Source organism: Miniopterus schreibersii (assembly GCF_964146895.1).
Source record: "Miniopterus schreibersii genome assembly, chromosome: X".
In the NCBI taxonomy this organism is placed as follows: Eukaryota; Metazoa; Chordata; class Mammalia; order Chiroptera; family Miniopteridae; genus Miniopterus; species Miniopterus schreibersii.
Genome location: NC_138104.1, coordinates 55,685,160 through 55,829,338, shown reverse-complemented (window position 1 = coordinate 55,829,338; position 144,179 = coordinate 55,685,160). Strand labels below are relative to the sequence as shown.

Genomic DNA, 144,179 nt, shown 5'->3' with positions numbered 1-144,179 from the left:
AAATTGAAATCATACCAAGTATATTCTCTAACCACAGTGCTTTGAAACTGGAAGTCAACTGAAAAAAGAAAGTTGGAAAAACCACAAATAACATGCTACTAAACAAAGACTAAGGCATACAATAAATAAGAGATCAAAAGATACATAGAGTCCAGTGAGAAGAACAATAAAAAATATCAAAATTTGGAGGATACGGCAAAAGCAGTAATAAGATGGAAGTTTATTGCATTACAGGCCTACTTCAAAAAACAAGAAAAACTTTTGAATAAACAACGAAACACATCACCTTAAAAAACTAGAAAAAGAACAAATGAAAGCCAAAATCAGTAGAAGGAAGTTAGTGATAAAAATTAGAGCAAAATTAAACAAAATAGAGAACAAAAGAACATTAGAAAAAAATTAATGCAACAAAGAGATGCTTCTTTGAAAAGATCAATAAAATCGATATATGTCTGGCTAAACTCACTAAGGAAAAGAGAGAAGACTCAAATAAAAAAATCAGAAATGAAAGAGAAGTTACCACAGACATCACAGAAATACAAAGGTATATACCAGAATTCTATAAAAGATTATACACCAACAAATTCAATAACCTGAAAGAAATGGTCAAGTTTTTAGAACTATATAACCTTCCTAGACTGAATCATAAAGAACTAGAGAATTTAAATAGACTCATCAACAATGAGGAAATTGAAGCAATCATCAAAAACCTCCCTGCCCGGCCAGGTGTGGCTCAGCAGTTAAGCGTCGACCTAGAATCCAGGAGACCTGGGTTCGATTCCCGGTCAGGGCACATGCCCGGATTGCGGGCTCTATCCCCAGTCGGGGGCATGTAGGAGGCAGCCGATCAATGACTCTCTCATCATTGATGTTTCTATCTCTCTCTCTCCCTCTCCTTTCCTCTCTCTGAAATCAATAAAGATATATTAAAAACAAACAAACCTCCCCAAAAGTGAAAGTTCAGGAACAGATGGCTTCACTAGTAAATTCTACCAAGCATTCAAAAATTTAATACTTAATCCTCTTAAAACTCTTCCAAAAAAATGAAGAGGTAATACTTCTTAATTCATATTATAAGGCCAACACGAAAACCTGGCAAGGATAACACATGAAAACAATTACAGACCGATATCTCTAATGAATGCAGATGCAAAAATCCTAAACAAAACACTGACAGATTGAATAGAATACATTAAAAAGATAATACATCACGATTAAGTGTGTTTGTTTCCAGAGGCACAAGAATGGTTCAACATACAAATATCAATCAATGTGACACACCACATTTACAAATTAAAGAATAAAATCATATCATATCAATAGTTGCAGAAAAATCATTTGAAAAGATACATCCATTTATAATTAAAACACTCAATAAAATAAGTATAAAAGAAAAGTACCTCAACATAATAAAAGCCATGTATGACAAACCCTTAGCTAACAGTATACTCCATGGCAAAAAACAAAAACTTTTTTTTTAAGATCAGAAACAAGACAAGGATGCCCACACTCAGCACTGTTATTCAACATAGCATTAAAAGTCCTAGCCAGAGCAATCAGGCAAGACAAAGAAATAAAAGGCATTCAAATTAGAAATGAAATCGTAAGATTGTCACTTTTTGTCAATAACATGATTCTATAGAAAACTTTAAAGACCACCAAAAACTATTAGAAATTAAAAATACAGTAAAGTTATAGGATGCAAAATCAATTTACAAAAATCTGTTGCTTTTCTATACACTCACAATGAAATATTAGAAGAAGTGAAGAAAACAATTTCATTTTCAATTGATACACAAATAATAAAATATCTAGGAATAAACTTAACAAAAGATATGAAGGACCTATACACTGAAAATTATAAGATATTGTTGAAAGAAATTGAAGAAGACACAATGAAATGGAAAGATATTTCATGTTCATGCATCAGAAGACTCAACATAGTTAATATCACCAGATTACCTAAAGCAATATACAGACTTCATGCAATCCCATCAAAATCTCAATGGCATTTTTAAAGAAATAGAACCAAAAAAATCATCAAGTTTGTATGGGAAAACAAAAGACCCTAAATAGCCAAAGCAATCCTGGGAAAAAAGAACAAAGCTCTAGGTATCACACTCTGACTTCAAATTATGCTACAAAGCAACAATAATCAAAACAGTGTGGTGTTGGCAGAGAACTGGTCACATAGACTAATGGAACCCAAAAATAAACCCACAAATATATGGGCAAGTAATTTTCAACAAAGGAGCCAAAAACATAAAATGGAGAAAATAAAGCATTCTTCAATAAATGGTGCTGGGAAAATTGGAAAGCCACATGCAAAAGAATGAAATTAGACTGCTAATTGAAATCATACACAAAAAATAATGAAAAAAGGATTAAAGGCTTAAATATGAGTCCTGAAACAATAAAATGAATAGAAGAAAACAAACATAGGTACTGAACTTATGGACCTTCATCTTACAGAGAATTTTATGAATTTGTCCCCAAAATCAAGGGAAGTAAAATAAATTAAAAAATGAATGGGACTGCATCAAACTAAAAAGCTTTTGTACAACAACAACAAAAATCAACAAAACAAAAAGGCAAACAACCTCATAGGAGAAGATATTTGCAATCAATACTTCTGGTAAGGAGCTAATATCCAAAATATATATAGAACTCATACAACTCAACAAACAATCTTATTAAAAATGGGCAGAGGATCTGAACAGACAAGTCTCCCAAGAAGACATAAAAATGGCCAACAAACATAGGGAAAGATGCTCAACTTCACTAGCAATAATGGTAATACAAATGAAAACCACAATGATATATCTCCTCACATCTGTCAGAATGATTATTATCAATAAAACAAGAAATAATAGGTGTAGGAGAGTATGTGAGGAAAAAGGAACCCTCATACACAGCTGGTGGGAATGTAAATTGGTATAGCCACTATGGAAAACAGTATGGAACGGCCTCAAAAAATTAATAATAAAGCGACCACATGCCCAACAATCCCTCTTCTGTGTATCTACCTATAAACATTTATTCGCAATGATATATGTACTCCTTTGTTCATTGCGGCATCACACATGATAGCCAAGATATAGAAGCAACCTAAGTGTCCTTCAATGGATAACTGGATAGATAAAGAAAATGTAATATATACAATGGAATACTATTCATCCATGGCATAGGATGAAATAGCCATTTGCCATAACATGGACGGATCCTGAAAGTATCATGCTAAATGAAATGAGTCAGATAGAAAAAGACAGGAACCATATGATTTCATTAGTATGTGGGATATAAAACAGAAAGCAACAAAAGAACAAACAAAATAAACAAAATACTCAGAGACACAGACAACAGTATGGTGTTACTACCACTACCAGAGGGGAAGGGAGTTTGGGGGAAGGTTGAATAAGGTACAGGGTTAAATATATGGCGAAGGAGGGAAACTACGTTTTGGGTGGTGAACACACAATGCAATATATAACTGATGTGTTTTGAAATTGTACACTTAAAACATACAATGTTATTAATCAATGTCACCCAGATAAATTTAATAAAAAACATTACTTACAAAGGAAAAAATAAATGATATAAGAATAGCATAAACAATATTATACCAATAATTTTGGTAAGTTAGATAACAAAATGAAAAAATTCTTTGAAAAGCACAAACCACCAAAGCTCACCCAAAAAGAAATGCATTATTGTATATCCCTATATGTATTTAAAATTTTCATTTTGTAGTTAAAATTCTTTGCACACAGAAAAATCCAGGCCCAAATGGCTCTACTAGTAAATTCTACTAAACCCACCTGGAAGAAATACTACCAATTCTACAAATATGCTTCCAGATCATTAAAGAAGAAAGAACCCTTACTAAGTCATTATGCTGACCAAAAAAAAGACATGTTAAGAAAATTACAGCTCAATGTCTCTCATGTTCATCTACACAAAAATTCTTAACAAAATGTTAGCAAATAAAATTCTATCGCATATAAATTATATGATATAACATGATCAATTTAACCTAGAAAGGGAAGGCAAGATTGGTTTAAGACACAAACATAAATCAATGTACTTCATGATATTAACAGATTAAAAAAGAAAAATCATATGATAGTCTCAATGGATGCAGAAATAACTTATGTTAAATTCTAACATTTTCACCAAAAAAATAAAAAATTTAAAAAAAACACAAAAAGTAAAAACAAGCAAAAGGGTTAAAAAAGAAAAAAACAAGGAAAAAGGAAATTCTAACACTTTTTCATGGTTAAAAATTGTCAGCAAACTGGGATTTCATTTATTTATTTACTTACTTACTTATTTATTTATTTATTTTTAGAGAGGGGGGTAAGGGAGAGAGAGAAACATCGATTTGTTGTTCCACTTATTTATGCATTCATTGGTTGATTCATGAACATGCCCTGAGTGAGATAAACCCGCAACCTTAGTGTATGGGAACAACTCTCTAACCATTTAGATACCCAGCCAGGGCTAGGATTTCCTTTAACTGTATAAAAGGCAGCTACAAAAATTCCTACAGCTATTATACTCAAAGGTGAAAGATTTAATGCTAAAAGATTCAGAACAAGGAGAATACTTCTACTATCACTACTTCCACTGTCACTACTTCTATGCAATGTAATAAAGCAAGAAAGTATTATCTACTGAGGAAATCCTAATGACTCTTTTAAAAAATCTGCTGTAACTGATAAGTTAGTGTGTCAATGTCTTGGTATGCAAACTCGATACTCAAAAAAATACAATTGCATTTGTATATTCTAACAAATAACAATAATAAATTAAAATTATAAAAATATTTTACAATAGTTTCAAAAATGTTAAATACTTAATAAATTTGACAAAATCTGCAACACTCATATATGGTAACCTAGAAAACATTGCTGAGAGAAAATAAGCCCAAAATATATGAAAAAAATATACTGTGTTCATTAACTAAAATACTCTAGGTTGTTAATATGTCTTTACTCACCAAACTGATGTATAGATTCAACACAATTCTATTAAAAATTCCAGCAGATCTATGTTGAAATCGAAAAGCTGATTCTAAAATTCATGCAAACATGCAAAGGATCTATAATAGCTAAAACAATTTGAACAAAATCAGCAAAGTTCGAGAACTTACACTACCTGATTCTGAGACTTATTATTAAGCTATAATAAGACAATATAGTATTAGCATATATATTAGCATATAGATAATAGAGTTGAGAAATAGACTCACATATATAATCAATTGATATTAACATTATGTTCCAATGCAACTTAATGGGGAAAGGATAACCTTTTCAACAAATGGTGCTGGAGTAATTGGATTGACATATAGAAAAATATTGCATCTAAAAACTTATAAATAAAACATTTACATATCATACAGTAATTAATATAGGATTTGTATCCAGAATATTTAAAGAAAACTTACAACTTAATGAGAAGGCAAACAACCTAATTAAAATTTTGACAAATGACTTGAATACACACTTTACAAAAAAATGTATACAAATAACAAGCACATTAAATAATGCTTAACATTATTAGTTATTAAAGAAATGCAAATTAAAGTCATAATGATATCTCTCTTCACACCACTAAAAATATATATAATTAAAGTGACTGACTATACCAGGTGTTGCCAAGTATTCAGAACAATAATACAATAATCATATGGCCCAGCAATTTCACTATTGGGCTTTTATCCCAGGGAAATGAAAACCTATTTTCACACAAACTCTTTGTGCTAATGTTCATAGCAGCTTTATTCATAATAGCCAAAAACTAGAAACAACTCAAAAGCCCTTGAAGGGATGAATGATGAAACAAACTGTGGTACATCCATGCTAAGGAATACTGTGAAGCAATTAAAAGGAATGAGCCCAGCCGGGCGTGGCTCAGCGGTTGAGAGTCAACCTAGGATCCAGGCGACCAGGGTTTGATTCCCGGTCAGGGCACATGCCCGGGTTGTGGGCCCGATCCCCAGTTGGGGGCGTGCAGGAGGCAGCCGATCAATGACTCTCTCATCATTGATGTTTCTATCTCTCTCTCTCCCTCTCCTTTCCTCTCTCTGAAATCAATAAAGATATATTTAAAAAAAGGAATGAACTAGTGATATCTATCCCTTGGATATATCTCAAAGGAATAATGCTGAGTGTGTGTGTGTGTGGGCAATCCCAAAGGGTCACATACTCTACGATTCCATTTATGTAACAGTCTTGAAATAAAATTATAGAGATGGAGAACAGATTAGTGGTTGCCAAAGATTAGGTGGTGAATATAGCTATAGTACAAGGGAGTCTTGTAGCGATGAAACAATTCTTTATCTTGATCCTGGTGGTGGTTACACAGACCTACACACTTGATAGGATTTCATAGAACTACACACACACACATAAACATACACACAAATGAATGCATGTATAACTTGTAAAATGTGAATAAGCTCTTTGAATTGTGCCAAGGTCTGTTTCCTGCTTTTGATATTGTACTAGACTTCTGAAGTTTCCATTGGGGGAAACTGAGTGAAGAGTGCATGGGATCACTCTATACATTTTTTTGAAACTTCCTGTGAATCTATAATTATTTCAAAATGAAAAATTAAAAACACAAACCTCCAAAGGTAGATTAGACTAATGATACCAACACAATTGCCTACATTTATTGTGGTTCTTCAGGTTGTTCTTTCATTTAGATCCTTAGCTAATTTCATTAGATCAGTGGTTTTGGTGCTGCTAGACCTGTTTTAGAGATGAGAAAACAAGTTTGGAAATACTGTTGGTTACATATGTTGAAGTGATTTCAACTTAGGTTTTTCTGAAATTGATTTTATTACTAATTCAATAGCTTCCAACAGTGATTTAGAAAGTGAGCTATAATTTCATAAGCTTGAAGCTAGCTTTCTTTTTTTTTAAATATATTTTTATTGATTTCAGAGAGAGGAAAGGAGAGGGAGAGAGAGAGATAGGAACATCAGTGATGAGAAAGTCATTGATCAGCTGCAGCCTGCAACCTGGGCATGTGCCCTGACTGGGAATCAAACCCCGATCACCTGGATCCTAGGTTGATGCTCAACCGCTGAGCCACGCCCGGCCGGGCGAAGCTAGCTATCTTGATAGTGTTTTCTCTGTTCATTTTACCCAAAGTACCCCAACATGGGCCACTCATTTACTACAAAATAAATTAGTACCCCCCCACACACATGTGTGTATGCACATACACTTACACTTCATCAGAATTTTTTTCTCCACAAGGTTTTTTGCTTCCTTTCACTCAGGGCAAGGAGAGCAAGTGGGAGGCAGGAAGCACCTTGGACCAGTCACTCTTCCTAAGTGACATACATAAGAAAGAGGGAATGCTTTACAGCGTGCTGGCAAGAAGTCAAATATCTACCTACCTATTGACTGATTGATCAATTGATATCGATATATATGTAAATGTATGTGTGCTTTCTTTCTCAGTAATAAAAGTGGCCTGAGCTTGAACAAGAAAAAAGAATACACTGCTAGAATGGAAATAAAAAATTGTGCAATCACTTTATGAAATATTTTAGTGTTGTTTTTTTTTAAATATATCTTTATTGATTTCAGAGAGAGGAAAGGAGAGGGAGAGAGAGAGAGAGAGACAGAAACATCAATGATGAGAGAGTCATCGATCGAGCCCACAACCCGGGCATGTGCCCTGACCAGGAATCAAACCCCGATCGCCTGGATCCCAGGTCGACGCTCAACCGCTGAGCCACGCCCAGCCGGGCTATTTTAGTGTTTTATAAGGTACAATTTTGAGTTAAGTTGCACTTATCATACAAACAAATTGACTCATAATACTTACCCAAGAGATATAAAGCATATGTCTAGATTAATACTTTTACATAAAATTCCAAAGAATTTCAATTTATAATAACTAAAAAGTGGACATAACTCAAAATGTCTGTTAACAGATAAATAGGTAAACAAATAGTAGTATATGCAGACAATGATCTAACACCCACAGTAACCAGAAACAAACTAATAACACATGTGAAAACATCAGTGGATCTCATAATATTTATGAAGGATGAAATAAGCAAGACAAAAACCAGTAGATTTTGAATCAGTCCATTTATTTTAAAAACTCTAGAAAATACAAACATATAGACAGAGAGCAGTTTTGTAGTTGGCTGAAAATAGGGTAGAGGAAGAGAATATAAAAGGAACATGAGCCCAGCCGGGCATGGCTCAATGGTTGAGCTTCGAACAGGGATCCAGGCAATCGGGTTCGATTCCCGGTCAGGGCACATGCCCGGCTTGCGGGCTCAATCAATGACTCTCTCATCATTGATGTTTCTCTCTCTCTCTCCCTCCTTTTCTCTCTCTGAAATCAATAAAGATATATTTAAAAACAATTTTTTTAAATAAAAGGAACATGAGGAATTTTGGAGGTTTATAAATTTGTTCATTATATGGCTGTGATGATAGTTTCAAGGACATATACATATGTCAAAGGTCATGTTTTGTGCAATTTAACTATGTCATTTATTATACATAAATTATCCCATAAGAAAAAACCATTTACAAAAGTGTCAAAATCAGCAAATACCTATTAGTTGTCAGTCCTTTACCTGAAAAATATAAATCATTGACAAAATAAATTAAATAAGACTTAAATAAATAGATATGCATCATGCTCATGGATTCTGAGACTCGATATTGTTATGATTTGAGCACTCTCCATATTGATATCTAGATTCAATGCAATCCAATTAAAATTTCAACATGATTACTGTTGTTCAAATTAATAACCTGATTCCATATTTTATATGACAATTAACCATGACAACATTAAAATGAACAATGTTGGAGAAGTTACACTATAAGATAGCGACTGTTATGATCTTATAGTAAATAAAACAGTGTATTTCTTTGTTGGAAGGATAGACAGACAGAATAGAGACAAATGGACCAATGGAACTGAATAGAGATCCAGAAAAAAATCCACAGGTATACAATTATAATTTACTTACCCCAAAGTGTCCTGTGCAATGCAGTAGGAAGTTTGGTCTTTTCAATAAATTGTATTAGGCTATATATCTATTTTTTTTAAATGAACCTTGACTCTTACTCCACACCATATGCAAGAAGTGATTCAAGTTGGTTCATAGATTTATTTATAAAAAGCACAACAATAGATATTCTAGAAAAAAATTCTTTATGATTTTTAGATAAGATACAATTTTTAAATAGGATATAAGCAGTAAATATAAAAAGAAAAACTGACAAAATGGACTTTATCAAAATTAAGAATTTCTGTTTCTTTAAAAGCCTTAAGAACCTGAAAAAAAATGTCATAGACTGGGAAAAGATCACTATATATGTATGTACACATCAAAGGACTTGTATATAAATGTAAATAAATAAATATATACATATATATATCTTAAAATAATAAGTAAAAGCAGACAACCCAATTAAAGTGGTAAAAGACTTGAAAAAGCACTTCAAAACAATAATCAACTGGTCAATAAGCATATGAAAAAATATTAAACATCATTAGTTATTAATAAAATGCATAATAAAACCACAATGTAACAATACACACACAAGAATGAGTAAAATTAGAAATAATTAGGGTGCAAAATGTTGGTAAATATATAGAACTAGAACATTACTGTCAGAAGCATAAATTGGTACAACTTATTTGGAAATCTGCTTCTGTATCCACTAAATTTCAACATATTCCCTCACAATGTCTCAACAGTTCCATTTCCAGGTATATTTCTAAGATAAATGAATGCTATATCTACAAAAAGATGTATACAAGAATTTTTATAGAAACTTTATTTGTAATAACCAAAATCTGAGGGAAAATCATCAAAAAAAGAATGAATACACATATTTTACATATTCCTACAATGGAATAAAACTCATCAATAAAAGACAGTAAATGACTGTTATACTTAACAAGATTTGTGTATCTCACAGACACTATATTAACCAAAATGATCCAGACATAAAGCTTATTCACTGTTTGGTTCCATTTATGATGTAAAAAAAAGCAAGTGTTATCTATGAAGATAGAATTCACATCTGGAGTGTATATTAATTGGATAGGAGTGTGAAGAAGCCTTCTAGGGTGATGTAAAATTCTATATCTTGGTCTGGATGGTTGTTAAATTGCCACGGCATAGCTATATAAATAATCTACTGAGTTGTAACCTTAGGACTTGTGGACCTGTCTTGTATTAAAAACTGACTAGATATACAATAATATTGTGATAACTATGTATGGTGCCAGGCGGGTACTGGAAATATCATGTGTGGGGTGGGGGAAGCACTTTGTAAAGTATATGATTGTCTAACAACTATGCTGTACATCTGAAACCAATACAAAATAATATTGAAAGTAAACTGTAATTGGAAAAAATGACTAGATAATAAAGTGAAGAAGGGGAGAGGGTAAAGTAAAAGTTAGGACTATCCTTACTAAGAAAATATAGGATATATTCCCTGCATTCAAGTCTCCAAGACTAGAAAAGGTGAACAGATGGTGACTGCCCCAGGTGAATTGTATCTAGACAACATATTATCTTGGATACTATACAGCATTTGGCCAGCTTCAACATACAAGCACAACAGTTATAGCATTTCTGGGAATCTTTTCCCCCAGGAACATACTTTTCAGGGGCATTCTTCTAAGGACTCTCATTCTTTAGAACATTCTTTCTTAGAATGTTGATTCTGAGAACATTATCCCTAAGATCATTATTCTTAGAAGCTGCACCACATGGTTGTCACTGGGAACATTGGCCTGGAAACATTTATTTTAATAAATGTTAACTTTATGAGTTATTGCTGCTTGGATTATTGACCTTAGAGCATAACTTTGGGAGCTTTGATTCTAGGATTGTTGCTGCTTGAGTAAGGTTGCCAGGTGAAATACAAAACAGTTAAATTTGAATTTTAGGTGCACAACATTTTCAGATCACATTTACATCTGGAAAGAAATAGGATAAGTAGCTTCCATACTGTCTCTCTGGTGGTTACACTAAGCAAAGAGAGAAAGAAGACTACAAAGACATAAAGATAGCAAAATAGTGTTTTGGGTTTGTTCATTTTTTTAAAGCCAGGGATTCTGATTCACTGGGGATAAGGCTGGGCCCAGGAATTTGTACTTTTATAAAACTCAATCAAATGTACAGTCAGGATTAAGAATTCCTAAATCCCTATCATAAAGCACAGCCTATTTCCCACCCAAATGAGACTCTCCTTTTTTTAAAATAATACTAAGAAAGGTTTTACACTGTATTTCAGTGTTTATCCATGGCCCTATGACAACTTCACATGCTTAAAAATCAGTTAATTCCCTCCTCCCACATCAGTCCTCTGCTAGTTCGCCAATGACAAATACTATAAAACTTAAAGGGAAATTCTGTTTTTACTCCTCCTTACTCCTTACGTCTCAGTAAGCCATAGAATAATAACTAATTCAACTTTCCTTAGTCAGGTAATGTAATTATTGTAGATAAATTCTTTCTCCAATTCTAGCTTCTGATATCTTGCACAGACAACCTGTTTGGAGAAGTAGGCACATCTGCATTTCTAATATATCCCATGTTTTATATACCCTGTTTCCTTATTTTCTTTAAAAGTCACACACAATCAGAATCACAAGTTCAGAGGGTATCTAAACTGGAGCATGCCTTGAAGTCCAACATTCTTAGTTTATAGATGAAATAACTAGGTTATTTAGAAAATAAAATTCTCCATGTGTCAGAGTTTGGGCTAGACCTTTCTCCTTGAAGCACTAGTAGGAAGTTAAGAAGACTTAAGAAATTTTACCTTTTGCAACAACATGGATGGGCGTGGAGATGATTATGCTAAATGAAATAAGCCAGTCAGAGAAAGAAAAATACCACGTGATCTCACTTTTATGTGGGATCTAATAAATAAACTGACAAAAAATAGAAACATAGGTATGGATATATGGAACAGACTGAGAGCTGTAGAGGGGAAGGAGGGGGGGACTGGATGAAAGAAGGTAAAGGAATTATGCAAAGAAAAAACTCATAGACAAAGACAACAATATGGTGATTACCAGAAGGAAAGGGGGTGGGGGAAGTGGAAAAAGGTAAAGGGGGGATAAATGATTACAGAAGGAGACTGTCATCATTTATTGACTTGGAATGGTGAACACACAATGCAATAGACAGATGATGTATTATTGTATATAATTTTAGTAACCGATTTCACCTGAATAAATTCAATTTTTTAAAAAAAGGAAGAATGAGTAATGTTTCTGACATAGAAATGAGAGCAAAACAGGGGAAAGAAGAAAAAGAAATGAAGGAAGTAAGCAAAATAATGGGATATAGGAAATATTAATAGAGATAACCACACACACAAAAAAAAGAATTGTAAAGTTAAAGAACCACCAACGCCTGCATTAGTCAGGTGACAGTCCTTCTATCACTTTCTTTCCTTTCTTTATTTCCCTTCCCAAACCATTAATATGTGAATCCCTTCTAGGTTACTACAGAAACAGTGCAAGAATAGTGCTGCATGAAGTTTCAAGTCAACCAGCTAAACTGTCAGAGTTTTAGGTCCCTGGAATTATAAAGAGTTTGTTTAATCACTGGGCATGCTATATTGCTCTTTGGAGTCCACTACTAACCCTTTTGGTTTAGGAAACACTTTTTGAACTTGAATTAAAATCCCTGGCCTTTCCCCTGAATCTCTAAAGTCATCTCTCAATTTTTGGGGGGCTTAAAAAAAGTTTTTATTTTTATGTGTGTTGTTGAATTTTTTTCTTCCACTTTGTGTTAGTTTGATTTTAAGAGTATAAATTTTTTTAAATTTATCTTTATTACTGAAAGTATTACAAATGTCCTCCTTTTTCCCCCATTGATCCCCTCCACCTTGCATCCACCCTACCTATAGGCCTTCCCCATACCAATGTCTGTGTCCATGGGTTATTATAAACATAAAAGTTCTTTGCATAGGGAGAGGAATCAAGATGGCTGCGTAACAGCTGTACCCGCCACCTCCCACAACCACATCAAAATTACAACTAAAATACAGAACCACCATCACTCAGAACCTTCTGAAATGTAGCTGAACAGAAGCCCTACAAGAAGGGATCATCCAGACCGGTAGGAGGGGTGGAGACGTGGGTGGATGGGGGCTGAATCTTGGAGACCCAGCCGCGGGCCCACACCTGGTGCCACGGTTGAAACCGGGGAGGGACATCTCGGCAGTGGAGGGTTCCGGAGGAGTGAGGGGTCCCAGCCCCACATCAGGCCCCCCCAGCCCAGTGCTCCAGGTCGGGGAAGAGAAATCCTCACAACTTCGGGCTGTGAAAACTAGCCAGGACTGTCACTGAGGGACTCGGAGGCTGCGGAAGTCCCAGGCAGCTCCTCTTAAAGGGCCCATGCACAGACTCACTCAGACGCGCTCCCTCTGAGCTCCAGCACCGGGCAGCAACTTGAAAGGAACCTGGGACACTTGGGGGGAACTAACCTGCCTGAAATTGAGGCGAGAGGTGGAGCAGAGCTTTCTCCCAGGCAGAAGAGATGAAAGAGGCTATTGCTCCTTTGGCGAGTCCTCCCCCCAAACTGGCAGGCAGCACCATATTTGAATCTCCACCACCTGACTCACACTTTTGGCCCCACCCTGGTGATTCCCAGAGGCCCCACCCCTCCCTACCTGCAAGCTCATCCAACCCATTTCCAGTGGCTTTTCTGTGCAAGTGGCCTCTCGAGCCTTATGCTTAGGACTTTCCTAAAATCTCTCAAACAAGTAGCATCATGCCCAATACAGCGTGATAAGTGGCCCCAGGGCTGGGACTAGTGGCAGCCTGCACTGGTTCATAGCTTGGCCTCTCCTGGACACCTCCAAGCCCAGCACAAGTAGCAGCCAACTATGGTTTGCTGCATAGCTCATGCTGGGTGGCTCTGGGCAAGGCACTGGCAGAGGCTGACTTTGCACCTCCCAAGAGGCACCAGAGACAGTGCACCTGGTGGTTAGACTCGACCACGCTGGATTACAACCCTACCACATCCACAAGTGACACACTCAAGGGGCACACTTGGTGAACACCAAAGCCCCACTGAAATAAATCCTGCTCCATAGGGGTGTCTCCAGCAGTAATAAAAAAATAAAATCAAAAAAGTTTAAAAAGCCCAGCCGGGCATGGCTCAGTGGTTGAGCGTAGACCCAGGATCCAGGCAATCAGGGTTCGATTCCTGGTCAGGGCACATGCCCGGGTTGCGGGCTCGATTCCCAGTCGGGGGTGTGCATGAGGCAGCCGATCAATGACTCATCATTGATGTTTCTCTCTCTCTCTCCCTCTCCTTACCTCTCTCTGAAATCAATAAAGATATATATTGACTTGGAATGGTACTGGGATCTCCTGGATCATAGGTAGTTGCTCAACCTCTGAGCCATGATGGCAGGGCTATGAATGGTTTTTTATCCACTCATCTACTCATGTGCACTTGGAATGTTTCTAGATTTTGGCTATTGTAAATAATGCTGCTATGAATATAAGGGTGCATGTATTCTTTCTGATTGGTGTTTTGGCACTCTTAGGATATATACCCAGAAATGGGATGGCTGGATCAAATGGCAGTTCCTTTTTTAATTTTTTCAGTAAACTCTGTACTGTTTTCCACAGTGGCTGCAACAGTTTATATTCCCAAGAACAGTTCACTAGGGTTCTCTTTCCTCCACATCCACGCCAGCACTTGTTGTTTGTTGATTTAATGATAATTGCCATTCTGATGAGTATGAAGTGATATCTCGTAGTTTTATTTGCATCTCACTGATGATTAGTGAATTTAAGCATTTTTTCATATTCTTTTTGCCATCTTTATGTCCTCTTTGGGGAAGTGTCTATTCAGGTCCTTTGCCCATTTTTAAATTGGATTGTTTGTCTTCCCAGTGTTGAGTTTTATACAGTCTTTCTATATTTTGAGATTAATACCTTATCTGATGAATCATTGGCAAATATGTTCTCCCATATGGCGGGTTCCCATTTCATTTTGCCGATGGATTCTTTTTCTATGCAGAAGTTTTTATTTTGATGTAGCCCCATTTGTTTATTTTTTTTCTGTGTTTCCCTTTCCATCTCAGACATATCAGCAAAAATATTGCCCCTAGAGATGTCTGAGATTTTACTGCCTATGCTTTTTTCTAGGACTTTTATGGTTTTGTGATGTACTCTTAATTCTTACATCCATTTTGAGTTTATCCTTTTTTAAGGTGTAAGCTGGTGGTCTCGTTGCATTTTTTGCATGTTGCTGTCCAATTTTCTCAACACCATTTATTGAAGAGACTGTTTACTTCACTGTGTGCTCTTGCCTCCTTTGTCAAATGTTAATTGACTGTAATATTATGGTTTGATTTCTGGGATTTCTGATCTGTTCCATTGATCTATATACCTGTTCTTGTGTCAGTACCAGATGTTTTGATTACAGTGGCCTTATAGTTTACTTTGATATATAATATTGTGATCCCTCCAGTGTTTTTCTTCTTTCTCCAGATTGATGAGGCTATTTTTTGGTTCCATATAAAGTTTTGGAATGTTTGTTCTAGATCTGTGAAAGGTGCCATTGGTATTTTAATAGGGATTGCATTGAATTTATAGATTGCTTTGGGTAGTATAGACATTTTAATGATGTTCATTCTTCTAATCCATGAACACAGTATATGTTTCCACTTGTTTGTATCTTCCTCTATTTCTTTTGTTCAATGTCCTGTAGTTTTCTGAGTATAGGTCTTTTACCTCCTTGATTAAGTTTATTCCTAGGTTCCTTATTTTTGTTGTTGTTGCTGCTGTGGTAAGTGGGTTTATTTTCTTCGTTTCTTTTTCTGAAAGTTCACTGTTGATGTATAAAAATGCCACCAATGTCTGGATATCAATTTTGTATCCCGCTACTTGTAAAATTTGGTTATTAAATCTAGTAGTTTCTGGGTGCATTCTTTAGGGTTTGCTATGTACAATATTATGTCATCTGAGAATAATTACTGTTTTACTTTCTCCTTTTCAATTTGGATACCTTTTTATGTTTTCTTCCTGCCCTATCGCTGTGGATAAGACATCCAGAACTATGTTGAATAAGAGTGGTGAAAGTGGACATCCCTGTATTGTTCTTGATCTTAAGGGAAACACTTTATTTTTTGCCCATTAAGTATGATATTGGCTGTAGGTTTGTCATATTTGGCTTTTATTATGTTGAGTAATGATTCTTGTACTCCCACGTTGCTGAGAGTTTTTGTCATAAATGGGTGCTGGGTTTTGATGAATGCTTTTTCTGTGTCTATTGATATGATCATGTTATTTTGTTTATGTGATGTATCACGTTTATTGATTTGAGAATTTTGTACCAACCCTGCATATCCAGAATACATCCCACTTGCTCCTGGTGTATGTTCATTTTAATGTATTGCTGGATATGATTTACTACAATTTTGTTGAGGATTTTTGCATCTAAGTTCATCAAGGATATTGGCCTATAATTTTCTTTTTGTGTACTCTCTTTGTCTGTTTTTGAAATTAGGATAATCAGGCCTTGTAAAAAGTGCTTGGAAGTCTTACTTATTCTTGAATTTATTGGAATAGTTTGAGGAGGATAGGTGTTAGTTCTTTGAATGTTTGGTAAAACTCTCTTGTGAAGCCTTCTAGTCCAGCAGTACTGTTTGCTGGGAGGTTTTTTAAAAATTAAAAAAAAAATTGCCCGGCTAGGCGTGGCTCAGCGGTTGAGTGTTGACCCAGGATCCAGGCAATCGGGGTTCGATTCCTGGTCAGAGCACATTCCTGGGTGGCAGCCTTGATCCCCAATAGGGGAAATACAGGAGGCAACCGATCAATGACTCTCCCATCACTGATGTTTCTCTCTCTCTCTCTCTCCCATTCCCTTCCTCTCTCAGAAATCAATAAAAACTTAAAAATAAAAAAAAAGAGGTGATCATAGATTTACACAATGAAATACTACACAGCTGTAACAAAGAAGAAACTCTTACCTTTGTGACAGCTTGGATGGACCTGGAGATTGTATGGTAAGCAAAATATGTTAGTCAGAGAAAGACAGCTATTACATTATCTCACTTATATGTGGAATCCAAAGGACAAAATAAACTGAAGAACAAAATAGGACCAGAGGCATGAATAAATTGAACAGACTGAAAGATCTCAGAGGGGAGGAGTGTGGAGAGGCCAGTCAAAGAATACACATGCATACATGCAATACCCACGGACACAGAGAATGTGGTGAAGGCCCAGGGCAGGAGGGTGGTAGGCAAAGAGGAGGAGGAAATGGGGGACATCTATAAGACTGAACAAAAAAGCTATCTTAGATGGTTAGTTTTCTTTTTCTAAATTTATTTTTATTGTTGAAAATATTACAAATGTCCCTTTTTCCCCTCGTTGATCCCTTCTTGCCCTCCACCCCTCCACCAAGACCTTCACCACACTATTGTCTGTGTCCATTGGTTATGCATAAAGGAATATAAGTTCTTGGGTTAATCTCTCCACACCCACCCACCCCTGACTTCCTTCTGAGGTTCATCAGTCTGTTCCATGCTTCTATGTCTCTGGATCTATTTAGTTCATCTGTTTATTTTGTTCATTAGATTCCATGTATAAGTAAGGTCCTGTGATACTTGTCTTTCTCTGACTGGCTTATTTTGCTTAGCATAATATTCTCCAGGTCTCATATTGCTGTCTCAAAGGGTAAGGGATCCTTCATTTTTACAGCTGCATAGTATTACATGGTGTAAATATCCAAAAAATGCTTTCAATCTTCTTGAACTTGTAGAGAATTGTTTTGTGTCCTAACATGTGGTCTATAATTGAGAATGTCCCATGTGCACTTGAGGATAACACTTTTGTGCAGCTTTGGGGTGAAATGTTCTGTAAATGTCAATGAAATCTATCTGATCTAGTGTCATTTAGAATCACGATTTCCTTGTTGATTTTTTGTCTGGACGACCTATCCAGTGATGTCAGGATGATGTTAAAGTCCCCTACTATGACTGTATTGCTGCTAATCTCTCCACATTTTTTTCTTTATTTTTGTTTAAAATATTACAGATATGCCTTTTTCTCCCCAATGACCCATTCCACCATGTCCCACCCTCCTCCCCAGTCCCTCTCCACGCCATTGTCCGTGTCCTTGGGTTGTGCATATGTGTATATAAGTCCCTTAATCTCTCCCCCTCCACCCACCCACCCTCCTTCGTCCCTCTGACATTCGTCAGTTCAATCCATGCTTCCATGTCATTGAATCTACTCTGTTAATCAGTTTATTAAGTTCTTTAGATTCCACATATAACTAAGATCATGTGATGTTTTTCTCTGCCTGGCTTATTTCACTTAACATAATATTCTCCAGGTCCATCCATCCATACTGTTCCAAAGTGTATGAGATCCTTCTTCTTTACAGCTGCTTAGTATTCCATGGTGTAAGTGTGCCACAGCTTTTTTATCCACTTATCTACCGGTGGGTACTTGGGCTGTTTCCAGATCTTAGCTATTGTAAATTGCACTGCTATGAACACAGGGGTACATATATTCTTTCTGATTAGTATTTCAGGATTCTTAAGATATATTCCTAGAAGTGGGATCACTAGGTCAAAAGGCAGCTCCATTTTTAATGTTTTGAGGAACCTCCATACTGTTTTCCATAGTGGTTGCACCAGTATGCATTCTCACCAGCAGTGTACTAGGGTTTCCCTCTCTCCACATCCTCACCAGTACATGTCGTTTGTTGATTTGTTGATGGTAGCCATTCTGACAGGTATGAAGTGATACCTACTTGTGGTTTTAATTTGCATCTCTCTGATGATTAACGACTGAGCATTTTCTCATATGTCTCTCTGCCATCTGTATGTCCTCTTTGGAAAAGTGTCTATTCAGGTCCTTAGCCCATTTTTAAATTGTATTGTTTGTCTTCCTCTTGCTGAGCAGTATGAATTCTTTATGCACTTTGGAAATTATCCCCTTATCACATACATCCTTGGCAAATATGTTTTCCCAGACCATGGAGTTCCTTTGTATTTTGAGGCTGTTTTCTTTTGCTGTGCAGACACTTTTTAGTTTGATGTAGTCCCACATGTTTATTTTTTCTTCTGTTTCTCTTGTCCTAGGAGATGTATTAGTGAAAATTCCACTACATGGGATGTCTGTGACTTGACTGCTTATGTTTTCTTGCAGGATTTTTATGGTTTCATGACTTACATTTAAGTCTTTTATCCATTTTGAGTTTATTTTTGTGTATGGTGAAAGTTGGTAGTCTAGTTTCATATTTTTTGTTTGTTTGTTTTTTGCATGTAGCTGTCCAATTTTCCCAGCACCACTTACTGAAGAGACTGTCTTTACTTCATTGTATGCTCTTGCCTCCTTTGTCAAATATTAACTGAGAATAATGGCATGGGTCTTTTTCCTAATCCCAAAACCAGATAAAGACACTACAAAGAAAGAAAATTAAAGGCCAATATCCCTGATGAACATAGATGCTAAAATCCTGAACAAAATATTAGCAAACTGGATCCAGCAGTACATTAAAAAGATCATACACCACGACCAAGTGAGATTTATTCCGGGATGCAAGGCTGGTATAACATCCGCAAATGAATAAATGTGATACATCACATAAACAAAATGAAGGACTATAATCATATGATCATATCAATAGATGCCGAAAAAGCATTCAACAAAATCCAGCACCCATTTCTGATAAAAACTCTCAGCAAAATGAGAATACAAGGATCATACCTCAACATAACAAAGGCCATATATGACAGACCTACAGCCAACATCATACCCAATGGGCAAAACTAAAACCATTTCCCTTAAAAACAGGAACAAGACAAGGATGTCCACTTTCACCACTCTTATTCAACATAGTTCTGGAAGTCCTTGCCACAGCCATCAGACAGGAAGAAAACATAAAAGGTATCAAAATTGGAAAGGAGGAAGTAAAAATGTCATTATTTGCAGATGACATGATATTGTACATAGAAAACCCTAAAGACTCCATCAAAGTACTACTAAATTTGATAAACAAATTTGGCAAGATAGCTGGATACAAAATCAACACCCAGAAATCAATGGCATTCTTATACAGCAACAATGAACTTTCAGCGAGAGAAACTAAAAAGTCAATGCCATTTACCATTGCAACTAACAAAATAAAATACCTAGGAATAAACTTAACGAAGGATGTAAATGACCTGTAGTCGGAAAACTAAGGGGCACTGAAAAAAGAAATAGAGGAAGACATAAACAAGTGGAAGAATATACCATGGTCATGGATTGGAAGAATTAATATCATTAAAATGTCCATACTACCCAAAGCAATTTATAAATTCAATGCAATTTCTGTTAAAAAACCAACAGCATATTTCACACATCTAGAACAAACATTTCAAAAATTTATATAGAACAAAAAAAGACCGTGAATAACTGCAGCCATCTTGAGAGAGAAAAAAAAAACAGAGTGGGAGGGATCACTTTACCGGACATCAAATTGTACTACAAAGCCATTGTAATCAAAACAGCCTGGTGTTGGTACAACAATAGACATATAGATCAATGGAACAGAACAGAGACGCCAATATGGGGAGAGGGACTGGGAAGGGGGAAGGAAAGGGGTGGAACAGATCATTGGGGAGAAAAAGGGACATCTGTAATATTTTAAACAATAAAATTTAAAAAAAAATTTTTTTAAAGAGATAAAAATAAAATAAAATAAAAATAAAAGTCCTCCAGAAGTTTGTTTTTTTCTTCAGCCTCTATGAGCCTTTTGTTCTGAGGTGGGTCTCTTGTAGACAGTATATATTTGGGTCTTCTTTTCTTATCCATTCAGCTACCCTATGTCTTTTGATTGGGACATTTAATCCATTTACATTTAAGGTTATTATTGATAAGTGCTTATGAATTGCCATTTTATTTCTTTATGCCTGTTTCTCATTCTATTTCGACATCTTATTACAGTAGTCCCTTTAACATTTCTTGCAATGCTGGTTTGGTGGTGATATAGTCCTTTAGCTTTTTGTTGTTGTTGTTTTTTTGTCTGAGAAGCTCTTTATTTCACCATCTATTTCAAATGATAGGCTTGCTGGATAGAGTATTCTTGGTTTCAGATCCTTGTTTTGCATTACCTTGAATACTTCATGGCATTCCCTACTGGTTTATAGAGTTTCTGATGAGAAATTAGCAGGAAGCCTCATGGTAGCTCCATTGTAGGTAACAGATTGTTTTTCTCTTGCTGCTTCTAAGATTATCTCTTTGTCTTGAATTTTTTGCAATTTAATTATGATGAGTCTGGGCTTTTACCTCTTTGGGTTCTTCTTGCTTGGGACTCTCTGTGCCTCCTGAACTTGTGTGATTTTTCCTTCACCAAGTTAGGGAAATTTTCTGCCATTATTTCTTCAAACAGGTTTTCTAACCGTTGCTTCCTTTCGACCTCTTGTGACACTCCTATGATGCTAATATTCATATGTTTCTTGTTGTCCTACAGGTCCCTTAAACTGTCTCCCTGTTTTTTAATTGTATTTCTTTTTGGTTCTCTGATTGAGTTATTTTTTCTGTTCTGTTTTCTAATTCATTGATCTGATTCTCAGCTTCCTCTTATTTGCTGTTTATTCCCTCCAATGTGGTGTGTGTGTTTTTTTATTTCTACTATGTCATTCTTAATTTCTCTCATAGTTTCCATAACTTTTCTCATGCTGTTGAGCATCCTGTGATCAGTATTCTGAACTCTATATCTGATATATTGCTTATCTCCATTTCATTTAGCACTTCTTCTGGAGAATTCTTTTGTTCTTTCATTTGGAGCTTGTTTTTTGTCTCCCCATTTTAGCTGCCTGTTTTGATTTTTTTTTAATGTATTAGTTGGAGCTTCTTGAATTCCCAGTCTTTTGGATGGTCTCTGTTGCAGGCCAATGCCAGGCACTGTTTGTAACTGGCCTTGAGTATCCAGTTTGATGTTTTCTGCTCTCCACAATTTGTAGTTCCCTCTGCCAGAGCTGTGTGTGTTTGGACAGGACCAAGATGTGCCCCAAGGTCTGCTTTTCCAAGCTCTGGGTCCAGAAGCAAATCATACCCTTGACTGACCTTTAGATCCCAAACATGCAGGATTTTATGGCTAAAGAAGAGTTCTAAATGGTTTGGCTAAGTACAGAAAAAGTACCTAAACACAGAGCAAAAATAAAGAGACCAAGGCGAGAATTTTTATTGATCACAGGCATTTAAGAAAATCTCTGTAAAATCACTAGCTTATCACTAAGATAATGAAGCAGAGATGTCAATGACCCCCAAAGTATACACACTTATAAAATTAGTTCATAGTGGTCTTAACAAACAATAAAGTATAATCTACATAAAGGAGCAACAACAAACCCTGGGGAGGATGACTGCATTTTCAGAGTTATAACATTTAAACCTTCAAAATGTCCAGTTCTCAACAAAAAATTATGAGGCATGTAGAAAACAAGAAATTATGGCCCATTTACAGGAAATGGAAACTAATAGAAATCACAAAGTAAGTCCTAGTATTAGATGTACTATATCATAATTCAAATCAACTATTATAAATGTGCTCAAAGAGCTAGAGAAATCATAGACAAAGAACTGAGGATCAGGAGAATGATGTTTCAACAAATATAGAATATTAACTTAAAAATAGATATTATAATAATAAGTAAAATTAAACATCTGGAGCTAAGAAGCTTAATAAAAGCAACAAAAAATTCACTGGAAGTATTCAACAGCTTATTTGAGCAGGGAGGATAAAGTAACAAACATCTATAGATAGGTTAATAAAGGTCAGCAAGATGGCGGCACTCTAACAAGAAGCAGAGTGTCCTTGCTCCCAGCCGTGAACTGGATTTACAGCTAAAATATTACATAGCCACTTTGGAAAAACAAGAGAAATATAGCTGATGGACATATTTCAAGTAAGGAGCACTGAAGAAACATCGTAGAGACTGGTAAGGAAGTGGAGGTGTAGAAAGTGGGAGTCCCCCCTGAAGCCAGTGTTTGGCTGTGAAGCCCAAGGGTTAGAGGATGCAAAGCTCCCTTCCCGTAGGAGTGTGAACTGGCACCCAAAAGCATGTATCTCAAACCCCGAATGGTGGAAAAGGGAAGGAGAGCCCGTGCACAGCAAGCAGAGGGAGCCAGGGGAACAGTTTGCCTGAAAGGAGGTCTCAACTTCCCAGTGAAACAATGCACCTAATGGTGACAGTTGGGACTGGAGACTTTCACCTCAGGTGCTGACTGCAGGAAAAGCTGACCCACAGAATGTGGCTTCCAAATAGAAAAGGTCCAGAAGGCTGCACTCAGCAGTGACTTACAGGGACCCTCTGCTTTCCTGTTAGGCATTGTACAGAGCCTCAGAAAGCATTTGCACTGTGTGGCGAAGGGAAGGGAAAGAGAGCTCTCCCGTGACCAGAGAGGGACTGACACTGCCAGTGGGGTGGATTGGGACTCCTGCCACCACAGAGAGGAACCAGAGAGGCCACTGGGGGGATCAAAGATTTTTGACCTACTCTGAAGAGAGCAGGGATAGCATGCAGAGCTGCCTCAGCTTTACTGAGATCAGCTGTGCAGGAGACCTGTGTGGGGCTGATTCTGTAAGCCCTCCAGCTTGGATCTGAAACACCAAATACTCGCAAAGCAGATTTTCTGCCTGTTTTTTACTTTATATGTTTTTTATTACTGGTCAGTACCTCACAGCATTCACCTTCTTGGCTTACATTGGGAAGACCAGTGAAAGCTGAGTTTTGTGCCTGCACTGGGGAGAGTTTGAACTGAGCCAATCAAAACTGGGAATGCCTGCTTTTCCCACAGGCAAGGAGTACCACCCCAAACAAGAAAGGGGCTGATTCATTTCATTGAAGTCCCAGATATCCCCCGCCAGGCACCATTTGATGGGGGAAAGGAGAACAGCTCATAAAAGGACACTACAAGAGTAAGACTCTCAGGAACTATTGTTTGGGAACCAGAGGAAATGCTTAAAACCACTTCTGGGGGTTGGGCAGGCAACTTGGGCACCAGAGTCTCTTTTGATCAATCCAACTGAGCCCAGGCCTCTGAAACCGCTCATACAGAAAAGGCAACATAGAGCCCATCCTCATTAGTATAGTGGTGAGTATCTCCACCTGTAAGAAAAGGCAACAGACTGTATTCCATATCGACCTGCAACAGGTCATTTTATGGGGAACTAGAATCGGAGGATATGGTAGAAACAGAGAAGTTGGCTTTGAAGCAGAGATTAACTTTCCCACGGTGAGTGCCTGACAGCAAAATCTATAAATAAGGGGAGCAATCAATAGCCTGAGCTACACTAGCCTGCCTGCACCCTGAAGACTCTCTTAGGAAGATGCAGGAGTGAGACCAGGCAACCGCAAGAGAGAGGCAAAATAGTTGACAGGTTGGAGGTGGTCCACAGAGAGATTCAAACCAACCAGTTAAATTACACCAGGGGCCAAACCTAGACAGCTCCTAACATTGCTTACACAAAATTACCTCCCAGGAAACCCGAAATGAGCATACAAAACAGTGAGATTCAGACAACCTAAGCTGTCCAGACAAACTTCACTTGGTTGGCTTTTTTGGACTCAATTTACCACTAAAATACTGGGTAACCAGCTTGGAAAAAGTAGAGAAATATACCTGAGTGGACATATTTCCAGTGGGGAGCACTGAAGAAACATCATAGAGTCTGGAAAGAGGGGGAGGCATAGGAAGGGGGAGACCCCCTGAAACCTGTGCTGGGCTCCGAAGCCTGAGGCTTAGAAGCTGCAAAGTTTCCTCCCCTTGGGAGTGTAGACTGGCATCTAAAAGCTCGGATCTCAATCCCAAGCAGAGGAGAAGGGAAGGAGTGCCCCATGTGAAGGGCAGAGGGACTCAGGGGAAGAGTGTTCCTGCAAGGAGGAGACCGTGCCTTCCTACAGAAACAAAGAGTCTAATGGGAGCCACTACAGGTGTCTTACACACAGGGTGCTATCCATAGGAAGAGCAGTACCACAGTGTGTATCCCCAGAATAGAAAGGGGCCAGAGGTCTACACTGAACAGCCACATGCAGGGAACCTCTGCCTTCATGAAAGACATTGTGTAGAACCCCAGAAAGCATTTAATCTGTGTGGCATGGGGAAGGGGAATAGAGCCCTCCCACCTACAGAGATGGACTGTAGCTACCTGTGGGGAGGAGTTTTCCTCTAGCCACCTGAGCTGCCAGTGGGGTGATTCTGGGACTTCTGACTCTCCCTGAGGAGTTCAGGGATAGCACACAAGGAGTCACCCCAGCTTTACTGAGATCAGTGGTGCAGGAGAGCTCCATGGGGCAGACTTTGTAACCCCTCCTGCTTGGTGACTAGGAGCAAGGGCGCAGGGGCCTCGCAGGGCAGATTCTCTGCCTGTGAGTTCCTTTGCAGGTTTTTGAGTTTTTGGTTGCTGACTGGGCTTCCACCTTCCTGGCTTGAATCTGGCAAAAAGGCCAGCAAAAGCTGGGATTTATGTCTGCATTGTGGAGAGTTTGAAATTTGCAGGCCCCAAGCAACCAGCCAATTAGATCTGGAAAAGGAGGGGGTGGAGCATGCCTTCCTCTCCTGCAGGCTAGTAGCACCACCCCCAACAGAAAAAAGGCTGGTTGAGCTCGCTGAAGCCCCAGATATCTCCTGTAAGGCACAGTCCTGAGGGGGAAGGGAGTTCAACTCACAAGAAGACATTACAAGAATAAGACTCTAAGGGACTATTGTTTGGGAAATGGAGGAAAAACTTAAAATCCCTGCTGGGGCCTGGGTAGGCAAAGTGCTCGCTGGAATGTTTTTTTAATCAAACCCACAGAATCCAAGCTGCTGAAACTGCCCATACAAAAGAGGCAGCAGACTGAAGTCAATCTGAAACTGAAGCAAGACATTGTATGGGGAACTAGAATTGGAGGATAAGGTAGAGACTGAGGAGTTGGCTGTGAAGCAGAGACTAACTTCCTCACAATGAGTTCCTGACAGCAAAACTTCTAAGTAAGGAGAGAAATATCCCAAGCTACACTAGCCATCCTGCACCCTAAAGATTCCTTAGAAGACTCTGGAGTAAGACCAGGCAACCACAGGGGGGAGGCAAAATAGCTGACAAGTGGAGGTGGTCCACAGATCAGCCAACTACCTAAGGACACCAGGGCCAAACCTAGACAGCAACTCACATTGGCTGATACACAAGTACCTCCCAGGAGAACTGAAATCAGCACGCAAAACAGTGAGCCTAAGACAACATAAGCTGCCCAGATGAAATTCACTTGATAGACTTTTTTTCTTAAAAAAGAGAAAGAAGAAAAAAATTTTTACATTTTTTTAATTTTTAAATTTATTTAATTTTTTTAAAAAGAATTTTGTTTTGCTTTGCTTGTTTTTCTGTTTTTGTTTGTTTTTTTTCTTTGTTTTGCCAGAAAGGAGTGGCATGAAGTTCTTGAAATATTGAAAAGCAAGAACATGCAACCAAGATTGCTTTATCCAGCAAAGCTATCATTTAAAATTTAAGGTGAAATAAAGTGCTTCCCAGACAAAAAAAAAACACACAAAAACTAATGGAGTTCAGTACCCCAAAACCAGCATTGCAAGAAATGCTAAAAGGACTGCTCTAAAAAAAAGAAGGAATAGTGAGAGAAAGGTACATCAGCATAAAGGGGAAAATGGCATTAAATAAGTATATATCGTTAGTAACCTTAAATGTAAACAGAATAAATGGTCCAATCAAAAGACATAGGGCAGCTGAATGGATAAGAAAACAGGATCCAAATATATGTTATCTACAGGAGACCCACCTGAGAGCAAAAGATTCACACAGGCTTTAAAGTGAAGGGATGAAATAAAATATTCCATGCAAATGGAAAGGAAAAAAAGTTGGAGTAGCAAAACTTCTCTCTGACAAAAAGACTGCAAAATAAAGACCATAACAAGAGACAAAGATGGTCACTACATAATACAAAAGTGATCAATCCAACAGAAGGATATAACCCTTATAAATATATATGTATCTAATATAGGAGCACATATATATATATATACACATATATATATATAAATATAAAATTTCTTGGTGGACTTTAAGGGGAAGATCAACATCACCACAATCATAGTGGGAGACTTTAACACCCCACTGTCATCACTGGACAGATCAAGACAATCAACAAGGAAACACAGACCTTAAATGACTCACTAGTTTTAATGGATTTAATTGACATTTACAGAATATTTCATCCCAAAGCAGCAGAATACACATTTTTCTCAAGTGCACATGAAACAGTCCCAAAATGGACCATATGTTAGGGCGTGAGGCAAGTCTCTGCAAATTCAATAAGATTGAAATCATATCAAGCATCTTCTCGGATCACAAGGCAATGAAACTGGAAATCAACCACTATAAACAATCTCAAAAATATTCAAACACATGGAGGCTGAATAGCATGTTACTAAACAATGAATGGGTTACCAATGAAATCAAGGAAGAAGTCAAACATTTTTTGGGAAAAAAAAACAACACAAAAATAAACAGACAACAACCCAAAATCTATGGGATACAGCAAAAGCAGTCCTGAGAAGAAAATTTATAGCAGTACAGGCCTATCTCAAGAAACAAGAAAAGGCTCTACTAAAACATCTAACACAACAACTAAAAGAACTAGAACAAGAGCAGCAAGAAAAGCCCCGAAGAAGTAGAAGGAAGGAAATAATAAAGATGAGAGCAGAAATTAATGACATAGAGACTAAAAAAAAAATAAAAAAGATCAATGACATATCTATCACCTCACAGCTGTCAGAATGGCTACCATAAATAAATCAACAAGTGCTAGTGATGATGTGGAGAAAAGGGAATCCTAGTGCACTGTTGGTGGAATGCAGACTGGTGCAGCTACTGTGGAAAACAGTGTTGGGTTTCCTCAAAAAATTAAAAATGGAACTGCCTTTTGTCCCAGTGATTCCACTCCTGGGAATATATCATAAGAATCTCAAAACACCAATTCAAAACAATATATGCCCTCCGATGTTCATAGCCACTTTATTTACAATAGCCAAGATCTGAAAATAGCCCAAGTGCCCATCAGTAGGTGAGTGGATAAAAAAGCTGTGGTACATTTACAAAATTGGAATACTACATGGCCATAAAAAAGCAAATCTTATTCTTACCTTTTGAGACAGCATGGATGGACCTGGAGATTATTATGCTAAGTGAAATAAGCCAGCCAGAGAGAGAAATACCATATGATCTCACTAATATGTGGGATAGAATAAACAGAATAACTTGATGAACAAAATAGAAACAGAGACATAGATACATGGAACGGACTGACCGGTGTCGGAGGGTAGGGCTGTGAGGGGTACTGGATCAAAGAAGGTGAAGCGATTAGCTAAAGAACACATATGCATAACCCATAGACACACACAACAGTGTGGTGATGGCCAGAGGGATGGTGGGGGCTAGGGGGGTGTGGGGCAGGCAAAGGGAGAGAAAGTGGGACATCTTTTTAATAAAAATAAAGTTTTAAAAAAGGAACATCAGGAAAATTAAATGTTCTTTGTTTTCCAGCAGAAATTTATTTTGCAGTATTAATTTGATTATAATTTTGCTTTCAAGTGGATCACATTTACTTTTTAAGATTCTACTTTTAGATGATCTAGTGGCATTTAATTTTTATTCTTAAGCAGCATCCATTCTGCCTTTTCCAAGAATCAACTCCCAATATTCACTGGATAAGTACCTTTTTCTTCTCTTAGTCTACTGTTTTTTATGGAATTGACACCATCCCCATGTACAGGGATGTGCACATAACCCAAACATATTCAATAAGATTGTGGCATATCCCTTCTCACTGAGACAGGTTCAAGAATAAGCACGTGTCTTGGCAGGGTGGCTCAGTTGGTTGTATTGTCCCATACACCAAACATTGGTGGTTCAGTTCCCAGTCAGGGCACATACCTAGGTTGTGGGTTTGATCCCCAGTCAGGGCTCTTAAGAGGGGCAACCGATCAATGGTTCTCTCTCACATCAATGTTTATCTATCTACCTATATCTATCATCTATCTATCTATCTATCATCTATCTATCTATCATCTATCATCTATCTATCATCTATCTATCTATCATCTATCTATCTATCTATCTATCTATCTATCATCTATCTATCTATCTATCATCTATCTATCTATCATCTATCTATCATCTATCTATCATCTATCTATCTATATCTATCATATATCTATCATCATTTATCTCTCTTTCCCTCCCTCTCTCTAAAATCAATAAAGATATCCCTAGGTTTTGGTAAACAAACAAAAAAGAGAAATGAGCATGGGACCCAGGTAGAGTCAATAAGAATCAATTTTGTGTCAGAATTTGTTGAAATACTAAGAAAATAAAATTTATTCATGATAATGGGGTTTCTGTGAAGAACCTGGAGCTTCAGCCCTGGCCAGTTTTGCTCAGTAGTTAGAGCATCTGCCTGCCACCAAAGGGTTATAGGTTTGATTCCAGGTCAAAGGCACATACCTTGGTTGCAGACTGGATCCTAGGCTCTGGTTGGGGCGGGGCATGTGCAGGAGGCAACCAACGGATGTGTCTGTCTCTCTCACATCGCTGTCTGTCTTTCCCCCCTTCCCTCCCCTCCACTCTCTTTGAAAATCAATGGGAAAATATTCTTGGGTGAAGATTCAAAAAAAAAAAAAAAAACCAATCTGGAGCTTCTGGCAGACATCTTGTCCTCAAAAGAATGGAAAGTTTCCCCTTAAAGGGAAAGAAAAGCTAAAGAATCAAGACAAAACCTTCATGTCATTAACTGAGCACTTGAAGCAAACTCTACTACTGGACATTTTACTCATGAAGGCCCTTTGTAGGTGGGAGTAACTGATAAAGTTGTTGGTAAAGGCAAGAGAAAAATCTAAGTAGCAAACTGCCTAGTGCAGGGTTTGGCTTTTTTCCCCCCTCTTTTCTATAAAGTGTCAAATAGTAAATACTTTAGTTTTTGTGAGTAGTAATATGATCTGTGTAGCAACTACTCAACTCTGTTGCTGTAATGTGAAAATAGCCACGGACAACACATAAATGATGTAGCTGTGGTCCAATAAAATTTTATTTATGAATGTTGAAAAAAGAAAGTTACACTTCCTTTCAGTTATTTTCAAGTTGAAATGCCCTCAGATGGTTAAACCTGTGGCTTCTTGCCTCAAGTCCCCATGCATCAGATGGAAAGAGTTACCCCCTCTCCCCTTAGCACATCAGGTAGAAAGTTACCTAGCCTACTTTAGTAGATAAAATTCTCTATACTATAAAATAGTAGATTTTGTTGCTTATTGATAGTATTACAATTTTTTTCCTGGAGGGTAAACCAGTAATGTTTTAATTGAATTTCTTGGGGTGATGTTGATTAACAATGTTACAACTTACTTTTTAATATTTTTATTGATTTTTAGAGAGAGAGGAAGGAAGAGGGAGAGAGAAACATTGATGTGAGAAATATCAATTAGCTGCCTCCCGCACATGCCCAAAACCAGGGCTCCCTCTAACCCACAACTGGAGCAGGTGCCCTGACTGGCAACCCTTCAGTGCACAGGACAATACCCAACCAACTGAGCCACAATGGCCAGGTTTACAAATTATTTTTAAAGTTCTTAAATAATCAAGCTTTTGAGTACAGTAGGATTTTTTTTTCATTTTAATAAGATAAACTCTTCAGTAATGATAATGGTTTGATCAATGCCTCTTATAGAACTAATTTCTTCTTCCTCCCTACATCCTAAATGCTTTGTTTATACTGCTACACTGCGTGGCTACGTCTGTTTCTCCAGTCTCACCATCTAATTGGGATGTAGTGTAACAGAAAGAGCAGTGAAGTTAATATCAAATACTTGGATTATAGTATTTGTTTTATTACTTAGCAGGTGTGTGACTTTACTGTTATAATAATCCCTGAATTATGACATGGAAGTATGAAATAGTTTGAGACATGGATTGGAAACTCAAAATATGTGATCTCTATGTCATTTAGTGGCTGTGAAGATAGAATATTGGAAATAAAAAATTTTGAACAAAAGGTCACCACAGACCTTAATAAATTAGTTAAACTTCCAGAGGCTCTGTTGTGCCATCTATAAAATAGATACAATGATGCTTATCTCTCAGGATTGTTTAAAGATTAACTGAGATATTGTATGTGAAAGTCTAGTTCAGTCTGTGGAAAATGGATGATGTTAATTAATGTTTCCTTAGGTTAGAATGCTCCCTCCACCACCACTCCCATTCCCCTCCACCACACCCCTCAAAAAATCTCCAAAATTCAAACATCTTTAAAGAAGAAGCCCAAAAGACACTACTCTACAAAGCCTATCCAAACAACTTCAGTCCTTTGGTTAACAGTCCTGGGCTTTGGAATCAGAAGAGGCTCCCAAGTTTAAAATCAGAACTGCCATTTAGTAACTCCATGACCTTGGAAACGTTACTTATCCTCTCTGCATCTAGGTTTTCCATTTGTAAAATGAGATAATCACGGTACATATTTTATAAGGTTATGAAGTATTAAATGAGATGTGCACATTCGAGTACCTAGCTTAGAAAGCCCTCTATAAGTATTAAACAGTAGGAATAGAAGTAATAATAGAAAAGTTTTTTCTTCGGTAAAATGTGAATAAAAATGCCTTCTAGAGTATGGGAAAGTTCTGATGCTAAAGTCCTTTAAACTGTAATCCTGAACGAACGTAATGAATTGGTATATACCTTGAGATCTTTGGGGCAAAGCTCGAACCTCAGTTTCATAGAATATGCTTTCCGTTCAGTGGGGGATGGGAGCAGGTAATAATACTCACTATTGATTAGTAGAAAGTAAAGTACCCCGGATACAAGTAGCAGAAGACCAAAGAGCAGCATTAAGATCAGCACCCGCAGACCGGACCCCCATCATTCCGTGGCGTCCACCCCTAACGCCCCTCTTCGCTTAGAGCTGCGCAAGCGTACACTGATTTGCTCTTCTCTCCATCCTGCCCCCGCCTCCAAACCCCCACCACAGTCTGCCCCAACACGCAGGCGCATCTCCTCAAACTCGGTCCCTCCCATACATTTCTCTCTTCATTTCGTTCCCCCTCCTCTTCCAGCATCTCAGCAGGTTCAAACTCATACGTGTGGGTAGCGGGGATCGAGGGGTCACGTGATGAGCATCCTGCTGCCCAACATGGCGGAGTTCGACACGATCTCGGAACTGGAGGAGGAAGAAGAAGCGGCAACGTCGTCGTCGTCGCCGTCGTCGTCGTCGTCAGTATCAGGACCGGAGGATGAAGAGGAAGATGAGGAGGATGAAGAGGAAGAGGAGGAGGAGGAGGAGGAAGAAGAAGAGGAGGAAGAAGAAGAAGAAGAGGAAGAAGAAAAGGAGCAGGAGGAGGAGACGCCACCACCGCCTCGGGTAGTGAGCGAGGAGCATCTGCGGAGATATGCCCCCGACCCTGTTTTGGTGCGGGGCTCCGGCCACATCACCGTGTAAGCGAGAGGGGGTTATGAGGTTTTAAAAGGCTGAGATTTGGCAACAGAGAAATGAGAAGGTGATTAAGGGGCCAGTGGAGTGGGGGAGGGCTTACTGAAGCATACAATTAGGAAACGACACCTTATGTAAATGGAGAAATCGTGGGAGCTAGGTGTATAGGAAGTGAGAATGCAAATGTAATTTACCAACGCCAGGTAAACAGTGAGCATAGGACCAGGGAAGTGAGTGGTTTGGGAGCCAGAGGGATTGGAGTAAGGGTGAGTGTCCTTGCTTCTCTGTGTATGCTGGCAAGTGAATACTCTTTCAACTGCAGGATGTATCAGAAGATTATTTGCTGCTAAGATTGGTGTCTGGTGGAATACGGTGACTGCTGTGACATTTGACAAGACCTAGACTTGTTTTTGTGTGTGTGTGTTTTTCAAAACAGAAATATGATATATTTTGTGAATAATATTATAGAATTCCCACGCACCTACATAATCATCCATACATTTTTCCTATCCAGTCCTTACCGTATATGAATGAATACAGTTATCCTTTCCATGTCTTCATCCACCCTCACTGTGACTTTCCCCAAATATCACACAATTAGAGATTCGGGTTGAAAGGCATCTATGAAAAGTAGAAGGACTAATGGATTGAAAGTGAGGGTTCTTAGTTGTGAGTCCCAACTTTGCTTCTTTCGAGCCCTGTGACCTTCGTCAGGTTACTTCCCATTCCTGAGCTTTTATTTCTCCATCTGTAAAATGAGTTTTTTCGGATAGATGGTTTCTAAAGACTTTCAGCTCTGAGGTAATTTAAGATACTTGGGGGAGATTTTGTATGCCTGAATATTAAATGTGCAAATATTAAATATGTATGGAAATTAGTCCCCCAGAAGCTGAGGAGGATTTTGTGAAAACTTATGCAGAGTGACTTTTTTTAAAAATTGAAATTTTGGGTAATACTTGAGAAAATAAAAGGAGGAACCTCATAGAGTAGTAGTTGCAAAGCAAAAGGAAATGTTATTGGTTCTCTGGGCTTTGAAGGCTGCATTCTCATTTTTATGTGCTTGGGCTGTAAATACTTAAAAGTTTGAGTATTGGGTCATGCTCATCCTCTTAACTGTGCTATCTTTTTATTGCATTTTCAAAATACAGCTTTTTTTTTTTTTTACTATCAAGTCATGCTGCCTCTAATTTTGATAATCGCTCCCCTAGCCCCTTTGATTTTCAACTGAGTTTATATGTTTCTATTATCTGAAATCACGTTATAACATGTATCACCTCCCCCCATCATGTTAGCTTTTTTTTAATCCACACTGGAGGATATGTTTTACTGTTTTGAGAGGCAGACAGACAGACAGACAGACATAGATGTGAGAGAAACATTAGTCGGCTGCCCCTTGCACACGCCCCAACTAGGGACAGAACCTGCAACCCAAGTGTGTTCGTGAACTGGGAATCGAACCCGAGACGCTTCGGTGCACGGGACAACACTCCAACCAATTGAGCCACACCGGCCAGGGCCTATCATGTTAACTTTTGATTTTAACATGTCGAGTATTTTCTTTATAATATACTTTTGTGATCTTTGCATGAAATGTATTAAGAAAGATTTTTATAAATACAGGATGAGTTTGGGAGATTTTTAGACCTACTTTTTGGTTAGGCAATTTTAACAGTTTTTCTTGGTGGAAGAATGTAATCAATAGATTAAATGACCAGATGCCAGCTTTCTGCACTGTTTTACTTCCATCCCTTTTATCACTAGGGAGACATTTTTTTAACCCAAACTAATTATGATTCTGGCACAAAAGTTACTTCCATGCAGATTATTTAACACAACTGAACAGGAAAAGGTTTTTATTTCAGGCTGTATTTTATATTCCAGCACTCCTCACCCTCACTATTTTCTAAAATTCAGAGAACAGACAAAGAGCAAAAAAACAGAATTTAAGTTCCCTGAAACTTATTTGTGGTTCCATTCTACTCTTCACACAGTCGTGAAGTACTTACCAACCTATTTGTTATTAAAAGCAAAGCACTGACACTTGCCATGTGCAGGTCCTTATGATAGTTATAATATCTCTCCCAGCTTAAAGGCTCTGGAATTAAGAGTATGAAATAGTGGTGCTGGTAGCAACTGTTGGTATTAATCGAAGCTGAAACCTGAAAAGCAGCAAACCAGTAATTGCATTGCTAACCAATGCATATAGTTTGGAAAATTATTTTTTATTGTGCACATTCTCTCACCATTTGATGTCAAATGTCTGAGATTTGGAAAAAAAGATTAAATGTTTAGGAGAAAGTTTTACTTGATCTGAGACTTTGGCCTGTCAATGACAGGAAAACCTTCCTTATATCAGGTAAAGTAAGATCCTTAGGAAATAGTTCATCTAATTCAGAGACATCTAAAATATCAGGTTCTGTTTAATTTTTTTCTGACATAGGAGTGTTAGAGTTGCCCTGTCTAAATGAAATATTTCTTATTCTCTACCTCTTTTTGTTTTCAATTCTCTATGCAGTCATCTGTTCTATAGAGGACTTTGTTTCTTTTCAAAGTTTAAATGTTGAGAACCATCACCTCAAATGCAATATATCTTAAACCCAGCATTTTCCCTCCCCGCATTGGCTTTGCATTCCAGTTGCGCCATTTTTGACCCTGATAGCACCATTCTAATTTTCCGAAAATATTTCAAATCCTTAAGTCATGTTGCCTTTTCATTCTCTTTAAATTGTCCTATGCCAGTCTGTCCCAGAATTATGTCATCATGCATTTTGAAATGTATATTAGATTTTTAAATTTGTATCCATTTCTACTGGCACCACTCTAGTTTGGGTTGCCATCATCTCCTGCTTGAATTATTGCCAGAGGAAGCCACCCCTCCCCACTCCAATCTATCCTGCATGCTTGTGCCAAACTAATTTTCTTAAAGCACAGTTTAATTATGTCACTGCCCTGCTGAAAAACCTGCATCAGATCTTAATTAGGTCTGAATTCCAGTGCTCTCTTCCTCCAATCTCTAAGGTCAAGGAGTCTCTCCACTTGCCCAAAGCTCATCCCTCCACTTGTGCCTTCCATACTCTTCTCTTGCCGTCTCCTCTCAGATCGTGCTCCATCAGGCAGCCCGTGTCTCTCTAATACTCCTCTCTGCCTCTATGGCTCAGCCTATAAACATATTAAGAGTATAATTCTTTAAAAACAAAATAAAACAAAAGCCTTCATAGACCTGCATTCCCCTCTAGCTACTGTCTAGTCTCTCTTCCTCTTCCAAATTTCTTAAGAGTAGCTACATTCACCATATCCATTTTCTCTTCACCCTTCTGTAATCTGGATTCTGCCACCATGACCACAGATGAACTGACCTTAAGATCACCATGATCCTCTTGTTGCTAAATTAGTGGGCATCTTTTATTCCCTTTTTGGTCCTTATGCCTATGTATGATACTTATAATGACTTCGTCTTTCTTGGATACTTCTACTCCCTGGATCACAGACACACAGACCTTCAGAGGCAAGACAGGTCACAGAAAATGATGCAGCATGAATAACGATGGGTTCTTACTTGAACTGGAAAGTATATGATTTGCCTAAAGGTATTTAAATTCTGGTTTAAAAAAATGTTTTTTCCAGTCAAACAAACCCAGAAATTCCTTGACCACTTCACTCTCCTTGTTCTTGTATTTTTCTGGCTATATCTTAACTGTCTCATTCATGGGTTTCTCTTCTCTTGCCCTTTGAATACCAGTAATCCCCAGGGGTTTGTTCTCAGCCTACTATTATTCTCATTCCTTGTTTCCCCTAGATGATCACATCTTGACTCTCATGGTTTCAATGATCTGATGTCTCCCAAATATGTATCTCTGTATCAGACTCTTCTTAGACTTTTATTTGGCTTTCCTCACCTTATGGCCCACCATTATCTTAAATTCAACATATTCAATACAGAAGTCATTCCACCCACACACCTTCTCACCCCTGTCTCAACGCCTCAAAAAAAATCCCATCTATTACTATATTCTCCATCTCAGTTAAATGTACCTCTACTGATCTTGTTATTTTTCCTTGGTTCCTCTTTCCCACTCACAATTTTCACAGCTAAGCAATCAGCAAGTATAAACAATATATGACCCAAACTTTTATTATTCTCCCTACCACCACTTCCTTAATTCAGGCCTCTTTCATCACACTAACTAGCCCTGCCTTCATCTTTGTCACCTTCACATTCATCCTTAGCCTGCTGCTAGATTAAGACACCACTTTCCTGTTTAAAACTATTCTGTTGTTTCCCTTTTACCTGCCAGATAGAATCTAAGCTCCATAATGCGTCACACACACCTGAACTCTGCCAACCTATCAGCCTAATCTCCTGACATTTACCCTTACTATTTATATTTTCCTGTTACTAACATGTTGTTTCTTATCTCTTTGCCTCTAAGGTAGTGACTTCATCTAGTACTCTAGTACCCACTGCCCTCACTCCAGCTCTCCATATGTCACCAATTCCTGCAAGTATTTTCTACTCCCACTAAATTGTAAGCTGCAATGGCAGGAACAATTTCTGGTTCCCCCGAGTCCTCAATCTCTGCCCTAGCTAGAGTAGATACTCAATAAAAGTGAATTGAATAAATGTTGGTTTACTTTAGTAATACTCAATACTGGTTCACTTTATTTTATTTATTTTTTAAATATATCTTTATTGATTTCAGAGAGAGGGAGGGGGAGAGAGAGAGAGAGAGAGAGAGAAACATCAATGATGAGAGTCATTGATTGGCTGCCTCCTGCACGCCCCCCAGTAGGGATCAATCCTGAAACCGGGGCATGTGCCCTGACCAGGCAGGAATTGAACTGTGATCTCTTGGATCATAGGTTGATGCTCAACTGCTGAGCCACTCCAGCTGGGCAATACTGGTTCACTTTAATAACACCATAGTGCATATTATATTATAGGCCCTCGACAAATACTAGTTAATTGAGTCATGCTATGGAGAGTACTTGTGTTTCAGAGCATAAGTATATGTGGATACAGTAATATCACTAGTGATTGAGGGGGGGATAGGCAATGGGTTTACATCTGAAAGCTGTATTAAACAAGCCCATGTGTCAGAAAACCCATCTACTTGTATCTTCCTAATATATTGACTTTCTAGTTACTTAAACAAAATATTAATCTTTTAACATGCGATTAATTATAACTTCTTAAAAAGTAGAATGACCTAAACACACTAATTGTAATTCCAGTTCTGAGGGGGACATTATAAATGTGGATATCATAAGTGGACATTTGGGGATCTTTTTCCAAATTTCCAAAAAGATATGGCTAAATTAACTTCCATCGATTTGAAGTTCTAGAAACAAATAATGAAGTGTTTTTTGGAAGTATTAAGTGTTTCAGAAATACTATACATCTGAATGATATAATTTAGTATCTATGACTTTTCCTCTTGATATTTTTAGGGTAACTATTTGGATCCAATGTATTGAAATACAAGGAAAATTCTATCTCATGAGATTTTTTTTCTATTTATAAACATTAAACACACTCTGTATTACTTAAAATATGTGGATATTTACGCTTGATAGTACACCTGTATAGAGGTTAGTAGAGATGATAGGTTACCAATTCTCAGGTATTTATAAATTTGTCTCATTAGAGTTAATCTAAAAGAGCTGAAGTTATTACATATAGAATTGAAAAACGCCAAATTTGCCAAACAGTGCATTTCTGCAAAAACTTAGCACTAAAAATATTAATAATTCTCAAATCAGTGAATGGAATGCCTTTTCTGTTAATAGCTGTCTTTGAGAAATTACAGTGAAGCATTGTTAATTTGTGTTTGTATAAGGTAAATATTTTATAAGATTTTAGGCTTTGAGAACACTAAAGCTATGGTAACACTTGCCATTTTACAGTGTGGCAAGACATGATTGTTTCCATATAAAATATTAAAGAGATTTAACAATTTTTTTTAAAAATATTTTTGAATCATATGGCATAGGTTTTCCTTTTCCTTGGTATAGTAAATAAAGTTCAGTGCACATGCTTTAGAATCAGTGTTACTATAAATGCATAGTTTTCTAGTTAAATCATGTTTCTTGTTGGCAGAATTTTACTATGCTTTTATTTGTTTTCTTAAACAACCTGAACACATGGATTTTAATTTGTACAAGGTTTTCAAAGGCTGATGTATAGCCATTTTCAAAAAGATTATAAACTGTGAAGGGTATAGGGAGGGAGAGAAGAGGGAAGAACATCTAAGAGGACCCACCTTTCTTTGCCCTGATTTTCTTTACTGTAAAGAATTGTCAAAAAAATTAAAATTTGAAGCATTGAAGACATTTGACAAATAAAATACAATCATTAGTAACCACCAGCTGGGTCCGCCTCAAACATGTAATAAGCTCTATATCTAATGAAGCCAATAAAATGACAGCATGAGCAGTTCCCAAGTGCCTGTTTGTCTAATGCTAAAGAACCCCGCATCTTGGCTAATGTTTATCACTTATCAGTACTATGGGTAGATGAGCTTCTCTAACCTTTATGGATTCACAGTTCTTAACTTAATGGTTTGTTTATGAAACAACTGTTTTTACTCAGCAGCAGCCATTTCAACATTTTTTAAATAGCTACTAAGTGAAATGTTGTGCTTAAGGTTATTTGAATTAAGTAGTCTTTTTAAGTGCTGAGTCTCTAATAGAGAAAGTTAAGTAAGAAATCCCTAATAGGCAAGAACAGGACTGCTGCCTTTTAGCCAAAATTATGAAAGTATATTGTGGTTAGTCTGCCTATGTTTATACCATTTTGAAATAGATGTATGTAGGCCATAAAGGAGTATTTTAAGAAGTAAAATAATACTTTCCTTACCATTTCTAATATACTTTTTATATTTTAGAAAAATCAATCCATTTTTATATTGGAGTAGAAAAATAGTAATGTGAATATCGCAAATATTTCTTGAGAACTTGAGCACTGGGCTAAGCTCTATGAAGAATACAAAAAACAAAGTTCCGGTCTTGCTTTAAAAAGCTAACAGGAAAATTGCCTTTAAGATATTTATATGGAGCCCAGTCGGGCGTGGCTCAGCGGTTGAACGTCGACCTAGGATCCAGGAGATCGGGGTTCGATTCCCGGTCGGGGCACATGCCCGGGTTGCGGGCTGCAGCTGATCAATGACTCTCTCATCATTGATGTTTCTATCTTTCTCTCTCCCTCTCCCTTCCTCTCTCTGAAATCAATAAAGATTTTTTTTTAAAGATATTTATATGGAACAGCAAAAAATAAAAATAAATTTATTAACTGTTGAATTGTATAGTACACATTAGAAGTGGCTATGAGTGTTCAGAGAAAAGGAGAATCCATAAAGGCTTGAGCATTCAAGGCATTGGCACTTGACTTGAGCCTTGAAGTCTACATAGGATTTAAACTAAGGAGAGGAAGCAGGATCAACTGCATGAGCAAAGACAAGAGCCAACACAACAGTGGCACCAGAAAGGAAGGAATCATAAGAATGATTTCAAAGGAACAAATACTAGGACTTGGAACCAACTGAATAAATGCAACATGCAAAAAAAAAAAAGTAAAAGGAAGGTCCAAAAACTAAACCAAAGTCTAGGTTAAAGAGAGTCAATATTGCCATTAATAAAGATGAGGAATTTGAAAAGGGCAACCAGTTTACAATAAAAGATAACATTTAATTTGAGACATATTTGACTTGTGGTATTATTATTTTGCAGCACAATATCCAAATGGAATTTTTAGTATTCAATTAGAGATGAGGGGTTAGAGCATACTGGAAAATATAGAACTAGAGATATAGATTTGATGGTCGTCAACATAGACGTAATTGTCAAAGCTATTAAATATAAATAAACTGTTATATCTTCCTTAGAAAGAGAAGCAGATGACTAAAAGCTAAATTTTGGGAAAAGGCAAGAGTGTTAGAGGAAAGCGAAAGAATGGAAGAGTGTTAGGAAGGGTGTGATCAACAGTGTCACAAGCTGCAATGTCAAGGGGAAGAGTTCTGAGAAGAGGAGGTTGAATTTGGCAACAAAGAAGACAAGATGAACTTGGAAACAGTAGAAAGGAAGGTTCATTTATCTTGTGATAAATGCAAAGAGGGAATAAGAAAAATAAGAATTTTTAAAATAATAGAAATAGTCCACAAATTTTGGTGGATATATGTGTCTATATCCTCTACATATTTGATATCTAGTAAAAGAATGACAGCTGGAAAAAGTTAAAATGGCAGCAATCTAATGGAGGTAGGAACATGTTAATTGACATTGCATCTAAAGGGCATTTAAACAAGATATGTAAATAGAGCTCTACTTTAAAATGTATCATGTCTACCTTCTAAAGTGAGACCTATATATATTCCACAATATGAATTTACTCTTTGTGGAATAATAAATTAAATTACATCTTTTTGACTAGTGATAAAGTCACTATTTAGCTAAATATAATTTAAATGAATATGATTTTTGCTCTACTAAATATTTGTCATGTTAATATTGATTTCTGAGTTAACAGACAGTTGCAAATATATATTTAATGCTAGAATGTCAGTTTCTCAAACAGCATATGAAAGTTGCCATAAAAACTCATGTGCAGGGTATACTATTTTGTTTTTAAGTTTGGCTATGTTCTTGTGTCTATGTATAGATTTAAAGGGAATGTTATTATGAGAATATTATGTTCTTATTATATGTTGTACTGACACCTGGAAAAGTAATGGAAGTATTTTTTTAAATAAAATTAAGTTCTGTTTTCAATTGCTAATTAATTTTCTCAACCATTTTAAAATATAGAATTTGTTGTTATACAATACATTTTAAACATATAGGTATAGTATACTTATGCACAGATATGTGCCTTGCTACTAGATGCTAAGTAGAGAGTCTTTGTGTTTAAGACTGGCTTGTGTCCTTGAAAAGAAGCTATTATCATAATAATATGAGGAGAATATAATATTCTCACATAGAGTTTTAATAGGACATTGGATTATTAAGGTCTTTAAAGTGACCTTAAGACCAAAGTGCCATAAATCAGTTAAATCAAACAGTATAGTAGCTTACTATTTAACAAACTTTTATTAAACACCTGCAAGATTCCATTATGCTACTAAAAATAATGGAAGATAGCAAAATAAATAAATAGTAGTTTCTGTTTTCCAGGAGCTTAATATAGGGCAAAAAGAACTTAAAGATTGCCATTTGAATTTTGGTTCAGCCCTTAGTAGTTATATAATTTTGGGCAGGTCATTTAATTAATTACTCTTTAGGAAAAAAATTTCTGAGTGTCAGCTTCTTTGTCTGTAAAGCCAGGATAGCAATACCTCTCTTGCAAAGTTGTTAAGTCTAGAAGTGGTAGTTTATTTACCTAGCACAGTATCTAGCTCATAGTAAGCCCATAGTTACTGGTAACTTACTATTATTGCCTACCTCACAAAGCGTTCTCCATAAATGTTAGTATCTTTTCCTTTTTGCTTACAACCCATCAATCACTAACAAAAAATTGTAGCCACTATGATATATCATCAACATGTAGGAAGTGACCTTTGTTTTATGCCTTCTGAAATTAACAAGTATACAAACAAAGGCTTATAAAATTCATTTTGACTTCCTAGTACAGATTTCAGTGAGCATACTGAAGAGAGTCACAGCTTTCAAGGCTGGGATCTGTTTTCTTAAAATGGGTTGAACATATACATAAAAGTCAATCATAAGGATCGACCATTGAATTTCTGAATAGTAACTGATCATGAGTTGTTAAAGTCAATGGTTCCAAAGGTTTTATTAGTTTTTATTAGGAAAATTTTCATATATACACAAAAGTAGAAAGAATAGTAAAATCCCCTCACATACTACCCATCAGCCAATCCCAACAGTTATCAACTAAAATGGGTTTTAACAGAAACATTTCAGTCAAAAATTATATTTCCAGTTCTATATCAGTGTTTCTCTAATTCATTATTTTTAATCCCCTATCATGGATCTAGTTAATTTCTTTTACTATTAATTTGGGTAATAGTCAAATATTTATTCTCTATAAATATCTAAAATTATTTATAGAACACGTTTTAAAATCACAACATCAAAAGAAAAATGCATGGCTTTGTTTTTGTTTTTTAAAAAATGGGAGAGAGTTAAATATTCTGGGTAGAATATATTTTGTTCTGTCTTTGTTTTTAAGGTTTGGCTTGAGCAACAAGTTTGATACTGAATTTCCTTCAGTTCTAACAGGGAAGGTAAGTGAGAGTTTGCTTTGAACTTTTCAATTCTAAAAACATTGTTTTATGGCTTATTCGGTGTTTTGACAAATGTTTGACTCACTGGTAATGAAATCTAATAACAAGATGCCAGGGTACTTGGAGGCTGCATCATTAGTGACTGAAGGCTGTGCCTATGACCAATTATTTTGTTCATTGTCTGTTAATGCCAGCTATTATTTACTTGTTTAGTTTTTACAGTTTTGTCATTTTTCTCAGACCTGGTAACTATAACTGTTTTCCTTTAGGTCAGTAATTTCCAATGTTTTATTTTTATTTTTTTTCTTTCAGCCATTTATTTTTATTTACAGTTTGTTTTCAATGCAAATCAATTCCATAACATGAGAAGTTACTGTGAATCAAAACATTAATACACAAACACAATGTACAATCCAAAATAGATGTACAGCATTCAGGTATGAAACAAAGCGGAATGTTCATTCACACATGGTAGCTTGAGATCTGTTGTATATGGTGTTCCTGGGTAAGTTTCTAAAGATGGGGGTAAAAATTACTTTGGTTATCAACACTACTGTGACCATGCAAGATACTAGAACGTCTAAGCATCAGTATGTGACCATGTGAACAAAAGACTTTAGGAAGTGTTTATCTTCAAAAAGGTTTCTGCGCATCGAGGCAGTTGCAAAAAGATTTACTTTCCAGAATCAAGTCCCCATTAGGCTTAGGATCATGTTCTAACTATCTAAAAATATTGACCAATAAAAGAAAGTGTTCCAAATGTGGCTATTCCAATCCATAGATTTTTTTTAAAAAGTATGTACAGAAAGTATAAAAGTTTTTCTGAATTTAATGTAACTAAGGTTCCAGTCTTCTTTTAATTGAATTTATTGGAGTCACATTGGTTAATAAAATGTGGGTACAATTCTATAATACATCATCTGTATATTGTATTGTGTGTTTACCACCCCAAGTCAAGTCACCTTTCATTACCGTTTTCCCCCCATTTACTCCCTTCTACCTCCTCTCACCCCCCTTTCTCTCTGGTAATCACCATACTGTTGTCTGTGTCTATGAGTTTTTTCCCTTTGCTTAATCCCTTCACCTTTTTCACCCAGCCCACTATGACTTCACTTATATGTGGAATCTGATGAACAAAATAACCTAGCAAACAAAATAGAAACAGACTCATAGTTACAGAGAACAGACTGACAGCTGTCAGAGGGGAAGGGGGTTAGGACCTGAGTAAAAAAACTTCAGTCTTCATCTCCCAAATACCTTATTTACAGTTTTGGTTCCTTCACATATTCACTTTTTCAATTTTAAGATTTGTCAATTTTTTTTTAATATATCTTTACTGATTTCAGAGAGAGGAAAGGAGAGGGAGAGAGAGAGAAACAGCAATGGTAAGTCAATCATTAATCAGCTGCCTCCTGCAGGCCCCCTGCTGGGGACCAAGCCCGAAACTCGGGCATGTGCCCCAACCAGGAATCCTAGGTCGACGCTCAACCGCTGAGCCATGCCCGGCCGGGCAAGATTTGTCAATTTTACCTTCAAAACAAATCATTTTTTAAATTGTAAGTATTCAATAATATGCAGAAATAAGAATTTTGAAATTAGTTGAGATTCGTGTATTTCAGCGCTTTGGAATTAGTTTAGTAAAATGAATCTGGCTCTCTTGTTGAATAGGAGTAAGTAATAAGTATATAAGCAAAATTTACTCATTATGCTTGGATTTGGAGTAGATTCCAATACATCATTGTCCTGGCACATATCAATTACTACATAAAAAGCCAAATGCACCAAGCCAGTGTTGCTCAGTGGTTGAACATCAACCCATGAACCAGGAGGTCACTGTTAGATTCCCCGTCAGGGCACATGCCTGGGTTGCAGACTCGATCCCCAGTAGGGGGCATGCCGAAACATCATTGATGTTTCTATCTCTCCCTCTCCCTCCCTCTCTCTGAAATCAATAAAAACGTATTTTTAGAAAAGTCAAATGCAGTGTCAAATCCAAAGCCTCAGAGGAAAGAGTTTGTTTCACAAGAGAACAGTGTGAGTGATAGTTTAACAATGTAAAACTTTATTTAGAGTTACATGGGCATTAAATTAGTACTGTGAATTTACAGTAACACCTGAAAAGTTCCTTCTAATGTACATATAAATAGAACCATTAATTTTGCATTACCTGTTTTATGGCCTTATAGCTTTAACGAACCAAATGAAAACTAACTCTCTTCCAAATCCCATCCATCCCTTATCTCTAGGTAAGATAAAATCTATTCATTTTCAATATAGAATCTTATGTGTCCATACTTAAGCCAGATTTAAGGAAATCATCTCTGAACTAATTTTGGATGTGTCTCTTCATCTTATACATGAAACTGCAGCAGATTTAATATCTACATTCATCATCTAGTCAAACCCTGCACATGCTCTTCAAACAAAATGAATCTGGGATCCTCAATATTTTCTGCGTCAATAAAATTAGGTGTGGAATTAGCGGATTCAATGAAGACCTGTTTTTTTCCTTGTCACACTGGAGGTCTAGATGCCATTTGGATTGGGTTTGGAAGATGGAGAAGTATAGATGATTCTTGGCCTGAGTCTTTTAACAGTAGAGATATAAAAGAGAGAACAAGATCACGAAGAGGATGGCTGTTGACTACAGAACACCACTTCTTGGTGGTGGCATTCCATGGACTTGGTGTAGTCGAGGTTTTGTGGGAGGGGTTACTGGAAGATGATTCAGCAGTTGTTTTATTTGAGAAAATCTGCGTGGGTAGGAGCAACACCAGAAGCAGTAGCTCCAGTTGGAGCCTGGCTACCATCTCTCTCCCCATGTCCTCTCTGTCAGTGTGTGGCTGCATCTCACTCTGGATGTGGAGTGGATGGAGAACCCCTGGCTCCAGGCGGGTGCAGGCAATCTAATTTCCCATGTTTTAGAGTGAACAAAGTTATCATTGTTCAACATTGTATCACTCTTTTTGAAACTATCCTGTGGTCTGATTTTGTTATACATCCATAGCATCAATTAGCATCAATCTTTTGCTTATTTTTCTACCTTTTAGATAGTATGAGTTTCTAAAATTGGACTCACTGCAATAAATTATCTTTCTGTTTCCTGGTTCCTCTACATTCAGTAATTTCTTCTAAGGTGGAGATATAGTAGTCAAAGACTTCTTACGTTTTGAAACAATGTTTTCCTACAGCAGTAATGCTAACTTAGTACAAAGGATAAGGCTCTGACTAAGGCAAAAGGTTATTTACACATTTTTGTTACTTGAGAAATGTAGATGAAGAAAGAAAAAAGCTGTTATATTACAAAATACTCAATAATTTACAAATGGTTAAGAGCTGAGTGCTTGGTAGCAAACATGTTGATTTAGGCTTAAAAGAACTTAACTTTTTGTATTTTGAGACCTGTAATTTAATATAATTCTGTCTCATTTTACTATTAGAATAATGTTATTTGTCAGTATATATTTTGGTCATATTTTAAAATAATTTCATTCTATAAAGGGCTTTAATATGTTAGTGTTAATTTTTATCATATTGTAATTGAGAAAAGCAAGGTTCAAATTAGTATGTATAGTATGTATAATAAAGGGGAGAAATAAGCATATTAATAATTATATGAAGTACTTCTAAAAATATACACATGAAACTAATACAAATGATTACTTTCATGGGAGAAGAGGAATGAGATGGATGGAGACAAGGGTAAGGATGAGACCAATGTATGAGTATCTTTTAGTATTGTTTTGATTTTTGAAACATGTAACTATTGCCTATTCAAACCTTAATTTACTTTCTTAAATTTTTATTGAAATTATTGGGGTGCTATTGGTTAATAAAATTATATAGTTTTCAAGTGTAGAGTTCTATAGTACATCATCTGTATATTGTATTGTGTGCTCACCACCCAAAGTGAGGTCCCCTTCTGTCACCTTTTATCCCCCCTTTACCTTCTTCTGCCTCCCCTCACTCCCCTTTCCCTCTGGTAAACCTTAATTACTTTTAATTTATCCTGTCAATCCAAACTCTTTGAGAATGGGGTAAAATACTTCTACTAATAGTAGCTTCTTTTTGTCATGATAAATTTTCCAACAGCTTACTCTCCTCACTTTTGTCCTATTCCCAGTCTTCTCCCCAGCTTCATTTGGGGCTTGAGGGGGCAGAAAAAGACAGCAGACTTATTTTTTCAAGGATTGCCACTGTGATCATAGTACATTCCATATAATTTAAACCTAAAAGGTATATTTTGTTTTTATTTTTTTATTTAAATTTTTTATTGTTGATGCTATTGCAGATGTCTCCCATTTTCTCTCCCTTTGCCCACCTCCACCCAGTCTTCATTCACCCTCACCACACTATTGTTTATGTCCATGGGCTATGCATATATGTTCTTTAGCTAATCCCTTCACTTTCCTTTATCCAGTCTCCCTCAGCCTCCTCCCCTCAGACATTTCTAAGTCTATTCCATGTATCCTTGCCTCTGCTTCTATTTTGTTCATCAGTTTATTTTGTTCATTAGATCCCATATATTAGTGAGATCATATGGTATTTGTCCTTCTCTGACTGGCTTATTTTGCTTAGCATAATACTCTCCGGGTCAATCCTTGATGTTGCAAAGGGTAAGAGCTCCTTTTTTACAGACTCGTAGTATTCCATTGTTTGCTTACCACTGCTCTTTTTTGTTTATTTTTTACAAATTTGTTATCCACTCATCTACTGACAGACACTTGGGCTGTTTCCAGATGTTGGCTATTGTAAACAACACTACTATAAATGTAGGGGTGCATATATTCTTTCTGATTGGTGTTTCAGGATTCTTAGGATATATCCCTAGAAGTGGGATCACTGGGTCAAAAAGCAGTTCCATTTTTAATTGTTTGAGGAAACTCCATACTGTTTTCCACAGTGGCTGCACCAGTCTGCATTACCACCAACAGTGCATTTAAGGTACCCTTTTATTCATATCCTTCTCAGCACTTCTTGTTTGTCGATTTACTGATAGTAGCCATTCTGACCTGTGTGAGGTGATAACTCACTGTGCTTTAATTTGCATCTCCCTGATGATTAGTGACGTTGAGCATTTTTTCCTATGTCTATTGGCCTTGTGTATTTCCTCTTTAGAGAAGTTTCTTTACAGGTCTTTTACCCATTTTTTTTATTGGATTATTTGTCTTCCAGGTGTTTTGTGTAAGTTCTTTATGTATTTTGGAGATTAACCCTGTATCAGATGAATCGTTGGCGAATATGGTGGTTCTCGCTTCTTTTCTTTTTTCTTTTTTATCCTCACCCTAGGATATTTTTTCCATTGCTTTTCAGAGCGAGGGAGAGGGAGAGAGGGAAACATTGACGTGAGAGAGACACATCGACTGGTTACTTCCTGTACACACCCTCACCAGGGCCAGGATAGAGCCTGCAACCAAGGCACGTGCCCTTGGCTGAAATTGAACCCTGGACCCTTCAGTACGAAGGCTGAGGCTCTAACCATTGAGCAAACCAGCTAGGGAGCCTTTTCATTTTGTTGATCATTTCCTTTGCTGTGCAAAAGCTTTTTAGATTGAGGTCATTCCATTTGGTTGTTTTTTCCTGTGTTGCTCTTGAACTCAGAGACATATCAACAAAAACATTGCTCCGAGAGGTGTCTGCGGTTTTACTGCCTATTTTCTTCCAGGATTTTTATGGTTTTGTGGCTTACATTTAAGGCTTTTAACCATGTTGAGTTTATTCTTATGTTTGGTATAAGTTGATGGTCTAGCTTCATTTTTTTGCATGTTGCTGTCCAATTTTCCCAACACCATTTATCTAAGAGACTGTTTTTACTCCATTAATGCTCTTGCCCCCTTTGTCAAATATTAATTTACCATAAAGGTGTGGATTGATTTCTGGGGTCTCTGTTCTGTTCCATTGATCTATATGGCAGTTGTTGTTCCAGTAACAGGCCATTTTGATTACAGAGGCTTTGTAGTATAATTTGATATCTGATATTGTGATCCCTCCAACTTTGTTCTTCTTTCTCAATATTGCTGTGGCTGTTCTATGTCTTTTTTGGTTCCATATAAAATTTTTGAATATTTGTTCTAGATCTGAAATATGTCATTGGTATTTTTATAGGAATTGCTTTGAATCTTTAGATTGCTTTGGGTAGTATGGACATTTTAGTGATATTAATTTTTCCAGGCAATGAATATGGTATATGTTTCCACTTGTTTGCATCTTATTTCTTTCTTCAATGTATACTATAGTTTTCTGAGTACAGATCTTTTACTTCCTTGTTTAAGTTTATTCTTAGGTACCTTACATTTTTTGTTTCAATAGTAAATCGTATTGTTTTCTTAGTTTATCCTTCTGAGAATTTGTTATTGATGTATAAAAATGCCACCAATTTCTGGACTTTGCTAAATTCATTTATTAGATCTAGTTATTTTTTGGTGGAGTCTTTAGGGTTTTCTATGTACAGTATCATGTCATCTGCGAATATTGACAGTTTTACTTCCTCCTTTCCAATTTGGATGCTTTTTATTTCTTCTTCTTGTTTGATTGCCTTGTCAAGGACTTGCAACAAAATGTTGAATAAGTGTGGTGAAAGCAGACATCCCTGTCTTGTTCTTGATCTTAAGGATAACACTTTTAGTTTTTTTCCCATTGAGTACGATATTGGCCACATGTTTTTCATACATAACCTTTATTATGTTGAGCTATGATCCCTCTGTTCCCATCTTGCTGAGAGTTTTTATCATAAATGGATGCTGGATTTTACCAAATACTTTTGCTGTATCTCTTGATATGATGATGTGATTTATATTGGTGTGATCACATGCTAATCATTCTCTGATTTAAATATGTAGACTATAGTTGTAGATATTTAATATTTATTTATGCTACTGAAATTACTTTAGTGTCTTTTCCAATATATAACTTATGTGCTCAAATTGAAAAGGGAATCCACTGTATGGGAGAACATATTTGCCAATCATACATCTGATAAGAGGTTAATATCCAAAATATACAAAGAACTCATACAACTCAACAAGAGGAAGACAAACAATCCAGTTAAAAAATGGGTAAAGAACCTGAATAGACAATTCTCTAAAGAGGACATACAGATAACCAACAGATATATGAAAAAATGCTCAACATCACCAGTCATTAGAGAGATGCAAATTAAAATGACAATGAGGTATCACCTGACACTTGCCAAAATGGCTACCATCAACAAATGACAAGTGCTGATGAGAATGTGGAAAAAAAGAAACCCTAGTACACTGCTGATGAGAATGCAAACTGGTTCAGCCACTATGGAAAACAGTATGAAGGTTCCTCAAAAAATAAAAAATGGAACTGCCATTTGACCCAGTGATTCCACTTCTAAGAATATATCTTAAGAATCCCAAAACACCAATCAGAAAAAATATATGAACCTCTATGTTCATAGCAGCGCTATTCACAATAGCTAAGATCTGGAAACAGCCCAAGTGCCCATCAGTAGATGAGTGGATTAAAAGGCTGTGGTACATTTACACCATGGAATACTATGCAGCTGTAAAAAAGAAGAATCTCTTACACTTTGAGACAGCATGGAGGGACCCAGAGAGTATTATGCTAAGTGAAATAAGCCAATCATGTGAAACAAGTTTCATATGATCACACTCATGTGGAATATCAAGAACAAAATACAGTGATGAACAAAATAGATCCAGTGACACAGAAGCATGGAACAGGCTGAGGAATCTCAGAGGGAAGGCATGGGTGGGTGCAAAGGTGAAGGCCTGGGGTAGCAGGTGGTGCACCTTTAATTTCTGAAGGGGTCAGTGAGGGGGAAAAGGGACATCTGTCATACTTTCAACAATAAAGATAAAACAAAAATAACAGTGGCCCGGCTGGTGTGGCTTAGTGGTTAAGCATCGACCTGTGAACCAGGAGGTCACGGTTCAGTTCTTGGTCAGAGCACATGCCTGAGTTGCGGGCTTGATCCCTGGTGGCGGACGTGCAGAAGGCAGCCTATCAATGACTCTCTCATCATCGATCTCTCTCTCTCTCTCTCTCTCTCTCTCTCCTCCTTCCTTCCTCTCTCTGAAATCAGTAAAAACATATTAAAAATTAAAATATTAAAAATAGAGTGAGAAAAAGGAGGCATATAAAAGATATGAAAGAAATGAGAGAAAAAAGAAGAAATAATAAGAACAATAATAATACCAAAGCCATAAAGAAAAATGAATGAAAATAATGAGAAAAAAATGCTAACGAAGTTCTTCTCAGCATATTTTAGTGCCTGCTAGGCTTTCCCTTTGGATCCTGCTCTTATGTTGTCTGAGGTTAATTGTTTTGTGTGCTGCTAGCCAGTGTCAGAAGCTGTCCAGGTTTGGCTCTCCAAACCCTGTTGGAAGCTTCAAGTGATCCGCAGCTTGGGACTAGCTCCACTGGTCTTGGCTGCACACAGGAGGGACCAAGATGATATTCTAAGCGGGCTGCACACAGGGGGCCCTAAGGTGAGTTAGCACACTTTCAGACTTCAGAGATGATGGTGGGTGTGTACCTGGACTATTTCTCTGACCTTGGCCAAGTGGAGTACTTTTTAGGCAGGCTAGTGGGGTGTGCTGGAAGCCAGGAGTCAGCTCTCCTGTGGAAGGGAAGCACCAGCCAGGTTCCAGTGAATGTGGGGGGAATGACCCTGCCCAAAGCCAGCCACTGACACTCCCTGAGACTGCTGCTTCCTGAGATGGCTGTCTCCTCAGCAAGGATCGAGATGTAAGGTAGGGTGAGTGGAATTCTTTAGGGTGTGGCAAACTGTATCCTGGAAGGGTGGTGTTTTTGCCTTTCCCAAGTCCTCTGCTGTTGGAGTGGCTTGTGCTTCTCAGGAAAAATGGCTGTTGCGATATCAGGGTTGGGGGGAGTGATGACTCAGCACCATATCCCAGTTACCACCCTACTACCTCTATCCTCTATGCCTCTCACCCCAGACACTCTTCAGGCTACTCCAGTCCACACCGTCCTCTTTCCACCAAAGCCCAGGGTGAGTGGCTTAGAACTAAAATAGTGTACTTTAGCCCTTTTTTAAAAAGTGGCTTTAAATCTGGTAGGTTCCATCTCTCTCTGGTGGATAGAAACCCCACAGCTTTTCACCACTGGATGCTGCATGAGCAGCTGCCCCTGGTTCTGGAGTTCTGGGCTGGAGAGCACAGCCTGGGGTCCAGACCTCACTCCACAGGGAACCCTCTACAGCTGAGATATCCCTCCTTGCCCTCAACCTGCTGCTGGTAGGAGCCGGGCTAACCTCTCTGATGACCCTGCCTTTTCTACTAGTCTTGAGGTGGTTTTTGCCCTTCATTGTTTAAAAGTCTCCTTTTCAGCCCAGCAGGAGTGGCTCAGCGGTTGAGCATCGATCTATGATCCAGGAGATTGCAGTTTGATTCCCGATCAGGGCACATGCCTAGGTTGCAAGCTAGATCCCCAGTGGGGGTGTGCAGGAGGCAGCGGATCAATGACTCTTTCATCACTGATGTTTCTAGCTCTCTCTCCCTCTCCTTTCCTCTCTCTGAAATCAATAAAGACTTTTTTTAAAAATAAATAAATAATAAATAAATAAAAGTCTGTTCTTCGGCTAGTCTTCAGTTACTAATTCAGGGCGGATGTTTGCCAATTCAGTTTTATTTTCAGTTTGGTTCTGGGAGGAGGTGCAAGAAAGACCCACGTACTCCACTGCCATCTTGAAAACCTCCTAAAAGGTATTTTATACTTTATTTGCTTCATTTGCCTCCTAAAAAATAGGAGCTAGCTTGAAACGGTATAGAGTAATTAAACAAGCTTTGAAATTAGATCTGGGTAGGAATACAAAGTCTATAACTTACTGGCTTTGTGAGATTAGGCAAGCTACTTCTCTGAGTCTCTGTTCTTATAAGAAAATTAGTAATGATGATGGTAGTACTTCATTTCTTATTGTAAAGATTAAATGAGAGGGTATATATAAAATTTGTAGTATATTGTCAGGTACTTACTAGCTTCCCAATGTAAGTCTGTGGTTGCTGGTGACCATTGTACATCAGTGTATCCCAGTTTCACCCTGATTAACCCATTTTCTCTATTCACCAGCTTTTAATTTTTAATTGATTTTTCAACTTTTACATTCTTCATCTGAGTAATGGTTTATTCTCTGGTCCCACTAATAATATGTCCTTTCGAATTTAGATACTTTATATCTCTCCTGAGGTATAATGACAAATCATTTTATATAACAATAATCAAGTAGAGATAGTCTCTGGCTGATTTAACACTAGAAAATATATGGCCATATAACTTTTTAGGATACAAAGAACCCTTTGGTGTGAGATTTTGGCCTCACTGTCTAGTATGTTCTACCTTTCCATCCTGATCATGTAAAAGAATTCACTTGAAGCAGCAGTTAAGACTTAGAATTATTTTATATGAATTATTCATAAATGCCTTCTTCAAATGAAAGAAATTGCTATTATAAAAATCTCTTGAATGACAATGTATTTGTGGAAAGATGGCAAATTCAATTATAAAATTAGAATGTGAACTAAAATATTTCCAATGGGAGATCTAAGATGGTGGCAAGTTGAGTGAAAGCTACACTGACACTATCCTAGGACCAAACTGGAAATACAACTCAAATACAGAAAAACAACCCTGAATAATCAACTGCAACTGAAAACCAGCTGGGAAACACCCTCATAACCAAGGACCTAAATTGGTGACCACAGAGAGACTGGTGGGAAGTTGAGAGGCACAAGAAGGCTGGCTGGGCTCTCATAGGCAGCAGCTGAAGGTCTGGAGGGATATCTCAGCTGTTGGCAGTACCTACTGAGAACTCTGGGGTCTAAATCCCAAGCTGAGCCCCCCAACCCAGAGCACAAGAACTGAGAAGGGTGCTCACATACCATCTCTCTGTGAAAAGCAGCAGGGTTTCTGTCTGCCAGGGAAAGATAGCTGTAATTGCAGGCACCCTCTTAAAAGGCCAAGACACAAAGATTAGTGTGCAGCCACTCACCTTGGGCTCTGGTGGAGACAGAATGGACCTGAACTGTCTGAAGAGAATCCAGGGGGCCTGTCTGAGGGAATAGATATCAGAGGGCATCTATCTGGGACCCGGTGCTGAGTGATTCCCTGATATAGCAGAGGACTTCTTTCTCAGGCAGACATTTACCTTCCAAGGAGCTTTTGCCTGGGGGGGAGGGGGGAGCAATTGCCCCACTCTGCTGGAAAACCTCTGGCCCCACATTGTGGAGTTTCTATAGCCTGAGGCTCCTTAAGAGACTGATAACAATCAGCCACCCCATCCTGTGGAGTTCCTACAGCCTGAGGCTCATTAAAAGACTGCATAACAGCCTCTGAGTGCTTAGAGTCTTTACCTGATTTGCTTGTGGACTCAGAGCTTGGAAAAACAGACTTTGGTGCACATCTTGGTCCTGTCCAAACACACACACCTCCAACAGAAGAAACCACAAGCTGTGGAGTGTCAAAAACTCCCAAAGGATACTCAAAGACAGTCACAAACAGCGTCTGACATTGGCCTTCACCACAAACCATCCAAAAGACTGGGAATCCTAGCAGATCTACCTAATACATAGAAACAAATCCAAACAGACAGCGAAAATGGGGAGACAAAACCCCAAATGAAAGAACAAAAGAATTCTCCAGAAGAAGTGCTAAATGAAATGGAGATAAACAGTCTATAAGATATAGAGTTCAGAATACTGATCATAAGAATGCTCAACAGCATGAAAAATGATACAGAAACTATGAAGGAAATTAAGAATGACATAGTAGAAATTTAAAAAATCATTGGAAGGAATGAACAGACAAGGGGAAGCTGAGGATCAGATTAGTGAATTAGAAGACAGGGTAGAAAAAAATCAAAGATACAAAAAGAAAAAACAATTTAAAAACAGAAGGACAGTTTGAGTGAACTGTGGGACAACATGAAATGTATGAATATTCACAGCATAGGAGTGCCAGAAGAGGTTGAAAGGAAGCAAGAGTTAGAGAAAATGTTTGAAGAAATAATGGCAGAAAAGTTCCCTAACCTGATCAAGGAAAAAGTCATACAAATTCAGGAGGCACAGAGAGTCCCAAGCAAGAAGAACCCAAAGAGGTCAGTACCCAGACACATCATAATTAAAATGCCAAAAATTCAAGACAAAGAGAAGATCTTAAAGGCAACAAGAGAAAATCAAGCTGTTACCTACAAAAAGCTTCCATAAGGCTGTCAGCTGATTTCTCATCAGAAACCCTACAAGCCAGAAGGGAATGCCATGAAGTATTCAAGGTAATGCAAAACAAGGATCTGAAACCAAGACTACTGTATCCAGCAAGGCTATCATTCAAAACAGATGGTGAAATAAAAAGCTTACCAGACCAAAAAAAAAAAAAAAAAAAAGGCTAAAAGAGTTTATCAACGCCAAACCAGCATTGCAAGAAATGTTTAAGCAACTGCTGTAATTGGATTAAAAGTCTTAATTAAAAGACATTGGGTAGCTGAATGGATAAGAAAACAAGATCCAAATATATGCTGTCTACAAGTTACCCATCTCAAAGCAAAAACAACAACAACAAAAACAATTGGTAAAAAGGTTGGGAAAAAAATACAACAACTTCTGGAAGGCTTTAAAGGAGAGATCAACAGCAATACAGTCATAGTAGGGGACTTTAACACCCCACTGACTTTACTGGATAGCTCTTCCAGCCAAAAAAAATCAACAAGGAAACTGATTCTAAATGACACACTAGATTAGATGGATTTAATTGACATTTACAGAACATTCCACTCCAAAGCTGCAGAATAGGCATTTTCCTCAAGTGCACATTGGACATTCTCAAAGATAGACCACATGTTAGGACACAAAACAAGTCTCTACAAGTTCAAGAAAATTGAAATCATATCAAGCATCTTTTCGGACATTTACACCATGGCATCCTACGCAGCTGTAAAAATGAAGGATCCCCTTACTCTTGGAGACAGCAAAGTGAGACCTGGAGAGTATTATGCTAAGCAAAATAAGCCAGTCAAAGAAACACAAGTGTAACATGATCTTACCCATATGTGGAATCTAATGAACAAAATAAACAGATAAACAAAATAGATCCAGAGACATAGAAGCATGGAACAGACTGACGAATCTCAGAGGGAAGGCAGGGGTGGGTGGGAAAAGATTAACATAAGAATTTATTGCATATATGCATAACTTATGGACACAGGCAATAGTGGGGTGAAGGCCTGTGGGGAAGGGTACATGGTGGAGGGGATCAATGGAGGAAAAAGGGAGACATTTGTAATACTTTCAGTAATAAAGATAATTTTTTTGAAATTGTCCAATGGAAACCTTTTGTTTGTTTCCCTTTGTTTCCAGTGGAAATGGGGTCCTTGAGGTGTCGCAAGAAAAGCATTTTGGGGATCACGCATGGGAGGATGTGGTGTAGTGGTAAGGTTTGTTTATTCATTTACTTTTATATATCTTTATTGATTTCAGAGAGAGGAATGGAGAGGAGGAGAGAGAGAAACATCAATGATGAGAGAGTCGTCATTGGCTGCCTCCCGCAGACCCCTGCTGGGGATCGAGCCAGCAACCTGGGCATGTGCCCTGACAGAATTGAACCATGGTCTCCTGGATCCTAGATTGGCACTCAACCCCTGAGCCATGCCTGTTGGGCTGGTAAGGTTTATTGAAACTGGAGCAAATTCAAAGGACTTCCCCAGGTTCAACTGCATCCTACTATGGAAAAAGTCCAGTCTTGTCTTCATCATGCCCAGAAATAGAATCTGTGTCCAGAAATTCTGTGCCATTGGTTCAGTCCAGTTCATTCCTTGTCCTCATCGGCTAGCTCTGTTTGTATTCCTGGCTACACTCCCACTGGCACTGCATTGCTGTACCCATGCTTGCCACTTGGAGTCTATGCTTGGTGTTCACGCCACTGCTGGCCACGCGGCTGCTATGGCTGCATGACTGCTATGGAGAGAATGCTGGAACAAAAGAGGTGAGTGCATGTTACTGAGTGAGAGAGAATTGTGTTAAGCTTGTATTATATTACCTCAGGCTTGTGAAGGACCAGGCTCTCCTTCAAATTAACCAATCAGTTTTCCAATTCTTCGTGGGCTGGTGCTGGATCCTCCTCTAACCATTCCATTTGCTAGATCTTCCTAGGTTCTGTGTCCCTTATCCAATTGAATCCCTTTGACAGGCTAGACACCATTATGGTTACCATCTTGGCTCCCACTGCACATGCCTCAAAGTAGAAGTACCACAACACCCGCCTCCCCACTCTCCACCCCCATGCTATGCTGACTTTTACTGACATGTGCCCAGCACAAGAATTTTCCTTTTACTATTTATTACCTCCCCCCACAGTCTGGGTGAGTGGACTGGTTGTACCCTGGGGAGATTGAAAGCCAGTTCTTTCTCCCTATATGGAAGGGAGAGGGGTGTCAATCCCCTTGACAGGGCAATGCTTCAATCCTCTGGGGTGCCTATGAATGCTGCAGCTTCCTAGTGAAGCAGGGTTATCATCCGATTCAGCTCCTTAGTTTACTATGCTAAACAATGTTGGATTTCTTTTTCACTTCCTTTATTAATATCTTCCTACGGATGCTAACACCTTGATGCTGTTTTCATGTGTTGTCTGGGCAGTTACACCCAGCTTTATTGCTGGTTTAGTTTAGTTTAGTTTAGTTTAGTTTAGTTTAGTTTAGTTTAGTTTAGTTTAGTTTAGTTTTTTTAATGTGTATTTATTGATTTCAGAGAGAGGAAGGGAGAGAGGGAGAGAGAGAGAAACATCAATGATGAGAGAGTTATTGATTGGCTGGCTGCCTCCCACACACCCCCTACTGGGGATCCAGCCTGCAACCCAGGGACGTGCCGTGACCAGGAATTGAACCACGATCTTCTAGATCATAGGTGGATGCTCAACTGGTGAGCCATGCCTGCTGGGCACTGGTTTCATTTTTTAAAAGTTTGAATTATAAGTTCAAGAAATTCTAGAAAAATGAATAGTCAAGAAAGTGTGTCACAAAAGAGAGTTCCCAGGCATAAGATTTGTCCATCTTTGAAATAGGCCAGTTGTATGTGCATGAGGAATTCAGAATATTTCTTCACACCTCTCTATTTCTCTCCAGGCCTTCTAAAAGTAAAAAGTCCACAAGCCCCAAAGTACAGTTTTTTAAACTAGAGGAGTAAGAATTTCAAGCTGTTTTAGTATGCTTAAACAGAGCTTGAATGATCTGGACATGAGTTATTCTTAAAGATATCCATTCTTTTGTGTGACCATTTTGTAGCACATATCATAATGATTGGATTTTTATTCTAGTGTGCATTATTTAAAGTGCACAAAATGTCTCATATATTGGATAAGGCATAAATGATACTGATGTTTTTCTTAGTTTAGTGCTTTTGTGATGAGGGGGGAAAAAAAAGGAATTCTGAACGTCTGATTTTTAAAAGTTATATGGTGATAACATTACCTTTATTTATTTTCTCTTTGAGATAATTTTTCTCCAACAGGCAACTGTTTAATTTGTGTAGGTTATTTTGGATTAAATGCTTCTCTGATAACTGGGAGAAATAGGTGAAAAGAATTTACGTTAATAAAAAAATAAAAGAAAAAAATCTTGAATTCCAAATTTATCAGCCTTTGTGTAAAAATGAATAAATGCAGTAGCTAAAGTAGAAAAGTACATCTACCTTTTATAAAATCTTCCAGCGTGAATGAGATTCTAAATAGCTTCTATGTCTCAACAAGCAAAATCGCATAGAGCGCATTATGAAAACATAAGAAACCACTTTGACAAGCTCTGTCTCTCAATATTAATTTTGTGTTTGTTATGTATTAATGCTTTAAATATAACTAAAACATAATCTTTTATATTAAGTGCAAAAACACTATTTACATCATTTCACTAAAGATAAGTCCTCCTGTCATGTTAGGACATACCAAACAGGTATATACACACAGATTCTGTTGACCAGAAAATGAAAGATCCATGGGATTTTAGAAAAGAAATAAAAGTTTCTGATCCTCAGCTTGAAACAATTAAATGGTGTTATGGGGAGATTAATGTGCAGTGTTGCAAACCATAAGCCAAAGTACTGACCTTTAGTTTTGTGATGGAATATGACAAGTGATTGATAGGGTTGTGTTCCCCATGATTGAAGGAGACACATCGGTTCTGTTGGGTTTTCCTTAGATTTTCCTGTTTGCAGTATCCCTTGTATCTGTTATAAAATATTATGACCCTTTCTCCACCTTAATGATGTGGTTTTCTTTTTTCTTTCCAAGAATGTCAAAAGGAATTAAATGTGTCTTAACATCTTGCCATTTGTCTAGAAAGTGAAGGGCATCCATTTATCCTTCATTACTAGAAATACTCAATTATATGGAAGTAAATGAGTAATATTTTATTAACTCTGATTCCACACAGTTAACTGAACATTTTTTTCACATTGTTTAAAACCAGTAGTTAATCTGTTCTCATTTCCTATACCTTTATATCTATTTTATGATTTTTACTGTTACTAAGTAGATATTTTCCAAAAACAATTGTGGCTTCTTTTTAAAGTCAAAATGCAGATTTTAGTTTATTGTTTGAAATTTTAGTAAGTTATTTTTAATATATTTATTTTATGACTTAAAGAATTTGATGGGTCCAGAGTGGAGTGGGGTGAAAGGATGGGTGAAAAAGGTGAAGGGAAATGTAGTAGATAATAGTGCAATAACTTTGCACAGTGACAGATGGTGATCACATTGTAAAGTATATAAATGTCAAATCACTATGTTGTACACCTGAAACTAATATAATATTGTATGCCAACTATACTTAAAATTTTAAATATCTGAATTCTCATTTTTAGTAACTTGAGTATTCTAGTTTTTAATTTGCCCATGGTAAGAGAGTACAAATTGAGACTAGTATGTGTTAAAAGTGGAAAGTATTGAGCAAGAAGGAAAATTGCCACATTTTATTTTATTATTATATTTTTAATCCTCACATGAGTATGTTTTTTCCATCGATTTTCAGGGATAGTGGAAAAGAGAGAGAGAGGGAGGGAGAGAGAGAAACACATCAACTTAAGAGAGACACATTGTTTGCCTCCTGCAATCACTCCAACCCGGGCCAGGGATAGAGCCTGCAACCAAGGCATGTGCCCTTGGCCAGAATCAAATCCAGGACCCTTCAGACCCTGGGCTAATGCTCTAACCACTGAACAAAACTGGCTAGAGTGAAAACTGCCACATTTTAGAAATGTTTTTATTCATTTCCAGAAGCATATAATGAAAGACAAATTTTATAACAAGTTTTATATACCTTAAATTAAAAATTTACTTTTTAGTAATTATTTAAATTCTAATTACAAGCACTTAAATTTGTAAATGGAAATGAGACGGGATGGTAAGAAGCTAGGAAAATTTGTTGGCAAGCAGAATGGGGAAACTGAGACAGATAATTGATTCAAACTGGCGCCATCCAGCACCCTGACTCACCTGCCTCCTTCTCCCTTGCACATCCACTCCCTTAAGCATTAAGCCCTCAAGACAGTGAGGTTCTAATTGGCATAAAATAATCTCAGGACAGTGAGGTTTTGATTGGCATAAAATAACCTTGTCTGATCTATTGACCACAGAGACAGAGTTTTGGTCATACTAGAGATAACACCTAGGCCTCAGTTATGTTTCATCTCCAGGCCCAGAAAAGCAGCAAAACCAGATGAAGCAACACCATGGCTGACATCAGGACCAGATGTAATGACTAATGACCTCTTACCCTAGTCCCAACCAATTAGTAGAGACCACAGCCCTGAAAGGACATACCTGGAAAGCTGATGGATATTCTCTTGAGATCCTTCTCTGAGACCTCCCTTAAAATTCCTGCCTTTAGAAAATAGATAAAAACCCTTAAGACAGGATCCAGTGCATGTTCTCTCTCTAGAGCACCCTGGCATTTTCTTTCTTCAGGACTGTATCTTTGCTTTCTTCCTACTAAGCTCTAAGGGTCCCCATGAGACTTGCAACCAGGAAGCAGTGGGCAGCAGCAGCTCTTCCTGGGCTAACCCCCTGAATCTGTCTCCAAGGGCTCTTCTTTTGCCTCTGTAACTTGTTTCCTGAGCCCAAGCATCACAACTGGCTCACTTCTTCTGTCTCTGTGACTTTCTTTCTAAAAGGCTAAGACAATACTCTAAATAGCCCTCTTGAATCTTCTTGAGTATACTTTATGTATACTAAATAAACTCTCTTGAGCTAGAGTACTTGGCTCTGAATTCTTTCTTTGTCAAACTCAATAACCAAGAGCAAACATTGCCAGTAACAAAAACATTTAATAATTTTACGATTTATATGAGTTTATATCAAAATTTGCCATGTTTTAAAAATGTGTTCGTGTTTCTGGATACACAGTTTGTAGAGAACATATAGTAATATTATATTACAGATTAGAGCTAAATATATCAATATAATTTTATTTAATTTCTATTTGGTTGCTCAGGGGTTCACTAGGAAAAAAAGAAGTTGAATATCACTGTTTGAGAGGCAAATCTTAAGATAACAGCTTGGTATCTTGTTTTTTTAAAAAGAACATTTTTTTTTTCTTTTTAAGTTTTATTATTGTTTAAAATATTACAGATGCCCCTTTTTCTCCCCAATGACCCGTTCCACCCCGTTCCTCCCCCCTCCCCAGTCCCTCCCCCCCCATTGTCCATGTCCTTGGGTTGTGTATATATGCACATAAATTCTTTGGTTACTCTCTCCCCCTCCACCCACCCGCCCTCCTCCATCCCTCTGACATTCATCAGTCTCATCTATGCTTCTATGTCATTGAATCTATTCTGTTCATCAGTTTATTAAGTTCTTTAGATTCCACGTATAAGCGAGATCAGGTGATATTTGTCTTTCACTGCCTGGCTTATTTCACTTAGCATAATATTCTCCAGGTCCATCCATACTGTCCCAAAGGGTACGAGATTGTTCTTCTTTACAGCTGCGTAGTATTCCATGGTGTAAATGTCCCACAGTTTTTATCCACTCACCTACTGATGGGCACTTGGGCTGTTTCCAGATCTTAGCTATTGTAAATTGTGCTGCTATGAACATCGGGGTACATATATCCTTTCTGATGAATGTTTCAGGATTCTTAGGATACAATCCTAGGAGTCGAATCACTGGGTCAAACGGCAGCTCCATTTTTAATTTTTTCAGGAACCTCCATACTGTTTTCCATAGTGGTTGCACCAGTCTGCATTCCCACCAGCAGTGCACTAGGGTTCCCCTTTCTCCACACCCTCGCCAGCACATGTTGTTTGTTGATTTGTTGATGGCAGCCATTCTGACAGGTGTGAAGTGATACCTCATTGTGGTTTTAATTTGCATCTCTGATGATTAGTGACATCAAGCATTTTCTCATGTGCCTCTTGCCCATCCCTATGTCCTCTTTGGAGAAGTGTCTATTCAGGTCTTTTGCCCATTTCTTAATTGGGTTGTTTGTCTTCCTCTTGCTGAGTGCTATGAGTTCTTTGTACACTTTGGAAATTAGCCCCTTATCAGATTCATCCTTGGCAAATATGTTTTCCCAGACTGTGGGGTTCCTTTGTATTTTGAGGCTGTTTTCTTTTGCTGTGCAGAAGCTTTTTAGTTTGATGTAGTCCCATATGTTTATTTTTTCCTTTGTTTCTCTTGCCCTAGGAGATGTATCAGTGAAAAGTCCACTACGTGGGATGTCTGTGATTTTACTGCCTATGTTTTTTCCAGGATTTTTATGGTTTTGTGACTTACATTTAAGTCTTTTATCCATTTTGAGTTTATTTTTGTGTATGGTGAAAGTTGGTGGTCTAGTTTCATTCTTTTGCATGTATCTGTCCAATTTTCCCAGCACCACTTATTGAAGAGACTGTCCTTACTCCATTGGATACTCTTGCCTCCTTTGTCAAATATTAACTGACCATAGTGGCGTGGGTCTATTTCTGGGGTCTCTGTTCTGTTCCATTGATCTATATGCCTGTTGTTGTACCAATACCAGGCCGTTTTGATTACAGTGGCTTTGTAATATAGTTTGAAGTCTGGTAATGTGATCCCTCCCACTCTGTCCTTTTTTCTCAAGATGGCTGCAGCTATTCGGGGTCTTTTTTGGTTCCATATAAATTTTCGAAATGTTTGTTCTAGGTCTGTGAAATATGCTGTTGGTATTTTCATAGGAATTGCATTAAAGTTATAAATTGCTTTGGGTAGTATAGACATTTTAATGATATTAATTCTCCCAATCCATGAGCATGGTATCTTCTTCCACCTGTTTAAATCTTCCTCTATTTCTTTTTTCAGTGTCCTGTAGTTTTCCGAGTATAGGTCTTTTACATCCTTGGTTAAGTTTATTCCTAAGTATCTTATTTTTTTAGTTGCAATGGTAAATGGTATTGCTTTTTTTGTTTCTCTCTCTGAAAGTTCATTGCTGGTGTATAAGAATGCCATTGATTTCCGGATGTTGATTTTGTATCCAGCTACCTTGCCAAATTCATTTATCAAATCTAGTAGTACTTTGCTGGAGTCTCTAGGGTTTTCTATGTACAGTATCATGTCATCTGCAAATAATGACAGTTTTACTTCCTCCTTTCCAATTTGGATACCTTTTATGTTTTCCTCCTGTGTGATGGCTATGGCGAGGACTTCCAGAACTATGTTGAATAAGAGTGGTGAAAGTGGACATCCCTGTCTTGTTCCTGTTTTTAATGGAAATGGTTTTAGTTTTTGCCCATTGAGTATGATGTTGGCTGTAGGTCTGTCGTATATGGCCTTTATTATGTTGAGGTATGATCCCTCTATTCCCACTTTATTGAGAGTTTTTATCAGAAATAAGTGCTGGATTTTGTCGAATGCTTAAAAAGAACATCTTTTGGGAGCAACTTGCTTCCTGCCATGTCATCAATTTGGTTCAAATAAATTCGAACTGTTATAAACATTGCTTTAAAAATAAAAATAATAAAAATAATATCTTTTTGCTCTGAAAATTTAAGAACTCTACAACATTGAATTTGAATTCAAAATGTAGCAGATTATCCTTTTGTTTATAATTAAATGTGTAGCAAAGCTGCTTGAGTGAGATTTCATGCAAAATCTCCACAACTAGCCAGAGATATGATTCACTTACTTTCTTTTTCAAAGCATTACAGTCAGAAGGTACTTTCTAAGGTATAATTTCCATTCCCTATGAGGTATATAAAACAAGACTATTATCCTCATTTTATATAGCTGGGAAACTAAAACTCAGAAAAATTAAATGAATTTGCTTAGGATTTGTTATAGCTAATAAGTTACTATTATTCGGATCTAGATTTATTGTCTAATGTGCTAAGCCTGCTAGTGTTTAATATTTTCAGTTATAATCCATGGTTCTCAGAATTTATTTTCATACTTACCTTGAAAATTTAGTCATTTAATTGGAATTCTTTTTACTTATTAATTGTCTTTAGGTTATATTGTGGACCATCTAGATCAGGGATGGGGAACCTTTTTTCTGCCAAGGGCCATTTGGATATTTATAAAATCATTCACAGGCCATACAAAATTATCAACTTAGAAATTAGCTTGCTGTATTAGGTCAAACATTTAATTAACTCATCCCTAATGTGATGGCTGGAACTGCTCCTTTTTGGTGAGGTGTGTGATGGTAGCTGGTATTGATGATGTTGCTACTCCCAACTGCATTTCCAGGTTTGTGTCATTCATGCTGGAGCTCAGTCGACTCTTTGTGATGGTAAGTTTTGAAAAGAACTGCTCTCAGTAGTAAGTTGTTCTGAACACAGATGCATATTTCACTGCATGTCTCCTCAAAGTGGGAAATTTATCATTGCTTATGTAACATTTATAAAACTCAAGCAGTGGAAGGTTGTTGTACCTAGCTTTCAGCTCATCATCACTTTGCAGCTGAATGATTTCGTGTAGTAGGTGATCAGGCACATCAACTGGTTCCACATTGAACAGTATAGCAAAGGTGTTCAATTCCATTTGTTTATTTTTCACGCCATTGAATCTTTCATTAAATGCCTCAAATAGTTTCTCACATTAACCAACATATTCAAGTGTCATAGAAGGCTTTTGTCCTTCCAGAGTGGGGGAATGCACTGTGTTATTTCTTTCAAGTTGCACTTTCCATAGCCTTAATTTAGCTTCAAATGATTTCACTTTTGAAAGCAGGAAGGTGAGAAGCTGGTTGGGGCCTTGCAGCTTGATGTTCAACTCTGAGAGGTACTTGGTAATGTCCACCATGAACACTAGATCACACAGCCATTTGCTTTCGAGATCCCTGACAAGCTTACCCTTCATCTTCATGAACTGCTTGACTTCATCCTGCAGTTCCTAAAACCTCAGGAGCATGTTCCCGTGACTCAGCCACCGCACTTCATAGATCACCATAGATCACCGCACACAAGATCACCATAATGAGATTCAAGATCATTCAGTAACTCCTTAATCCAGTGGCTGTTAAACCCTCTGCTTTTGACAACATTTATGCATGACACATCTGTTGACATCACATTGTTGAGCCTCAATGACTGTGCACGGAGACTTTCTTGGTGTGTTATGCAATGGCATATAATTAAATCACTTGGAACAAGACTGAGACTATTCAGTTCTTTCTTAACAACTGCAATTGACCCTTTTTGTGAGCAAAACATGGCTGGAACTCCATCTGTAATAAGGACACTTAACTTTTCAAATGTTAGCTCAAGTTGTTTTTTTTTATTATTTTATTTTTAAAATTTTATCTTTAATGATGAAAGTATTACAGGTGTCCCTCTATTTTCCCCCAATTGGTCCCCTCCACCTCACATCCACCCTGCCCCCAGGCCTTCCTCATACTATTGTGTCATGTGATATTTGGTCTTTTTCTAACTGGATTATTTTCTTAGCAAAATATTCTCCAGTTCCATTCATTCTGTCCCAAAGGGTAGGAGATCCTTCTTTTTTACAGCTGCATAGTAATCCATGGTGTAAACGTACCACAGCTTTTTTATCCACTCATCTACAGATGGGCACTTGGGCTGTTTCTAGTTCTTAGCTATTGTACATTGTGCTGCTGTGAACATAAGGATGCATAAATTCTTTCTGATTGGTGTTTCGGGTTTCTTAGGATAATTCCTACAAGTGGAATCACTGGGTCAAATGGAAGTTCCATGTTTAATTTTTTGAGGAAACTCCATACCGTTTATCATAGTGGCTGCACCAGTCCACATTCCCACCAGCAGTGCAGTAGGTTTCCCTTTTCTCCACATCCTCGCCAGCACTTGTTTGTTGATTTGTTGATGCTAGTCATTCTAACAGGTGTGAGGTGATACCTCATTGTGGTTTTAATTTGCATCTCTCTGATGATTAGTTACTTTGAGCATTTTTTCATATATCTCTTGGCCATCTGTATGTCCTCTTTGGAGAAGTGTCTATGCAGGTCCTTTGCCCATTTTTTAATTGGATTTTTTGTCTTCCTTTTGTTAAGTTGTATGAGTTCCTTATATATTTTGGATATTAACCCCTTATCACATGTGTGATTGGCAAATATGTTCTCCCATACATTGGGCTCCATTTTTGTTTTGTTGATGGTTTCTTTTGCTCTGCAGAGGCTTTTTATTTTAACGTAGTCCGCATTTGTTTATTTTCACCTTTGTTTCTCTTACCTTAGAAGATGTCTTAGCAAACATCCCTAAGAGACTTGTCTGGGACTTTGCTGCCTGTTTTCCTCTAGGATTTTTATGGTTTCATGTCTTACATTTAACTCTTTTATCCATTCTGAATTTACTTTTGTGCATGGTATAAGTTAGTGGTCTAGTTTCATTTTTTTGCATGTCCAATTTTCCCAGCACCATTTATTGAAGAGACTGTCTTTACTCCATTGTATGTTCTTGCCTTCTTTGTTAAATATTAATTGAGTGTAATGGCTTGAGTTAATATCTGGGTTCTCTATTCTGCACCACTGATCTATATGTCTGTTCTTGTGCAATACCAGGCTGTTTTGGTTACAGTGGCTCTGTAGTATATCTTAATATCTGGTATTGTGATCCCTCCAACTTTGTTCTTTCTCAAGATCGCCATGGCCTTTTGGGGTCTTTTTTGGTTCCACATAAATTTTTGAAGTGTTTGTTCTAGATCTGTGAAATATGCTGTTGGTATTTTAATGGAGATTGCATTGAATTTATAGATTACTTTGAGTAGTATGGGCATTTTAGCGATGTTAATTTTTCCAATCCATTCTTCCATTTATTCATATCTTCTATTTCTTTTTACAATGTCCTGTAATTTTTGAGTACAGGTCTTTTACCTCATTGGTTAAGTTTATTCCTAAGTATCTTAATTTTTTTGTAGCAATGGTAAATGGAATTGTTTTTTGTTTGTTTGTTTGTCTTTCTGAGAGTTCATTATTGTATAAAAATGCCATCGACTTCTGGGTGTTAATTTTGTATCCTGCTACCTTGCTGAATTAATTTCTTAAATCTATTAGATTTTTGGTGGAGTCTTTAGGATTTTCTATGTACAATATCATGTCATCTGCAAATAATGACAGTTTTACTTCTTCCTTTCCAATTTGGATACTTTTTATATTTTCTTCCTGTCTGATCACTGTAGCAAGGACTTCAGTAGTATGTTGAATAAGAGTGGTGAAAGTCGACACCTCTGTCTTGTTCTGGTTTTTAATGGAAATGGTTTTAGTTTTGACCCATTGCTGGCTGTAGGTTTATCGTATATGGCTTTTATTATGTTGAGGTATGTTCCCTCTATTCCCACTTTGCTGAGAGTTTTTATCAAAAATGAGTGTTGGATTTTGTCTAATGCTTTTTCTGTGTCTATTGATATGATCATGTGATTTTTGTCTTTCAATTTGTTTATGTGATGTACCACAGTTATTGATTTGTGAATATTGTACCACCCTTGCATCCCTGGAATAAATCCCATTTGGTCAGGGTGTATGATCTTTTTAATATATTGCTGGATCCAATTTGCTAATATTTTGTTGAGGATTTTAACATGTATATTCATCAGGAATATTGACCTGTAATTCTCTTTATTTGTAGTGTCTTTATCTGGTTTTGGAATTGGGCTAATGCTGGCCTCATAAAAAGTTTGGAAGTGTTCCTTCATCTTGGATTTTGGAAAAGTTTGAGGGGTACAGAGGTTAGTTCTTCTCTGAATTTTTGTTAAAACTTCTCTGTGATGCTGTTTGGACCAGGGCTTTTCTGTGCTGGGAGCTTTTTGATTAGTGCTTCAACTTCATCTCTAGTTATCACCCTATCCAGGTTCCCTGACTCTTCCTGATTGAGCTTTGGCAGGTTGTGCTTTTCTAGGAATTTGTCCATTTCCTCAAGGCAGCCCAGCTTGTTGTAGTAAATTTGTTCATAGTATATTTTACAATCCTTTGTATTTCTATTGGGTCAAATGTTACTTCACCTCTTTCCTTTTTGATTTTGTTTAAGTCCTCTCTCTTTGTTTCTTCATGAGTCTGGCTAAAGGTTCATCAATCATGTTTATCTTTTCAAAGAACTAGCTCTTGATATTTTTGATCTTTTTCTTTCTTTTTTTCTTTCTTTCTTTTTTGTCTCTGTGACATTTATTTCTGCTCTTATCTTTATTATTTCCTTCCTTCTATTTACTCTGGGCTTTTCTTGTGGTCCTCTCTCCAAATCTTTAAGTTATAGGGTTAGGTAGTGTATTACAAGTTTTTCTTGTTTTTTGAGGTAGGCCTGTAGTGCTATGAACTTCCCTCTCAGGACTGCTTTCATTGTATCCCATAGATTTTGAGTTGTTGTATGTTCATTTTCATTTGTTTCCAGGAAGTTTTTTATTTCTTCCTTGATTTCTTTGGTAACCCATTCATTGTTCAATAGCATGCTATTTAACCTCCATGTGTTTGAATGTTTTTTAGTGTTTTTATTGTAGTTGATTTCTAATTTTCTGCCATTGTGATCTGAGAAAATGCTTGATATGATTTCAGTCTTCTTGAACTTGTCAAGACTTGTTTTGTGTCCTAACATTTGGTCTATCTTAGAGAATGTCCCATGTGCGCTTGAGAAGAATGTATATTCTGCAGCTTTGAGGTAGAATGTTCTGTAAATGTCAATTAAATCCATCTGATTTAGTGGGTCATCTAGGGTCACCGTTTCCATGTTGATTTTTTGTCTTGAAGTCCTATCCAGTGAAGTCAGTGGGGTGTTAAAGTTCTGGAGGATGACTATACTGCTGTTGATCTCTCCCTTAAAGTTCTCCAGAAGACTTTTAATAAATTTAGGTGCTCCTATATTGGGTGCATATATGTTTATCAGGGTTATATCCTCTTGTTGAATCAATTCTTTTAGTATTATGTAATGACCTTTCTTGTCTCTCATTATAGTCTTTATTTTGAAGACTATTTTGTCAGATATGAGTATTTTTACCCCAGATTTTTTTTTCACTTCCATTTGCATGGTAAATTGTTTTCCATCCCTTCACCCTCATCCTGTGTGAGTCTTTTGTTCTGAGGTTGGTTTCTTATAGACAGCATATATTTTGGTCATGTTTTCTTATCCATTCAGCTACTTTATGTCGTTTGATTGGAGCACTTAATCCACTTATATATAAGGATATGAACTTATCTATTGTCATTTTGATTCTTTATGCCTATGTTTCTCTCTATATGTATTTCTACTTTGTAATATAACAGTCTCTTTAACATTTCTTGCATTGTTGCTTTGGTAGTGATAAACTCCTTTAACCCTTTTTTTTTTTTCTTTTTTTTTTGGTCTGGGAAGCTCTTTATTTTACCATCTATTTTGAATGGTAGTCTTGCTGGATAGAGTAGTCTTGGTTTCAGATCCTTGCTTTTCATTACTTTGAATACTTCATGCCATTCCCTTCTGACCTGTAGAGTTTCTGATGAGAAATCAGCTGACAGTCTTATGGGAGCTCCTTTGTAAGTAACAGATTTGCTGCCTTTAAGATTCTCTCTTTGTCTTAAATTTTTGGCATTTTAATTATGATGTGTCTGGGCATAGGCCTCTTTGGATTCTTCTTGCTTGGGACTCTCTATGCCTTCTTAACTTTTGTGACTGTTTCCCTCACCAGGTTAGGGAAGTTTTCTGCCATTATTTTTTCAAACAGATTCTCTATGCCTTGCTTATTCTTTTGCCCTTCTGGCATTTCTATGATACAAATATTGTTACGTTTCATGTTGTTCCACAGCTTCCTTATATTGTCTTTTTGTTTCTTGTTTTGTTTTTTTTTTCTTTTTGGATGTCTTATTGTGTTGTTTTTCCTACCCTGTCTTCTAATTGCTTATCTGATCCTCAGCTTTCTCTAATCTGCTATTTATTTCTTCCAGTGTATTCTTTACTTCTGCTATGTCATTCTTAATTTCCTTCATAGTTTCCATATCTTCTTTTAGTATCATTATGATGGTTATTCTGAACTTTATATCTGATAGGTTGCTTATCTACATTTCATTTAGCTTTTCTTCTGGAGAATTCTCTTGTTCTTTCATTTGGAACTTGTTGTGTGTGTTTGTCTCCCCATTTTGGTTGGCTATTTGGGTTTCTTTCTATGTATTAGGTAAATCTGCTAATACTCTCAGTCTTTTTGGACTGTCTCTGGTGCAGACCAATGTCAGATGCTGTTTGTGACTGGCTTTTAGTACTCTGTTTGGAGCTATCAATGACCCACAGCTTGTGGTTCCCTCTGTTGGGACTGGGTGCATTTGGACAGGACCAAGATGCACACCAAAGTCTGTTTTCCCAAGCCCTTGGTCCAGAAGCAGATCAGGCAAAGACTCAAAGCACCCTGAGGTCTGCCTCTGTCTGCAGGCTAATTAACCTGATTCTCTTAATGCACCTCAGTCTATAGGCCACAGCAAGGCCTAAACTAAACAGGGAAGAGCAAGCATTTTTCCAATGTATGGGGCAATTGCTTCTTTCCCAGGCAAAAATCTGCCTGGCTGGCAATGGTTTGCTTGAGAAAGATATCTCCTGCAGTATGGGGGATGACTCAGCATAGGAATCCAGATGGCTGTCCTCTTAGCTCTATCTCCAGACCCCACAACCCTAGCTTCTCCTCACATCTCTGTAGTCCACGCTGCCCTCCCTCTGTCAGAGCCCAAGACTAGTGATTACACACAGAAATTTATCTGTTGGCCTTTTAAGAGGGTGCTTGCATTTACAGCCATCTCTCCCTGGCAGACAGAAACCCAGCTGCTTTTCACAGTCAGATGTTATGTGGGAACCTTTCTCAGTTCTGGTGCGCTTGGCTGGGAAGCCCACCTTGGGGTTTAGGCCCCCAAGTTTTCAGTTGGAACTTCCAACAGCTGAAATATCCCTCCAGACCTTCAGCTGCTGCCTGTGTGAGCCCAGCCAGCCCTCCCGCACCTCTGTACTTCCTACCAGTCTCTATGTGGTCTCCATTTTATGTTCTTGGTTATAAGGGTGCTCTCCAGCTAATCTTCAGTTGATTATTCAGGATGGTTTTTCTATATTTTAGTTGTAATTCCAGTTTCTTCCTGGAAGAGTGTCAATGTAGCTTCCACTTAATGTGCCTTCATCTTTCTAGCCCTCAAAGCTCCATATTTTTGATACCAAAGATGCTAGTCGGGGTTTTATTTTATAGCAGCTTCTTTTTCCTAATAATTTTATAAGTTTTGCTTGCACAGGCAGATGCTGGATTTTTTTCTGCAATTGATTTTACAGCCTGACATCTTTCTAAATCACAAGGAGCAATTTTGTGATTGATAATATGATTTCACTGAAATCAAACTATCTTTAGTATACTTTAGAATTATATAACCTCAAGCAGAAGTTCTGGTATAAATCTAGTTATGCCTCTCATGCTCTTGTCTTTAAACTGACTTTGTTATTGTTTACACAGGTGCACAAGCAGCCACTTCCAGGAATGGAAATAGTAATTAAAAATGTTAAATTTGTGTAAGAACTTTACAACTTCTAGAATTTATAGCAATCATGAGTTCTTTTTATGCTGAATACTAAGACCATTTCTCTTTTTTAACTTTTTTTTCTTTTGTTAATCCTCACCCAAGAATATTTTTTCCATCCATTCTTCATAGAGAATTGAAGGGAGGGGGAGAGACAAAGAGAAACTTTGATGTGAGAGAGACACACTAATTGGTTGCCTCTCAAAATGAGGCAGTGGATTGAACCAGAAACTAAGGTATGTGACCTTGACTGGAGTCAAACCCACCACCCTTCAGTCTGCAGGCTGATGTTCTAACCACTGAGCCAAACTGACTAGGGCAAGACCATTTCTTGATTGTTATCACCTTTATTAGTGTAGCTTTTACCTACAAACAACGGTAACAATGGCAAGTGTTAAAATTATTTTGCATGTCTGCCAGGGAGAAAGGTTTGACAGTTGTCGTTTTTAAAATAGGAATATTGCCAAAATTTAATTTTAATTCAATTTCCTCTGATAGTATGTAGGTTCATATTGTTATATTATATTTCTAATCTTAGTCAACTTTTGGTCAGAATGACTAGAAACTATAAATAATATTGCCTTAACATTGAGAATATTTGGTAAAAAGACTGCTTGATGGGTATTCTTTACCACCAATTTTATTGTTGTCATTTTACTGTTGGTAATATCAGAAGATTGTTGTTTTTAAACAGAATAAATTCGGTAAACATGAAATTATATTGTTTTTGCTTTCTAATGCCATCCAGGAATATGTTAATATGTATTTATTGGGGAGGGTAAGGAAGAAATATGTTTAAAGGTGTAATTCCTTAAAGTATTTGTAATAAGACAAACATTGTCTTTAGGTTTAGAGATAAATAGTGGAAAGTTGTCCACAAGCTATTAAAGATTGTGCCCTTTTTGTAGGTGGCTCCAGAAGAATTTAAGACCAGCATTAGCCGTGTGAATGCATGTTTGAAAAAGGCTCTCCCAGTCAATGTGAAATGGCTGCTGTGTGGTTGTCTCTGCTGTTGTTGTACTCTGGGTTGCAGCCTGTGGCCTGTTATTTGTCTCAACAAAAGAGTAAGTAACCATTTTATTGTATAATATTGATAAGAAATAATTTTTGTTAAACACTATATGCCAAGTATGTTGCATGGTTTATTTAATTCTCATAACAATGCTATCCTCATTCTAGAGGTAAACTCAGGGACAGGGAGACTAAGTCATTTGCCTAGCCTTTATCAACACTTTATCACATAATATGGGTTCCCTTCATTTTAAATAAGTGCAATGTTAGTGGAATACTTAAATAAATATCAGTGTAACTGTGCTACTTATTCTTTTTACAAAACCCAAAGCTGTGACTTAAAGTATTTGCAAGCTACATCTATATAAGAGACATTCTTCTGCTCTGAAGAAAGGCAGAAGTGAAAGTAAACTACAAAGTTCATGGTGGACCGGAATCCTGCTTAGTTTCAAACATGTTGGAACAGCATTCTAACATGACATTACTGGTTACATGACATTCTAACATGACGTTACAAATTTAAGGCTGCTATCTTAATCTCACTTTCTTTAAAATTTTATTATAGTCTTTGAATGTTTTTCCCCTCAGTGGGAAGATATCTTTAAACTTTTTCATTGACACCAGTGAGGAAAATTAATTCATTTTACCTAAATTTCTTTTTCCTGTATCATGTTTCTGATTGTATTTAAACTTTTAAATAATAATTAACCTGCTGAGCCATATCTAAAATCATAACACCTTATGGGGATATAATTAGTGGAGCAGGTGTTTCATAAAAGCCAACAAATTCCAAAGAAGTAATTGTTTTTCCCTTTTCATCTTTCTTCTGCCCTCCTTAATGTCTACTCTTATTTATTTATTTATTTATTTATTTATTTATTTATTTATTTATTTATTTATTTATTGTTAATCCTCACCTGAGGGTATTTTTTCCATTGGTTTTTACAGAGTGGAAGAGGGAGTGGCAGGGAAGGGAGAAACTGACGTGAGAAAGACACACATCAATTGGTTGCCTCCCACATGCACCCTGATCATGGACAGGAATCAAACCTGCAACCTTATGGTGCTTGAGCCAGTGCTCTGACCACTGATTCACACCAGCCAGGGCTTTAATGTCTACTTTTTAAAAAAAAAACATAATAAAATACTGCTACCCCTATGACGTTTTGAATGGAAAAGTTAAACATTTCATTGATTCCCTTGGTAACTATCAGTAGATCAGAACTTTACTTTAAATAAAACTTAGTTTATTGTCAAAGCATGTACAGTATTTTCAAATGGCTTTCTGTAAGTTAAAAAATGACAGCATAAATTTATTTCCCAAATTGTCATATCTTACTTCTAAAATTACAAATCAATAATTCTTATCCATCCCCATTATTTTTAAAGCTTCAATATGCATTTATTATATTTGGATTTTTCACCACACAAATATAGTCAATTTCAATTACTTAAGAACAGATTTTTTTGTTTTAATATTATCCACGTTCTATTTTTTTTTTTCTGGTGAACTGTTTACTCTTTGCCTATTTATTAACACCTTCACCACAGGGCCTCAAATAAAGAGAAGCAATTTCTTTACTTATGCAATTTTACTATGAGTACTTCTGATAGAATATTCGATGAAAAATGAGATTGATACTGATGCTGTGATTTCTCCCTATTCCCTTACTTTGGTTCATGAAGAATGTACATGAAAGATGGTATCAGTATATTTTTAAATCACTAATCTGTCAATTTTTTAAAAAGTTTATATTTGAAAACTATCATCCTGTGGACTAAGTCCAGTCAACTTTGTTTTTTTAAACAGTTGAATCAATTGCCAGCATTTAAAATTGGAATATTTAGTTTGTAAGTACAGAATATAACACTTCTCAATTATTGTACGTGAAATCCCTACTAGAAAGGCACTATGGTATTTTATGATTAGGAATTCTGTGTTGAACTGATGTGACTCAGTATGTAATTTTTCTTCTTTTTTTGTGTGTGTGATGTTTACTCTAAAGTTACCTCAGTTTTCCTTTGAGAAGTTGAATATGACTTTTATATCTGTAGAACATTCAAAATATATATTCACATTTAAAGATGTTGGCTACTCAAAAATATATGTTGAGTTGATTCTAAAATCATTGACGTTAATAAGGCTCTAAAGAAAGGTATAATAATTTCACTTTTTAAAAATACACAGCAGAAAGAAAAGAAAATAAAACAAAAATCAAAATTGGAATGTTTAAAATAAAATTTGAGACATCTAACAACTCTTGTAAAATCTAAAGATCTGGCAATATTGAACCCACATGACTATATTTCAGCAATTGGCCCTAGCTCACTTTACATAAGACATGTGGTCTCTGGTTTACCATAGAACCACCCAGCGTTTACATTACCTGCCTTACTCTGTATACCTTATAGTTATAGCCCTTGATTTTGTACGCACTATGTTGTTAACACACTAGACAATAAAACAGTAAGCATGTGCTGGTAACCTTTTGCAAGACACTGTCTTTTCTGGGCCCTCAGTTTCCTCACCTATAAAATCAGGATAATATTTCTTACTTTTAAGATTGTCCTGATAATGAAGAGATTTAAAGTGACTTGCTGCTTTTTCATCCACATGTAAAAATGAAAAATAAAATATAACAATTTAAGAAACTTTATGCCTTCACTATTGCTTCCTAATCTATAAACTACCTTGTATACCCAGCGATTTTCAGTGTGCCACAAGAATTTTTAAAGCAGGCAATACCTACTTAGTCAGGGGCACGGACCTCTTTTCCCCTATACTGTCAAATAAAACAATGACAACAGCCAACACAATAGCCATCCGATGTGAATAAATCAAAATTTTACCTATTTTTTGTCATATAAGCAAAAATATTTTTTGGTGCGTCACAGAATTTTAGAAATTAGTTTATGTGTACCATGAGATGAAATAGGTTGAAAATTGCTCATATAGACTATAATAGTTTAATCGGAAAGATGATTAGCATTCATATAGCCCAAATCCGTTACTTTTTCAGCCATCAAAACTGAGATCCAGAATGGTGAAGTGACTTTCCAAATGTCACACAGTAAATGGCACAACAAGAAAAATAATCCTTTTTTTTTTTTTTTTTTTGCTACGGTTTGTTTTTGTCTCTTGTAATTCTGTATGCTATTGACAATATCATGTTTCTTAGGTCAAATTTCTATTCCTAAGAAAAAATTTCCTATTTCTAAGAAAAAATTTCCTATTCCTAAGACAAACATTAAGTGGTATGGTAAACAGTCAACACACTGACTTTTTATTCTCTAGTGGGGGTGGGCAAACTTTTTGTTAAGAAACCAAATAGTAAGTAGTTTTAGGCTTTCTGTGCCAGAGATCTCTGTTGCAACTAGTCATCACTGCCATTTTAGTGTGAAGCAGCCCTAAACAATATGTAAATAAGTGAGCATTGCTATGTTCCAGTAAAACATTAGTTACAAAAACAGGCAGCAGGCCAGTTAGTGGGCCGTAGTTTGCCATCCTGCTCTAGCCACCTCTGATGAGGTATCTAGATATATGCAAGTCATGTCTGTTTCTCCACAAGATAAAATGGAAATAATATGATTACTCTGCCCTGTGTCCTAAGGTTGCTATGTGAACTAATGATTGTAAAATGTTTCCAAGAAAAGAATTTCTATATAAACAGTCTGCCTTTGTTGCTGCTGTTGTTGTTTATTTATTTGTTTTTTAGCCAGTATACCTCCTGAACATTTTTTCTAGCAGATTAGGTTGAAGAAAAGAAATACAGATCAGGGTGCCCTGAGCTCTTCCTAGTCTCTCTTGGCTCTGGTTAGATTCTATGGTTGATACTTGAAAAAAAAATGGCTTTCTTTACCTGTTCTTACATTTGCCACTGAAACTACTGTGATATATTACAGTCAATTTTCAGGCCTCATCATGCCACCATCCTTAAATTTGAGATGACTTTTTTTGTTGTTGTTACTAATCCTCACCTGAGGATATTTTTTCCACTGACTTTTAAAGGTAACGGAAGGAAGGGTAGGAGGGAGGGAGGGAGAAGGGGGAGCTGAGAGAGAGAGGGAGAGAGAGAGAAACATTGATGTGAGAGACACACATGGATTGGTTGCCTCCCTCATGTGCCCTGACCTGGGCTGGGGAGGAAACCTGCAACCCAGGTAATGTGCCCTTAACTGGGAATCAAACACAGGTCCCTCAGTATGGATGGTCCTGGAGAATATTATGCTGAGTGAAATAAACCAGGCAGCGAAAGAGAAACATCACATGATCTCGCTTATACGTGGAATCTAAAGAACTTAATAAACTGACGAGCAGAATAGATTCAATGACATGGAAGCATAGTTGAGAGTGACGAAATGTCAGAGGGATGGAGGGAGACGGGGGGATGGAGGGGGAGAGAGTACCCAAAGAATTTATATGCATATATGCACGACCCGGGGACACGGACAATGGTGGGGAGAGCGACTGGGGAAGGGGAAGGAACGGGGGGGAATGGGTCATTGGGGAGAAAAAGGGACATTTGTAATACTTTAAACAAAAATAAAAATTATAAAAAGTTAAAAAAATAAAAAATAAAAATTAAAAAAAAATTTTTTTTAATTAAAAAAAAAAAAAAACAGATCCCTTTGGCTGACACTCTAACCACTGAGCCTCACAGACCAGGGCTGAAATTACTTTTTATCTATTTTTGCTATAATATTTGCTCTCAATCTCATAACATGAATATAATACTGTTTTTCTTCTCTTATATTTTCTAGTTTCGTTCCATTGTTATTGGAGAAGATATTTTATATTATTTTAATCTCTTCAAATTTCTTGAGACTTGTTTAGTGTCATAAAATATGGTCTACCCTGGAGAATACTCCATGTACACCTGAGAATAATTTATATTATACTGTTGTGGTGTGTTCTGTATATATTTGTTAGGTCTAGTTGATTATGTTGTTCGAGCCCTATATTTCTTTATTGATTTTCTGTATAGTTGTACCCATTATTAAAGGTGAAGCATTGAAGTCTCTAACTATTATGTAGAATTATTTCTCCCTTCAGTTTTATCAGTTTTTGCTTCATATATTTTATTAGTTATATATATGTTTATAATAGATTTATATTATATCAATATATATTGTTATGGAATTAATGTTTGTATCTCCCCCCCAGAATTCATATGTTGAAACCCTGCCCCCCCCCCACACACACACGCAATCTGTTGGTATTTGGAAGCAGGTAGCACTTTGGGCTTTGTGAGATAACTAGGTTAGATGAAGTCATGAGGGTGGGGTTCCCCTGACAGAATTAGTGCCCTTATAAGAAAAAAACAGAGAGCTTGCTCTCTCTCCACCATGTGAGAATACACAGCTGCTGCAAGCCAGGAAGAGGGCTTTCACCAGAACCCAACCAACCATGCTCAAGTGGTTTAAGACATTCTATCTTCCAGAATTGGGAGAAATAGATGTCTGTTGTTTAAGACACCCAGTCTGTGGTATTTTGTTATAGCAACCTGAGCATATTAAGACATATACTGTCCATTTTTTTCTCTTGTAACTTTTTTTTACTTAAAATCTATTTTGTCTGATATTTTTATAGACACTCAAAATCTTTTTTTGGTTACTATTTACATGGAAAATATTTTTCCATTCTCTGTTTCTGCTTATTTGTGTTTTTTAATCTAAATAGAGCCCCATGTAGACAGCATATATATATATATATAATCAAACATCTTTTTTAATCCATTCTGCAAATCTCTACATTTCAATTGAGAGTTTAATCTTTTTATTTAAAGAGATTAATGATAATGTATTAGTTTGCTGGAGCTGCCTTAAAACAGACTAGGTGCCTTAAGCAACAGAAATTTATTTTCCCACAGTTCTGCAGGCTACAAGACTCAGATGAAAGTTTTGGGAGAGTTGATTGTTGATTTTTCCTGAGTTTTCTCTCCTTGGTTTCTACATGGCCATTTTCTCCCTGGGCCTTCACCTGGTTTTCCCTCTATACATGTCTGTATCTTAATTTCTTCTTAAAAGGATAACAGTCATATAGGATTAGGGCTCACCCTAATTATCTCATTTTAATGTAGTTATCTCTTTAAAAATCTTATCTCCAAATCCAGTCACATTTTGAAGAACTAGCCATTGTGATATCAATATATGAATATTGGGGGAACATAATTCAGTTTGTAATGATAAGGAAGAACTTCTACCATTTTCCTATGTTTTCCATATATCATATATTTTTTTACTCAATTACTTCCTTATTTTATATTTAATTGATTTATATAGTGCTCCATGTACCTTCTCATTTCCTTTTTTGTATATTTTTAGTTATCTTCTTAGCTTTTATTACCCTGAGGATTATAATTCACATCTTAAATGTGTAAAATAATAGTTTGGATTAACATAATCTTATTTCAATAATACACAAACTCTGGTTCTATTCATGTCCATATCTCACCATATATGTTGTTATCACAAATTACATCTCGTATCTGGTTTCTTTGTGACCATTAACATAGATTTATAATTAGATTTATGGTTTATTAACATATTCTTTAGTGTCCATCTGTTTGTGTGGGTTTTGTTTGTTTGTGTGGTTTTTTAAAATTTATTTTTATTGTTGAGGGTATTACAGATGTGCTTCATTTTTCCCCACTTTGATCCCCTCTGCCTGGCTCCCGTCCCATCCCTGGCCTTCACTGCACTGTCTGTGTCCATGGGCTATGCATATACAGTAAAACCTCAATATAATGGGCCAAATTGGGCTAAGGGGTGTCTGTTAAAGCCAAAAGTCCATTATATTATAAAGTAGGTTTTCCCAATGTGTATGTTAAAAAATTGACATATTAGTTCACCTTTTTTACTTATGTAGACACATTTGTGTAATTAAAATTAAGTATTATGAAAAATAATTTCACAAAAAAGTTTTCTATATGTATTACTGTAATTTTAGATTTATACTGAATAGGTGTAGTAAATGCCTGCATTCACCAGTCACTGTGAGTAAACAAATACAACTCTTTCAGGATGTCACCATATGTGACTACAGACCAATTACCACACCCATGCGGTGTCATCAGGTACCAATCATTTCCCAAACATTGTTTACCATTGATGACTACTGGATTTAAATATGTAGACTATAGTTGTAGATATGTAGAATTTATTTATGTTGGCGATTTTACTATAGTGTTTTTTTCCCAACATATGGACTGTTTGCTAATATTTGTTAAAAATAACTGAATTATAAACACAAAAATAACCTGTTAATTTAATTATAAACAAATCCTAGTCAAAAGCATTTTAAAATCAACAGGATGTTAATTTTCACATATGACATATGGAGCAGAAATTTTGTCCGTTAAATCTGAAGTCCATCAAATCAAGATCCACAAAATCAGGGTTTACTATACGCATATAAGTTCTTTGGTTAATCTCTTTCCAGCCCTGTGCTTCCCTGCCCCTATTCCTCTAAAAACTGTCAGTCTGTTGCATGCTTCCATGTCTCTGGACATTATTTTGTTCATTAGATTTCATATATAAGTGAGATCATGTGATATTTGTCTTTTTCTGACTGGCTTATTTCACTTAGCATAATAATCTCCAGGTCCATCCATACTGTCCCAAAGTATAAAAGATCCTTCTTTTGTACAGCTGCATAATATTCCATAGTGTAAATGTACCACAGCTTTTTTATCCATTCATCTGCTGATGGGCGCTTGAGCTGTTTTCAGATTTTAGCTATTGTAAATAATGCTGCTATGAATACAGGAGTGCATATATTCTTTATGATTGATGTTTCGGGATTCTTAGGATATATTCCCAGAATTGGGATGGCTGTGTCAAATAGCAGTTCTATTTTTAATTTTTGAGAAATCTCCATATTGTTTTTCATAGTGGCACCAGTCTGCATTCCCACCAGCAGTGTACTAGGGTTCCCTTTTCCACCCATCCTCATCAGCACTTGTTGTTTGTTGAATTACTGATGGTAGCCATTCTATCAAGTGTGAGGGATATGGTGTTGCAATTTAAATTTGCATCTCTCTGATGATTAGTGACATTGAGCGTTTTTTCATATGTCTACTGGCCATGTATATCCTCTTTGGAGAAATGTCTATTCAGGCCTTTAGCCCATTTTTAAATTGGATTATTTGTCCTCCTTTTATTGAATTGTATGAGTTCTTTACATATTTTGGAAATTGACCCCTTATCAGATGTATCATTGGTGAATATGTTCTCCCACACAGTGGCTTCCCTTTTCATTAGAGGGTGGGTTTTTTTGTTCTGCAGAATCCTTTTAGTTTGATGCAGTCCCATTTGTTTATTTTTTTTCCTTTTGTCTTTTGCCCTAGGAGATGTTACCAGTGAAAATTCTGCTTTGAGAGATGTCTGAGATTTTACTGCCTATGTTTTCTTCTATGATTTTTTTGGTTTCACATCTTACATTTAAGTCTTTTATCCATTTTGAATTTATTCTGGTGTATGGTGTATGTTGGTGGTCTAGTTTCATTTCTTTGCATGTACCAGTCCAATTTTCCCAAACACCATTTATTGAAGAGACCGTCTTTACTCCATTGTATGCTCTTGCCTTCTTTACCAAATATTAATTGAACATAATGGCTTGAGTCCATTTCTGGGGTCTCCATTCTGTTCCATTGATCTATATGCCTGTTCTTGTCCCAGTGCCAGGCTGTTTTGATTACAGTGGCTTTGAGGTATAGCTTGATATAGGTATTATAATCCTTCCAACTTTGTTCTTCTTTCTCAAGGTTGCCGTGACTATTTGGGGTCTTTTTTGGTTCCATATAAATTTTTGGAGTGTGTTTTCCAGATCTGTGAAATATGTCGTTGGTATTTTAAAATTGCATTGAATCTATAGATTGCTTTGGATAGTATGGGCATTTTAATGATGTTAAGTCTTCTGATCCATGAACACGGTTTATGATTCCACTTTTTTGTACCTTCCTCTATTTCTTTTTTCAATGTCCTATAGTTTTCCAAGTTACAGGTCTTTTACCTCCTTGGTTAAGTTTATTCTTAGGTATCTTATTTTTTTAGTTGCAGTGTTAAATGGGATTGTTCTATTTAGTTTTTCTTTCTGAGAGTTCATTGTTGGTGTATAAAAATGCCATTGATTTCTGGCTGTTAGTTTTGTATCCTGATATTGCCAAATTTATTTCTTAAATCTAGTAATTTTTTTGGTGGAATCTTTAGAGTTTTCCATGTACAATCATGTGTTATCTGCAAGTAATGACAGTTTTACTTCCTCCTTTCCAATTTGGATGCTTTTTATGTTTTCTTCTTGTCTGATTGCTGTGGCTAGGACTTCCAGTACTATGTTGAATAAGAGTGGTAAAAGTGGACACCCCTGTCTTGTTCCTGTTTTTAAGGGAAACACTTAGTTTTTTCCCATTGATTATGATATTAACTGTGCGTTTGTCATGTATGGCCTTTATTATGTAGAGTTATGTTCCTTTTATTCTCACTTTGCTGAGAGTTTTTATCATAAATATCATAAATTCATGCTGGATTTTATCAAATGCTTTTTCTGCATCTATTGATAAGATCATGTGTTTTCCAACGTTTATTTTGTTTATGTGGTGCACTACATTTACTGATTTGTGAATATTGTACCAACCTTGCATTCCAGAAATACGTCCCACTTGATCAAGGTATATGATCTTTTTAATGTATTACTGGAGCCGATTTGCTAGAATTTTATTGAGGATTTTAGCATTTATGTTCATTAGGGATATTGGCCTGTAATTTTCTTTCTTTGTAGTGTCTTTATCTGGTTTTGGAATTAGGATAATGCTGGCCTCATAAAAAGAGCTTCCTTCTTGAATTTTTTGGAATACTTTGAGGATGATAGGTGTTAGTTCTTCTTTGAATGTTTGGTAAACTCACCCGTGAAACCATGTGGTCTGGAACTTTTGTTTGCTTGGAATTTTTATTAATGCTTCATTATCATTATTTATCATTGGCCTATTCAGGTTTTCTGATTATTCTTGATTGCAATTTGGAATATTGTATGTTTCTAGGAATTGGTCCATTGCACACAGGTCGTCCATTTTGTCGCCACATAAATGCTCAAATTATTTTCTTATAATCCTTTGTATTTCTGTGATGTCAGTTGTTACATCACCTCTTTCATTTCTGATTTTGTTTATTTGGGTCCTCTCTCTTTGTTTCTTCATAAGTCTGGCTAAATGTTCATCAGTCTTGTTTATCTCTTCAAAGAACCAGCACTTGGTTTCATAGATCTTTTGTATTGTTTTTTTAGTCTCTATGTCATTTATTTCTGCTCTGATCTTTAGTATTCTCTTCCTTCTACTTCTTTTGGGTTTCTCTTATTCTCTTTCTAATTCTTTTATTTGTAGGGTTATATCAATTATTTGAGATTTTTATTGCTTCTTGAGGTAAGCCTGTAAAGTTAGGAACTTCCCTCTCAGGACTGCTTTTGGCGTGTCCCATGGATTTGGGGTTGTTGTGTGTTCGTTTTCATTTGTTTCCAGGAAGTTTTTTATTTATTCCTTGATCTCATTAGTAACCAATTCATTGTGTAGTAACATACTATTTAGTCTCCATGTGTTTGAATGTTTTGGGGTTTTTTATTATAGTTGATTTTTAGCTTCTTGCAATTGTGATCTGAGGACACGCTTGATATGATTGCAGTCTTCTTGAACTTTTAGAGACTTATTTTGTGTCCTAGCATGTCATCGTTTTTGAGAATGTTCCATGTGCACTTGAGAAGAACATATATTTTTTGCTTTGAAGTGAAATGCTCTGAAGATCCAAATTAAATCCATCTGATTTAGTGTGTCATTTAAGGCTGCTGTTTCCTTATTAATATTTTGTCTGGAAGATCTATCCATTGATGTCAGTGTGGTGTTAAAATCCCCTACTATGACTCTATTACTACTGTGAATCTCTCTCTTTATGTCTATCAAGATTTGCTTTATATATTTAGGTGGATGCGCAAATGTTTACAAGGGTTGTATCATCTGGTTGGATCGAACTCTTTATCTTTAGCTAATGTTCTCCTTTTTTCTCCTATTATACCCTTTTCAAAGGGTATTTTGTCTGATATAAGTATTGCTACGCCAGCTTTTTTTCATTCCAATTTGCAAGAAATGTTTTTCTCCATCTCTTTACTTTCAGTCTTTGTTTATCCTTTGTTCTTAGGTGGGTCTTTTGTATACAGCATATACATGGCCTTGTTTTCTTATCCACTCAATCTCTTTATGATTTTGATTGGATCATTTAATCTATTTGCATTTATTGTAATTATTGATAGGTACATATTTATTATCTTTTTATTCTTTAAAACTATGTGTCTCTTTTCTTTTTTTCTTTTTTTAAACATATATTTGTTGATTTCAGAGAGAGGAAAGGAGGGGGAGAGAGAGAGATAGAAACATCAATGACGAGAGAGTCATTGATCGGCTGCCTAGCCCACAACCCAGGTATGTGCCTTGACCGGAAATCGAACCCCGATCCCCTGGATCCTAGGTCGATGCTCAAACTCTGAGCCATGCCGGCTGGGCTCTTTTCTTTTTCTTAAAGAAGATCCATTAACATTTCATATAATACTGTTTTGTTGGTGATGAACTCTAGCTTTTTCTTGTCTGGGAAGCCCTTTATTTTTCCTTCAAATTTTTTTTTTTTTTTTTTAATATATCTTTACTGATTTCAGAGAGAGGAAAGGAGAGGGAGGGAGAGAGATAGAAACATCAATGATGAGAGAGTCATTGATCGGCTGCCTCTTGCACGCCCCTGACTGGGGACTGAGCTCGCAACCTGGGCATATGCCCTGACCAGGAATCAAACCCCGATCGCCCGGATCCTAGGCTGACGCTCAACAGCTGAGCCACGCCCAGCCTGGCTCCCCTTCAATTTTAAATGATAACTTTGCTGGGTAGAGTTGTCTTGATTTTAGGTTCTTGCTTTTCATTACTTTGAATATTTCATGCCAACCCGTTCTGGCCTGAAATGTTTCTTTTGAGAAATCAGCTGAGAGTCATATGGGAGCTCTCTTGTAGGTAAATAACTGTCTTTCTCTTGGTAATTTTAAGATTCTCTCTTTTTCTTTAATTTTTGCCATTTTAATTATGATGTGTCATTGTGTGGGCCTCTTTTGTTTCATCTTGTTTGGGAATTTCTCCATATTCTGAACTTATGTGTCTTTTTTCTTCAGCAAGTTGGGTAAGTTTCTTCAAATCGGTTCTCAATCCCTTGATCTCTCTCTCTCTCTCCTCCTCCTCCTAGTACTGCTATGATATGGATGTTGCTACACTTGATGTTGTACCAGAGGTCCCTTGAACTATTCTCATTTTTTAAATTCTTTTTTTCTTTTTGCTGCTCTGATGGGTGTTTTCTGCTACCTTGTCTTCCACGTAGCTATTTTAGTTCTCTGCTTCATCTAATCTGTTTATTCCTTCTAGTGTGTTCTTCATTTCAGTTATTTTATTCTTCATTTCTGATTGGTTCTTTTTTATGCTTTTTGTGTCCTTTTTAAGTTTGCTATCTCTTTGGTGTAGTTCTCATTAACTTCCTTGAACATTTTTTATAACCAGTATTTTGAACTCTGTATCTGGTGGACTGCTTGCCTCCATTTCATTTAGCTGTTTTTCTGGAGATTTCTCTTGTTCTTTTATCTGAGGAATGCTTCTTTGTTTTCTTATTTTGGCTGCCTCTCTGTGTTTGTTTCTATGTATTAAGTAATTCTGCTGTGTCTTTCAGTCTTGGTTGGGTCACCTAATGTAGTAAGCATCTTGTGGGCTCCAGTGGTGCCATCTCCCTGATCACCTGTGTAATTTATGTGTCCCCTCCTGTTCTATTTGAGCCTTGATTGCTGTTGGCATGTCCATGGGTTGAATCTCAGGCTGACTGCCTGTGCAAATTGGCCATGACCACAGTGTATGAGCAGCTGTGCATGGGCTGACCACATATTGCAGAATTTTCCTGAGCACATTCTAGTGCCAGCAGAGACCTCCCTTTAGGTAAGGCACTTATAGAGGTTATCAGATAGTACCCTTTTGTGCTCTGTTAGTTCTGGGGCCTCTGTGAAGCGACTCTGGTGCAGGTCAATATCTGATGTTACTTGAGACCAACTGAAGCTACCTGTTATGAACCATAAAGCAATCTGCATTTGTTAGCTTCCTGTGCTTAGCTTGGGTGCATGTGAGAAGGGCCAAACTGTGAACCTAAGCCTGCTATTTCCTGTACCAGGCCTATGGCAGGTCAGCAAATGGTCCAAGGTACCTCAAGACCCACCACCGCCTACCAGCTGCCCATACTTCTCAGCCACTGAAATAGCATTGGGTAGTACATGATTTGCATGAGTTCAGTTCTTAGTGAGTAACCAGGGTGGGGCGAGTGGTGTTTGCCAGGTTAAAACAGTTTCAAAATTGGCACCAGTGCTGGGTCTCAGGCTACTCAGCAAAAGTCTCAGGGTATACCAAAGCCAGCTGCCACCTACCTGGGGCTGTGGAACTTTTCAATTGGGTGGGGGTGGATTTCAGAGAGCCTTTGGGGTAGAGCTAGTAGAGTTCACAAGGCTAATGCAGATTAAGATTTGACTGTGAGGGGAGTGCTCAACAAAAGAAAGTTAATGCCTGTTCACTGTAGAGGAAGATGTCCCTAAACATGAAGCCACACAATGTTTCTTCTTGTTTATCTCTGGCAACCCTTCAAGCTTGACTAGAATTCCTAAAGCATTTTTTAAGAAATACTACAATGCAGGTCCAGGGTAGCTGCTGCTAACAGTGCCTCAGGCCATGTGGGAGTCGGGTAGGGCAGGGCATTAGAGAGTCACCAGTGTGGAACTAGTCTAGCTCACAAGGCTAATGCCCAGTGCAGAGAGTACTCAACCCAGGAAAGATGGTGCCCGTGGGTTGTGCAGGAGCGTGACTCAATAGAGGAACATTGGCAGCTGTCCCTCCGGCCCTCACCCCAAAGCCACATAACTTAGTCTCTCTCTGTATGACTCTGGCGCACCACCACCACCACCACCACCACCACCCGCCCCGAGCTGCCATCCCTTTGCAGGAGCCCAGCATGAGTGCCTGCAAGCAAGAGTTTTGTGTGCTGTCATTTTAAGATGACACTTGGGTTTTCACCAGCCTTCTGTCTCATCCAAGTGGACAGAATACCCCCTAATTTTCACAGCCAGAGGTTATGTGGGCTTCTCTTTCTATCATTGGTGTTCTGGGCTTAAGAGCCCTATTTTGGGCTGAGTCCCTCACTTTTCAGGGGGATTTCTGCAGCTGAGATATCCCTCTGCATTCTCAACTGCCACATGTGGGTGTGGGGCCAACTCATTTTGTGTATCCAACCCTCTTACCAGTATCAGTGTGGCTTCTGAAAATCTTTAGCTATAGGACTTCTATTCAGCTAGCCTTTAGATGGTTCTCCAGGTTGACTGTTCTATAATTTAGTTGTAATTTTGATGTCATGGGAGGAGGCAAGTGCTACTCTGCCATCTTGACCAGAACCCAAATATAAAATTCTTGGATGATAGGGGGGTTTTTCTGACAGCACTTTAAATATGTCAAATCATTGCTTCTAGTCTAATGGTTTCTGATGTGAAATTGGTTATTAATCTTATTAAGGATCCCTTGTACTCTTTTACTGCATTCAAGATTTCTCCTGGAGTTTGTCCTTCTTGGAATTCATTGAGCTTCTTGGAGTTTTCCTTTTTGTATTTGGACTCAAATTAATGTCCGGTGACTCTTGGTCTCAGCCTGATAAATGCCCCATAGTATTGCCTCTATGGTAGGTCTTCAGGCAACAGATATTCTCAGTTTCTATCTAATACTTCATTTCATCTTCTACTTTATAATATTTTAATTAGTACACTATATTTTGAGTAATTTTATGTTTACAAGGAAAAAAATGAGTAAAAAGAAGAGTTCCCATACACTCTTCTCTTAACTTCACAATTTCCCCTATCATTAACATCTTGCACTATTGAAATACAGTTGTTAAAACTGATGAGCCAATATTGACATATTATTTTTAACTAATGCCCATGGTTTACATTTGAGTTTACTTTTTGTGTTGTATATTCTATTCAATGCGTTTCAACAAATATACAATGACATGTATCTAACATTACAGTATTATATAGAATAATAGCTTCACTTCCGCAAAAATCCACTGTTACACCTATTCATCCCTCCCTTCCACCCCAAAATCCCAATCAATCCTGAACTTTTTTCTTTTTAAAAAAATTTATTTTATTGTTTAAAGTATTACTTAGGTCCCCTGTTTTCTCCCCTTTACCTCCCTCCCCCCCATCTCCCACACTCCCAAGTGGAGGGAGTTTTGCAGCCTCTAACCCTCGAACCTTCCAGCCCAGCACTGGCTTCAGGGGGTACTCCCACTTTCTATGTCTCCCTCTCTCTTTTCAGTCTCTACAATGTTTCTTCAGTGCTCTTTACTTGAAATGTGTCCATCAGCTATATTTCTTTTGTTTTTCCAAGCTGGTTACCCAGTATTTTAGCCATAAATCCAGTCTGTGTTTGGAAGCAAGGGCACTTTGCTTCTTGTTAGAGTGCTACCATCTTGCCGACCCCTCTTAACTTTTTTTTGTTAATAAAGCAGGGGAGACAGTGAGTGTCAAGATGGAGGAGTGAAGCCCAGCTGGCATGGCTCAGCAGTTCAGCATCGATCTATGACCCAGGAGATCGCGGTTCAATTCCTGATCAGGGCACGTGCCTGGATTGTGGGCTCAATCCCCTGTGGGGAACATACAGGACACAACAGATCATTGATGTTTTTGTCCTTCTCTTCCTTTCTCTCACTCAGAAATCAATAAAAAAAATTTTTTTTAATGGCGGGGGGTGTTGCAATTTTTACTTTATTTATTTATTTTTAATTCTCACTGGAAGATATTTTTTCCATTGCTTTTCAGCAAGATTGGAAAGGGGAGAGAGAGACAGAGAAACATTGATGTGAGAGAGACACATCTATTAGTTCCTTCCCACACACCCCTGACTGGGGCCGGGATAGAGCCTGCAACTGAGGTACATGCACTTGGCCAGAATCAAACCAAGGACTCTTCTGTCCAAGGACCAACGCTCTAACTACTGAAGCAAATGTGCCAAGTCTTACTTTTTTTTTTGTTTGCTTTTTTCTTAGTTTCCAAAGTTTCACACTTATATGATTGGTATTAGGTCTTTCTTCTTTTTTACTATATCCATTCAATGCTATAAATTTCCCTCTAAGCACTTCTTTCTCTGTATCCCACAAATTTTGATAAGTTGTGTTTTCACTTTTATTTAGTTCAAACTATTTTTAAATTTTTCTTGAAATTTCCTCTTGCCACATATATTCTTTAGAAATATGCTACTTAATCACTGTTTTTGAAATTTTCCATCTAGCTTTCTGTTATTGATTTCTATTTTAATTCCACTGTGGTCTGAGAACATACATTGTATGATTTCTAATTTTGAAATATGTTAAGATGTGTTTAGTGACCCAGAATGTGATCTAGCTTGGTAAATGTTCCATGTGAGTTTAGGAATAATGTGTGATTTGCTGTTGCTGGATGACAAAGTCTGTTAAAGTCAATTATATCTAGTTAATCAATGGTGCTGTTGAGTTCAGTAATGTCCTTATTGATCTATGTCTGATAGAGAGTTGTTGAAATCTCCAACTACAATAATGGACTCATCTATTTCTCCTTGCATTCTCAAAGTTTTTGCCTCACACAGTTTGATGCTCTTTTGTTAGGTGCATGATCATTAAGAATTGTTATGTCATGGATATCTGACCCTTTTATTATTATGTAATACCCTCTTTATGTCTGATAATTTTCCTTACTTTGAAGTTTGCTTTGTTTGAAATCACTAAACTGACTCCAGCTTTCCTTTAATTACTGTTACTATGGCATATTTTTCTCTATCCCTTTACTTTTACTATTTGTCTATATTTAAAGTGGATTTCTTATAGACAACACATAGCTGAGTCTTATTTTTTGGTCCACTCTGACAGTCTCTGTGATTTTTTTTTTTCTAACTTATCTTTATTGTTAAAAGTATTACAGACGACCCCTTTTGTTCCCACATTGACCACTTCCATCTTGCTTCCACCCTCTCCCCAGGCCTTCACCCTATTTTTGTTTCTGTCCATGGGTTATGCATATATATATATATATAACTTCTTTGGTTAATCTCCACTCACCACCCATCACCTTACCTCTTCCCTCTGAGATAAGACAGTCTGTTGCATGCTTCAGTGTCTCTGGGTCTATTTTGATTGTCAGATTCATTTGTTTATTAGCTTCTTCTTAAAGAAGACCAGACCCTTCAAGATTTCATTATAATTCTGGTTTGGTGGTGATGAACTCCTTTAGCTTTTTCTAATCTGTGAAGCTCTTCATCTGACCTTCAGTCCTAAATGATACCTTTTTAGGTAGAGTAATCTTGGTTATAGGTTTTTGCTTTTCATCACTTTGAATATTTCTTGCCACTCCCTTCTGACCTGCAAAGTTTCTGTTGAGAAATCATCTGACAGTTGTATGGGTGGTCCCTTGTAGGTAACTAATTGCTTTTCTCTTGCTGCTTTTAAGATTCTCTCTTTGTCTTTAACCTTTCACATTTTAATTACCATGTGTCTTTCTGTGGGCCTCTTTGGATTCCTCTTGTTTGAGACTCTGTACTTCCTGGACTTGTAAGTCTATTTCTTTCCTCATGTAGGAGAAGTTTTCTGTCATTATTTTTTCAAATACTTTTTCAGTTTCTTTCTTTCTTTCTTCTCCTTCTGGTAGCCCCATAATGTGAATGTTGGACTGCTTGAAGTTGTCCCAGAGGTTCCTTATACTATCTCCATATCTCTGGATTCTTTTCTCTTTTTGCTCTTCTGATTGGATGTTCTTTGTTTCCTCATATTCCAAATTGCTGATTTGATTATAAGCTTCCTCTACTTTTGATTCACCGTAAATTGTTCTTCCTTTCAGTTAGTGTAGCCTTCATTTCTCACTGATTCTTCATTATGTCATTGATGATCTCACTAGCTCCCTTAATAGTCTTATTAAGATCCTTGAGCATCCTTATACCCATTGTTTTGAACTCTGTATGTAGTAGTATGCTTCACTTCATTTATTTCCTTTTCTGGAGGTTCCTTCTGTTCTTTCCTTTTTGATATGTTTCTTTGCCTCCACATTTTGGTTGCTTCCTGGTGTTGCTTTCTATGTTTTAGGAAGAGCTACTATGTCTCCTGGAACAGAGATCTGGGAGGATTCAGGCTGAGTCACAGAGATTTGGCTGCAGTCCCACACACAGGTGCCAAGTTCAAAACTGGGAGGGTTATCTCTGCGAGGGAGGTTTCCTGGAGAAGTGAGGTATCACAGCCCCACAACAGGCCCCGCAGCCCAGGGTTCCAGTGTGGGGAAGAGAAGTCCTGCAACTTTGGGCTGTAAAAACCAGCAGGGACTTGCTGAAGAATGCAAAGGCTGCAGGAGTCTCAGGTTTTCCTCTGAAAGAGCCAGATCACAGACTTACTCAGATCCACAACTCTGAGCTCCAGCTCTGGGTAGCAGCTTGAAAAGAAACTGGGACATTTGGGGAGGAACTAACATGCTTGAATTCTGGGTGAGTGATGGAGGGTCAGCTTTCTCCGGGACAGAAGAGCTGGAAGAGGCCATGGCTCATTTGGTGAGCCCTCTCCCCAAAGAGAACACAGGCAGGCACCATTTGAATCTCCAGCACCTGACTCACACCTTTGGCTCCACCCTGGTTATTCCCAGAGACCCTGTCCCTCTCTACTTGCAAGCTCACCCAAGCCATTTCCAATGGTTTTTCTATGCAAGTGGCCTCTCAAGTACTATGCTTGGGACTTTCCTAAAATCTCTCAAACAAGCAGCAGTGTGCCCCATATGGGTTGATAAGTGGCCCCAGGCTTAGCTCTAGTGGGAACCTGAACTGGTTCATAGCTTCGCCTCTACTGGACACCTCCAAGCTGCACAAGTAGCAGCCAACTATGGATTGCGGGGTAGCTCATGCTGCGTGGCCCTGAGCAAGGCACAGGCAGAGGCTGACTTTGCACCTCCCAGGAGGCCCCAGAGACTACACCTGGTGGTCAGACGCCCGTGCTGGATTACAACCCTGCCACATTCACGAGTGACACACTCAATGGGCGCACTTGGTGAACACCAAGGCTCCACTGAAGTAAATCCCCCTCCATAGGGGTGTCTCCAGCACAGAAGCTCTTCGGCTGTAGTTGCAGCTGGTCCTCACAGCTGATTGACCTGGGGGTCAATTCCTTCCAGTGACAACATCAACAACCAAGGCTCAACTACAACAGGACAGTGCACACAGCCCACAGAGGGAAGCACCTAGAAGGCTCAGCTCAAGTGACTGGGGAAGCTGAGCCACTCTACAAGTTCCAGGAGACATAGCAGCTCTACCTAATACATAAAAACAAAAACCAGGAAGCAGCCAAAATGTAGAGGCAAAGAAACATGTCACATAGGAAGAACAGAAAAAATCTCTAGAAGAGGAACTAAATGAAATAGAACCAAGCAAGCTAACAGATACAGAGTTTAGAATAATGGTTATAAGGATGCTCAAGGATCTTAATAAGACTATTAAGAAAACAAGTGAAACCATGGATGACATAATAAAGTACAAATCAGAAATTAAGGCTATATGAACTGAAAGGAAGAATAATTTACAGGGAATCAACAATATAGTAGAGGACGCTGAGAATCAAATCAGCAATTTGTAATATGAGGAAACAAAAATCACACAACCAGAAGAGCAAAAGGAAAAAAAAAAATCCAGAAATATGAAGATAGTATTAGGAGTCTCTAGGACAACTTCAAGCGCCCCAAATTTTGTATTATTGGGGTGCCAGAAGGAGAAGAAAGAGAGCAAGAAATTGAAAACATATTTGAAAAAATAATTACAGAAAACTTCCCCTATGTGGGGGAAGAAATAGATTTATAAGTCCAGGAAGCACAGAGAGTCCCAAACAAGAGGAATCCAAAGAGGCCCACAGCAAGACACATCATAATTAAAATGCCAAAGCTGAAAGACAATGAGAGAATCTTAAAAGTAACAAGAGAAAAGCAGTTAGTTACCTACAGGGGACCACCTATATGGCTGTCAGCTGATTTCACAACAGAAACCTTGCAGGCCAGAAGGGAGTGGCAAGAAATATTCAAAGTGATGAAAAACTAGAACCTACAACCAAGATTATTCTACCCAGCAAAGCTATCATTTAGAATTGAAGGTCAGATAAAGAGCTTCTCAGACAAGGAAAAGCTAAAGGAGTTCATCCCCACCAGACCAGTACTAAATGAAATGTTGAAAGGTCTTTTTTAAGAAGCTAATGAGCAAACAAATCTGACAAACTAAATAGATCCAGAGACATAGACGCTGCAACAGATGATCATATTTCAGAGGGAAGAGGGGTGGAAGGTGGGAAGAGATTAACCAAAGAAGTTATATGTATATATGCATAACCCATGAAAAGAATCAAAAATAAGGTCAAGGCTTGGGGAGCTGGTAGGAGCAAGGTGGAGGGGGTCAACTGAGGGGGGAAAATGGGACACCTGTAATACTTTCAATAATAAAGATAAATAAAAAATAAAATAAATTTTTAAAAATGAAATAAAATTTTAAAAAAGAAAAATGTAAAAGAAAAAAGCTGTGGTAGCAATACTCATATCTGTCAAAATATCCAGCTGGCATAGTGTACTGGTTGAGCATCAACCTGTATTCTGGAAGATCTTTGTTTGATTCCCTGTCAGGGCACCTGTCCAGGTTGTGAGCTGGATAAACAGTAGGGGGCATTCAAGAGACAGCCAATCGATGACTCTCTCATCATTGATGTTTCTATCTCTCTCCCTCTCCCTTCTGCTCTGATATCAATAAAGATATATTTTATAAAATAATAAATACCATATTGAGAGACAAGAAAGTTCATTATATAATACTAAAGCAATTGATCGAACAGGAGGGTATACCCTAGAGAAACATATATGCACCCAATATAGGAGCAACTAAATGTACCAAAAAAACCAAAAAAAAACCACAAACAAACTTCTGGGGGACTTTAAGGGAGAAACCAACAACAACACAGTCATAGTAGGGGTCTTTAACACCCTACTGACTTCACTGGATAGGTCTCCCAGAGAAGAAAATCAACAAGGAAACAGTGACCCTAAATGACACACTAGATCAGATGGATTTAATTGACATTTACAGAACATTTCACCCCACAGCTACAGAATATACATTCTTCTCAAGTGCACATGGGACATTCTCTAAGATAGACCACATGTTAGAACACAAAACAAGTCTCGACAAGTTCAAGAAGATTAAAATCATATCAAGCATCTTCTCAGATCACAATGGCAGGAAATTGGAAATAAACTACAATAAAACACTAAAAATCATTCAAACACATGGAGGCAAAATAGCATGTTATTGAACAATGAGTTACCACCAAGAGATCAAGGAAGAAATAAAAAACTTCCTGGAAACAAATGAAAATCAAAACACAACAACCCAAAATCTATGGGACACAATGAAAGCAGTCCTGAGAGGGAAGTTCATAGCACTACAGGCCTACCTCAAAAAACAAGAGAAACTTGTAGTACACTATCTAACCCTCAACTTAAAGACTTAGTAAGAGAACAACAAGAAAAGCCCAGAGTAAATAGAAGGAAGGAAATAATAAAGATAAGAGCAGAAATAAATGTCATAGAGACTGAAAAAACAAATCAATAAAACCAAGAGCTGGTTCTTTGAAAAGACAAACAATATTGATGAACCTTTAGCTAAACTCAAGAAACAAAGAGAGAAGACCCAAATAAACAAAATCAGAATACAGAGGTAAAATAACATATGACCCAATGGAAATAATGATTGTAACAGAACACTATGAATAACTATATACCAAAAGGCTGGGCAACCTTGGGGAAATGGACATATTCCTAGAAAAGTACAACATTCCAAAACTCAATCAGGAATAGTCTGAAAACCTGAATAGGCAGATAACTACTGATGAAGTTGAACCGGTAATACAAAAAACTCCCAGCAGACAAAAGTTTTGGTCTGAACCAGCATCGCAGGGAAATTGTACCAAACATTCAAAGAAGAACTTCTATCGTCCTCAAGCTATTTCAAAAAATCCAAGAGAAGAACACTTCCAAGCTCTTTTTATGAGGCCAGCATTAGCCCAATTCTAAAATCTGTAAAAACACTACCAAAAAAGAGAATTACAGGCCAATATCCCTGATGAACATAGATGCTAAAATCCTCATCAAAGTATTAGCAAATCACACCCAGCAATATATTAAAAGGATCATACATCATGACCAGGTGGGATTTATTCCAAGGATGCAAGGCTAATAGATTTGCAAATCAAGAAATGTTATACATCACATAAATAAAATGAAGGAAAAAAATCACATGATCATATCAATAGATGCAAAAAAAGCATTTGACAAAATTCAGCACCTATTTTTCATACAAACTCTCAGTAAAGTTGGAATAGAGGGATCATAACTCAACATAATAAAGACCATATATGACAAACCTACAGCCAACATCATACGCAATGGTCCAAAACTAAAACCATGTCCCTTAAAAATAGAAACAGGACAGGGGTGTCCATTTCACCACTCTTATTCAACAGAGTACTGAATTCCTAGCCACAGAAATCAGACAAGAAGAAAACCTAAAAGGGGTCCACATTGGAAAAGAGGAACTGAAACTCTCATTATGCGCAGGTGACATGATATTGTACATAGACAGTCCTAAGGACTCCACCAAAATTCTACTAGATTTAATAAATGAATTCAGCAAGGTAGTAGGATACAAAATTAACACCCAGAAATTGATGGCATTTTCATACACCAATAATGAACTCTCAGAAAGAGAAACTAAAAAAAAAATAAATACCATTTTCCATTACAACAAAAAATTAAGATACTTAAGAATAAACTTAACCAAGGCAGTAAAAGACCTGTACTCTGAAAACTACAGGACTATGCAAAAAGAGGTAGAGGAAGGTATAAACAAGTGGAAGAACATTCCATGTTCATGGATTGAAAGAATTTTATTAAAATGTCCCTACTACCCAAAGCAATCTATAAATTCAATACAATCCCTATTAAAATACCAACAGCATATTTCACAGATCTAGAACAAACACTTCAAAAATTTCTATGTAACCCAAAAAAGCCCCCAAATAGCCCCATCAATGTTGAGAAAGGACAAAGTTAGAGGGATCACAGTACCAGATATCAAGTTATACTACAAAGCCACTGTAATCAAAACAGCCTAGTGCTGGCACAAGAACAGACATACAGATCAGTGGAACAGAACAGAGAACCCTGAAACTGACCCAAGCCATTACACTCAATCAATATTTGACAAAGAAGGCAAGAACATACAACGGAGTAAAGACAGTCTCTTCAATAAATGGTGTTGGAAAAATTGGACAGGTACATGCAAAAAAAATATAACTAGCAGACCAACTTACACCATACACAAGAATAAAGTTAAAATGGAAAAAAGACTTAAATGTAAGATGTGAAACCATAAAAATCCTAGAAGAAAACATATGCAGCAAAATCTCAGACATCATTGACAGTAATATGTTTGCTGATACATCTCCTATGGCAAGGGAAACAAAGGAGAAAATAAACAGTACTACATCAAAATAAAAGGCTTCTACACTGCAAAAGAAACCATTAACAAAACAAAAATGGAACCTACTTAATGGAAGAATATATTTGCCAATGACAAATATAAGTGGTTAATATCTAAAATATATAAGGAACTCATACAACTTAACAAAAGAAGACAAAAAATCCAATTATACAATGGACAATGGACCTAAATAGACAGTTTTCCAAAGAGGACTTTCAGATGGCCTAGAGACATATGAAAAAATGCTCAAAGTCACTAATCGTCAGAGAGATGCAAATTTAAAAAACAGTGAGGTATCACCTCACACGTGTCAGAATGTTTACCATCAACAAATCAACAAACAACAACTGCTGGCGAGGATGTGGAGAAAAGGGAATCCTGGTACACTGCTGGTAGGAATGCAGACTGGTGCAACCACTATGGAAAACAGTATGGAATTTCCTCAAAAAATTAAATATGGAGCTGCCATTTGACCCAGTGATCTCACTTGTAGAAGTATATCCTAAGAAACCTGAAACATCAATCAGAAAGAATTTAATCATTCCTACCTATGTTCATAACAGCACAATTTACAAATACTAAGATCTGAATACAGCTCAAGTGCCTATCAGTAGATGAGGATAAAAATGCTGTGGGACATATACACCATTGAATTCTATGCAGCTGTACAAAAGAAGGATCTCTTACCATTTGGGACACCGTCGATGGAACTGTTAAATATTATGCTAAACGAAGTAAGCCAAAGACAGACAACTATCACATGATCTCACTCATATGTGGAATATAATGAACAAATTAAACTGATTAACAAAATAGATCCAGAGACAGAGAAGCATGGATCCTAGAAGGAAAGCAGGGGTTGGGTATTGGGTGGGGAGAGATTAATTAAAGAACTTTTATGCATAATTGCATAACCCATGGACATAGACAATAGTATGGGGAAGGCCTGCAGGTGAGGCAGATGTGAGGTTGATGGGAACAGTTGGGGGGAAAACGAGACATCTGCAATCCTTTCAACAATAAAGATAAAAATTTTTTTTTAAATGTTGCTGCTCTTCCTCTTCCCCTGTGTAAAGAGAAGGGGATATTTCTCCAGTCACTGTGAGAAGCTGATAGGGCTGCAGGTAATAACACTCATAAAAGTGTGGGACTCCTCCTAGACTGAGCCCCCTTGGAATTTGTAACTCTCAAACGTTTTTCCACTGAATTTCCAGCAGTTAAGTTAAAGTTCAGGTTCTGCTTCCCTCGTCTTGGTTCTCACTGAGTTTTTCCTTTCCTGCATTTCTGCTCTGGTAAGATGTGTTTCTTTGTATCCATCTGTCTAGCTCTTTAATTTAGGAGGTCACTGGTGTCTTCTATGACCTCACTTCTCTCACAAATCTGAGAGAAGTTGTTGATTTTCAGGTTCAGGTTTCTTTTTCTTGATGTGTGGGTAGGAGAGACAACTTTCAAGCTCCTTACATGCCTAATGAATTATCTTCATTTTAAAAGTTAATTTGATGCATATAGGATTCTTGGTTGACAGACTTTTTTCTGTTATCACTTTCAATTTATTATTCCACTATCTTTACCCTACATTTTTTCTACTGAGAAATCAACAATTCATCTTATTGTAGATTTCTTGTGATTACTGTTTTACATCTTTCTGTTTTCAAGATTTTTTAATTTTTTGTGGCTTTCAACATTTTACTGTGATGTGTCTGCTATGAATCATTTAGTGTTTGTCCTACTTGGAGCTTCTTGAACATTCTGGATGTGTAGATAAATATATTTCATTAAATTTGGGAAGTTTTCAGCCATTGTTTCATTAAATATTCCTTCTACTTTATTATTTCTCTTATCTTTGTCCCCTACTCTCAATATATGCATGTTGGTACACTCAATGATATCCAACATTTCTGATCTCTTTGTGCTCTTGATATACCATAATATCTTTTGGTCTATCTACAAATTCATTGATTTTTCTTCCAAGTCAAATGTACTCTGGTGCCCTTATACTGAATTTCTTGTTTTCACTTATTATACTTCTCAACTCCAGAATTTCATTTGATTCTTTTTAATAATTTCTATCTCCTTGTAGATATTCCCTACTTAATGAGACATTGACATCATAATTTCCTTTAATTCTTTTTTATTCTGGTCATAGCATGACATAGTATGCTCCTTTGTTGGGAGAATCTGTATTCCTTTTTTGATACATATGTCCTCCTTGCTATGCACTTTTAAAGTTACTTCTGTTCCATCTTTGCTTCTTTTCCAATAACACATTCTGCAATTAGCCTTTAATTTTTTAGAGTTAATTTCTTTCATTTGAGGGTGGGGCCATCTATCTGTCATGTAGAAATTCCATATTTTTTGGTCAGCTGATGACATCCTTTCTTGGTTTCTACTGTGGACACTGTATTTTTTATTTTTTTATTGTGGTAAAATATACATAACATAAAATGTACCATTTTAATCATCTTTAAGTGTACTATTCAGTGGCATTAATTATACTTGCAATGCTCTGTAACCATTACCACTGCTTATTTTTTAATCTTTTCCATTATCCCAACAAAAACACTGTAGCCATTATAAGTAATAACTTCTCATTTCCCCTCCTCCCAGACTCTGGTAACCTGTAATCTACATTCTGTTTCTACAAATTTGCCTATCCCAGATATCTCATACAAGCAGACTAATTTCATATTTGTCCTGGCATTATTTCTCTTAGCCTATTTCTCTTATCACAATGTCTTCCAGGTTCATCTATATCATAGTACATTTCATAACTTCATTCCTTTTTATGTCTGAATAACAGTCCATTCTATATATACACAATATTTTGTTTATCTACTCTTCTTTGATGGACACCTGAATTCTTTCCAACTTTTGGTTATTGTAAATAATACTGCATTCACCATTGCCATACAAGTATCTGTTCAAGTTCCTTCTTTTAATTCCATTGGGTATATACTTAAGTGCAGAATTTCTAGGTCATATGGTAATTGTTTAGCTTTTGGAGGAGCCAATAAACCATTTTTTATTGGAGGAACACCATTTTACATTCCCATCAGCAATGCACAAGGATTTCAATTTCTCCAGATCCTCACCAACATTCATTATTTTTCATTTTATTGATAATAGCCACCCTAATGGGTGTGAAGTAGTATCAAATTGTGCTTTTGATTTACATTTCCCTAATGACTAGTGGTGGTAAGCATTTTTACATTTCCTTATTGGTCATTTGTGTATCAAGTAGTTTGCCCATTTTGTACCTAGGTTGTTTATTCTTGAGTTGTGGGAGTTTTTATAAATTCTTATTAATCCATTATCAGATATATGCTTTGCAAATGTTTTCTCTGCTTCAGTAGATGTCTTTTCACTCTCTTGATAGTGTCATTTGATGCATAAAAGTTGTTAATTTTGATTAGATCTAATTAAACTATTTCCCCTTTTTTGCCTGTGCTTTATAGTGTCATATCTAAGAAATTATTGCAAAATCTAATGTTGTGAGGACTGTTTCCTATTTTCTTCTAAGACTTTTACAGTTTTTGCACTTATGTTTTGTACTTTTAACCATTTTAAGTCAATTTTTGTTAAAATTCAACTTAATTATTGTGCAGATGAAGAGCTGGTTTTCTTTGGAACATTTATTGGAAAGACTGTCCTTTTTCCCCATTGAATGGATGGCTTTCTTGTTGAAAATCAGTTGATCATATATTTGAAGGTTTATTTCTGGACTTTATTCTGTTCCATTGGTCTGTGCGTCTGTCTTTATGCTAGTCCATATTTTTTTGGTTACTGCTGCCTTGTAGTAACCTTTGAAATCAGGAAATGTGAACAAATAAGAAAATTTGCTCTTCATTTTTAAGATCATTTTGGCTAATAGGGGTCTCTTGAGGTTCCATGTAAATTTTAGGATGAATTTTCCTCGTTCTACAAAAAAAGTCACTGGAATTTTGATAAGGATTACATTGACTCCACAGATCATTTTGCATAATATTCTCATCTTAATATTAAGTCTTCCAATCCATGAATACAGGATGTCTTTGCATTTATTTCGTACTTTAATTTCTTTCATCAGTTTTTTTTACAGTTTTCTGTGTACAGGTCTTTTACCTGCTTACTTAAGTTTATTATTAAGTATTTTATTCTTTTGATGCTATTATAAATGTAACTGTTTTCTTAATTTCTTTGCTGAATTGCTTACTATAATATAAATGCAACTGAATTTTGCTTGTTGATTTTGTATCCTGAAACATTGCTAAATTTGTTTGTTCGCTCTAACAGATTTTTTTGTGAATTCTTTAGGGTTTTCCACTCAGAAGATAATATCACCTGTAAACAGAGATGATTTTACCTCTTTCTTTATGATGTGGATGCATTTTATTTCTTATCTAATTGCCCTGTCTAGATTTTCCAGTGATATGTTGAATAGAAGTGGCAAACATGAGCATCACTGTCTTCTTTCTGTCTTAAAGGAAAATATTTCAGTCTTTCACAATTTAATATGATGTTAGCTGTGGATTTGTTTTTAGCCCAGACACAGGGAAGGTTGGATCTGCTAACATTCACCATCTGTCAAATCTACCCAGAATATGTCTTCACTGGAAAGCTGGGAAGATGGGAAATGCCACTCAGTTTTCAAGCCAAGTATATCAGCTCTCTCACAACACAAAAGTGTGCCAGAAAGGGGATTGCACTCTTCATCAACTTTCTTGCCTATTTTACAGAAGTTGGGGGTAGGGAAATGGGTGGTGGCCTGATGCTACCACTCACTTAATATAAGCCTTCTGCAACACAGAGCTGTGGAAAATAGGATCTTCCTATTTTCACCATCTGACAAAACTATCCAGAAGAGCTGTTTGACTCCAGGGAACTGGGAGATATGGGGACTGCCTGCCACTCAGCTCCCAAATTTGCTAAAACAGTTCTTCCACAAGGCAGAGTGGTAGAGATATGGGTATAATGCCTAGCTTTAATATCAAGGCCTCCTACTGTTCTTACCTATTTTCCATAGATTTTGTAGAATAAATACTAATCAATCTATTGTAAGCCCTTTGATCAATCTGAAGAATATTTGAATGATTGCCCTTGCTAATGCTGACCAGCTTAACAGTTGCTCTCCAGGGGAGATATTTCCCTAAGTACTTCACATGGCCATTCGCCTTTCACTTTTTTGATGGTGTCTTTGACACACAAAAGTTTTTAATTTTGATTAAATCAAGTTTATTACTTTAAAAATTTTCTTCAACTTTTTGCACCATATTTAAGACGGCTTTGCCTAACTTAACACAGAGATTTACTCCTCTGTTTTCTAGTTGTTATAAAGTTTCACCTCTTACAATTAGGTCTTTGATCCATTTTGAGTTAATTTTTGTGCATGGAATGAGATAGGGTTTCAAGTTATCATTATTCTTTTGGATATCCAATTGTGTCAGCACCATTTGTTGTAAATGTTATAACATGAGTCTTCTAATTCATAAACAGGATATCTTTCCATTTATTTACATATTCTTTAATTTATCTTAGCAATTTTTTTAAATTAGTTTACAAATTTTTCACTTCTTTAGTAAAATTTAGTCCTAAATATTTTATTCTTAATTACATTGTGAATGGAATTGGTCATATTTTCTTTTTAAAAAAATATTTTTATTGATTTCAGAGGGAGGAAGGGAGAGGGAGAAAAACATCAATCGGCTGCCTCCTGCATGCTCCCTACAGGGGATCAAATGCAAAACCCGGGCATGTGCTCTGACTCGGAATTGAACGTTGGCAACCTTTTTCTGCATAGGTCAATGCCCAACCAACTGAGCTACACTGGCCAGGGTACTTTATCCTATTAATATAATGTACTATCAACTTATTTTTGTGTTACTGGCATAAATTCCACTTGGTCCTGATATATAATATTTTTCGTATGTTGGTATAGATTCCGCTTGCTAGTATTCTGTTGAGAATTTTGTGTTTATATTTATGGTATTATTTTTTTCTTTAACTGTTTGGTAAAATTCATCATTGAAGCCATCTGATGCTGGGTTTTTCTTTGTGGAAAGATTTATAATTACTAATTCAATCTCTTTCTTAGCTAACTCTCTGATTTTGTTTTGTCCTCACAGCAAACTCTAGCTGGTATTGTTGCTGATCTGGCCCACTGTAAATGAGCTGAATATAATTTCCATTGGCTGTTAACTTATGTAGTTGAACAGGTAGAATAGTTTCTTCTGTTGGTGCTTTGGAAACCATTTCAAATATAGTCTGATTTGTAAATCATTTAATTTTAAAGAGCAGTTTTAAACTGTAACCATGCCCACTAACCTTTTTATCAGAAACCTTATAAAACTCTTCAAATAAGAATAAAAATGCTTAGTAATATTTTACTGTAATGTTTTAAAGGTTTTGCAAACTTTTCTTACTCCCTACAAAACATAGGCACTCCAAATGGAGAAACTCAACCTCTGTCCTCTGTTTACTGCAGTGCCACTTGTCTTGTTTATATTTGTCCCTCTAAATACAAGATTTCTCACTGACTATTTTTAACATGTTCTTCTCAGTGGAAATTCCGATATATGTTGGCTTCCTTTATTGAACCTGTAGATCTTGACTGACTACTGCAGGCCAGGCATTGTGCTAGGAGCTATGATAGGAAAATTTTTGGTGAGAAATCAGATTAGCTTGACATATTATACATATATTTAAAAAGTAACCCTGTAGAAAAGTATATGAAAATATAGATTAGATTCATAAATAGACTTCTGGCAGTATTAGTAATGTTTTCACAGTAATTCTGTGAATGGGCTCACAACATGGAGTACTTTGTACATATTTCATTTTGAAATGAATATATTAAAATCTCACATATGGGAGTGTGTATGTGTATGTATATATGAAGGAGGGAGAGAAAGAGATTTTATTATAATACTATAATAACTACCCAAAATATTGCTCCTTTTTTGGGAGTTTCTGTCAGTTAAATTGTTTTTTACTGATTACCAATAGATAAACAGAGGAGAAAATAATGGGATCTTACAAGTAAGCAGAAAAATATAGATACATCGAGTTTATAAAGTTCCTCAAGTCAGCCGACCAGTGTGGCTCAGCGGTTAAACATCAACCTATGATCCAGGAGATCGAGGTTCAATTCTTGGTCAGGGCACATGCCCAGGTTGCAGGCTCAATGCCCAGTAGGGGGCATGCAGGAGGCAGCTGATTAATGACTCTCTCATCATTGAAGTTTCTATGTCTCGCTCCCTCTCCCTTTCTCTCTCTGAAATTAATAAAATCATATTTTTTGAAAAGATCTTTTCAAAAAAAAGTTCTTCATGTCATCTTGTAACAAAGTTTTGATTCTTCCTTTTAGACCAGAAGATCAATTCAGAAGTTATTAGAATGGGAAAATAACAGATTATATCACAAGGTAAGAAGTTTAAGCAAAGAAATGCCCCATTTATATATTTATGTTAGTATTAATTTTTTTTTAAATGAGGATATTTTAAGCCACGAGAGAATGGATTAGAGAACTAATACTCATTTTTCAATGTATATTCTTTATGAGGTATTTTTAAATTCTATGTTGTGGAACTTGTACTTATTCATGGATTGTTTTCAGGGATTTATTCAAATATATAGGTGATAATTATTATAAATTGAATCAAATTCTTAACAAACTGTACTTTCTTAGCTTGCTTTACACTGGAAGTTGACTAAAAGAAAATGTGAAACTAGCAATATGATGGAATATGTAAGTATGCAGTTGTTTTCTAATTTAACTTTTTCGGATCCCATCTTAATTGTTACATTTTACTATATTTATCATTTGTCAAATCATCTTTCTACCTATTTTCTCCTCAGCCAGAACTTTTATCAGTTGGAACATAGAGGTTTTTTGTACCTTCTTTAGATGTGTAGCCAACATAAAATATCTTGAAAGGTAGCAATTATTCAGATCTTTTAAAAAAATCTCAGCTAGTGTGCTCAGGTGGAAATATTGCACAACTGTCCTGGTTGGTGTGGCTCAGTTGGTTGGGCATCGTCCAGTGCACCAAAAGGTTTCTAGTTTACCCATCAGGGCACATGCCTGCATTGTGGGCTCAATTCCCAGTAGAAGGTGGGCAAGAGAGAGCTGATCAATGTTATGCTTTCACATCGGTGCTTTCTCTTTTCTCCCTTCCTCTTTCTCAAAAAATCAATAAACTCTTCTAAAAAAAGCAATGATTCCTGTAAAATAACTCACACAACATGATTGTGGCTGAGCCTCAGTTAGCCAACCTGAGAGGAGGGTCCTCCCATGAATGAGTCAACAACAATATAGACCAAATCAGAACAGGAGAGCCAAAGAACCCACAAAAGGAACACCCACAAAAGAGACATGCCTAGAGTATATAGCTCAGATGTATAAGGAAAGCACACCTCTGGGTCCCACTGGATATAAACTACAAAATCCCACCCCACAAGACTGGGAGACAGCACATATACCTAATAGACAGATACAAACACTAAGAGTTACTAAAATGAGGAGAAAAGAAACAACCTCCAAACTAAAGAAAAGGAAAAATTACCAGAAAAAGACCTTGATTGGGTGGAATTAAGCAAGTTATCAGAAATGGAGATCAGAGTAATGGTTATCAAGATGTTTAAGGAAACCACTGAGAACCACAAGAAACTTAATGGGAAGGTCCAGGAACTTAGTGAAATCTTCATCAGCATGAAAAAATATATAGATATGATAAATAAGAACCAGGCAGAAATGAAGAATACTATATCTAATATCAAGAGTATGCTAGAAGAAATTAACAGCAGACTTACTGAAGCAGAGGATAGAATAAGTGAATTATAAGATAAGGTTAAAAAAAAACACTCAATTGGAATAGCAAAACCAGAAAACACTTAAAAATCATGAGGACACTTTAAGGGAACTTTAGAACACCATGTAGTGAAACAACATTCGCATCACAGGGGTTCCAGAAGAAGAGGAAGGAGCAAGTGATAGAGAACCTAGTGGAAGAAATAATGACAGAAAACTTCCCTAAGCAGGTAAAGGAGAAAGCCACACAGGTTCAGGAAGCACAGAGGGTTCCAAACAAGAGGAACCCAAAGAGACCTACTCCAAAACACATCATAATTAAAATGACAAATGTTAAGGAAAAAGAGAGAATATTAACAGAGAGAAAAGGAATGACCTGCAAGGGAGACGCCATAAGGCTGACAGCAGATTTCTCAACAGAAACACTTCAGGCCAGAAGGGATTGGCATGAAGTTCTTAAAGTAATGAAAAGCAAGAACATGGAATCAAGATTCCTTTATCCAGCAAGGCTATCATTTAAAGTTGAAAGTGAAATAAAGAGCTTTCCAGACAAAAGGCTAAAGGAGTTCAGTACTATTAAACCTGCATTGCAAGAAATGCTAAAAGAACTGCTTTAAGAAGAAGGAATATTAAGAGAATGGTACATCAGCATAAACATAAAAAATGGCAATAAGTAAGTATATATCAATAATAACCTTAAATGTAAATGGGTTAAATGCTCCAATCAAAAGACATAGGGTACCTGAATGGATAAGAAAACAGGATCAAAATATATTATGTCTACAAGAGATCTGTTGAGAACAAAAGATTCATATAGGCTGAAAGTGAAGTAGTGGAAAAAAATATTCCATACACATGGAAACAAACAAACAAAAAGCTGGAGAAGCAATACTTATTTTTAACAAATAGACCTCAAAATAAAGACCACAACAAGAGAAAAAGAAGGTGACTACATAATACTGAAGGGATCATTCCAGCAGGAGGAAATAACCTCTATAAATATATATGCACCCAAAATAGGAGAACCTAAATATATAAAAAATTTCTTGGTGGACTTCAAGGGGAAGATTGACAGCAACACAGTCATAGTGGGGGGATTTAACACCCCATTATCATCATTGGACAGATCATTAAGACAAAAAGTCAACAGGGAAATAGAGACCTTAAATGACACACAAGTTCTAATGGATTTAATTGGCATTTACAGAACATTTCATCCCAAAACAGCAGAATACACATTCTGCTCAAGTACACATGGAACATTCTCAAAAACAGACCACAGGTTAAGGCACAAAGCAAGCCTCTACAAGTTGAAGAAGACTGAAATCATATCAAGCATCTTCTAGCATCACAGTGCCATGAAACTAGTGAATCACTATAAAATCACTATATTAACCACTATTTTAAAAAACCTCAAAAATATTCAAACACATGGAGGCTAAATAGCATGTTATTGAACAATGAAAGGGTTACCAATGAGGTCAGGGAAGAAGTCAAAAGCAGCCTCAAAAAAAAAAATGAAAATGAACAAACAACCCAAAATTTATGGTACACGGTGAAAGCAGTTCTCAGGTAAAAGTTCATAGCATTTCTAGCATATTTCCAGAAATAAGAAAAAGCTCTAATAAACCCTCTAACACAACAACTAAAAGTATTAGAAAGGGAACAGCAATAAAAACTGCAAGGAAGTAGAAGGAAGAAAATAACAAAGACCAGAGGAGAAATTAATGACATAGAGACTAAAATAAGCAATACAAAATATGAATGAAACCAAGAGCTGGTTCTCTGAAAAGATAAGTAAGATTCATGAACCTTTAACCAGACTCACAGAAAAATGGAGAGGACCAAATAAATAAAATCAGAAATGAAAGAGGCGATATAACAAACCAACACAACAGAAACACAAAGGATCAACTATATGCCAACAGACTGAACAACCTGGGTGAAATTGACAAATTCGTAGAAGCACACAACCTTCCAAAGCTAAATCAGGAAGAGGCAGAAAACCTGAATAGGCTGATAACAACTAATGAAATTGAAGCAGTAATCAAAAAACTCCCAGCAAACAAAAGTCCAGGACCAGATGGACTTACAGACGAGTTTCACCAAACATTAAAAAAAGAATTAACATGTATCCTGCTCAGACTATTCCAGAAAATTCAAGCAGAGGGAAAACTCCAAAGCTTCTTATGAGGCTAGCATCATCCTAATTCCTAAACCAGATAAAGACACTACAAAGAAAAAAAATTAAAGGCCAATATTCCTGATGAGCATAGATGCTAAAATCCTCAATAAATTACTTGCAAATGGAATCTAGCAATACTTTAAAAAGATACACCACGACCAACTGGGATTTATTCCAGGGATGCCACACTGATATATTTGCAAATCAGTAAATGTGACACACCACATAAACCACATGAAGGATAAAAATCATATGATCATATCAATACATGCAAAAAAAGCATTTGACAAAATCCAGCACCCATTTCTGATAAAAACACGCAACAACGTGGAAATAGAGGGATCATACTTCAACATAATAAAGGCCATATGTGATACACCTACAGCCAAAATCATACTCATTGGTCAAAAACTAAAACCATTTCCCTTAAAAACAGGAATAAGACAGGGGTGTCAACTTTCACCATTCTTATTCAGCATAGTACTGGAATTCCTTGCCACAGCCTTCGGGTAGAAAACATAAAAGGTATCCGAATTCTAAAGGATGAAGTAAAACTCTCATTATTTGCAGAGGACATGATATTGTACATAGAAATGTAAAGACTCCACCAAAGCACTACTAGACTTGATAATTGGATTTGGCAAAGTAGCTGGATGCAAAATTAACATCCTAAAATCAACTACATTATAATGAACTCAAAAAAGAGAAAAATTTTTTAAAATACCATTTAGCATTTACCATTGCAATTAAAAAAATAAGATACCTAGGAATAAACTTAACCAAAGATATAAGTGACCTGTACTGAAAAAACTACAGGACACTGAAAAAAGACATAGAGGAAGATATAAATGAGTGGAAGAATACACCATATTCATGGAATGGTAGAACTAATATCATTAAAATGTAAATACTACTCAAAGTAATTTTGGTTTCAATGCAATTCCTAGTAAAATACCAACACCATATTTCACAGAGTTAGAATAAATATTCCAAAAATTTATTTGGAACCAAAAAAGACCTTGAATAGCTCCACCAATCGTGAGAAAGAACAGAGTTGGAGGAATGACTTTACCGGATATCAAACTATACTACAAAGCCATTGTAATCAAAACAGCCTGGTATTGGTACAACCGCAGACATATAGATCAGTGGAATGGAACAGAGACACCTGAAATAGACTCACATACTTATGGTGATTTAATATTTGACACAGGATGCAAGAGCATACAATGGAGTAAAGACAGTGCCTTCAATAAATGGTGTTGGGAAAATTGGACGGGTACATGCAAAAAAATTAAACTAGATCACCAATTTACTCCAAACACAAGAATAAATTCAAAATGGATAAAAGACTTAAATGTAAGTTGTGAAACTATAAAAATCCCAGAAGAAAACATGGGCAGTAAAGTCATGGACATCTCACGTAGTGGAATTTTCACCTATAGGTTTCCAAGGGGAAGAGAAACTAAAGAAAAAATAAACAAATGGGACTACTTCAAACTAAAAAGCTTTTGCACAGCAAAAGAAATCAGCCTCAAAATACAAAGAAACCTCATGGTATTTTAGAACATATTTGCCAAGGTTTTATCTGATAAGGGGCTAGTTCCCAAAGTGTACAAAGAACTCATACAATTGAAGAAGAGGAAGACAAACAATCCAGTTAAAAAATGGGCAAGTGACCTAAATAGACACTTCTCCAAAGAGGACATACGGATGGCCAAGAGACACATGAGAAAATACTCCACATCGCTAATCATCAGAGAGATGCAAATTAAAACCACAATGAGGTATCACTTCACACCTGTTAGAATGGCCAGCATCAACAAACCAGCAAATGACATATGCTGACAAGGATGTGGAGAAAGGGGAAACCTAGTACACTACTTGTGGGAATCCAGTCTGGCGCAGCCACTATGGAAAGCAGTATGGAGGTTCCTCAAAAAATTAAATATATAGATCGGAAGATGGCGGCACTGTGAGAAGCAGCAGAGCGCCCCCGTTCCCAGCCATGGACTCGATTTCCTCCTAAAATCCTATGTAACCAGCTTGAAAAAACCAGAGAAACATACCTGAGTGGACGGAGTGCGACTGGGGAGCACTGAAGAAACATCACAGAGTCTGGTAAGAGGGGGGGGGCGTAGGAAGAGGAGTCCCCCCCTGAAGCCTGTGCTTGGCTCTGAGCGCGGAGCCTTGGAGGCTGCAAAGCTCCCTCCCCTCAGGAGTGTGGACGGCATCCAAAAGAGGGTATCTCACACCCGGCACGACAAGAGAGGAAAGAGCACCCCACGCACAGAACAGAGGGACCCAGGGGAGCGGTGAGTCCTGGAGGGGAAGGTGCCTTCCTAGGAAACAAAGCCTCTAATGGTGGGCGGCGCCTTCCTAGGAAAAAAAGCCTCTAGTGGTGGCTGCGACCAGCGTCTGGTGCTCAGGTGCCGACCATAGGAAAGGCTGTCGCAAGGTCTGTGGCACCCAAGTGGTAAGGGACCAAAGGACTGCACTGAGCAGCCGCACACAGGGACTCTCTGCCTCCCTGTGGGGCATTGTGTTGAGCCCCAGAAAGCGCTGAATCTGCATGCCGTGGGGGAGGGGAGGAGCCCTCCCGCCCTGAGCACCTGGTGCCGAGAGGCTGAGACCTGTGACCAGCCCTGAGGGGTGCTGCATTCGCACATGAAGCCATTCCAGCTTTCCTGAGACCAGAGATGTGGGAAGCTGCTTGGAGCTGACTTTGGGTCCCCTCCCGCTGGGTGCCTTGGAGCAAGGGCAGCGGGACCCTGCAGGGCAGACTTTCTGCCTGTGTGTTGCTTTGTGCATTTGCAAGTTTGAACACGGAACTGGTTCCCATCTTCCTGGCGTGCACCGCATGGACAGACCAGCGGAGGCTGGGATTGGGGTCGACACAGTAGATGGTCTGAGGGGCCGGCCTGGTGCGACCAGCCAACCAGAACTGAACAGGGAAGGGCGGAGCCTGCTGGCCCCTTCTGCAACCGGGAGCATCGCCCCCAACAGGAAAGGGGCCGGTCCCGCTCACTGAAGCCCCAGAAATGTTGCAGGGCACAGTCCTGAGGGGAAAGGGAGAGCAGCTCACAGAGGACTTTACGAGAATAAGACTCTCGGGGACTGTTGTTTGGGAACTGGAGGAAACACTGAAAACCCCTGCTGGGGCCTGAGCAGACAAAAGGCTCACCAGAATGTGTTCTAAGTCAAACCCACTGAGCCCAGGCTGCCAAAACGGCCCATACAGAAAAAGCAACTGGTTCAAATCAATCTGAAGCTGCAGCAGGACAGAACCTGGGGAACTAGAATCAGAGGACAGGCTAGGGACTGAAGAGCTAGCGGTGGAGAAGAGACTAACTCCCACAGAGTGAGCACCTGACAGCGACACCTCTAAGGGGAGTGATACCCTGGGCTACACTAGCCACCCTGCATCCTAAAGACTCTAGAAAAGACTCCGGAGTAAGACCAGGCAACTACAAGGTTGCAAAATAGCTGACAAGAGGAGGTGGTCCACAGCGAGCCTCAGATCAACCATCTACCTAAGGACACCAGAGCCAAACCTAAACTGCTCCTCACATTGGCTTATACACAAGTACCTCCCAGGAGAACTGAAATCAGCTCATGAAACAGTGACCCTCAGACAACATGAATTACACAGAAAAAACTCACTTGATTGACTACCTTTTTTTCTGCTGTTTTTTTGTTTGGTTTGGTTTTGGGTTTTTTGGTTTTTCAGTTTTTTTGTTTGTTTTTTGTTTGTGAGTTTGTTTATTTTTTCTCTTTTTTCCTTAGCAAGAAGAGAAAGGGGAGAAAATTTGTTTTTTCTTCTTGAAATTTTAAAATAATTTTTTAAAAACATTTTTTAACTAAATTTGTTTTTCTCATTTTTATAAAAGAATTTTGTCTTGCCTAGCTTGTTTTTAGTTTTGGTTTGGTTATTTGCTTTATTTTGTTCTATCCTTGCTTCTAATATCAAGACTTTCTTGATATCCCTGCTTAATGACTGGGACTTTATCATTATAACCAAGTTTACTGCTTTCCTCTATAGATTCCCCCCAATCTCTTACCAGACTCCCTCCCTGCCTGGGATTTATCTCTCTCCCTCCTCTCAATCCATTGGCATAATGCTTTCCCTCTTTTTCTTTTTTCTTTTTCTACTTTTCTTTCATTCTTTCATTATGCTCCTTTCTGTAGTCCTGTTCGATTGTTAGTTTCTCTTATTCTTGTATTGTATTTTTGTTTTCTCATTTTCAACTATTATCCTATTCCTATTCTCTCCCTTAATTTTTTGCTGGCCCTTTTTTCAGAATCTTTTCTCTGCTGTTATCTCCCAGTAGCTTCTCTATCTTTTACATTTTAGTTTATTATTATTTTCCAAATTTTCCCCAGTATTAACAATAATATACTTCCCTCTCTCTCTAAGCATTACTTTTCTTTCTCTCTTTCTTTTTTTATAAGCATTTTTTTTTCATGTGTGTGTGTGTTCTCCCTTCACTCTCCCAGTACTATTTTCACTTGGGTTGTTTTCATTGTGACTGTCAAGATATTTTGTAACATACCTCTTGTTTCTGGAATTTTAGCTGTGTATTGTCCTGCCTTGCCAGCACCCGTACAACAGCTTACACATCTAGGTTGGGGCTGATACACAGTTAGCCAACCTGAGAGGAGGGTCCTCCCAAGGACTGATCAACAACAATCTAGACCCAACCACAACAGGAGAACATAAAGAAACCACAAAAGGGGCACCCACAAGAGGGACATGCCTAGAGCAAAGAGCTCAGAGGTGTAAGGAAAACACACCTCTGGGCTCCACTGGACCCACAAGACAAAATCCCATCCCACAAGACTGGGGGTCAGCAAATATATCTAATATATAGATACAAACAGTAAGACCTACCAAAATGGGGAGACAAAGAAACAACCCCCAAATCAAAAAAAAGGAAACATTGCCAGAAAAAGACTTTGATGAGATGGAGTTAAGCAAGTTATCAGAAATAGAGTTTAGAGTATGGATGATGAAGATGTTCAAGGAACTGAAGAAGACACTACATCTAAGATCGAGGACCTTAGTGAAAACATGAAAAAAGAGATACATACCATAAATAAAACTCAGAAAGAGATAAAGAATGCTGTATCTGATATCAAGAATGCACTGGAAGGAATTAAAAGGAGGCTCAATGAAGCAGAGGATAGAATAAGTGACTTAGAAGACAAGGTAGAAAAAATGACACAATCAGAGCAGCAAAAAGATAAAACACTTCAAAAGCATGAAGACAGTCTAAGGGAGATTTGGGACAACATGGAGCAAAACAAATTCGCATTATAGGAGAACCAGAAGGGGAGGAAAGAGAGCAAGGGATAGAGAACGAGTTGGAGGAAATAATTATAGAAAACTTCCCTAAGCTGGGGAAGGAGAAAGCCACAAAAGTTCAGGAAGCACAGAGGGTTCCAAACAAGAGGGACCCAAAGAGACCCACTCCAAGACACATCATAATTAAATGGCAAATGGCAAGGACAAAGAGAAAATATTAAGGGCTGCAAGAGAGAGACAAGCAGTGACCTACAAGGGACCCCTCATAAGGCTGACAGCTGATTTCTCAACAGAGACTCTTCCAGGCAGAAGGGAGTGGCATGAAGTGCTGCAAGTAATGAAAAGCAAGAACATGCAACCAAGATTGCTTTATCCAGCAAGGCTATTATTTAAATTTGAAGGTGAATTAAAAAGCTTCCCAGACAAAAAAAGACTAAAGGACTTCAGTACCACTAAACCAGCATTGCAAAAAATGCTAAAAAGACTGCTAAAAGAAAAAGAAGGAATAGTGAGAGAAAGGTACATCAGCATAAAGGGGAAAATGGCATTAAATAAGTTGATTTCAATAGTAACCTTAAATGTAAACGCAATAAACGGTCCAATCAAAAGATGAAGGGTAGCTGAATGGATAAGAAAACAGGATCCAAATATATGCTGTCTACAAGAGATGCACCTGAGAGCAAAAGATTCACACAGGCTAAAAGTGAAGGGATGGAGTAAAATATTCCATGCAAATGGAAAGGAAAAGAAAGCTGGAGTAGCAATTCTTATTTCTGACAAAATAGACTTCAAAATAAAGACCATAACAAGACACAAGGAAGGTCACTACATATTACTAAAGGGATCAATCCAACAGGAGGAAATAACCCTTATAAACATTTATGCACCCAATACGGGAGCACCTAAATATATAAAAAATTTTGGGGGGAGGGACTTTAAAGGGGAGATTCACAACAACACAATCATAGTGGGGGACTTTAACACCCCACTGTCAGCACTGGACAGATCATCAAGACTAAAAATCAACAGGGAAACTCAGACCTTAAATGAATCACTATACCTAATGGATTTAATTGACATTTACAGCACATTTCACCCCAAAGCAGCAGAATACACATTCTTCTCAAGTGCACATGGAACATTCTCAAAAATAGACCACATGTTAGGGCACAAGGCAAGTCTCTACAAATATAAGAAGACTGAAATCATATCAAGCATCTTCTCAGATCACAATGCCATGAAACTAGAAATCAACCACTCTAAAAAACTCAAAAATATTCAAGCACATGGAGGCTAAATAGCATGTTATTAAACAATGAATGGGTTACCAATGAGATCAAGGAAGAAATCAAACACTTCATGAAAAGTAACGAAAATGAACAGACAACAACCCAAAACCTATGGGACATGGCGACAATAGTCCTGAGAGGAAAATTCATAGCATTACAGGCCTATCCCAAGAAACAAGAAAAAGACCTAATGAACCATCTAACACAACAACTAGAACGAGAACAGTAAGAAAATCCCTGAGGAAGTAGAAGGAAGGAAATAATAAAAATCAGAGCAGAGATTAATGACATAGAGACTAAAAAAAAAAAAATACAAAAAAATCAATGAAACCAAGAGCTGGTTCTTTGAAAAGATAAATAAGATTGGTGCTCCTTTAGCCAGACTCACTAAGAAACAAAGACACAGTACCCAAATAAATACAATCAGAAATGAAAGAGGTGATACAACAACTGATCCAACAGAAATACAAAGGATTGTAAGAAAATATTATGAGCAACTATATGCCAACAAATGGGACAACATGGGGGAAATGGACAAATTCCTAGAAGCATACAATCTTCCAAAGCTGAATCAAGAAGAGGCAGGAAACCTGAATAGGCTGATAACAACTAATGCAATTGAAGCAGTAATCAAAAAACTCCCAGCAAACAAAAGTCCTGGACCAGATGGATTTACAGGCGAGTCTTACCAAACATTCAAAGAAAAATTAACACCTATTCTATTCAAACTATTCCAGAAAATTCAAGAGGAGGGAAAACTCCCAAACTCTTTTTATGAGGCCAGCATCATACTAATCCCAAAACCAGATAAAGATACTACAAAGAAAGAAAATTACAGGCCAATATCCCTGATGAACATAGATGCTAAAATCCTCACTAAAATACTAGCAAACCAGATCCAGCAATACATTAAAATGATCATACATCATGACCAAATGGGATTTATTCCAGGGATGCAAGACTGGTACAACATCCCGAAATCAATAAATGATATACATCACGTAAACAAAATGAAGGACAAAAATCATATGATCATATCAATAGATGCAGAAAAAGCATTTGACAAAATCCAGCACCCGTTACTGATAAAAACTCTCAGCAAAGTGGGAAAAGAGGGATCATACCTCAACATAATAAAGGCCATATATGACAGACCTATAGCCACCATCATACTCAATGGGCAAAAACTAAAACCATTTCCATTAAAAACAGGAACAAGACAGGGATGTCCACTTTCACCACTCTTATTCAACATAGTACTGGAAGTCCTCACCATAGCCATCAGCAAGGAAGAAAACATAAAAGGTATCCAAATTGGAAAGGAGGAAGTAAAAATGTCATTATTTGCAGATGACATGATACTGTACATAGAAAACCCTAAAGACTCCATCAAAGTACTACTAGATTTGATAAATGAATTTGGCAGGGTAGCTGGATACAAACTCAACATCCAGAAATCAATGGCATTCTTATACACCAACAATGAACTTTCAGAGAGAGAAACTAAAAAAGCAATACCATTTACCATTGCAATTAAAAAGAATAAGATACCTAGGAATAAACTTAACCAAGGATGTAAAAGACCTGTACTCAGAAAACTACATGACACTGAAAAAAGAAATAGAGGAAGATTTAAACAAGTGGAAGAATATACCATGCTCATGGATTGGAAGAATTAATATCATTAAAATGTCTATACTACCCAAAGCAATTTATAACTTTAATGCAATTCCTATGAAAATACCAACAGCATATTTCACAGACCTAGAACAAACATTTCGAAAATTTATATGGAACCAAAAAAGACCCCAAATAGCTGCAGCCATCTTGAGAAAAAAGGACAGAGTGGGAGGGATCACATTACCAGACTTCAAACTGTATTACAAAGCCACTGTAATCAAAACGGCCTGGTATTGGTACAACAACAGGCATATAGATCAATGGAACAGAACAGAGACTCCAGAAACAGACCCATGCCGTATGGTCAGTTAATATTTGACAAAGGAGGTAAGAGTATCCAATGGAGTAAGGACAGTCTCTTCAATAAGCGGTGCTGGGAAAATTGGACAGCTACATGCAAAAGAATGAAACTAGACCACCAATTTTCACCATACACAAAAATAAACTCAAAATGGATAAAAGATTTAAATGTAAGTCACTAAACCATAAAAATCCTGGAAGAAAACATAAGCAGTAAAGTCACAGACATCCCACGTAGTGGACTTTTCACTGATATGAACATCTCCTAGGTCAAGAGAAACAAAAGAAAAAATAAACATATGAGACTGCATCAAAATAAAAAGCTTCTGCACAGCAAAAGAAAACAGCCTCAGAATACAAAGGAACCCCACTGTCTGGGAAAACATATTTGCCAAGGATGTATCTGATAAGGCGCTAATTTCCAAAGTGTACAAAGAACTCATAGTACTCAGCAAGAGGAAGACAAACAACCCAATTAAGAAATGGGCAAAGGGTCAGCCTTGGAGCAAGGCAAACGCACGTTCCTGCACCAGTCGTGGACCACTGTGGGGCGGCCTGACTCCAGGCGCTGAGGCGGCTCACATACCATCCTAGAGCCAGAATTGGAGCTACAAGATGGCTGATCAGGATCCTGGGGGCATTAGCCCCCTCCAACAAATGGTGGCCTCAGATGCTGGGGCTGTAGTCACCTCCCTCTTCACGACCCCCTTGGATGTGGTGAAGGTCCGCCTGCAGTCTCAGCGCCCCTCATTGACCAGCAAGCTGATGCCTCCCTCCAGACTCTGGAGCTTCTCTTATGCCAAAATTGCCCTCCTCTCTCCGACCCACAGGGAAGTGTCTCCTGTACTGCAATGGTGTCCTGGAGCCCCTGTACCTGTGCCCAAATGGTGCTGGCTGTGCCACCTGGTTTCAGGATCCCACTAGCTACACTGGCACCATGGATGCATTTGTGAAGATTGTGAGACACCAGGGCACCAGGACCCTGTGTAGTGGCCTCCCAGCCACCCTGGTGATGACTGTGCCAGCAGCTGCCATCTACTTAACGGCCTATGACCAACTCAAAGCCTTCCTGTGTGGCCGAGCCCTGACCTCTGACTTCTATGCACCAATGGTGGCTGGTGCACTGGCCCACTTGGGCACCGTGACTGTTTTCAACCCCCTAGAGCTGGTATGGACAAAGCTGCAGGCTCAGCATGTGTCATACCAGGAGTTGGGTGCCTGTGTCCAAGCTGCCGTAGCTCAGGGCGGTTGGCGCTCACTGTGGCTGAGCTGGGGCCCTACTACTCTTCGGGATGTACCCTTTTCAGCTCTGTATTGGTTCAACTATGAGCTAGTGAAGAGCTGGCTGAGTGGGCTCAAGCCAAAGGACCAGACATCAGTGGGCATCAGCTTTGTGGCTGGAGGCATCTCAGGGACGGTGGCTGCCATCCTGACTCTACCCTTTGATGTGGTGAAGACTCAGCGCCAGGTTGCCCTGGGAGCGGTGGAGGCTGTGAAAGTGTCGCCCCTGCACGCTGACACCACCTGGATGCTGCTGCAGAAGATTCCCGCGAGTCTCGCACCAGGGGACTCTTTGCAGGCTCCCTCCCACGGATCATCAAGGCCGCCCCCTCCTGTGCCATCATGATCAGCACCTACGAGTTGGGTAAAAGCTTCTTTCAGAGGCTCAACCAGGAACAGCTTCTGGGCCAGTGAGAGGAGGGAGGGGATGAGGGCCCCACCTCTTCCTTGGATGGGGTGGGATAGGAGGAGACTGAGCCAAGTGCCTTGTCCTCAGGGTAGGGGCCTAATTTTTCTTCCCTCTTAGCTCTGAGCCCAGGGGTACCAGCCCACCCAGGCCCCTCAGACAGCTTTTTTCCTGCTCATCCTCATCTGAAGCCCCAAGGATCATTACTTTTCCACCAAGCCCCCCAAGTTCAAGACCAAATCTGTTAACTCCTTCCCCTGCCTTCTCACCCATTTCCCTGTGTGTGTATGTGGTAGCTGAGCCTGCCTCCAAGGGCCACAAAACCCTGGGCCTGGCTAGTCTGAACCCACTGCTGTTAATTCATTGAGTGTAAATATGATGAATTTCTAATAAAAAAAAAGAAAGAAAGAAAAAGAAAAAGAAATGGGCAAAGGTCTTAAATAGACACTTCTCCAAAGAGGACCTACGGATGGCCAAGAGACACATGAGAAAATGCTCAACGTCAACGTCGCTAATCATCAGAGAGATGCAAATTAAAACCACAATGAGGTATCACTTCACACCTGTCAGAATGGCTGCCATCAACAAATCAACAAATGACATGTGCTGGCGAGGGTGTGGAGAAAGGGGAACCCTAGTACACTGCTGGTCGGAATGGAGACTGGTGCAACCACTATGGAAAACAGTATGGAGAGTCCTCAAAAAATTAAAAATGGAGCTGCCGTTTTACTCAGTGATTCCACTCCTAGGAATGTATTCTAAGAATCCTGAAACATTCATCAGAAAGAATATATGTACCCCAATGTTCATAGCAGCACAGTTTACAATAGCTAAGATCTGGAAACAGCTCAAGTGCCCATCAGTAGATGAGTGGATAAAAAAGCTGTAGGACATTTACACCATAGAATACTACGCAGCTGTAAAGAAGAAGAACCTTGTACCCTTTGGGTCAGTATGGATGGACCTGGAGAATATTATTCTAAGTGAAATAAGCCATGCAGCAAAAGACAAGTATCACATGATCTCACTTATACATGGAATCTAAAGAACTTAATAAACTGATGAACAGAATAGATTCAATGACATGGACGCATAGATGAGACTGACGAATGTCAGAGGGATGGAGGAGTGCGGGTGGGTGGAGGGGGAGAGAGTAACCAAAGAATTTATATGCATATATGCTCAACCCAAGGACACGGACAATGGTGGAGAGAGGGACTGGGGAGGGGGAAGGGACAGGGTGGAACGGGTCATTGGGGAGAAAAAGGGACATCTGTAATATTTTAATCAAAAATAAAATTTAAAAAAAATTAAATATAGAACTGTCTTTTGACCCAGTGATCCCACTTCTAGGAATATATCCTAAGAATCCTGAAACACTAATCTGAAGGAATATATATGTCCCTAAGTTTATAGCAGCACTATTTACACTAGCTAAGATCTGGAAACAGCCCAAGTGCCCATCATTAGATGAGTGGATAAAAAATCTGTGGGACATACACACCACAGAATTCTATGTAGCTGTAAAGAAGAAGGATCTCTTACCCTTTGGGACAGTATGGATAGATCTGGGGAATATTACGCTAAGTGAAATAAGCCAGGCAGAGAAAGACAAATATCCCATGAACTCACTTACACGTGGAATCTAAAGAACATAATAAACTGGATAAACAGAAATGATTTAATGACATGGAAGGTTGGAACAGACTCATGAATCTTATAGGGAAGGTGGAGCGGGTGGGTGGGAAGAGATTAACCAAAGAATCTATATGCATATTTGCATAACCCATGGACACAGACAATAGTGTGGTGGAGGCCTGGGGCAGGGAGTAGATGCAGGATGGAAGGGGTCAATAGGGAAAAAAGAAAACATCTGTAATATTTTGAACAATAAAAAAAATAAATTTTAAAAAAGCAATGATTAAGTTTAAAAAAAAGAAAGAAAATATTGCACAACTTTAATCTTTTAACATAGGTGCAGTCCACTACATATGGTGATGGGCACAGCTGTAATCTTGTCAAAACTTGATTAATATAGGAACTGTGTTCTGAATTCTGGATTCCTTTGCTTGGCTTTTTTTTTTTTCTTAGCTGACAGTGAAGAAACTGTAGTTTCTATATTTTTTGAACTATGCAATCTTAATCATAAACATATATTCACATATGGCCAATGTAATAAGTTCAGCATCATTAACAAAGAAAGAATATGAAATTTATCCAAGCTTCAAGTTGCTGATGTGCAGTATCTATTTTTAATAATAAACATTTCATTTCCTAAAGAAGGATTATTATGGGATCTTTCTCCACTTTGAATTGTTTTGGGGGGTGAAATATACAAACAACCACAAATCTAAAATCTACTATTATAAATTTATGTATTAAATTTATATATGTTTGTAAGTATCTTAGGTTTTCATTGTTATATTTTCAACCCTTTTTTTTTTTTTTTTAGTAATGAGACTGCTTCTGTCCCAATTTATTTATTTTTTATCCTCACCCAAGGATATTTTTTCCATTGCTTTTTGGAGAGAGAGAGAGAGAGAGAAACATCGAAATGCAAGAGATGCATCCATTGGTTGTCTCCCGCACTCGCCCCAACTGGGGCCAGGGATTGAGCCTGCAACCGAGGTACATGCCCTTGACCAGAATCAAACTGGAGACCCTTCAGTCCGAGGGCTGATGCTGTAACCACTGAGCCAAACCAGCTAGGGGATATTTTCAAACCTTTAATTAAAATGTTTTAATCAATTCATTTGGACACTTTATTATTTTTTACAAACAACTTGTAAAATATAGTAAATACTCAACCAAATAGCAGCTTTAATTGAAAAATATATAGATGTAATATAGATAAAGGTATTTTTCTATCTGTATAGCACAATTTTAACCCCACTTTGCTAAAAGGGGGGTGGGGAGAGGGAAAGGTGTGGAAAGACATAATAATGTAATAGTGTTTATTTTTCTGCACCTAAACAGTTATTTTAAATCAAGTAATAAAAACTATTAGCTACAGTAAGTACTTATATTTGCCAGTTTGATTTAATTTCCAATCTAACAAAAATGTGTGGTAAGTTCTTTTTATAACTGTTTTATGTATTTCACTTTATAGTACATGAAAAATATAGTCTTGTGAAAAATGAGTATAGACTTCCTTGGATATATGTAAGTCATAGTAAATGAAAATTATTATGTCAATATATTCTTGTTTGTTTTTATTTTGCAGGTAATACTAATAGAATTCTTACCAAAATACCCCATATTCCGACCTGACTGAGGAATTTTATTCAGTCACTTCTGTGTTACCTGTCATTTCCTACCCTTAGTGCCTTGTAGATGATTTTGGAATGAATATGGTCTCCTTTGCTGTGTTCAACTTATTCTTTATAATGGTAGAATAGTCTCCTCACTCTTTCATTTGTGTTGGTTTAAGAAAATTTGCACATCTTTTTTTTTGTTGTTAAATGAAGCTTGTGTTTTGCACTCTCAATTTTTTAAATAAATACACACACGTGTGTGTATATGTATAGTTGCCATTAAAGATAAAACATTAATGCTGGTGTTTAAAAAAACAGCAACAACTTGTTCTGAGCATGCTGCCTTATAATTTTCATACTTGCTGTTTCTAATATGCATCATTTTTCTAGGCTACTTTAATGCTCTGTAATCCCTTATTGAAGAGACATAAGTAAGCTTTTGGTAGCTTTTAGAAATAGTTTTACTCTTTCCTGCTTTTAAAGGACATGCAGTTAATACCACTGGTTTTGTGCTGCACTTAGCTAAATTATCACTTATGTTAGTGGGTAAAATATTTAAACTCCTGAAGACTTGTAAATATTGTCTCTTTGCATAATATAAAATGTGGTATGCCATGGTTTACAGAATTTAATATTACTCTTACTGTATTGCCAACAATTCTGCATAGATTTTAATATGAATGAAGTTTGTAAGATTACTTTTGAATGTACAGACTATTAACATGCTGTTGTATGGCAAAGCCATAATGAGTATGTTAAAAATTTCAGCTGTATAACAGGGTTGCCCTTTGTAAAGAGTTGATTAAAATTGAAATCATTACCTGAGATATTCTGCATTGCACCTGAAACTGAGAACCTGATTTTTTTCCATTTAATTTAGTAATTCTCATTTTGTCCTCCATTCCATCCCCTAAAGAATTCATTTGACATCTAACGCATTTCACAGCCTCACTGTTCTCATTTATTTCCCTTAATGTTTCATTTCCCTCATTTGAAAATACACACAATTATGACTTGTAAGGAGTGTTTCAAGATTTCAAACGGCTTAGATGGTGTCTAGAACTCCCTTCTGGAGTTCTTATATTCTACTTTGGGAAAGAGAGCTAATTGAAAAGCTGTATCTAAAGAATATGTAGTGGCTGAATCATAACTGATAAAATATTCTTAATCTTATTTTTGAGGATCTGGTTTTCTACATTTAGACATTATTAATAAGGAAAGACAAGTATTTAGATAAAAATATTTTACTTTATAAATTCACCCCATATGTAGCCTTTTCATTGGTATGTGCATATATCTATTTTTCTTCACAATTAAGATAAATGAGAGCACCACACTCTAATTCTTCTAGAATTTGAATTTTTAACATAATAAAAAAAGCTATGTATTGTGTTAATTCACCCACAAATGTATGCCTATATATATGCATTATTTGTAATTTTTTGTGCTAAAAATAAAATTACCTGGGACTGAATAATATTTTATTTATCACCTTACTTTTATTGCTTTTAGTGAAGTTTTTTAGGCAAACATTTATCCCAGGGAAGAGAACAATCATTTCTTCATACAAGGTCAACCCTTTTAAAGCCACTTTTAAAATGTATGCCTGCTTTGACATCCACAGTCTTAAACCAGTGATAGAAGAGGGGAAAAAGAAATCCTATTTGATATGTGACTATAATTTTTGCACACTTTTTCACCTCCCTCTGTAGAGCCCCATTAACATGCCACCCATCCACCCAGAATCTAACTTTTCATATGTTGTCTGTGTCTGCAAATATCATTTGTTTGTCTGCTTCACAACTGAAGGTGTATTTTTGTAGAAAGGGTGGAAACCTCTGAAAACACATACCAGATGTCTTGTTTTATAGCTTAGGTCAGGGAAAAATTGTATCTGTGATTTATGTTCCAGCTAATATCAGGTTTATGCTTCAAACTGTGAGTTTAATATCAAAATTGATTTGCAGAATAATAAAAAATTTATAATTATCACTGATAGAGTAATTACTTGTAAATGTCAGCCCATAAAAATCTCAATTTTTCTATAAACTTAGAATTTAGCCATGTGATGGTCATAGTAACTTTTTCTGCCATGTATAAATCACACTTGGTTTTACTCAAAGAACAGCAGAAATTAGTGAATTGTTTCCATGATGTAAATATTGAGACAGGAATAGAATGCATAGGAGGTGACAGAGTATAATTCAAGTTACAGTAGTATTTGTTATAAAAACCATTTGCCAATATGTATAAACTTAATTTTAAAACTTACTGTAATCGCTCTTAAATGTATTATTTTATTGATCATTATGCTGGTTCACTCAACTTATTTTCTTGAACTATTCAAAAAATACCTAGTGTTCTTTTTCACTTATATGACTGCTTTTTCAAACTTTTTGCATTCAGATGGGCCTGGTTTGCATTTGGAGATTTTAGAGTGCTTTGGGGGAGGGGTTGTTTTCTTTTCAATGAAATTAGCAACAGTGAATGCTGAAATGACAGAACACACTGTGATCATTAATTCCTCCCCCACCAACCTTTTTTCTTTTATCCTCAAGATAGAATGTACTCATATATTTTCATCAAGTTAATAAAATATTTTTGTGAAAGTTGTATTTTAATTGAAGAAAGTAATTTTTAATTTCTTTGCTGCATAATATTCCTTTATGAAACCTGCTGTGGTTGTTTCCACAGGAAATAACATGTATTTGCCAAAGTATATAAATCTCACAAAGCTTTAAGGTTACAAGTTAAAATTTGTTCTTCTCTAACTTCCCCATATGCAGTTCACCCCCATTACCCCTTTAAAACACCTAAATTGTATATAAAATGAAATAAGCTTTAACCTTTTTCAGGTATTCTTTGTTCCCTTTTAACCTCTCATGTTAATTTAGGAAAGAGACCATTGTTGTCAAATGTTAGAAGCAGATGGAGAAGTGCCTTGTCTTCTTTGAACAAAAATAACATTTTATTTGGAAGGAAGCAGAATAGATGAATTAGTAGAAATTAGATTTTAAACCATCTTTTCAACTAACTATATTTTGGTAACACATTATATTTCTTATACTTATTATTTAAAGCCTGTTTTTTTCTTTTCCCCCAATCATGTGATCCATTAGTGACAAATATTATAGTACAAGACAATCAGTCACTTACAAACCTAGTTTAATTCTAATGGTAGTGAAGATTTAATTTTATATGGTTATGGAACAACAATGTTCTTGGATTGAAGCCCCACCAAAACCCACTTAAGTGTTTAATAGATATACTATTCATATTATGTCCTATAAACAGTAATGTCTGATCAGTTAATCAAACTGTGTTAATATGTCATACTCTACCATTTTTAATGAAATTTATTCTTGATTTTTAATAATTGAAGTTCCATATCATTTGTAAGACTGAAAAAATGGGGTATTTTCAAATATATGAGAGCTTTAAAAATTATTAACATTTAAACTTTGCTTACAAATAAACCACCACTTACAAAATCAAACTTCACTACTTGGGCCCTGACCAGCTTGCTCACTTGGTTAAAGTGTCAACCCGATATGTGGAGGTTGCGGGTTCAATCCCTGGTCAGGGCACATACAAGAGTCAACCAATGAATGCATAAATAAATGGAACAACAAAATAATGTTTCTCTCCCTCCTCCTTCCTCTCTCTTTAAAAATAAATAAATAAATGAATAAATAAATAATAAATAAATAAAATATTTTTTAAAGAAAACCTCACTGCTTGAACAATATTTCATTAGAATTTATTCTGATCTAGGAAGATATAGAAATTATATACATCTTTTTAATGGGAGCAGTTTCACATAGTGGAAACATTTTTAGCTAATTTGATGGTAAGATGCTCAAATATATTAAACTAGGTCCTCTTAGGCATATAAAATTCTACTTTAAAAATCCATTTTGCAACAATTGTCAAGTTGTTCAAGTTCCTTTAAATCAGGGGTGAGGAACATCTGGCCCACAAAATCATTTGGCCTGGCCTTGCCAAGACAACCACAGGCAGGACTAAAAATTCAATAAATCTAGTAGCTTTTTTCATAGCTAATTTTTAATTTGATAATTTTGTATGGCCCACGAATGATGTTATCAATATCCAAATGGCGTTTGGCCAAAAAAAGGTTCCCACCCGTGCTTTAAATGATGAACTATAGGAAAATTTTCCACAGAAAAGAAATTGGCTTAGTAACATTACCTGTTCTTGTAATATGTGGACTAAAAATAGGGTAGAAATAAATGATGATAGGTAGATGATGATGATGATAGATGATAGATAGATATAGATAGATGATAGATAGATGATGATGATAGATAGATAGATAGATATAGATAGATGATAGATAGATATAGATAGATAGATAGATAGATAGATAGATAGATAGATAGATGATTAGATAGATAGATAGATGATAGATAGATAGATGATAGATAGATAGATGATAGATAGATAGATGATTAGATGATAGATGATAGATAGATGATAGATAGATAGATAGATAGATGATAGATAGATAGATGATAGATAGATAGATAGATGATAGATAGATGATAGATAGATGATAGATATAGATAGATAGATAGATAGATAGATAGATAGATAGATAGATAGATAGATGATAGATAGATAGATAGATAGATGATAGATAGATGATAGATAGATAGATATAGATAGATAGATGATAGATAGATAGATAGATAGATAGATAGATAGATAGATAGATAGATGATAGATAGATAGATGATAGATAGATGATAGATAGATGATAGATAGATGATAGATAGATGATAGATGATAGATAGATAGATGATAGATAGATAGATAGATAGATAGAGATAGATAGATAGATAGATAGATAGATGATAGATATAGATAGATAGATGATAGAGATAGATGATGATGATAGATGATAGATAGATAGATAGATAGATAGATGATAGATAGATAGATAGATGATAGATAGATGATAGATGATAGATAGATAGATGATAGATAGATGATAGATAGATAGATAGATAGATAGATAGATAGATAGATAGATGATAGATAGATAGATGATAGATAGATAGATGATAGATAGATAGATGATAGATAGATAGATATAGATAGATAGATGATAGATAGATAGATTGATAGATGATAGATAGATAGATAGATGATAGATAGATATAGATAGATGATGATAGATAGATAGATAGATAGAGATAGATGATAGATAGATAGATAGATAGATAGATGATAGATAGATAGATAGATAGATAGATAGATAGATAGATAGATAGATATAGATAGATAGATAGATATAGATAGATAGATAGATAGATGATAGATAGATAGATAGATAGATAGATAGATAGATAGATAGATGATAGATAGATAGATGATAGATAGATAGATGATAGATGATAGATAAATAGATGATAGATAGATGATAGATAGATAGATGATGATAGATGATGATGATAGATAGATGATAGATAGATGATAAATAGATGATAGATAGATAGATAGATGATAGATAGATAGATAGATAGATAGATAGATAGATAGATAGATAGATAGATGATAGATGATAGATAGATGATAGATTAGATAGATGATGATAGATAGATGATAGATAGATGATAGATGATTGATAGATAGGTGATGATAGATAGATAGATAGATAGATAGATAGATAGATAGATAGATAGATAGATAGATAGATAGATAGATGATAGATAGATAGATGATAGATAGATGATAGATACATGATAGATACATGATAGATAGATAGATGATAGATAGATAGATAGATGATAGATGATTGATAGATAGGTGATGATAGATAGATAGATGATTGATAGATGATAGATGATAGATAGATAGATAGATAGATAGATAGATAGATAGATAGATAGATAGATAGATAGATGATAGATGATAGATAGATAGATATAGATAGATATAGATAGATGTAGATGATAGATAGATGATGATAGATAGATGATGATAGATGATAGATTAGATAGATAGATGATAGATAGATAGATAGATGATAGATAGATAGATGATAGATGATAGATAGATAAATAGATGATAGATAGATAGATGATAGATGATAGATAGTTGATATAGATAGATGATAGATAGATAGATAGATGATAGATAGATAGATAGATAGATAGATGATAGATAGATAGATGATAGATAGATAGATAGATAGATAGATAGATATAGATAGATAGATAGATAGATGATAGATAGATGATAGATAGATGATAGATAGATAGATAGAGATGATAGATAGATGATGATAGATAGATAGATAGATATAGACAGATACATAGGTTAGATAGATGATGATAGATAGATAGATAGATGATAGATAGATAGATGATAGATAGATAGATAGATAGATAGATGATGATAGATAGATGATAGATGATAGATAGATAGATAGATAGATAGATAGATAGATAGATAGATAGATAGATGATAGATAGATAGATGATAGATAGATAGATAGATAGATGATAGATAGATAGATGATAGATAGATAGATGATAGATAGATAGATGATAGATAGATAGATAGATGATAGATAGATAGACAGATAGACAGACAGATAGATAGGTATTCTTATCTTGCTCCAAATTTCTCTTTTCTGATTTGGAACCTGCCTTTTCATTTTGATGATGGCAATCTGAGAAAATGCTTCATTTTCTTTTCTTTTCTTTTTTTAACTTATCTTTATTGTTGAAAGTATTACAGATGACGCCTTTTCTTCCCCCCATTGATCCCCTCCACCCCACCCCCGGGCTGTCCCCTTACTATTCTCTGTGTCCATGGGTTATGCATTTATGCATATTAGTTCTTTGATTAATCTCTCCCCACCCATTCCCCCATCCTCAACTCCCCTCTGAGATTCCTCAGCCTGTTCCATGCTTCTATGTCTTGGTCTCTTTTGTTCATCACTTTATTTTGTACATTATATTCCACATATGAGTGAGATCATGTGATGTTTGTCTTTCTCTAACTGGCTTATTTCACTTAGCATAATAGTCTTCAGTTTCATCTATACTTTCCCAAATGGTACGAGATCCTTTTCCTTTACAGCTGCATAGTATTCCATGGTGTAAATGTCCCACAGCTTTTTTATCTACTCATCTACTGATGAGCACTTGGGCTGTTTCCAGATCTTAGCTATTATAAACTTCGCTGCTATGAACATAGGTAGGGATGCATAAATTCATTCTGATAGTTGTTTTGGGTTTCTTAGGATATATTCTTAGAAGTGAGATCACTGGGTCAAGGGCAGTTCCATATTTAATTTTTTGAGGAAATTCCATACTTTTTTCCATAGTGGCTGTACCAGTCTGCATTCCCACCAGCAGTGTACTAGGGTTCCCTTTTCTCCACTTCCTCACCAGCACTTGTTTGTTGATTTGTTGATGGTAGCTATTCTGACAGGTGTGAGGTGATATTTGATTGTCATTTAAATTTGCATCTCTCTGATGATTAGTGACTGAGCATTTTTTCATATGTCTCTTGGCCATCTGTATGTCCACTTTGGAGAAGTATCTAATAGGTCCTTTGTCCATTTTTTAATTGGATTTTTGTCTTTCTGTTAAGTTGTATGAGTTCCTTATATATTTTGGATATTAATCCCTTATCAGATGACTCGTTGGCAAATATGTTCTCCCATACAGTGGGCTTCCTTTTCATTTTGTTCATGGTTTCTTTTGCTGTGCAGAAGCTTTTTATTTTGATGTATTCCCATTTGTTTATTTTCTCCTTTGTTTCTCTTGCCCTAGGAGATGTATCAGCAAACATATTGCTACGAGAGATGTCTGAGATTTTGCTGCCTACGTTTTCTTCTAGAATTTTTATGGTTTCACATCTTACATTTAAGTCTTTTATCCATTTTGAGTTTATTCTTGTAATATGTTTCATTTTCTGTGGACTCTGTCAGATTCATACTATATGAGAAAATGATCTAATCTTATGGGCTCCAGAAAAGTCACTTAAATTACATGTCAATCTCTTTATCTGTAGAATCATGGGGCTGAACCTAGAGCTGGACAGAAAATTAGAAATCACCTAATCACATTCTGTGATTTTGGGAATCCTTAGGTGAGATCTCACAGTGCCTTGCACACAGTAAAAGTTTGATTCATCAACTGGCTCCTAGCCGATATGTATTCATATTACACAGACTTAAAGAACATGATGCTTGCTAGATCTCAGCCCTATATGGTAATAAAAATGAATGTAATTTCCCTAGGAACTAAGGACTGAGGTCTGTGGTCTTTGCCTATATGGAATCTGACTACAGTTAGTATCGGGACAAGAATTATAGCTGTAACAATAACGGAGATATGGGAGAACCTACTTTGACATTAACGCAGAAAGTTACACATCCTATCCAATATCTGTTTCAGTGACTTATTAAGCTCCATATCCTCAAAAAGATCTGTCGGAACAAATTGATAATATTAGATGGGAAAGAAAGTGGTATGGAATTCAAACTCAAGTCACTTCTGGTTGGTTCAATTCTTAGCTATGCTGCTTAATTCCTCTGTACCTCATGTCCTCATTGTGTAAGTGGGGACAATAATCTAGACCTACCTCACAGGGGAATTTTTTCATATATTTATGTGCTTTTTGAAGTTGATGGGGAGATATACTGGACATCATAATTTTGTAATTTTTAAATTGCTTTAAATCTGTTATGTTTTCTTTTTCAGTTAAACCCTGCAGAATGAATGTTGCAGTTAATCTGATTTTCAGTAGTAAATTTTGTTATCAATCCCTTATGTGTTAACATGGGTAATTGTATAATGTTATGTTATGTTATATTTTATGTTTGTTATGTTAATACTTTATTTAGGGAGGAAAAGCAGATATATATCAACAAGTGGTTCCCAACTTGGGGCAGATGAAAATAGCAGTAAAGGCATCCTTGAATCTTTTTCAATATTTCCAAAAGTATAGTAGAGATCATACATTTACTCCTAATATTTCTGCAGCACAAATCAACTAAGACGTTGACTTTCCATGCATTTTGCTTATATTTTTTCAATTCTATCTAACACTAGTTATGACACACTGATCAGAAGCTGTGAATGACAGTTATGCTCTTCATTAATAAAAAAAATTCAGAAAACTTATTACATGCAATTTAGTAAACAAAATACTTGAAAACATGGGGAAGGAATAATAAAGGTATTCTTATGGTGAAATGTTTGGGTCCACTTTTATAAAGGAACTAAGATTATTTGCCCCTCTCCACAGACTGCTTACCCAATCCTTAAATAATGAAGCGCTAGATTATGGGTGTTGTTGTGTTTGGGCTAGACTGGACTATAACTTCAGGTTAGAATTTGCCTCCAGGATTTTTTTCAGTTTCATTATTATATAACTGAGCTATCTTATTTGGGTGCGTATGTGTAAAACATACACACACACATAGGACTGCAAATGTGGAAAGTGTTATACTGTCATGTTCTAGCATTAGAGTAAATATCAGTTTCTGAGTCTCAAAATAGTTCTGTGTATTAACTCAACATGATGAGTCAAGGCAATAATTTCTCAAAGTTCCCTTTATTCCTGCTTATTTTCTTTGCATTTATGTTATCTTAATTTTCTATTTTTATAGTAAGCAAATAGTATAAAATTGTTTTAATGTGTAGACTTTGAAACAAGTTTCAAATGTTTGAAATAATATAATCTGTGAGCTAGTTTGTCACCCTTGGACTAACCACATATAAATATGCGTCTCACCTGCAAAAACAGGATATCCTGGTAGCCAAAGCAGGCATTGATCAAAACATCTGTTTGAAAAACCTAAGATTTCTACTTTTTGGCAGAGGATTCCTGTTGGGACAACTTTACTAGAAAAGAATAGAAGTGGCTATGTCCATTCAAACCAAGAACTTTCATGCATCTTGTATTGTTACATAGCCTGTGGAATGAATTCATTTTTTTCCTCTGAGTTCTAGAGTAACCCCCTGCAAAAACTCAACCTATATACGGCTGTGCCAAAATGAAGAATACCTGCCTCTGAAACTTTCACTGCTGCTTCTGTCATAGTTCACTTGTCAGATATAAAATTTTATTATCTCAGGATGCAAACTTACAATAAAGTGCAAATTATGTTAATGAATTAAGTCGTGTGTTCTTTGTTGCATCTTCCTTTCCTCCTTGCCTTCCTTGTTTTTATCATTATAAGTCTTCCTTTTAAAAACCGTACTTTGCACATGGATCACACTGACAAATCTCAGAGGGAAGCAGGTGGGAGGGGAAGTAGAGACGATATTAACCAAAGGACACAGACAATGGTGTGGTAAGGGACTGGGGAGGGGGTTGAAGGGGTGGAAGGAGTCAATGGGGAGAAAAAGGGATATCTATAATATTTTCAACACATAAATAAATAAATAAATAAATAAATAAATAAATAAATAAATAATAGGTTTTATGTTATCTCTTGAAAAAATATAAATAAATAATAAACATAGGAGATCCAAGATGGCGGCAGACTGAGTGGAAGCTACACCGACACTCTCTAAGAATCAATCTAGATTTACAACTAAAACATAGAAAAACCACCCTGAAAACCAATTGAAGGCTAGCTGGAGAGCGCCCTCATAACCAAGGAGGAAAAGTAGAGACCACATAGAGACTGGTAGGAAGTGCAGATGCCAGAGAGCTAGCTGGGCTCCCACAGGCAGCACCTGAAGGTCTGGAGGGAGATCTCCTTAGTGAGGGGTTCCCACTAAGGACTCTGGGGCCTAAACCCCAGGCTGGGCTTTGCAGCCAAGAGCACCAGAACTGAGAAATGTGCCCACATAACATCAGGCTGTGAAAAGCAGCAGGGTTTCTGTCTGCCAGGGAGAGGCAAATGGAACTGCAGGCACCCTCTTAAAGAGCCAACACACAACGTTTTGTGTGCAGCCACTTACCTTGGGCTCTGGCAGAGGGGGAGTGGAGTGGGCTGGAGCTGTGTGGGGAGAGTCATTCCCCTAGACTGTAGGGGACATCTTTCTCTAGCAGCCAATTTTTGGCTTTTGCCTGAGGGGAGAAGCAATTGCTCCACCCTGCTGTAGAGCCTCTCATCCTGCCCAGAGGAGTTTCTACAGCCTGAGGCTAGTTAAGAGACTGAAAATAACCAGCATCCCACCCAGTGGAGCTTCTACAGCCTGAGGCTCATCAAGAGAATCAGATTAATCAGTCTGCAGGCAGAGGCAGACCTCAGGGTGCTTTGAGGCTTTGCCTGATCTGCTTCGAGGCCTGGGCCTTAGAAAAGCAGAATTTGGTGTGCATCTTGGTCCTGTCCTAACACACCCAGCCCCAGCTGTGGAGACCTCAAGTCTGGGGTTGTTGATAGCCCCAAACAGGGTACTCAGGGCCAGTCACAAACTGTGTCTGACATTGACCTATACCAGAGACCCTCAAAAAAGACTGAGTGTCCTAGCAGATCTATCTAACACTCAAAAACAAACCCAAAAAAGTAGCCAAATTGGGGAGACCAAAAAACAACTCCAAATGAAAAAACAAGAGAAGTCTCCAGAAAAAAAGTCAAATGAAGTGGAGATAAGCAATCTCTCAGATATAGAGTTCAGAATACTGATTGTAAGGTTGCTCAACAGCATGGAAAAAGATATGGAAACTATGAAAAATGAACAGTCAGAAATGAAGAATGACATAGCAGAAATTAGGAATACATTGAAAGGAATAAACAGCAGATTAGAGGAAGCTGAGGATCAGATTAGTGAATTAGAAGACAGGGTAAAAAAAATCACTCAGAGACCCAAAAAGAAAAAAACAATTAAAAAACAGAACAGTCCAAGGGAGCTTAGGGACAGCATAAAACGTAACAATTTTCGTATTATAGGAGTACAGGAGAAGGTAGAAAGTAAGCAGGGTTTAGAGAACCTGTTTGATGAAATAATGGCAGAAAACTTCCCTAAACTGATCAAGTAAAAAGGCACAGAAGTTCTGGAAGCACAGAGAATGCCAAGCAAGAAGAATCCAAAGAGGCCCTCTCCAAGACACATCATAATTAAAATGTTAAGAATCCAAGACAAAAAGAGACTCTTAAAGGAAGCTAGAGAAAAGCAATCTGTTACCTACAAAGGAGTTCCCATAAGGCTGTCATTCAGTTGCTTTTCAAGATGTTTTTTTGTTTTATTTGTAAATCCAGATTACTTCCAGGAGAGTATCAGTGTAGCTTCCACTCAGTCTGTCGCCATCTTGGATCTCCCTTTTTTTTTTTTTTCCAAGACATAACATGAAATCAATGCATTTTACCTATTTATTGACTTATTTGCTCAAAATATTATAGATATCCCCTTTTCTCCCCATAAACCTCTCCCACCCCCATCTTTAGTGCCTCACCACACCATTGTGTGTGTCCTTGGGTTATGTGCCTCACCACACCATTGTCTGAAACTCTACAGGCCAGAAGGGAATGCCATGAAGTATTCAAGGTAATGCAAAACACGGATATGAAAGCAAGACTACTCTATCCAGCAAGATTATTAATCAAGCTGGATGGTGAAATAAAGAGCTTTCCAGGCAAAAAAAAAAAAAAGGCTAAAAGACTTTATGACTACAAAACCAGCATTACAGGAAATGTTAAAGAGACTGCTATAATTAGAAGTAGAAATAAAGAAAATGAGAAACATAGGTATAAAGAAATAAAATTGCAGGAGATGAGTATCTTTCAACAATAACTTTACATTTAAATAAATTAAAAGCTCCAATAATAAGATATAGGGTGGCTGAATAGATAAGAAAACATGACCCAAATATATGCTATCTACAAGAGTCCCACTTCAGTACAAAAGACACACAGGATGAGAGTGAAGGGGTGGAAAAAAATTTTCCATGCCAATGAAAAAGAAAAAAAAGCTGAGGTAGTAATACTCATATTGGAAAAAATAGACTTCAAAATGAAGACGATAAGGAGAGACGAGAAAGGTGATTACATAATACTAAAGGAAACCATCCAACAAGAGGATATAACCTTGATAAACATATATGCACCCAATATAGAAGCACATAAATTGATTAAAAAAACAAACAAACAAAAAACTTCTAGAGGCCTTTAAGGGAGAGATCAACTGCAATACAGTCATACTAGGAAAATTTATCACCCCACTGACTTCACTGGATAAGACTTCAAGACAAAAAATTAACAAGGAAACAGTGACCCTAAATGACCCACTAAATCAGGTGGATTTAATTGACATTTACAGAACATTCTACCCCAAAGCTGTAGAATATACATTCTTCTCAAGTGCACATGGGACATTCTCAAATAAAGGCCAGATGTTAGGACACAAAACAAGTCTCTACAATTTCAAGAAGATTGAAATCATATCAAGCATCTTCTCAGATCAAAGTGGCATGAAATTAGAAATCAACTACAATAAAAACACTGAAAGATATTTAAACACATGGAGGTTGAAAACCATGTTTTTAAACAATGAATGGGTTACCAAAGAGATCAAGAAAAAAATAATAATCTTCCTGGAAATAAATGAAAATGAACACACAACAACTCCAAATCTACGGGACACAATGAAAGCAGTACTGAGAGGGAAGTTCATAGCACTACAAGCCTGCCTCAAAAAACAAGAAGAACTTCTAATAGACTCTAACCCTGCAACCTAAAAACGTAGATAAAGAACAACAAGAAAAGCCTAGAGTAAGTAAAAGGAAAAAAATAATAAAGATCAGAGCAGAAATTAATGACATAAAGACTAAAAAACAATACAAAAGATCAATGAAACCAAAATCTGGTTCTTTGAAAAGATAAACAAGATTGGTGAACCTTTAGCCAGACTCATCAAGAAACAAAGAGAGAGGACCCAAATAAACAAAATCAGGTGAAATAACAACTGACCCAACAGAAATACAAAGGATTGTAAGAAAATACTATGAACAACTATATGCCACCAAGCTGGACATCCTGGATGAAATGGATAAATTCCTAGAAAAACATAACCTTCCAACACTCAATCAGAAAGAGTCAGAAAGCTTAAATAGACTGATAAATGCTGATGAAGTTGAAGCAGTAATCAAAGGTCTCCAAGCACACAAAAGCCTTGTCCGGGATGGCTTCACAGGGGAGTTTTACCAAACATTCAAAGAAGAATTAACACCTACACTCCTCAAACTAATTCAAAAAATCCAAGAGGAAGGAACACTTCCAAACTCTTTTTATGAGGCCAGCATTAGCCTTATTCCAAAACCAGATAAAGACACTACAAAGAAAGAAAATTACAGGCCAATATCCCTGATGAACATAGATGCTAAAATTCTCAACAATATATTAGCAAATTGGATCCAGCAATATATTAAAAACATAATACTCCATTACCAAGTGGGATTTATTCCAGGGATGCAAAACTGGTACAATATTCACAAATCAATAAACGAGATATATCACATAAATAAATTGAAAGAAAAAAATCACATGATCATATCAATAGATGCAGAAAAAGCATTCGATCAAATAGAATACACATTTTCATAAAAACTTTCAGCAAAATGGGAATAGAGCAATCATACCTCAACATGATAAAGGCGGTATATGACAAACCTACAGCCAACATCATACTCAATGGGCAAAACTAAAAAAATTTTCCCTAAGAACAGGAACAAGACAGGGGTGTCCAATTTCACCACTCTTATTCAACAAAGTACTGGAAGGTTTAGCCACAGTGATCAGGCAAGAAGAAAACATAAAAGGCATCCAAAATGAAAAGGAAGAATCAAAACTGTCATTATTTGCAGAAGACCTGATATTGTGCATAGAGAATCCTAAAGACTCCACCAAATAATTACTAGATTTAATAAATGAATTCAGCAAGGTAGCATGATACAAAATTAACACCCAGAAATTAATGTCATTTTTATACACCAATAATGAACTCTCAAAAAGAGAAACTAACCAATAATGAACTCTCAAAAAGAGAAACTAAAAAACCAATCCCATTTGCAATTGCAACTAAAAAAATAACATACTTAGGAATAAACTTAACCGAAGATGTAAAAGACTATTACTCAGAAAACTACAGGACATTGAAAAAAGAAATACAGTGAGATATAAGCAAATAGAAAAATATACCATGTTCATGTATTAGAATAATTAACATTATTAAAATGTCCATACTACCCAAAGCAATCTATAAATTCAGTGCAATTCCTATTCAAATACTAACAGCATATTTCACAGGTCTAGAACAAACACTTCAAAAATTTCTATGGAACCAAAAAACACCCCCAATAGCCACAGCAATCTGGAGAAAGAAGAACAAAGTTGGAGGGATCACAATACCAGATATCAAGTTATACTACAAAGCCACTGTAATCAAAACAGCCTGGTACTGGCACAAGAACAGATGCATAGATCAGTGGAACAGAAATTGACCCATGCCATTATGGTCAATTAATATTTGAGAAAGAAGGCAAGAACATACAATGGAGTACACAATCTTTTCCATAAATTTTGTTGGGAAAATTGGACAGATACATGCAAAAAAATAAAACTATACCACTAACTTTCACCATACACAAAAATAAATACAGAGTGGATAAAAGACTTAAATGTAAGACATGAAACCATAAAAATCCTAGAGGAAAACATAGGCAGCAAAATCACAGACATCTCTCATAGCAATATGTTTGCTAATACATCTCCTAGGGCAAGAGAAACTAAGGAGAAAATTAACAAATGGGACTGCATAAAAATAAAAAGCTTTTGCACACTAAAAGATATCATCAACAAAATGAAGAAAGAGCCCACTGTACATGAGAACTTATTTGTCAACAACACATCAGATAAGGGGTTAATATCCAAAATATATAAGTAACTCATACAACTTACTGAAAAAAAGACAATCCAATTAGAAAATGGGAAAAAGACCTAAATAGGCACTTCTCCAAAGGGAACATACAGATGGCTAAGAGACATATGAAAAATGTTCAACGTTGCTAATCATCAGAGAGATGTCAATTAAAACCTCAATGAGGTATCACTTCACACCTGTCAGAATGACTACCAGCAACAAATCAAGGTACTGCAAGTGCTAGAAAGGGTGTGGAGAAAAGGGCACCCTAGTACACTGCTGGTGGGAATGCAGACTGGTGAGCCACTATGAAAAAGCAGTATGGAGTTTCCTCAAATGATTAAAAATTGACCTGCCATTTGACCCAGTGATCCCTCTTCTAGGAATATATCCTAAGAAACCCGAAACACCAATCACAAAGAACTTATGCACCCCTATGTTCAATAGCAGTGCACTTTACAATAGCTAAGATTTGGAAACAGCCCAAGTGCCCATCAGGAGTTGAGTAGAAAAAATCTGTGACACATTTACACCATGGAATACTATGCAGCTGAAAAAAAGAGGAATCTTTTATCCTTTGGCACAGTATGGAGGGAACTAGAAAGTATTATGCTAAGTGAAATAAGCCAGTCAGAGAAAGACAAGTACCACATGATCTCACTTATATGTGGAATATAATAAACAAAATAAACTGATGAACAAAGTGGATCCAGAAATATAGAAGCATGGAACAGACTGAGGGATCTCAGAGGGAAGGTGAGGTGTGAGGGTGTGGGTGGGGAGAGATTAATCAAAGAACTTATATGTTTGTAAGCATAACCCATGGACACAGACATTGGTATGGGGAAAGCCTGGGGGTGGGATGGATTTGAATTGGAGGGAACATCTGTAATATTCTCAACAATAAAGATAAAGAAACTTTTAAAAAAAATTTTAAATAAAAACATATAAATAAATAAATAAATAATAAGTAAAAAAATAAAAACTGTATTTTGCATATTTCCCCTTTGCACATTTGCTGGTATTATGTCTCATCCTGTAATTCATGCTACATATTGGTTTGAAGAGCCTTTGTTGTGCATAATGTTTGACATTTGGCTAAGTAGGAATTTGTTTCTAAAAGACTGATTTCACCCTTCATGTCTACCTATGAACTATAAAATTAAAATACAAGTGGAGTTTTGCCTTAATAAGCATAATTTCATAATATAAGAAATGTTTTCTACTCAGCAAAGGATTTGACTGTTGTCATCAGATTGTATAAGAAATTCTAAGTATTGCCCAGCTCACATGGCTCATCGGTTGAGAATCAACCTATAATCCAGGAGATCAAAGTTCGATTCCTGGGAAGGGCACATGACCAGGTTGTGGGCTTGATCCCCAGTGGGGGGCATACAGGATTCAGCCAATCAGTGACTCTCATCATTGATGTTTCCATCTCTCTCTCTCTCTCTTCTTCTCTCTGAAATCAACAAAGATATATTTTAAAAGAAAGAAAGAAATTCAAAGTAATAACATCTGAAAGTGTAAGGTCAGTGTTGCATGGGCAGGCTAAATAGCCATCTCAGACTGTGAGTAAAGAAAACTTGAATTTATTTAATTAAAAGGAGATGGGAATATCCATTCTCATCACAGCACCAAGCCAAAGAGTAGTGGGTCCATAATGGCAGCAAAAATATACTTGGGATGGTGAAACAAGGAAGGTGTAACCAGAGAGCCTAGGCTAGGGTGCTTCAGGGACTTTGGAGACAGACTCAGTGGGTAAGGCCAAGATGAGTTGGTGCTGCCCATTGCTCCCCTGGTTGCAAGTCTCAAGGGGTCCCTTCAGAGGGAAGAAGAGAGATGGAGATGGAGTTGGCATGCACCCCTAGGGGAGAGTGCACACTGGGTCCATTGTCCTGAGCCAATTTACCTCTTTCTTGCAGGCAGGAAATCTTAGGGGAGGTATCATGGGAGTGTCTCAATAGAATATTTATCAGCTTTCCAGGTGTGCTCTTTCAGGGTCATGGTATCCACAGATTGGTTAGTGCCAGAACAGGGGGTCATTAGTCAATGTATTTGGTCCTGTGGCAGCCAGGACACCACTTGTCTGGTTTTGTTACTTTTCTGGGCCTGGAGCTGAAAAACAACTGAGGCTTAGATGTTGTCTTTAGGGAAGAAACACTCAGGAGGTCTAAGCTGCATGACCAGTGATACACTAGGGGAGAATAAATTACCCTGGAAACAAGGTTCTTGTTTACCCAGCTTTGTCATTTGCTAGACACCTGGGGCTTCCTGCCCTGGTGAGTTTCTGCACCTGGCCAATCTAACAACATCAACTCAAGTTCCTGTTCAAGCTGATTAACAATAATACTAAATTATTTAAAACTTATGAGAAACTTTTGCAAATGCAACAAAACATCAAAATGTTTTATAACAAGAAAAACTGTCCACCAGTATCTGTAGTAATTGTACTGAATATTTCAAAAGGACTTTAAATTCAAAATATTAAAGCAGCCTTAGACGGTTTTGTTCAGTGGTTAGAGCATTGGCCCACAGACAGAAGGGTTCGGGGTTCAATTCCGGGCAAGGGCACATACCTAGGTTCCTGGCTTGATCCCCAGCCCTGGTGGGGGGCACGTGCAGGAGGCAACCAATCAATGTCTCTCTCTCACACATTGACATTTCTCTCTCCCTTCCACTTTCTCTGAAAAGCAATGGAAAAAATATTTTTGGGTTAGGCTTAAAACATAAAGAGAGAGAGAAGATGGTGGCAAGAAGCAGAGCTCCTTTGTTCCCAGCCATGGACTGGATTTACTGTTAAAATACTGTGTAACCAGTTTAGAAAAACAAGAGTAATATACCTGAGTAGACATAATTCTAGTAAGGAGCACTGAAGAAACTTCATAGTGCTTGGTAACAGAGGTGGGGTATAGAAAGGGGGAGTACCTCCTGAAGCCAGTGCTGGGCTGCGAGGCCTGTGGGTTAGAGGCTCAAAAGCTCCCTCCCCTTGGGAGTGTGGACTGGCATCCAAAACCTGGGATCTCAAACCCAGAACAGAGCAGAATGGAAGGAGAGCCTGTGCACATCAGGCAGAGGGAGCCAAGGGAACAGTGTGCCTGCGAGGAGGGGACTGTGCCTTCCCAGTAAAACAACACACCTAATGGTGGCAGCTGGGGCTGGAGAATTTCACCCAGGTTCTTGACCTCAGGAAAGGCGATTTGCAGGGTGTGGATCCCGAATGTAAAGGGGTCAGAGGGCTGCACTCAGCAGAGACTTAAAGGCACCCTCTGCTTTCTTGTAAAGCATTGTGTAGAACCCCAGAAAGCATTTAAATTGTGTGGCACAGGAAAGGGGAAGATAGCCCTCCCACCAATAGAGAGAGGACAGGAGCCACCAGAGGGGTGGATGGGGACTTCAGCTGCTGGAGCAGCCTCTGCTGGTTCAGTGAATCAGAGATTTTGACCAGTTCTGAGGGGAACTTGGATAGCACTCAAGGAGCTTCCCAAGCTTTACTGAGATCAGATGTGCAGGAGACCCACTTGGGGCTCACTTTGTCACCCCTCCTGCTTGGTTAAAAGGCACAGGGGTGCCACAAACTCACAGTGCATTTTCTCTGCATGTTTGTTGCTTTGTACGTTTTTGATTGCTGAACAGGCATCCAACTTCCTGGCTTGCCCTGGGGAGACAGACCAGAGAAAGCTAGGATTTGTGTCTGCATTGTGGAGAGTTTCAACTGAACACCTTATGAGGTCAGCCAACCAGGTCTGGGAAAGGAGGGGTAGAGCACTCCTACCTCTCTTGCAGGCTAGGAACTTCACCCTCAACAAGAAAGGGGTTGATTCAGCTCACTGAAAACCCAGATATCCCTTGCAGGGCACAGTCCTGAGGGGGAAGGGAGAATAGCTAACAGGGTGACAGTACAAGAATAATACTCTCAGGAACTATTCTTTGGGAACTGGAGGAAAATCTTAAAACCCCTTCTGGGGGCTGCACAGGCAAAGTGTTCACCAGGGATTTTTAAATCAAATCCACTGAACTCAGGCTGCTGAAACTGTCCATGAAAAAGAGGCAACAGACTGAATTCAATCTGAACCTGTAGCTTGCCATTGTATGGGGAACTAGAATTGGAGGATATGGTAGACTCAGGAGCTGGCTTTGAAACAGAGATTAACTTCCCCAAAGTGAGGGCCTGACAGCAAAACCTCTAAGTAAGGGGAGCAATATCCTGAGTTACACTAGCAGGCCTGCATCTTAAAGACCCTTCAGAAGACTCTGGAGTAAGACCAGGCAAACACAAAGGGGAGGCAAAATAGCTGACAAGTGGAAGTGGCCCACAGTGAGCCTCAGATCAGTCAACTACCTAAGGACACGAGAGCCAAACCTAGACAGCTTTTTGACATTGGCTGAAACACAAATATCTCCCAAGAAACAAGAAATCAGGATACAAAACAGTTTCCCTCAGACAGCATAAGCTGCCCAGACACGGCTCACCTGATTGACTCGTTTTTTTCTTACTTAAAAAAAAGAGAAAAGAAAAAAAATGTGTTTCTAAATATTCTGTTTTAATATTTTAATTTTTTAATTAAATTTTTAAAATTTGTTTTGTCTTGCTTGGCTTGTGTTGTTTTGTTTTGTTTTATTTTGTTTTGGTTTTTTGCTTTGTTTTGTTTTTGATTGATTATCAACATTTTTTTTTATATTCTTTGCTCTTTTCCTAGTATATTATCATAATATACAATAAGTTTATTGCTTTTCTCTATTGTTTCTCTCGTATCTCTTACTAGATTCCTTTCCTGCCCTTGCTTTACTTCTCTCTCTTCTTGTTATATTTGAATAAAGTTCTTTTTTTTTTCTTTTTGTATTCTTCCCTTTTATTCTCTGTCTTCCTGTCTTTTTGTTTGCATGTTTGTGTTTGTGTACCTTATTTTTATTATTTCTTTTTCAGCCATTTTCCTGTTCAACTCTCTACTCTTATGTTTTTGCTTGCTTTTTTTTCTTTCAGAATCTTTTCTCTATCAGTTTTATCCCCATTAGGGTCTCTACTTTTTACTTTTTATTTTATTATTATTTTTAATTGTTTGCTGTTAGCAATAATATTTCTTTCTCTCTCCATTTCTTTTTTGCTTTACCATTTGTGTTCTCACTTTGGATTTCCAATTCTACTTTCTCTTAGGATGTTTTCATTGTGATTGTGAGGATATTTTGTAAGTTCCTGTTTGTTTTTTGGCAGTTTGGTTGTCTTTGATTTTCTCTCTCAGCACCTGTACAAGAGCTCACCATGACGTTGTTGTGTCTGAGTCTCACAGTTAGCCAACCTGAGAGGAGAAGCTTCCCAAGGACGGATTAAAACAAATCTAGTCCAAATCAAACAGGAGAGCCCAAAGAACCCACAAAAGGGACACCCACAAAAGGAGCACGCCTACAGCAAATAGCTCAGAAATATAAGGGAAACACACCTCTGGTGCTGAAAGGGCATACACTACAAAATCCAATTCCACACGACTGTGAGAGAGCAAATATATCTAATATACAGATAAAGAAAGTAAGAGTCACTAAAATAGGGAGTCAAAGAAACAACCTCCAAACTAAAGAAAAGGAAAAACTGACAGAAAAAGACCTTGATGAGATGGAGTTAATCAAGTTATCAGAAACAGCATTAAGAGTAATGGTTATAAAGATGCTCAGGGAAATTAATGAGAACCACAGGACACTTAATGAGAAGGTCCAGAAATTTACTGAAAGCTTCATCAGCATGAAAAAAGATATAGCTATGATAAATAAGATCCAGGCAGAAATGAAGAATACTGTATCTGATATTAAGAATACTCTGGAAGGAATTAAAGGCAGGATCAATTAAGCAGATGATAGGATTGGTTAATTAGAAGATAAGATTAAAAAAAAAACACTCAAAAAGAGCTGTAAAAAGAAAAAAACTTAAAAAGCATGAGGACAGTTTAAGGGAACTTTGAGACAATATTAAGTGAAACAATATTCGCATCATAGGTTCACCAAAGGGGGAGAAAAATGAGCAAGGGATAAAGAACTTGGTGGGGAAAATAATGACAGAAAACTTCCCTAAGCAGGTGAAGGAGAAAGTCACACAAGTTTGGATAGCACAGATTGTTCCAAACAAGAGGAACTCAAAGGAACACACTTTAAGATATATCATAATTAAAATGGCAAATGTTAAGGACAAAAAGAGAATATTAAGAGTTGCAAGAGAAAGATAAGTAGTAAAAAACAAAGGAACTTTATGTCACCACATAAGGCTGACAGCAGATTTCTCAACAGAAATACATCAGGCCAGAAGGAAGTGGCATGAAGTTCTCAAAGTAATGAAAAGCAAGAACTTGCAATGAAGACTGCTTTATCCAGCAAGACTATAATTTAAAACAGAAGGTGATATAAACACGTTCCCAGACAAAAGAAGGGTAAAGAAGTTCAGCACCACCAAAGCAGCATTGCAAGAAATGCTAAAAAGGAAAGCATTAAAAAGAAGAAATAGAGGAAACAAGATGGTGGCGTAGGTAGAAGCTGTACTCACCGCCTCCCACAACCACATCTAAATTACAACTAAAATAGAGAACAACCATCACTCAGAACCAACTGAAATCTAGCTGAACAAAAGCCCTACAACCAGGGAACAGAAGAAGCAATGAGACCAGTAGGAGGGGTGGAGATGCTGGAGGGTCTGGGCTGAATCCCTGAGAGGCAGCCTCTGGCCCACCCTTGGTATTGTGGTTTAAACACAAGAGGGAGATCTCGGTGGCGGAGGTCTCAGGGAGCAGTGAGGGGTCCCAGCCCCAAATCACGTCCACAGGCCAGAGCTCCAGGGCTGGGAAGAGAAATCCCCACAACTTTGGGCTGTCAAAATGAGTGGGGACTGTTGGTGAGTGACGAGGAGGATACTTGAGTCCGAGAGGCAGCTCCTCTTAAAAGGCCCACGCATGGACTCACTCAGACGCACTCTCTCTGAGCCCCAGGGCTGGGCAGCAGCTTGAAAGAAACCTGGGACATTTGGGGAAGAACTAACCTGCCTGAAATTGGGGTGAGAGTTGGAGGGGCAGTTTTCTCCCAGGCAGAAGACCTAGCAGAGGCCATTGCTCCTTTGGAAAGTCCTCCCCACACACAGCCAGCAGGCAGGCGTGATATTTTAATCTCCAGCACCTGACTCACACCTTTGGCCTGACCTTGGTGATTCCCGGAGGCCCCACACCTTCCTACCTACAAGCTCATTCAAGCCATTTCCAGTGGCTTTGCTATGCAAGTGGCCTCTTGAGCCTCATGCTTAGGACTTTACTAAAATCTCTCAAACAAGCAACATCGTGCCCCATAAAGCTTGATAGGTGGCCCTTGGCCTGACACTAGTGGCAGCCTGCATTGGTTCATAGCTTGGTGTCTCCTGGACAACACTAAGCCCAGCACAAGTAGCAACAAACTACGGTTTGCTGTGTAGCTCATGCTGGGTGGTCCTAGGCAAGGCACTGGCAGAGGCTGACTTTGCACCTCCCAGGAGGCCCCAGA

At 37.2% G+C, this 144,179-nt stretch overlaps 1 protein-coding gene and 1 pseudogene across 4 annotated transcripts; both read left to right on the top strand.

Annotated features, from left to right (window-relative positions):
- Positions 1 to 32,063: 32,063 nt before the first annotated feature.
- CHIC1 (cysteine rich hydrophobic domain 1) lies at positions 32,064 to 130,981 on the top strand (the record flags this gene model as incomplete). 3 transcript variants are annotated; one of them, XM_081125721.1, is made up of 6 exons in its annotated part: positions 32,064 to 32,512; positions 42,691 to 42,745; positions 72,569 to 72,724; positions 103,680 to 103,736; positions 104,001 to 104,060; positions 120,792 to 123,440. In XM_081125721.1, the coding sequence occupies 6 exons, from the start codon at positions 32,190 to 32,192 to the stop codon at positions 120,840 to 120,842; spliced, it is 702 nt and encodes a 233-aa protein (XP_080981847.1). In that variant the 3' UTR covers positions 120,843 to 123,440. The 3 variants fall into 3 exon arrangements, with proteins under 3 accessions (XP_080981847.1, XP_080981845.1, XP_080981846.1); XM_081125719.1 differs by lacking the exon at positions 120,792 to 123,440 and adding an exon at positions 128,631 to 130,981 and having other exon boundaries at positions 32,190 to 32,512; XM_081125720.1 differs by lacking the exons at positions 104,001 to 104,060; positions 120,792 to 123,440 and adding an exon at positions 128,631 to 130,981 and having other exon boundaries at positions 32,190 to 32,512.
- Positions 116,461 to 117,960, top strand: LOC308551386 (mitochondrial glutathione transporter SLC25A39 pseudogene; annotated as a pseudogene). The gene has a single exon. The product of its transcript is annotated as a mitochondrial glutathione transporter SLC25A39 pseudogene (transcript).
- Positions 130,982 to 144,179: the final 13,198 nt, after the last annotated feature.